This window comes from Leuresthes tenuis, unplaced genomic scaffold, assembly GCF_036924035.1.
Source record: "Leuresthes tenuis unplaced genomic scaffold, fLeuTen1.0.hap1 SCAF_15, whole genome shotgun sequence".
NCBI classification, from domain to species: Eukaryota; Metazoa; Chordata; class Actinopteri; order Atheriniformes; family Atherinopsidae; genus Leuresthes; species Leuresthes tenuis.
In genome coordinates, this window is record NW_027325369.1 from 17870458 (window position 1) to 17992404 (window position 121947).

Genomic DNA, 121947 nt, shown 5'->3' on the forward strand with positions numbered 1-121947 from the left:
AATTTAGCAGTTCCTATAGCCGCTGATCACAACCTGGTGGCTGCTGTTCCATCTATACGTCCTCTATATGAGACAGGTGCAGGGGCCTTAAGAAGCCCGGGGCGCCCCTGTGGACCAGTGGAAGGGTCTCAGTAAAACACACTGCGGTACCATGGTGTTGAAAACATGCATTCAGATGCGTTCTAATATCAGTGAGCCGGTTTCATGGCAATAGAAAGAGATTTAATAACAACATGTCTCCCATATTACTGAGCCGAAAGTTCAATCTTCAGTTCAATTTCACATTGATTTCTGCGTGCTTTATAAGGTGAATCACCTTGAGGAAATGGAGAGGTGCGTCTCTCCCTCCCTCCTCCTTCTGCCTGTACAGCAGTGGAGGGGCGAGCTCTCCCTGGAGATTCCTATCAGAAACAGTAACAGAGAGGGTTCCAGTAATATCAGGGAGATGTAGATTATGGTTATAGATCTCAAGGCTCTCAGGTGCATTAGTCTGTATTACAGCTTCCCCACAAGGCTACTTAACGCTTGCTCACAATGGAAACAGGTCGGCAGACACTGGGCATGCATGCACAACCAAACGGACACGTGCATTTGTCGAGATTGCTTACAGAATAATGCACACATTCACATAACATGCAGAAATGCTGGTGCATGCAATTTGCTGCCGAGACATTACTTCCATTTGTTTTTGATTGGTGTTGCCCGATCTGTGGTGTAATGAGATCACAAACCAGAGGTTATACGGAGTATCACAGCCCGTAAAGGATAATATCTGGGAGAAAATCACTGGCTTCGCTCACTGTAGTGATGTCGATGAACCGTGGAGGCTTCCTAAATTAAGAAAACAAACAGAGAGGAACTGAGAGAAGATGGTTATCAGGCACCTATCAGATACCTGCATGTCTTTTCTCCAGGGGCTGAAGCCACTCTGAGCACATAAAGTACTTTTTTGGAGTGTTGACTGGGCCTCTTAAGTAGGGGATCTATTTATACTGGCCTAGTGCTGTCTGTGGGGCTGTCCAGTGCTGAAATGGATGGGGATTCGTGCTGTTTCATTTCAGCTACTTCTCCTTTCTTCCTCCTCCGCTTTCTCCTTCTCCAGAGCCTTTTCTTTTCTCCTATCTGAATTATTTCTGTCACTTCATACTTCCTTGTATTTCACACCCCCTTCTTCCCTCTTGCCCTTTTTTCCCCTCTTTACTCTCATACTTTGATTCTCCTGCGGGCTCTTGTGAATTCAGAATGGTTGTCATGCCACTCTTTCTTTGATTAAATCCACTTTGTTTTTCTCTACATTTTCTCTCCATCATCTCTTCCGCTGAGGACATATTTCGCAAAGTGGTCATCCCAGTTTCGAGGCTCTCTCCAATTAGGCTTTTGTTCACCAGATATCCGCTGGGATTGGCTTGCATGCGTGAGTGCACACACACACTCACTCGAAAATTCGAGGACAAGAAGAAGGTTGACAAGAGGAGGATCACTGCTTTTCCCTGCCAATTCATGGGTCATGAAATTTCCGTAAAGCTACATGTTGTCCACATACTGTTGTGGGTCCCTGAACACGTGTTCTGGTTTCTGTTGGGTATGCACTGCCCCCAGTGGGGTGAGGCATGCAGAGAGGCAAGCAAGGGCACCCTGCTCTCTGCAAGAAGGAGAAAGCAAGTGGCAGAAAAGAGGAACAGAAGGAGGGAAGGGGAATAAACAGACTGGCTGTGGGAGGGAGTGAGGGGAGACAATGAGCAGTGGGCATTTGGGGGTTGTGAGGCTTGGCTGAGATGTCTGCTGAAGGGGGGAGGACAGCCAGGAGGGCAGGTGGTTCTGTCATTAGCTCCAGATTAAAACAGAGGGCAACTCCAGAGGACTCACCTCTGATTCACACAGTGGTACTCCAGGCAAGGACAAGCCTCACGAGAGACCCGGAACACATGCACACACATGAGCATGCATACCGGAGAAAGAAGTGATTCACAGGATTACCCACAGGCTCATGATCACACACACATAAACACACACATATATAGGCATGTAACACCCCCTCCTCATTTACACCGTGACTCACAAGAACATAGCGACTTCCACAAACACACACACAGCCAAGAAACACACGTGCTCTCGTACACCACATTGTTGAGCTAATTAATCAAATCTCCTGTTTTAATTAGGATTCAAATCAGTTGCTATGGGAACCTTGCCTCCTTGGAGTCTTAAGGTAAGGCTCTGCTTGCTGCTACTGCCTTCAATGACTCCACAGGAAGCTGTCCAAGGGGGACAATTTTATAATCCCTACAATGATTCAGCTGGCTGCATTCTACATCGCATTTTCACACAGACATATTTTTCGGGGGAGGCCTGAGGTGCCGAATCTGAACTTCAATTTGGGCTCAGTCATAGAGAGAAGCACAAAAGTAGGGAAAGCCACGCCAATACAACGTACCATCCCATGAAAAGGCCATACACACTGGCATGAAAGTGGAGGGTTTCTTGGTTTGCAGAGGCCTGTCGAATCGATTGTTAACACAAGGCTGCCATTTTGCTTTGGAAGTTATTGCATGGCGACGCACATAAAAGCACTTTTACGCCGTCCTAATAGATGACTTAGCCTTATTAGTACCACAGATGCTTTTTGAGCATGCATGCATGTCCCACAGCTTTGAGGGAAAAAAAAGAACAAGTAAGGGCTTCCATTAGTGATCAATAGAATGTGTTAGAGAAAATCTCATATCAGTGTACGAGGTCAGCGTTTTGACTTCAGCCTTCAGAAATATTCAAACATTTGAGCTGATATTAATCAGACTGAGGAAATATTTATTCAGTGACTAATTTCTGAGCTGATGATTAAAGAGTGATATGGAGACTTTTGTGTTAACACTGTTTCATCTCACAAACTGATATCTGACATCCCACTGGCTTATCTTAAAAGACTGGACGAGGAGTCTGAAAGTGCAGCAGAGACACGCTGCCTTCATCCGTCCCGAGAGCCTCAATATCAGCTCAGGTGAAGGCTGTGCTTGATGAGTTAAAGGAGGAGAGGATGCCAAGCGAAGCCATTAGGATACAGGAGCTTGGACGTTTGTCTGGCTCACCGGTTGTCATGGTTGCGGTGTTTATCACCTCTTTTCCGCCGACAGAAGCCCAGGGGCGAATCAGATTGGCTTCAGACGAAGAGACCGAGAGGAGGCGAGAGGGATATGGTGAGTGAGGGGGAGGACATATTGGCACAGCAGAGGGGTGAAATGCCAACACGGTGCAGAGTGAAGGCTGAGGAAGAGCACTGGACAAATGTCAATGTGGCTTATTCATTATTAGTGTTTGTTTTGATTAATTTAACTCAGATAGAAGGCTTGTGCTACTTTTCGGCTTACTCACCTGAAGGTATCTTTTTGTATAACTCTCATCTTTTAAATGAATGTATGTATTTTCATAAGTTAAGATAAAACCCTTTTTTATTTCAGGAGATTAATATCTTTTGAAGATCTGTGGAAGGAATTGAAGAGCTAACACGTTTTGTGAAAGCTATTGAAATTCATTGAAAAAACCTACAGACAGCCCTCTACTAGAAATCTTAAAAGGCATCAGAGAAGGAGTCAATTCTCCCCAATCTTCTTGGCCTATGCCTGCCACCTAGCGGCCTCACGTGTCCCGTTCTAAAGCCATACAAGTGAGTTTTAAAAAGTGTGGAGTGGGGCACACCTTTCAATGAGCAAAGCAGCTATTCTGTGGCTATCTGACCAGACAGTTCTCATCAAATCTAACTCTAACCGCTCAAATTGGTAAAGGAGAATGAAAAATCACCAATTATAACAGTTACCGGTCATGACAAGGGGCCGGATGGACATCCTCAATCAAGCAGCCATAATCAGAAACAGATGGCTAGCAACAGCAGCTGGGTTGTCTAGTTGTCGCTGCTTGTTCTGTCTCTGCGGTGTATTACGATGTAACCACTCCTGGCTGCACGACTCACATGTGGGAGCTAAACAAAACCGCGCCTCCTATCGTGTATAGCCAATCGGTGGAGGTTATGGTGCCTCGCTCGCTGCTTACAGCGAATCAGAGTGCTTGTTGTTGGTGCGAGCACCGGTGCACTCATATGCTGAGGCCCTTCTGCTAACAGCAAGGAAAAGGTATGGACACTGTTGTTTTACCGACTCCCTGAAGCACTTGTAAAAGCTTCTGTTTCGCCTTTCTTCATGTCAGACCTCTACCTGAACTTGCTAAAGCTCGTTGACATACAATTCTCCTATATATATATATATATATATATGTATGTCTGTGTATAACTGATGATTGTCATTTCTTCTTCACTGATTTTAAAAAACTGCTTGTCCTCGGTGGGCTGTGTTGCTTTGCTCGTGTGAATGAGAGGTGCAAGTTTGGGGTGGTCAGCCCGGGTTGGATTTTAGCTGACATTCAGTTGAACAGGGCGAAACCACCAGACCTCCTGTGTGAATAGATGTATTGTGGTGGCAGGTTAGCGTGTGTTTGCGTGCATGACAGTTTAGGTTTGCTCCCACAGGCCCACCCTATTCAGGGAGTATTTGGTGATTCATTGTTGTTGTTTTGGTCCTGCCAGGTCTTATGCTTTGCCTTTTGCCGTTCTTGACTATCATAAAGGGCCTTCATCATTGCCCTTTTCAGGCTGACACGGTGTGTCGCCGTGCTGAGGACTAAATTACCGGTGACAGCGAGCTGTCCTTTTGTTTCTGCTCGCACTCTGCTGTCAGCCCGCAGTGCTACGGTGTCATCATCTCTGCCGAGGATGCCGCAAACAAACAAGTCCAGAAACGTCCCGGCAGCTGACTCTCTGGGCTCGGTCCAAGCGGACGCGTCAGCCGCGGAGAACCGGGCTGCTGGGGATTCAGGAGGAGAAGGAGGGGAAGACAATGTTGGAGACTGCGAGATCATCAAGTCACCCAGCGACCCTAAACAGTACAGGTAACGAGCTCTCAAGTGGCACACTCAAGCCTTTATTCAAGATGCTGACATCCTGACGAGTACTTTGTACATTATTCTCATTAAATTGCTTTTACATTCAGTGAAATGCATAGGGAAGCTTCTTTTTTTCCCCTACATTCTTTTATGTGAAGTTGCTCAGAAAATTATCCAAATCCACTTATAATGATATAAGTCCTCCCTTCTAGTTGGATCAGTGCTATATTATTATAGTCTGATGAGATGATTTCATGCTCCAGGCACACATCAGTGCGTTGGTCCTCTGTTGGAGCTTGGACAGAGCATAAGCTGTGCAAAAGCTCAGAACAAAAGGGCTTTAAGATGTTTTCTGCAAAGTGACGCATTGGTTTTGAAAGCCTTTGTGAAAGCAGTGCGAAACCATGAACGCAATGGTCCAGCACTGTTTCGGAATAGTCGCCGTGCTTTTTTTTTTCAGATTGTGACTTTGTGCTCCTCAGGTACATTGTATTAGAAAACGGGCTCCGTGCTCTGCTGATCTCCGACTACAGTGGACTGGCAGCGTCTGAGGATGAAGGCTCAGATGAAGAAGAGGAGGAAGTAGAGGAGGAAGAGGAAGACGATGAATCTGGAGGTGAAACGGGAGAAGAGTCTGAGGAGGATGACGACGAGGGCAGTGATGACGACGAGGGCAAAAAGAGAAAAGGAAACTCAGAGAAACAGGTACTGCGGGGAAGTTTTGATGGGGCGCCTCGATGATGCTTTAGCTGGCTAAATGCATACGTAGCATTAGTCCTGTTTAAACAAAGGACGTTTGTGCTAAAAGACTAAGATCAAGTATACAAATGCAATGTGTTTGGGCAGCGTGGCGATGCAGTGCCAGGCTCAAAGATGACTTGATCTGGTGTGTTTCAGTCTGCAGCGGCTCTCTGTGTCGGTGTGGGCAGCTTCAGCGACCCCAGTGATCTCCCTGGCCTCGCTCACTTCCTGGAACACAGTGAGTGATTAGAGAGTCATGGGATTTCTGTGTGTTACAACCCAGCTTCAACATGCAATGCTGTGCAAAAGTATTGAGCCACACTTTTTTTTTTCTTTATATTTAGCCTCCAAGGAGCCAGATTTCTTTTCTTTGTCTTTTAAAGTGACCTTGAGCAATACTTCTCTGAGCACTTTCTGGGGTTATTATCTTTGCTCCTACAAGTTGATTCCCAAACCGGCGTTAGCTCAGAACTTGGAATGTCTCAGCGTGGTGTACAGTATGTCTTCAGAAAAACTGAGGAAACTGGGAAAGTGAAGGGTAAAAGAAGACATGGCCTAAAAAAAAACACCATCCACAGCAGATGCACAATATTTGAAATTGATATCTTTAATAAATCCAGCAAAGACCTGAAACTGTCTACTGTTTACTGCAACTTCATCAGAAATGGTCTTAGAAGGGTGGCTGTCTTCTCAGTTGTAGACAATTCTGCCATTAAAGCCTAATGCACCACCCAAAGACTCCTGTGGTTCAGTTGAATGGGAATGCATTTATGAAATTAAAAGTTATAAACCTGTCCCACAATTCCTTTTAGCCATCACAGGTATTGGCATTCAAGCATGACATTTGCAACTTGAGACAAACGGCACTTTTAATCTATGTGGCCTTTGTCTTCCCTATTTTTTTTATTTTTTTATTGTGGAATTCTTATGCTATGGTTCTCCTTCACTGACCGTAATGAGAAAAGGTCATTAGGTCAAGGCAAGATGGTAAAACAAACTGTGCCTTGGAGTGTGCAGATGGGAAAGGAATTCATTTGAAACGTCTTCAAATACTCAACATTTCCTATCACTTATCCCAATTTTGGACACACTTCATTGAGTTTGTGTCACTCAGTTTTGACTGCCACATTACCCTGATTTTGAGTATCGGTTTAGTACACGTGATATTTCCCAGAACATTCCTGTCCTCGGGCCAAATTAACCCGATGTGGGGCCAAAGCACACAAAATGAGCGCCTGGGCTCCCCCTGACCCACTTTTCCTCTAGCTGTCTGTGCACTGTGTTATCTAACTCATCACCTGCAAATACTCATTAAGTTTATAAAGCAGACGGCACGTATGCATTTTGTCGATAGATACAATACCTGGGAGTCCTGTGCTGGTGTCTCCTTCTTTTTTTTTGATAATTCAGGCCTACAGAAAGTAGACAGGACCTCCCTGCGTTCAGTTAGTGCCTGACACCAAGAGATTTTACAGACTAAAAAAATGCTTTGCTTGCACAAAGTGCCACATATTTGCTGAAATGAAATCCATTATGCCGATGCTACTCGCAGCAGAGATTGGACATTTTGGCGAAGGGATGAGTCTGAAAGGAAGCTCTTGCTCATTCTTTTTGACTGTCAGGCTGTCACCAAGTGTTTACAGCACTATTTAGAGCAATGTGTGCAGCTGTATCTGGGACAAAACTATCGCTTCCTGTTAGTGATGATGAAGAAATAAAATGCCCCATTGTCTGTGTTTGGCTAATTGTTCTTCTCTTCTCTTCTCTGACTTTTTTGCTCTATTCCAGTGGTGTTCATGGGCAGCGAGAAGTACCCCTCAGAAAACGGCTTTGATGCCTTCCTCAAGAAGCATGGTGGGAGTGACAACGCCTCCACTGACTGTGAGAGGACCATCTTTCAGTTTGACGTGCAGAGAAAAAGCTTCAAAGAAGCCCTTGACAGGTGAGGAAGGATGGGTGCTTTTTTTTGTTTGCTTGTTAGTCTTTTAGACCGGTCACCACTCAGAAGGGGATTTCTTCAGAGCCATTGCATGATTGACAGATGAACACAAAAACCCAGGAATGAGAAAAGGAGAAAGTAATTCATAGAAACCCTTTAGACATTTCAAAAACAGCTGCACCACTCTGTCTAAATGCATTATTAGGTTTTGCCCGACGCTTCTTCATAACTGCTGGGTGGCTTTTAACAAAAAGCCACTAAAGCTTACTTCATTTGTAAATCAGCTGCCATCAAAGATGTTCCAAATTAATTGTAAAATGTAAACAAAATCAGAATTGAATCATTTTGTAGATCAACCCCCACATGTAAGTAGAAACAGTACAAAGGAAACATCAAGGCCTTTGATATGTTGCCAACGCTTTGGCGCTCATTTGTTAGCATCCAGGCGCAGTGGTAATTCAGTACCTACAAGATATGGACACATGCCTGGCCTCTTGCATACGCACTTGTAGGGATGTTCCCTCCAGAGTGCAACATTTTGGGAGAGATTATCTATGGGATTTCCTAAACTTTGTGCTTGTAATTCACTGCTGATTGTGCAATTATTTGCCCAAAAAAGCACGTCTTAACTCGACCCGGCTCAGTCGAGGGCGTACAGATGTTACACTACCCGGCCGAGAGGTGAGAGTGTGTGAAGGAAGAAATTTCCCATTCCTGTAAATCTATCTCGAATGCTGGAAGCAGATATTTTTTTCAGACTGACCGCCAAACCGTGGGATTCTTGATTTACTGGAGGAAATCGAAAATGAGCTGGAGTCTCTCTCTAGGAGGACACAAGCCGCACCAAAACTATTCGCAGCTCTTTGTGTTTTGCACTTAATTTGATTAATGTTTGTTAGTTTTGTTAAAATGGGCGCCCTCCACGGTTTTCACCAGGGTTTTCCCTAATTGCAGATTAACAGAATGTTTCCAAATGACAAAGTCGCGGTGCCTCACCACAGGCTTATATCAACATCGCCTGATTTCCTAGAATGACAGATGCTTCCACATCCTAGGGGTGGACAGGAGGTTTGCTGCCTGTTTGTTGAGTCTGAAAGGTTTTCCTTATCCTTATTTTGCCACATGTGAAGGCAGAATCATTTTTCACTCATGTGAGCTCTGCTAACCACCACACCGCTGCGCTGCCCTAACCCACATGTTTAAACTGGGGAAATGCTCAGTTTGAATAATTAGATTCCAACAGCATGCTCCAAGATATGTTTCAAATGGTCCTGGTCCATATTTCTTTCTCTAAACTGCTACATCTGTTGACATGTTGCATTATTTCCAGTTGATGGTGGCGGTTTTTGAATAAGATACGGGATAGTAATGATTTGGAAACCATTGCATTCTGACTTTATTTACATTTTACAAGCTAAATCAAATTTTGGGAAATGGAATGTCATATATGAGATAAGGTATTATATATATATATATATATATATATATATATATGTGAAAAACTATTACAGTTGCAAAACAGCTGAGGTTTGTTTGCAAATCTGCTGGCCTAATAGAGCTTATTGTGAAATATAACCTGCCCAGTCTGTAGCCATACTTATCAGTCTGCCTCCACACGTTTTTGTCTAACCTGTGGACTGTCCCTCTGTCTTTTATGTACCCTCTGGCGATGGCCTCTCTGCCCTGTTTCCTTCTTAGGTGGGCACAGTTCTTCATCTGCCCCCTGATGATCCGAGATGCCATTGACAGGGAGGTGGAGGCCGTTGACAGTGGTGCGTCTCACTGCCACAGTTTATCACTCCCCCTATTACAAAGAAGTTCAATATTAGCTGGTGTCTTTGGAGCTGTGGCATCATCAGTTGGTGTTTACTCGTTTCCGCCGTCTTACTTTTTTCTCGTTTCACTCTCCCTGTCTGTCAGAGTACCAGCTGGCTAAGCCATCCGACTCCCACAGGAAGGAGATGCTGTTCGGCAGTCTGGCCAAACCTGGACACCCTATGGGCAAGTTCTGCTGGGGTGAGTGTTTCAAAACAACCACTGGGACATGTAATGCACACTGGGCCTCGACAATAACAAACAGGAGGGCTGAAAATGATGCTCAGTTTCTTGCCTAAATCCCTGCATAGTATACTCTTTTTTTTTTTTTTGTCTTTTCTGTGTTTTATAATTCTGCTGAATTGATCAGCCATTTGTCACAACACCAGGGAATGCAGAAACACTGAAGCAGGAGCCAAAAAGGAATAAGATCAATGTGTATAAGCGGCTGCGTGCCTTCTGGAAGAAGCACTACTCTTCCCACTACATGACCCTGGCTGTACAGTCTAAAGGTCAGTAAAAATCTGCCCCGTTCATCATACATAAAGAACCGGTCAAGTGACAGAGATGTAATTGAGTTTTTAATTATTTCATACAACAAAATTAACTAATTAACTGCAAAGGCAATCTATAGACTAATGAAAAATTAAAATTTCCATTAGCGCTAATAAGGATCCACTTCATCCATGTTCAACCAGCTGGAGATAATCATTCCTTACTCAAGTGAAATTGCTGTGTTTCTCAAAATAAAGTCTGATGCAAAGTACGAGCCACAGTTTCAGGGTTTCACAGGAAATGTCACACCGTTAATTAAATACTTCATTCGAGAAAAATAATGACACATGTTGGCCTTTTCTGCCGTTAACTATCATCCTCATTAAACTAATGAGTTTTTGGGCCCGTGTAATAACGTAATCCCTTCTTGTCGCAGCTTGGTCCCCCCCCCCCCCCCCCAAAAAAAAAAAAAAAAGCCACTGTAAACTGTCACAATCATTGGGGAAGCATAAAAAAATACATCTAACCAGTATTTCTGTCAGATGATAAAGCAGCGCAAATGGAATATAATTAAGTCGGAATGTTTCGTACAGTGTATTTATCATTTGGGAGATGGTTAATGCACCAGACGCCAACATGACATCAGTTTCTAACCAGTCTGATTGTGGGCAGAGGCTTTTTAAAAATTTTTCTTCTCATTTTTATAAATTTTTTTTTTTTTTGCAGCACAGTGAAACAAACTGGCTCGGTCACAGCATCACATTGTCTTACATCGCCTGCAATAATTTTAAGGGAAAAATCAACTATGTGCGGGGACTCAACCACTAACAATTATGTATTAAGTTATGGAATGTCATTTAATACCGTTTCTGGAAGGGAGACGAAACCGCCTGTTGTTTTAGCCGACGTATTTGCATACTATACAAAAGCTACTGCGCGTTAAACATAGTAAAAAGCTCTTTTTTGCAGTTTTATGGTTTGCTTCCATTTGAGATGCACAGATATATATGCAAATGTATATGCTCTACATTCTCCGTCGAACCCAGAGTTATTAGTTATAGGTTTTGGTTATTAAGACGCACTTGAGCTCAGATTTATCCTCCTTCACGCTGTGTGTCCTTTAGAGAAGTTGGACACTCTGGAGGAGTGGGTGAGAGAGATCTTCAGCAAGGTGCCTAACAAGTGAGTTTCACACAAGAGGCTCTCAGTCACTTTGAAGAGTTTGCCACCTTTATATAGATGGAGTCTTCAATCCTTTGCTCAAATGTGAATGTCGAGCCTTCCTCCATCTCTTTCTCTGCTCTCGTCAACTCTGCACTTTTTTTCTTTTCTCCCTCTGTGAAACACCTGCAAGAGATCAATTCATATTAGCTGAATGAGTATTTTCTTACAAAGCTCCAGTTCTCTTTGTTCTCTGAGTCATTTCTCTTTTAGGAAATCAGCATTCCGTGTCTCAGTTGCATGAAGAACCTCCACTTTTTCCAAGCCTTTCGCTCCAATTAAAGGATTACATCTTCCTGTGTTGGGCTAATGAGATTTCTAACTCCTCTGCTTATGGAATCCTTTTTAAATATAATTTAAGTCCTTTAGTGGCACTAAATTAATTTTTCATCAAGGTTGAGTACACAATAACATTTTGGAGTTATGCCAGACAAAACATGATGTTATCTGTATTTATTCTTTCTAAAGGTTGAGGTTTTTTGGGTCTAAATTATCTCTGACATGCATCACTTTGTTTTTACATCTCCAGTGGGCTTCCCAAGCCAGATTTCTCTGATATGCCGGATCCTTTTGACACACAATCCTTCAACAAGCTCTACAGAGGTACAGATCCACTTCACTGCATATGCCTGTACACATCTGGTGCGCTCCAACTCGGGCTATAAATACTTCTGACGAGTTGTGAGATGATTAATACGGAAGAAGTTCTTCAAACTTGTATCTTTTTGGTGGGTGGGGCTTCTGCTCAGGTTTGCAGTCATGCTGTATCTCTGCCTGTGTGTCTGTGCATTTTGCAGTTGTTCCTGTTAGGAAAGTTCACGCTTTGAACATCACCTGGGCTCTTCCGCCTCAGGAGAAACACTACAGGTGAGTCGCATGCAGCAGATGCAGTTATGAAGGATGTGAAGAAAGAATGAATCGGGGTCATGACAGACCACACTTGTATTTTCTTAGTTTCTTTTTCCTGCCTCTTCATGTAAACGTAAAATCAAACCAACCCAAAGATGCCACGCTTTCCTCTGATCCGAGATGGATTACATCAGTGTTTTTTTCTTTTTTTTTTTTCTTTGCAGGGTGAAGCCTCTCCACTACATCTCATGGCTGATTGGCCATGAAGGCACCGGAAGCATCCTCTCAGTGCTGAGGAAGAAGTGAGTGTTATTGCATCTGTCTGTTTGTTTTTCTGATTCAAGCACACTCCAAATTCCAATTAAAAGCTCTTCATTTTACTGGGTATATAGGAGCGTTTTGTAGCTCGGAGCGAGCTCTGAGTGTTTGAACCCCATCTTCAAACTATACACTTTGCCACCCCTCTTGACAATCTGATTCATACCTTCTCCTCTCTGGAAGCGGCTTTACAAGCGCAAGCCTCTTCTTGCAAAAGAGCAAAGTGATTCGCAAACGGTTATGTCGTCTCACGGTACAAAGAGCCCACTAAATAGTCCCTTTACCATCAACACCACTTGGATGCCACGGTAATATAATAACCCTGTTTTTTTTTGTGGGCGCCGTTTTCACTCGTTGATTAATGATGACAGTGAAATTTGAGCCTACTCTATCTCAATTTGCAGCCAAAACAAGCCACAGCGACAAAAGAGTGGCTGTTTGTATTGAATTTATATCTCATCGAGGAGCAAAGACGCTGCTTTGAAATGTGGTAGTTGTTCCCACTCTGACGCTACTTCTTCTAATGACTGTATCGGTGCTTTTGTTTTTCTGCGTTTTATTCAATTTCATGTGTACTTTGCTCTTCTTGTGGTTTCAGTTATTTCAGTGCGGCACGAAGCCTTTTAGGAACTTCTCATTCCTGCGTGTGGACTAATCATCTATTGGGTTGATTACCCAAATCCTCTTTCAAGTGACTACAAGCTTTTTTTCACTTTAGGTTCAATTAAAGACTCCCCACAAGAAAGAAGAAATGCATGATAAAAATGACACATCATACGTGCAATTTTACTTTTTTTTTAAACCTTCCTCCTCGGTTCAGCAGCACCGTAGTGTTTGTTTGTCTTTTTGTAATTGGGCACAACCATAAAACACAAAGTGACATTTCTTCTACTTAATTCCCGGCACACGCTTCAACACTTAATCTTCTTACTGTCTCCAGTTCGCGCCTCTAAGCGAACGTGTGCCTGACGCTCGCGCTTCATGTGTGCATCTGCAGGTGTTGGGCTCTGGCTTTGTTTGGAGGAAACAGTGAGACCGGCTTTGACCAAAACACCACCTACTCCATCTTCTCAATCTCCATCACCCTCACCGACGAAGGATTCCAAAACTTCTACCAGGTAAAGAAAACTCTTAAGATGTTCTTCCCCAGTCTTCCTTCTTCGGTCTCTGGATCAATGGAAACGCTGAAACTCAGAGGCGAGCACACGAAACATTCATCTTCAGCTTAGGGTTTATTATTTGTTGTCAAAGGTGTGATGCAGACATTGAAATGCCTTCACACGCTTCAGTGATAGGAACTAATAACAGAAAGTCTGTCTGGAGACTGGGAGGAAGACCCAGCTGGCTTGTTTCCCTTGTTTTCACTATTAGAGCAGGTCATTTCAAGGAAGCTACCTGCGTTATCAGTTGCTATGACGACTCTTGTGTGAACCTCGGATGCAGTGGGCCATCATTCAACAGGACAGCTGTTTGCTTTTCGTTTTTCAGGCAGCAAGCTTTTATGAATGACAATGGTGAAACAGCCTTCAGAATGTTGTTTACTTTTCTTATCGGAAGCATTTCTTTCAGCTGCCATTCAGAAAGGGTCGGAGATCTCTGATTATGATATATGCAGTCTGATGTGAAGCAATTAAATGATACAGTCTCGGTATTTTGTTTGTTGGAGGAAATATCGCACACCAGAGGCCTCACTTGTAACAATGTGGAATTATAAGGATGCAGACCCTTTAGATAAGTGAGTAGAGTGACGGATGCCATCAAAACTGTCAGCGTTGTCATCAAAATGTCGGTGCTCCCGGATTACATGTTACGCGACATGCATCTTCCCCTCTCCTTCCCCTCCTGTTAGACTCACCGCAAGTCAGCTGCAGCAAATGAGAAACTGCTGAAGGCAACAAAGGAACTCAGAAAAACATTCCCTCACAGGTGCAACGCTGCAACTGTTCAGTGGATGAATTTAGCCAGAGACAGAACAACAGCATTGCATTTATGTCATTGAACGAAGACATATTAAACGAAGACGTATTAAAACCCGTTTAATAATGCGGTCAAGAGTTTGGCCACACTTGCTCTGTCTGTGAATGGGTAGCTGTGCGATAGTTGGGAGTTCGCCTCAGGAAGTGAACTCTGAATTAGATGGGACCAGAGTCTGCTCCTATTTCCTGCAGATGATCTGGTGTTTCAGTGTCTGCGGTACCCTGCTGCATCTTGTGTGTCTCTCGTGACCGGTACAGTTTTTCTAAGCTGCAGTTTGCCCCAAAGGAAAGAGGCCGAACTTTTAGTGACCGCCGGCTCGGTGCTTGTTGAGAATGTGAACTGTTTACAAGAAGCAGTGTTGTCGCGACGTCCCTTAAGCTTTGTAGACCCCTCCCGGCCACACAGTGCTCTTGACTTTGCCAGAGGAGCAAAATTCGGAGAAAAAACGGAAACGGGAGGTGCTTCATTCCCCATCCAGTCGTACAATTCCTCTTTTTGCTGAAAAAAAGAGTTACATTTGAGTTGCTCTTATGTAACTTTAACCCTGCAGAGAATATTATCCTTCTTGTCATTCACTTTCTCGGTCTTTGCAACAAGTTCAAGACCAGTGACCTTTTCATACTCTTCCTTGGTTGCCTGGCAACTGATCTTGGCCAAGAAATAGTGTGGTACACCCCGAAGTAAATGAGATATATGACGTGTTAAATAATGAGACTGTTGCTTTTCCAGTCTTAATGCTAACTAACGTAATCAGATGCTGGCAGAAGCCTTATAGTGACATGCTGACATGAGTGTCTCCAATCTTATTAATGGAAACATGTTCCAGAAATGTCCAAGCCGATGGCATTCCAGATGTTTGAAGGAGACATGTTATGCCCCTTGTTTCACAGGCTGACAAAATGTATTGGGGTCCTAATGTGGTCCTAAACGTATGTAACATATTTGGGTCGAAATAACACACAGAGACACAACAGCAGCTCCTTTTTCTTCCGTCAATTTCCACCTCTATTCAAGCGGATCATTTTAGGTCGTGGGGTGACCCACTCCACTCCACTCTTCCTCAGGGTTGTCCTCTTTTGAGATTTGTAGTGCTAAATAACCCTGGAGCACATTGCTACGGTATGAGAGAGCAAATGGTGAATAGCCTGAGGGCTCAGCTCACACTCATAGAAAAAATGTTTGACTGGCAATGTTTTATTCTCAAATGCTTATATTTTCCCGGGTCTGACGTCCCAGGCATGTGTTGAACTGGCTCAAGTTGTTTTTTTGACTAAAAACTAAAAAGCCAAAGATCAGGAAGGTACAAAATATATCGGGTCCAAAACGCAAGCCAGGGTCAAGTTTATTCTGAGGTTTTCAGTCGGTCGTGATTTCAGACACAAAAAGTTCTTTTTTTTTCTTCCCATACATGGCAAACTGTGTGGAAAAGTGGGGAAATTCCTTGGAAATTTTTACCAGCGAAAAGAGTGTGTTTATTGTCAACTGATGCGAAAGCCTCTTTTAAGTTTGAAGCCTGTCGTTTTGAACGCTTTTATTGCTTTTAACAGGTGACTCATCTGGTGTTCCAGTATTTGAAGATGTTGCAGACGCTTGGACCACAGCAAAGGCAACTGTCACAAACGCACACTCGCACACCTACAAAACACAACACGGCTGCTAGAACAAGAGACAAAAGCCCCCGTGGCAGCTGAGCGTGTCGGTGCCGTGTGTCAGTTACCACCCCCCCGATGCTTTCTTGTAACGATTTGAGACGGAAGTCTGACGAGGTCAGACTTTGGAAAATATACATCTCACTTTCAACATATTTAAGTGTGATCCGCAGCTCGTACGGTGACAGACAGACAGACAGACGCACGCAGCAGCACTGGTATCATTTGACATATGATCAACTTTTGTGAAGAATCCGACAGGTCACCCTATTGAATAAGTAACAGCCCTGTTATTCAGCAGCGTTTGAAGTGTAGCTGAGGCTTCTGCTTTCTGTCTGACCATGTTTAGTTGTTTCAACAGCTCCCAATGTTCAAAGCAGCACGCCGTGTTTGTCAGCTTGATAAAAGGAAGGACTTTTTTTGCGACTGTTTGGAGACGAGGTCCTTTTTTTCTCTCGTTTGGAACAACTACGTGGTTCCCGTTGAGCAATTAAACCCTTGCTAATATATCACTGGCTGTTCGGCAAGCTCACACGTGTAAGAAAGTGATCAATTCGGCAGCTTCCGTCCACGGCGGTTGCGTTTCACACCACCACTTTGCGCTCGGCACGCTGACATGAGCCGCTGTGGGGATGTGACATGTTGTCAGACTCCGTGTGGGCTGTTTAATTATACCGCAGTCCTCACGCCGTCCGATCTCACGCGCGTCACAAGTACCGTACGCTCGGGCCGTAGCCGTTTCAGTCACGATCACAGGCATGTCTGAATGAAAGATGAGAAACATTAACTGAACACTGACAAATGTCTGAATGCCATCACTTTGACAAATCGATTAATGTTTATTATGTTGTTAATCCCTCTGACATATCTTGTGTAAAAAAAAAAAAAAACAACCTAAAGATACAGTTTTAATGTGTTGGTGAGGCCTGGCACATTGTGGGGCAGGCAGACATTTAATGGGTCTGGCTTGGCTGTTTGTCCATTTATATATTTGTTGTTTTGCCATTTTTTCTATTGTTATGTTCCTTAATCTGTTTTAAGAAGTGTTGGTGATGTGACATCAGAGCTTCTGTCTGGGATGAATAAAGGTTATGAGCGTCCGATTGTTTTGTATGCAGAATATACGAAGAGATTCAGAGGATCGAGGCGAATGAATTTCACTATCAGGAGCAGGTAAGAGCGCAAACATCCAGAAGCTGCTGTGCGAGATGCATTTTGGACAAAGGGCAAAGGAAGCATTGCATTATTATCAGTGACAATTTGTCGGTAAAGTCTGTGTTTGGATTTGTCTTTGCAGACTGACCCCATAGAGTATGTAGAGGACATTTGTGAGAACATGCAACTGTTCCCTAAAGAAGACTTCCTGACAGGAGATCAGCTTATGTTTGATTACAGTCCAGAAGTAAGTAGATCAGTCATTCTGGGAATGGACCACTGTCTGGGTTTTATTTAAAAAAAAAAAAAAAAAAAATGCTGCCTTTTCTTTTATTTTTTTTTGGATTTTTTCCCCCACATAATGATTTTGTAGCCAGCATCATGTTAAAGTTGTGCACCTGTCTTCTGTGGTGGATGTCACTGCGTTAAAAGCTACAATCTAATTCTGGCTTTGCATGTTTTTTCTCAGATGACAATAACTTCCACTCAGTTAAACAAGCGATTTAGAAAACTTTACAAAAAATTGCCCCCTTTCATCGAACTTGACTTGACTGTTTGTGTCTCCTTGTGTCTCCGTGTGTGTGTGTTTGTGTGTGTGAAGGTGATCAGTGCAGCTCTGTCCCTCCTCACCCCAGAGAAAGCCAACCTGATGCTGTTGTCTCCAGAACACGTGGGCCAGTGTCCGCTCAGGGAGAAGTGGTTTGGGACACAATACAGCGTCGAGGGTGCGCTTGTGTGTGTGTGTGTGTGTGTGTAGGGTTGTTTACTGCTAGTGCTTTACTTTCTTCCTGCAATATAACAATTCAGTGAAAACATTCACTTCTTTTTTTCTTTTATGTAATGACATTCCGTCGGCTATAATGCTGAGCCAGCAGTTAAATGCCAGCATTCGTCTCATAGATGGCAAACGATAGTGTTTACATTTCAGTAAAAAAAGAAAAAAAATGTGGAAAAGGAAAATGTCATTTTGTCACAATGAAGTGAATAAATAGATTGGTTTGAATCATAAATCAACAGCAAATGTTTCGATAGTTGATCGTTGCTTAAACTTCACGCAGACGTCCAACAGGAGTGGGTGGAGCGGTGGACGGGAAACCTGGAGCTGAGCAGTGACCTCCACCTTCCTGCAGAGAACAAGTTCATAGGTGGGTGAATAAACTCGTTTGAGCGCAACAGGCTTAAAAAAAAAAAAGAAAAAAAGAAGCAGCCTATTGTGGTTCACATGTGTTTCAGATATCTGGAATGTATCTAAAAGCATGATAATGAAAAATACGTTGTATAGTATTTTTACTCTCCATTTATCCATCCTGCAAATAGTCACCAGGCATGGAGTAAAGGTGCAGTTTGGTCAGTGTATTGTGTCATTTGAAGCTTGTTAGTCATCGCTATAGCAGATGGGTAATGGTACAACGTCAAATTTGTAAACTCTCGCATTGAGGAAAATTAAAATTTTGAACCTCTTAGAATCATTGCCAAACACGTCTTTTTCTAAGCGCCTCTGTAATAGGCACAGCCGCGCTTCCACTCTGTTTTCCAGCTAATTTTCTGATTATCCCTTAATTTATGTCTGCTGGAGAGCTTGTTTTCATTTGAACAGCATCTCAGTTTTCTTTTTTTTAACATCCAGTTGCTCAGCCAGCAACAAGACAGCAGCTGAAGTAGAAAACGATGCTGCTGATTTGATAGATTTGCTTGGGTCCAGCTTTCTGTGCCTTTAGAGAGCAAAGCTTTTCTCATTCAGCATAATCAGACTTTTCTGGCAAGACCAAGTATATAGGTAAAGACTACTCAACTATCAGTCATTAAACGGAAGATAGATGTGGATGGAAGTGTCTAGAGCCAAGCAACAGTCACTGAAACAATGACAGTTGCAGCGGTTTCATCAGATTTACTGCATTTCCTTCTGGGGTCACACAGGACTTTAGCTTTCTCGTAGCAGTTGTACTGTAATCGCACTGACAGGTGAAATCTATGTGCTTCCTCTTCAAAGATAGCATAAAAGCAGCTAGTTGTAAAGCTGACAGAACCCCAGCTCCTGTTATATGGCTAAGATGCTGCTAAGAAAGCAAACTTGAGCCGACTGACAAGGATTTCCTCACAAATCCCGTTCATTTCGCTGATTGTGTACACGACTCAAGCAACTTTGGTTCAGTTGAGCTAAAACTTGACGGGCTCGTGCCTTCTGAAGTTGTGCTCAGCTTCTGAACGTTGCAAAGTGACAAACCCACAGAGCCAGCTTTATATTTTCAGCTGGCGCCTTCCCTTTTTGAACCAAAAGTTTCCTGAACGAGCTTCTGGAGGGCAACGTCTTTCTCTGTGCCGCATGTTTACGCCCTAACTGGTCACGCTGAGACGCATTATTTATGAAACTGGACAGAGTAGAGTGATGATGCTTTTTTATTTTTATTTTTTCCAGCCACCGACTTCACCCTGAAGCCGCCTGACTGTCCAGACTCAGACTTACCTGTGCGGATAGCCGACAGCGACAAGGGCTGCCTGTGGTACAAGAAGGACAACAAATTCAAAATCCCAAAAGGTGCGCATGTCGATGCTTGTGCTTTTCGCCTCATTTAATGTGCAAAAAAGACATTTAGTATCAGCAGGGAAGTGCTGACACCTGATTGCTGTCTTTCCTGCTGCAGCCTACATCAGATTCCACCTAATCTCTCCAGTAATCCAACAATCTGCTAAGAAGTAAGTTCATGTTTATCTTGTATAAGCAATGTTTGTTTTGTGTTGTAATCTTTATTCAAATCTCTTTCTTTCTCCCTTTCCCTTTGTCCTTTAATTCCCTCCAATCCTCATTTTTGTCATGTAAATCTCTTTTGCTGCCTTGTTTCTCCTCCTTCTAAACCTACTTTTTCTCTCTAATCCTCCCCCTCCTCCCTCCCGTGGCGCTCCAGCGTGGTTTTGTTTGACCTGCTGGTCAACATCCTGGGCCACAACCTGGCAGAGCCGGCCTACGAGGCCGAAGTGGCGCAGCTGGAGTATAAACTGGTGGCCGGCGAGCACGGCCTGGTCGTCAAGGTGAAGGGATTCAACCACAAGCTGCCTGTGAGTCAACTCATCCATCCAGTCCAGAATGTGTGATTTTGTGTGTAGTAGCTCCACAGGAGTAAAACGGCACACTGATTAATGCAGAATATTTTGTCTCACTCGTTGACCACGTTTCTCTGTAGCTGCTGTTCCACCTGATAATTGACCACCTGGCTGATTTCTCTGCCTCCCCTGACGTCTTCAGCATGTTCGCAGAGCAGCTCAAAAAATCCTACTTCAACATCCTCATTAAACCAGAGAAACTCAGCAAGTATGTTGTGTACCAGCTGTCTTTGTTCTTTCTTTTTTTAAATTTTTTTTTTCTTTTTCTTGACTTTTCCATCTCCCTAAGTGAGTCATTACCAAGTCTGTGTTGCCTTCTAGTGGTGAAATGTGTGACAGCCCTTAATAGAAAAGCCTGCTTACACCTGTTGGTCTTTTTATCTTCTCTAATGGTCCTCCCCTTCTCTGTCAGGGACGTGCGTTTGTTGATCTTGGAGCACTCTCGCTGGTCCATGGTGGAGAAGTACCAGGCTCTGACAGCCGGTTTGACCAGCGAAGAGCTAATGGAGTTCAGCAGAAGCTTCCGGGCTGAGCTGTACGCAGAGGGACTGGTGCAGGGGAACTTCTGCAGTGCTGTGAGTGCACAGCAGTCAGGACACGCACAAGTAGACTAATTGACAATAATATTGGCTGATTAGAGTGAATCTGCTGATGGTCATGTCTGCATTTCAGTTAACGCTGAGTGTATTTGACATTAGCCTCACGTTTTGCTGATTCCTTACTTCCCCACTCTCTTCGCTCTTTCTTATCTCTGCCTGTTCATTACGCTTTATTGTATTTTGTCCACAGGAATCGGAGCAGTTCCTGCAGTATGTCACAGAGTAAGTTGGCTATTACTCTGAATGCACATTTTTAATGAAAACACCAATGCTGCACAATCAAATAGATTTGTTTGCACACACACTGATGGTATCCATTTTAAATGTTCAATCCATGATTCCCCATTCAGTCTCCTCACAGTTTTTTCATTTAATCCCATCAAAGCACCATTTGCTGTTCTTTATCCCTCACCTCCTTACTTATTTCCCTTTCTGTGTGTTACTTTTCGTCCTCCCTCCTATCCACCGTGTCTCCTGTGGCAGTAAGTTGCAGTTCTCCAAGCTGCCAGCGGAGGTGCCGGTGATGTTCAGAGTGGTGGAGCTTCCTCCAAAGCACCACATCTGTAAAGTCAAAACGCTCAATAAGGGAGACGCCAACTCCGAGGTCACTGTTTACTACCAGGTAAGCACGCACGCAACATATTAAATCTTACATCTCTTTACCTTTAGAGGCAGCGTTTTGTATTCCTTTTCTTTCTCTCTTTCTCTCTTTTCTTCTAGTCTGGGGCGAAGGCTTTAAGGGAGCACACGCTGATGGAATTGTTGGTGGTGAGTGCTTAAAGATATTGTTTTTTATTCCCCGTGTATTTGTCCTTTCATCTTGTCAGCCCACCGGCTCGTCCCTCCATGTCTGATTGCGTTGTCGCTTTTTAGATGCACATGGAGGAGCCCTGCTTTGATTTCCTCAGGACCAAAGAGACTCTGGGGTGAGACACTGGTGGTTGCAATCGTTGTTTTTTGACTTAATTGAAAACCAGATGAAAAATTAATTGGGCTTCCACACTTGTTTCTTTTTAAAGTTGCTTCTACCAAGAACTCCACAGTATTTCTTTTCTTTTTTTTTTTTCTAGTGTTGACTGATTTAATCTTATTTATTTTAGTTTTTTCATTTGTATGCGTTTTTATTCAGGACATGTGGTTAATCCATTAATTCCTGCATGCAGCATACAGTTTAGGTGGGCTTTAGGTCCTACTGGGCTAAGACAGCGCCTGTATATCCGATCTTTTCATCGGTGCTGTTCAGAAAGCCAAGTTTTCCTTCTCTTCCACTCAAGTTATTTTGTGGAAAAGTAGTGACAAGCTTGTTAAAGAGAAGTATTGTTTGTTTGGCTCGTCTGAAATGTGCAATCTGGTGACGTTGGAACCAGCACATAACTGCTCCAGTAACACCGGAGTGATGCTTTTCGTCTTTAGGTTTGAATTCTGTCCTTTCCAAAGTGGATTTATAATAAAGTGCAAACCAAATGTCGTACACTTTTGCTTTTTCTCCGATACTAACTGCCTTTTTTTTTTTTTATGTCTGCAACCACAGATACCACGTCTACCCCACCTGCAGGAACACCTCTGGGGTTCTGGGCTTCTCTGTCACTGTAGAAACGCAAGCCACCAAGTTTAGGTGCGTCTCCAACACAATCGAAACCTTTAATTTGCCCAAAGCAAGGCGTGATTTATCTTAACTGCTTTCCCAAAATTGAGGTATGATATATCTTTCTGTTCAGCCATTCCCAGGCAACAATTTATCTATGTGCCCCTGGAAACTGAAGCAAGTAAAACTGATAAATGACTAAAGGAATCAAATTCCACCCACAGCCTATAATATATCTCATACCTCTCATCTCCCTCAGCACCGAGTTGGTGGAGTTAAAGATTGAGGATTTCTTGGGTTCATTCGAGAAGAAGCTCAATGGTTTGACTGAGGAGGCCTTTAAAACTCAGGTCTGTGTATGCATTATTTTGTGTATAATTTTTTTGCTCCAACTTCCACGAGGAAGTCCCCAAAAAGTTTTAGGAATGTCAAAAGTCACTTGACTTTACATTGGAAAAAATATTTCAGAATATGAAAGACTCAGCGTGTGTATCTAATTCTGCTGACGCTTCAAAAAACCGGCCTATCTGTGCATTTTTCTACAGGTGACGGCGTTAGTGAAGCTGAAGGAGTGCGAGGACACACACCTCGGGGAGGAAGTGGACAGAAACTGGGCAGAGGTGGTTACGCAGCAGTATGTGTTTGACAGGCTCAATAGAGAGGTGAGGAGAGAACAAACACATGCATGCAGTTTTTTGTTTTTCCTTAGCACCCATTTGTTTTCCCTCTTCTCTGTGAAGTTATTCTTTGGTTGATCCAAATGCCTCAGCCTTTACAGTTTGTCCCAGCTGCCATCTGTAGTCCACTTGTACGGTAGAACATCAAAAGCACATGAACGCTAGATTCAAGGGGCATTCCTGTTGTTCTTTTTATTGACTGAATTTAAACCTTAAGACACTTTTCTGTCAACAGAGGAAAAAGCTGTTTGTTTGTTAGACAAATTTACAGATTACTCAAACTGAGGGTAAAACCTCAACCCTAAAGGCATCTTTTTGACCCATCTTAGCTCTGTTTCTTTCACCGGTTTCACTGAAACTTTGGTGCCATCTAGCGAACCGTTCGGTATTTTTTCCCAGAGGAACCATTGTTATCAAGTCCTGAAGGGAGTAGCTCGTGCTCTCTTCTGTCCATCCCACACAGAGTGGAGCAGAACCCGTTTCATATGAATGGAACAGGATAAGAAATAACGTCCTGAGAGACGCATCACTTCCTGTTGGCTTTAGATTATTCGGATACAAGCGATCTTTTAACTTTCTGTTTAACAAATAGATCAATTAAGCAATACCCAGACATGTTCGTGTAATGATCCTTCACTTATATAATCTAATTTCCTGTAATCCACAAAATCAGAGGGTAATAAACCCATATCCAGAAACACATAGCGTAGATAATGTCTTTACTAATTGCTCTGCTTAACTTTTCCTGGTTCTACAGATAAACTATAGCAAAGCAACAGTCACAGAGAATGGAAGAGGTCATGATATGAAGTATTGAACGCTCTGCACAAAGCCATTCTTTGGTGTGTCTGTGTTTAGATTGAGGCTCTGAAGCAGATGACCCAAGCTGAGCTCGTCTCCTGGTTCCAAGAACATCGTGGACAAAACAGCCGCAAACTCAGCGTGCACGTGAGCAATGTTTCCTTGTTTTTGTTGGGCTTTTTTATTTTTTTTACTTTAATGCACATCTATGAATTCCTCCCTGTCCCCTAAAGGTGGTGGGATTTGGTGTCGAAGAGAACGATGAGGAGGCTGGTGGAGGAAAACAAGGAGGAGACGAAGACAAAGAGGAGGATTTAAGCGGCTCTGCTTATGGTGAGGTGTCGAAGCTCACCTTCCTTCCTGCCTCATCCAAGATAGCAGGTGCCATCGCCATCATGGACATTCCTACTTTCACTGAAGGCCTGCCCCTTTTCCCCTACCACAAGATACTCGAATAAACTTTTCCTCAGACTGTGAGACAGGCAGATGACCGAGCCCCGCCTCTTACTGAGCCACGCTCAGGGACTCCACTTCATTAGAGATTACGACACTTGATATGAGCTTTGGCTGCTCTCTGGTCCCGAATTCCACTGGTTTTAGCCACAATGTGCAGAAGCAAGAAGACTGAGCGCTATGACAGACTTATTTTAACTATGCGATGGTCTATTCTGCTTTCTCAGATGCTGAGAATCCAGAAGTCAACTGTCTGTACTTGAAACTAACTGAAAATGTTTCAGTCAAATTCTAGTTTTTACTTTTTCTGATTTGGTTCAGATGTGTTAGTCGGAGGCCAAACTGAGCTAAATACCATTTTCAAAAACACAAATCAAAATGTGAAAGCTGCAGAGCTGCTTTTGAACACCAGATGTGTGAATTTGAGTGAGCATGTGCTGGATTTCAAGCTCTGGCATGCGCTGCTGGTATTATGCTGTGGTATGAAACTGCGAAGAAATAAATCCTCGATGAGTGAGAGAATGAATCAAGCACTGTCAAATTCACTGTAAAAGTTCACTGAAACTTGCGTAAAGGTGAACCGTGTTCACTCTGGCTTGCAAAAGATTAAAAAAACTGTTATTATCCCCAAAGAGCTTCAAGTTCAAGCTAAATTAGTTTGTACAATGTCAAGGCATGGAAAAATTGATTAGTCAGTTTTGGGTGATCGTTCTCCCGAAATTCCTAAAAAAAAAAAAAGCGATTGTTGGCACCTAATGTGAGCATTAAAGAAGAAATTAAACTCAACTGAACTTTATTTATATAGCACTGTGCGAACAACTGTAATTCAAAGTGCTTCACGGAGCAAAAGCAAGACTTAAATGTAAACGGGCATTAAAAAAGAGGTAAGATCCGTTTGTGTAGAGGCGTATTTGTTCCTAATCTCATTTCTTTTTTTCTTTTTTTTTAAAGTAGGTAAACCTCCTGCATCTATCTCATGCTTTTCTAGTCTTGCTGCCAGCTCAAAGCAGTATAATTCTATACACGGGAACGCATCCCTCCCACGCACACACTTACTTTTCGATATGTGATTTATATCAGTGTGTTGGTTGTGAATTATCTTTAGGCTTTTGAGAAGGCACGACAGACTGTAAATCACAAGCCTCTTCAGTGAAAAGTCCACGATCAATGAGGCTTTGAAGGAATGTAGAGTATAACTTAACAACGTTTAAAGGTCCCTTAAAACTTTAGGTTTTCCCCATCAAGCTCTCCCAAGAAAATCCACGACATGAGCTGAGACAATCTGGGGCCTGTCCATACAAAACAGGGCGTTCCTACTATTAACCATGCAGGTCCTTTCCCCATTTCGTTATCTTAAAATTCCAAAAGATCATGCGAGATTGTAATTAAAAACCAATCGAGAGCTCAGCCCAGTAAAGCATGCTGTCAGGATTGGCTGATACCCCCACAGGGACGTCTCCCTTAGTCACAGCAGTGCAAAATAAAAGGGAAGTCCAGTTAAAATGAACTCGGATACACCTCTGCCGCGGCCTCTCTTTACTGATACAGTGTGGAATTCATTTTTGAGCGTTTTGGGTGTATGGTTGCAAGATGTGGTACTGCGGGGCCCCACAGAGAATCCCAGCGATGACAAACGGATCTAATTAGCTTTCAGCTTATTGTGATCTCAGTTGTGCCTCCCTGGTGGATCGGCAACAGTCCGCTCCTCTGTGGAGAATACAGAATATTAAGCATGAGTTATTTGTCCTACATTATATCAGATGGGAGATACTGCAGCTTTGAAGGGGAAACATTGAAGAATCGCATTACAGTTGTGACCCAATAGCACAGAAACCGCTGGGTTTTTAGCTCCAGGACAGCTTCAGTTCTCCTTCCACTGCTGCCATGTCTCACCTGAACTGTGTGCACTGCATTCCATCCGAGGACTAAAACTAATCTAATTTTGCTCTTGCCTCACTTGTCCCAGAGGATTTCCCATCTAGGTTCAGTAATCTCTCAATCTAGTGATGTTATTGAAGGCACTTCACTTTGTTTTTCATTCGTTTACTTATTTATTTTATCGAGTACCAGTGAGAATCCTTTTTGTGCTTTTACCAACGTAACACGAGTTGCTGTCGCTGTAATTCTCCTTATAGCTATATAGTTTGCATATCAATGCATAGATGGGGCCTAAAGCATAGCATAGACATCTTTTATGGGTTTTATCAACTGCAACCCATTTGTCTCAGGCTAAAACATAATGGATAAGCCTTTGCCTTTGTTTTTAATCAGTTTGGCACATCACATCATCAGCTTCAACTCTGGTTACGTAGGAGGGTTCCTTCACCTGAACTGCTCCCTTCAGGCCCTTCCACATCATCCCTATTGGATTGAGCTCACAACTTTGTCTCCTATTCTAAAACTTGAACATAATTCTTCTTTGGTAGAATGTCTTGTTTTATTCTCCCTGTCTCCTGAGATTCAATCCATGGACAGATGTTTTTTTTTTTTTTAAATCTCAGAGTTTATTAAATCATAAATCAAGGCAAACCATTCCGGTTTGACTTTTTAAAAAAAAAACACATAAGCCATGATGGTATTTCCACTATGCTTTTAAAAAGAAAATCCAGAGCTAAAAGTTCCGTTACGGTCTTTTCCGCACATGCATGCTTTTTGTCTGCAGCCTTCTGGCTTGTCTGCTTGAACATAAGCAAACGTGTCCTGTTTTGGACTTAATTTGTGAGTTTTTTTAAGTTTTCTTTCTTGGTTCATTCCACCTTCAAATGAACAGCTAATCTGTGTCTGCGCACCTCTGTCACCTCTAACTGTTTCCTAAGTTTTTCCACATGAAATACTTGATCATTTTCTTTCAGAAAAAAATGGCGAGTTATATTTTCATTTTGTTTGTTCAGAAGGTTTCTTTTTGTCTAGTTTCACAACACGTGTGAAATTCTTGTGGTGTTTTAGGTCATTTTAATGCAGAAGTACACACAGTAACGATTCATCTGAACTCTCTGTTTTGGTCCCGTTTCGCTGTCTGCTTGTTTCCTAACACGGTCTCCTGCTCCTGGCACAGCCGACTACAAAGTTTAATGTGAAGAAAGAAAACCAAATTAGTTTTTTGATTGAATGACCAAATGCACAAGAGAAACAAATGCACAAAACTGCATCTGTGTTGCAGTCGATGTTCATGCTCTCAACTCTCGTATCGTAGTTTGGAATTGGGCTCAAACCACATTTTTCAGTGAAGTCTGTGAACTGATGAGCTGAAATGATGTGTTTCAGAGTGGATGAAGCGTGAAGGTCCATTATGACTCATTTTTATGACTAATGAATCATATTTCAGTAATGTGAAGAAAAAAAACAAAGCAAGAATTGAGTATAATATTCAAATATGAAGCTTAGCAGATGTTTAACCATCTTTACCCTCTTTTTATTTATTTTTTTAGGTGTATTTGAGCAGTTTGAACATGGAGCAGCTCATCTATACTTTTATTTGCTGTTGACTCCATGTGCATCTGTGCCTTTTGGGGAAATGACATTGTGATGTTTCCTGTTGTTCAGCTACGCAAGAGGGCACAGCAGTGTCTCAGCGCTTCGGATGAGGAGGTCGCAATACAGCCTTCGAGCTATGTGGCTGTGTCACAAGTAGTGGTGCCCATAAATGAACTCTAGGCTGCTTGTCGGCGGTAACTGGTGGTCCTGCTAAGAAAAGCTTTGTGACTTTGTCCCAGAGAGTTGTGCTCATGCTGTGTACCCCTGTCAGAAGCTGTTCTGTCTCTTTCGCTCTCTGTCTCCATCTCTTAGACTGGATACATACGCTAAGAGGAAGTGTATCGCAAATGCATGCAGACAAGCTTGCCCATGAATCAGCGAAGATTAGATTAGATTTGTTCAGCTTGCGCGCACACAAACCCACACTCGCACTCTTGATTTAACCCCGTGTAAACTTTCCACCGCCTGCACTCTGTGTCATTCTTATTGTCTTTCTAATTTCATCTAAGGAACCCTGCCAAGGCAGTAATGAACTCAAGTGGTGAGGCAGAGGCCACACTGAGTGGCTGTGAGCCTGTGTGTGTGCAGCAAGAACAAGAAGAGAGAGATGGAGGTGAAGACTGTGTTAAAGAGGGGGGCTGGCCACGTTTGTGTGTGCCTCCATGCGCCGTGTATGACATAGTGGTGGTTTTAAATTAATCTGTGCAGTGGGGTGTATCATCTAAGCTGGTGTAATGTGTCGACTCCTTTATTCAATTGAGCGGTAATCTTAGAGCTCCCCACTGGCGCTGCCTTCATCAGCCCCCTGCTATAAAGCTAGCTCAACTTGCCGTGGAGGCACACTGAGGCAGAGAAATGCTAAAGAGACAAGTAATTTACTGGATCAAGATTATGCTTAAATAAGTGTAGCCATGCAGACTAAAGCTCCTCATTATTGGGGTTTTATTATGGTCAGGAGGAACCTTGTTTGCATAAGCAGGTTGAGATAGCTGGCTCCAGCCGAAAAGCTTGAAAAGATGAGATTTATGCTGCATGTATCATTGGCAGTGATTACTGTTTGCCCTTTATTCGTCGTGAACTCTTCTGCTTCCTGTGAGATGTGACTGCACACTTTGAATGTTATGTTAACAGCCCCCAAATTTATCTCAAACAAAGGCCTGCTGAGATCTCACTTGTTCACATTCTTTCCGAACACACTGCGCTCCGCGTGCTCGAGATATTCTTCTCTGTGCCAATATTTTCACGCGGCATACACTGAGAGGTGTCGGTGGCGCGCTTCATGAAATGTCGAGATCAGTTGTAAACCAGTTTATATTCACAGCTTTTGGGTTGCCAGGTAGTGCACAACAAGTTAAGTGAAGCGGGTTTGTTTTTATGATTTTCACCTGCAATCACGTACCAGAAAAGGTTTGCCGTAAATCACAGCCAGTACAATAATTATCTTTTGAATGTTAATGTAAATGTCTTGCAGCCCTTTTCCAAAAGGTCAGTGGCCAAATAACCTGTAGAAGCAACTGCTCTAAAAATATAAAATGTTCTTCCAGAGCTCTCACTTCTTACATTTTTGTGCATTTCCTTATGATGGTTCTGAAAATACTTTAGAGCTCATGCAATTTCTGTTACTTTAGTTATTTACTTTTATATTTAAGTTGCAGTTGTCTAATGAGGACAGTCTGTTTCTTGCACTGGCTGCATGCCCTCGCTTCACAACAACAGCTTCTGAATGCAAATGCCACTCTTGGAATCAATTCCAAGACCTTTTACCTGTCTAATTGTTAGAAAAATAATGAGGTAAGGGCCCACACCAGTCCACGGAACAGTTTCAGTTTTCGAGTTAATTACCTAATTAAAATTCAGTCTTTCAAAAGAGAGGCTGTAATTCCTAAACATTTTCTTCAATTTGGCTGTGAATGCCCCGTGTTAGAATCTGAGCTTTAATTGGAGGGCATTCACAGCCAAAATGGAGAAGCTTGTAATCGCTGTTATGTAAAGCCTTACTGGGGGCCTTTTGTGATCATTAATTTGAGAGCAAATAAAAGAACAGTAGTCTATTGGCGTCCCTTGATTTCTCTCATTGTGTTGCAGTGATGCTTTAGTAGTTCGCACTGAACTTGACTTTTTTGGGAAAACTTAGGGTGGGAATATCATGTTTGGCAGAGATTTGAGAATTTGATTTGAAGCTTAATTTTAAGCTGTTTATGGCCACATTTTAATCAGTGCTTACATTTGCAGACTTTAAAGTGCCTCAAATCCTCTATGTACCTTTTGTTTTTCCCAGTCAATTTTGTCAAAAACATTTCAACCTTGCCTGGCATTTGATATGCAGGCTGGGTCAGTTTGGCATCTTTCCGTCTTCTGAAACACACTCAGACAGGTGGCAACATAAACGGCTCCGTTTATTAGCCCGTTGCAGCTGTTTTAGCTTTCATTTGAGCATGTTAACCAACCTCAGCTCACCACCACCCCATTCTATCCTCCGAATTAAGTGCAAACACACACTGAACTCACGCTGGCGCTCCCCCTCGCAGTTTTCGCACCCCGCCCCACCGGGATCAGCGGCGGCTGGTGCCAAACCTCCCCCTGAAAGCCCCGCTGAGGACGCAGCCATGTCGAGCTATGACACTCAGCATCCTAACTGCTGCCCCGTCTCATCCATGCACAGCGCTCCACTGACAGGGAGAAAGCCCACAGGCCCTCACCTGCACCCGGCTGTGAGTGAACGGGGCTAACCTGCAACGGATCATGACGTGATGGTTCCGGTTGTGAGGCGAGTGCAGACTGGCTCCGGGCGCCTTTAATTTCTCACAGGTGCTGCGGAGGAAACCAGTGGAGTTTTAATGTGTGTGGAGAAGCGTTGTTCGCGGACGTCGGGACCCTCCGCAGTTCTGAAAGACAAGAAAGAGAGTCTCTCAAACAGGTTGCTGAGATATTCTTCAGTCTGAAAGGTGAGCAGTGTTCAGTGTACGCTCCGTTTGTTCACCTATATGAATTGAAATGAGGTTTACTTCGGTGATGGAGCTGCGCAATTTACCTGTCGCCGGCAATTTAGATACTTGCTCTGGGTTTTAATCTAGAGGAAAAGCTCTGTTATACTGTTTCCCTCCGTAATAATGTCGTATAGGGGCTTTTACTTGAAGTGGATTGAAGTCAGTGCGCTCGAAGGTAAGTGGAACTCATTTCCGACTGTTAACTTCCATTCTCGTTCACCTTCCTACTCTTTATTATACTTTATAGGCTGTTTGCAAGGAGATTTCTACAGAGATTCCTACATGTATAGCTTTGTGCCATGGATGAGCAGAAAACCGTCTCTCTTGCATGATCATGATTTTGTTGTTGATGATTATAAAAGCAGGTGATGAATGGTTTTCTGATGGGAATGAGGACAGACTGTAGAGTTGGACTTTCTCCCCTTACCTCGACCCCTATACCGACTCTTTTGTTGCAGTTGGCAGTGCTGACTGCATCACTGCTGGGGTCAGAGGTGTCTCTTGACATCATGGTTATGACATGATGTCATATCTTTGTCTTCTGTTTTCCCAGGGGGCTTTGCTGCACAGCCGAATATGGGTCCTCCAGATGGTGACTTCTACAGGTAGGTTTTGTAAATGTGTATGTGTGATGTCTCTCAGATACACACACAATGTTTGCTGCAAGTAAAAAAAGGGAGGGGGGGGGGGACTCTAAACCACAGTGTTGTTTATGGGGTGTCTCTGATCCTTAGATCTGCACCTCGTGGGATTTTGCAAACTGTGTTGGGGAAAATGTTCCTTTATCTTCATGTTGGACGGCTACTGCTCCTTTGGTTTTAAGTGGTGTAATCTACGCAGACTTCAAACCTCTTCTGTTCTGATGTATTCAACGACAATGATCCAAAATGAATTACGGGGACAGAAATCAATTGCACAACTTACCAATTATACAAAAAAGGGATGACAAAATGAGTCCCCTCCCCTCACACACACACACACACAAATGTCCCTTACTGCTGCCTGTGTTCCCCCTCTGCTCTGGTATCAGGTGCCTCTGTCCTAGATGTGGATGTGCTCCTCTCCTCACACGCTGCGATGAGTGCTCTCAGATGCAGACGAGGCTGAAAAGTCCAGATTTTGCGACATGGCTAAATTGCCCCGTGATGGAAAAATATTGTCAAAGGAATGATACTTGAATAATTGAAGCCCCTGAAGCTGTAAATTTTGCAGGGACTCGCTGTGATTTCCAGAGCATAGTTCGCGGTCGCCTCAACAAAATATTCATATCATTATTTAAGAATGGATATATCAGGGGTCCACTCAGATACTTCCACACTCTCTTTCTGTGTTCTCTGTGTCCCTTCTGTCCCCAGTTGTACAATCGTGTCTCTGAGAGGAATTTGAAACAAACATATCTGCTTTATACAGCAGCTTTGATCAATATCCTGTATTTCATGTTGTCATCAACTGAAAATGAAATGGTATGAAGATGTTTCAACCTCTTCACATAGCTAAGTAATTGTCCTCTGCAGTAAAATGTTCATACAGTAAAGCACCGCTCTGTGTTTACACCCAGTTACTAACTGATAATTCTCTATAGTTACACAACAACTGGTGAAAAAGTGAGACAGAAACTTGTTTTTATTCATAATCAAATCTGTAATCTTCGTTCAATGCCAAAAAAGGGACTCGGCACTACTGTTTTCAAGTCTGCTTCATGTCATCATCCAGACACTGGCATCTTTTTAATATACAAGCACTGGCCACTCCTACTCTGGTCTGAGGACCATCACCAATCATACAGCCCTTGCTTGCTGTTACACCGACAACGTCTAAAAAGATTGTTTTGATTCCAAAGTGTTAAAGATTCCAAAGGATGTCTTAGTCCTTTGCCAGGAGCAGAAATAAACTGGCTTCAAGCCAGTAGAGGAGCAAAGTGTGGACTCTGCAAGTCTCAAAGGTGGCAAAGTCTCTGCACTGCCCACTTCAAGTTTTAAAATCCCAAACTTAGATGCTGTGTCATAACTCTAATCTCTTAAAACTACATAGTGAATATGAATTTTTGCATCTAAGGACTTCCCTGCACGCCTTTATTCTTTTGTAAAAACACTCAGCGACATTCTCAGTGATGTATATCAGGCCATGTAATTACTCGCTTAGAAATATGACAGCCTGTTCAGTCTGGGACGGTGGCAGGAACTGATTACATTGTTCGCTTGAACCGCAGCATTTCTAGCAATAAATCTGTCATTCGTGACCTGCTTTGAAGCTGCACTATACTTAGATGGGGACAACGAAAGTATCTTTGCCCAAATATTCCGAGAAACTGAGATCTCAACTCTTTTCCTGACTATGTGGGGTTCAAGGTGTACTTGACACCTTGTACTGTAGGTGTCGTTTCGGTTAGCTGTTGCAGGTTGTAAAGTTGTCGTGAATGTCGTCACATATCAATCCCAATTAAGAAAATGCCACTACCATGCTACTGATATTGTCAAATAAGGAGAGCAGAAACACGGCCAATGTTGAAAATCAGTAACATCATTCAGAAATATTTTGAGTTCACGTTTTCTACAAGATCAAAACTGTGAACTATGAAATAGTGCTTTTTTAAAATATATATATAGTTATTTAATTAAGTCTTCTAGAATTGAAAAACAATGAAAATATAAGTTTACTGAATAAGATTATTACAATCCTATGACTGTCTACAGCATTTTCGCTCCTAAATGTGCAACCAGTAATGCTTTTAAACAAGAAAACCTGTCTATGTGCTCGGGTTGGATGGTCTCCTTTATCTTCTTGTTGACTCGACCACAAGCACATTTTCATTAAAAAGGTTTTCTTGTTCCCTACCATCTTATCTGCAGACTTGTGTTCATTCAAAAAACTTCCCTTTAGCTAAATTTACGCAGATATGTCAATGTGGCACCTACCTACAGGTTTGTGCGAGGGCACAGGGTCTGTTTTTTTGTGCTTTAGAACTTAGCCACTGTGAAGCAATTTGTTTTTTTTTTTCGAATTGCTGCTTTTTTTCTATTCATCATGGCACTCTCACGTTGTTCTTTTTCAAGCCCGCTCGACCCCATGGGCGCCGTCTTTCCCCTACTGGTCGATGAGGGTGTAAACAGCCAAGTTTTATTGATGTGATTAAAGAAGCCCAAGCCCAAGCCCAAAATCACAGGGATCCTTCAAAGCTTCCTTGTCACTGGGTAAAATTCCTAAAAAAAAAATTAAAGCGACTTAAAGGTCCAATATATGATATTTTAAACCCCAAAACAGCTGCAAACAACTTATATCATGACGAGATGCACCAATCAACTATAACATTATAGTCATCTGTCAAATCTTGAGTAGGTCCACCTTATGTGACCAAAGGATCTCTCACCAGTCATGGCATGGACCAAAAACATCTGTTGCCTGGATTTTCAGGGAATGGGATGTTACCAACAAATCCTTTAGGGCTTGTGTGATTTTTGTGGTTTGGGCTTGCTTCCCACAGATGTAATCAGATCCTATCAGACTGGTATCTTGGAGGCCAAGTGAACATTTCCTGCTCAGGGAGGCTGCTACTGTGAGTTAGGGATGTTGCCATGTTGGAGTGGGGTGTAACTTTTCTGATAAAGCGTGTAGGTAGGTGGCACCTATCAAGTGAAAGTGAAAGTCTAGCTTTTCTTTCTGAATAACAACCTATTTTGGTTGAAAAGACTCCCACAAGTCAATATTGGTTGTCTTTTACCTTGTCTTTTTTTTTTTTTTACACTAAAACTAGCACGTTTAAACATCATTTTTAAACCCAGATACATGCACTAAAACAACCAAATTAAAATTGGCTTCCTATTGCCAGAGGTAACAGTTTAATCCTCAGTGCTCTGGAGGTTTCAGCACATCCAGGATACCCAGGAATCTAATTTTTGATAATAACAGCTTCCTGAGATGATAAGGCTGGTATATTTTTTAAATAGGACTGCAGACATCTGCCCCACACAGTGAGACTGCAGTGAGCTGATAGCTGTCTTGCAGACTGATCAATATCTCTCCCTTTATTTGGCAAGTTGTTGCTGTTAGTTTTAGAGCCTCAGCTTTATAAATTGACTGTGAACATTCTTGTCTGTCAAGTTATCTGTACCCACTCTCATACCCCTGACCAAATCACCAGTTGAAAATGAGCTTGTCCACCTGGATCTTCTGTTCTCACCAATGCCAATGGGAGGCAGAACTAGTAAATATGAATAAATAATAAATGAATAGATTTGGTATCTACTCTCACCTTATTTTCAGCTAAAGATCAAATAAGCATATTTCCCAAAATGTCAAACTATTCCTTTACATTGGATTTTCCAATTAAAATTTCATTTCACAGCTTCTTTAATTTCCACGGTTCACTTAGGCATTGTGTGGGAGAAGCGGCTCCTAATTTCAAAACAACATCATCTTCCCACGTGAAACGTCTCAGTTAGGCTGTTTTTGCCTCCTCCGTGTTCGATAGGGGATCTTTTCGGAGGAAGCGTGTGTTGAGCGTGCGCACGTTTATCCACGAGCTTGTGAATTTTTGGACATTTAGCTGACTGCTGTGATCGTTTCATTTTCCACAGAGAAAACAAATTAAAATATGACACCTCTCTGTGCTGCCTCTCATCTCTTGCTTTTCACTCTGTCAAGAGTTGACAAAACGGCTAAATATAGTCCTGCAAGTGGAGTGTGAAACCTCTCCACCTCTCTCAGCACTTCTAGCCGTGTGGAGGTCGAATTAAAAGGATTTGATGGGAACCGGAACAAAGGTTTATCCACTATGATCAGTGCATTTATCCACATTGTATGTGTGAAAGAGAGGAATGAAGAAGAAAAGGGGGGGATAAAAAGCAGAGTGAGAGGACTGAAAGCTAATTAAAAGTAAAATTTTTGGTGAGTAGTTCTAAATGCAGTACCCCAGAGCTTTATGGAACTTATTCTTCCCTTATTTATCCTCCCATCATACAATAACTGGAATATAATTAATCTGTTGTAACTTAGATCCAGACTCATAGGATGGACTTTAGCCGGCTTTTACAGTGATTTTACATCACTGAGCCTTTTATTTTTCAGAGAAAATCAGGTAATCAATCAACTACTCTGTACGATTTTTATGAATTCATTAATCTTTCAGTCTTCAGAAAAGGAAAACTTCTTTGGTCCAACGACTCTACATTCAGATCAGTCATTTCGTTCAGCCGATGACTGTTCTGCAGCAAAGCGGGAGGAGCAAAAGGATTTACATTTTTTTCCATGACGGTAGTTTTTGTCTTACGATAACTTGCATACACACCACCATACAACTCCATTTGAAGTCATTAGAGAATAATATCGAATTTCGAGCTGCAAGGATTTCGTGGCTCTTGTGCATGCATTGTCTGGTTGCATTCAACCAGCTGGTGCTATTCCTCCTTCGATGTATGGGCTCAATTAAGTCGGGCTTTATCAAATCTTTATGCCATTATGTTAGTGTTTACTCCGAGCTGAAAGCTAAAAAAGCAGAGTCCTATAAACTATGATTGCCCAGATCGTCCTGCAGCACAGACACAGTGTAGGGGCTTCCTCCTCCAAGACCAAAGACTGGTCCAAATGACCAGAGCTTCAGCCACCCCAAATTGGTCATAATGTCATCAGTGAAACATGACTGCATTTCCACAAGGAGAAAGTTAAGGATAATGATTGTTAGAATTCTGTATTTGAAAAAAAAAAAAAAACTTTTTTACTTCTGCATTGTATCATTTCATAATGAATAAGAGCCTGCTGCCAAATGTAGGACAGTGCTTATTTAGAAAAAAAATCAAATCGGGTACTATGCTAAAACTTCAGATAGTCATCCATCTTGGATTTTGAGATTTGCTTGGGATCAGTCTTTTTGTAAAAGGCCATCTTGTTCTCATCTTCAGATTTTATTTATTTTTTTTAACAGAAGGTGGGGTATTCACTTCCAACCATTTGCTTGTGTTTTGAATGAATCCTTTCTTCCCCCTATTCAATTCAATTCAATTCAATTCAATTTTATTTATATAGCGCCAGATTACAACAATTGTCATCTCAAGGCACTTAAGTAATATAGTCCAATTCAAGCCAATTGGAATTCAATTCATTGTAATCATAATCCAATTAATTCATATAGAGCCAATTCAAAAAATTAATATCCTAGCTAAGGAAACCAACAGATTGCACCGAAAGTTGTCTTCAGTCCAATCTCCCGTCCTGAGCGTGCCTGAGGCAACTGTGGAAAGGAACGACTCCCTTTTAACAGGAAGAAACCTCTGGCAGAACCAGACTCAGGAAGGGTGGCCATCCGCCTCGACCAGCTGGGGTTTGAGAAGACAGAAAAGAGGGAAAAGAAGGGGGAAAAACACCATAACGCCATTCAAAGGATATCTGTTGGAACAGGGAAACATACGTCAATAACCACAATAATGTCACATGTACATAAAATCAATTGTGAAATTAAACAGGGGGAAAAAAGAGAGCAAAGTGAGGAAAGGTGTGACAGATGAGGTCCCCCAGCAGTCTAAGCCTATAGCAGCTTAACTATGGGATGTTTCAGGATTACCTGAGCCATCCCTAACTATAAGCTTTATCGAAAAGGAAAGTTTTAAGCCTAATCTTAAAAGTGGAAAGGGTGTCTGCTTCCCGAACATTTACTGGCAGCTTATTCCACAAGAGAGGGGCCTGATAACTGATGGCTCTGCCTCCCATTCTACTTTTAGAAACTCTGGGAACAACAAGTAAACCTGCAGTTTGGGAGCGAAGTGCTCTGTTAGGAAAATACCTTACAATTAAATCTTTAAGATATGATGGAGCTCGGTCATTAAGAACTTTATATGTGAGAAGAAGAATCTTAAATTCTATTCTGAATTTAACAGGGAGCCAATGAAGAGAAGCTAAAACTGGAGAAACATGATCTCTCCTGTTAGTTCTCATCAGAACTCTGGCTGCAGCATTTTGGATCAGCTGGAGGCTTTTCAGAGAATATGTGGGACAGCCCAATAATAAGGAATTACAGTAGTCCAATCTTGAAGTAACAAATGCATGAACTAGTTTCTCTGCATCACCCTGAGACAGGATGTTCCTGATTTTAGCAATATTACGAAGGTGAAAGAAGGCAGTCCTAGAAACCAGTTTTATATGTGCGTCAAATGATAAATTCTGGTCAAAAATAACTCCAAGGTTCCTCACTGTAGAACTAGAAGCCAGGGAAATACCATCTAGAGTAACTATATAACTAGACAATTTCTCCCTGAAGCGCTCAGGTCCAAAGAGAACAACTTCAGTTTTGTCTGAATTTAAAAGCAGACAGTTCTGAGTCATCCAGGTCTTTATGTCTTTAAGACCGGCTTGTAGCCTGACCAACCTGTTGGTTTCATCTGGTTTCATAGATAAGTACAGCTGAGTATCATCAGCATAACAATGGAAATTTATGCCATGCTGTCTGATAATGTTACCTAATGGAAGCATGTATAAAGTAAAAAGAATCGGTCCAAGCACAGAACCCTGAGGAACTCCATGACATACGCCAACATGTGAGGAAGAGTCTTCATTTACAAGAACAAACTGTAATCTATCAGATAAATATGACTTAAACCAGCCTAATGCAGTTCCTTTAATCCCAATAACATGTTCAAGTCTCTGTAACAGAATGCTGTGATCGATCGTATCAAATCAATCACACTATCAATTAAGTGTTTTACGCCACTGTCTATTCATGACCTATGAACAACCGTGCTTAAAGGTCGGAGAGAAGTTCTTGTGAAATTCTGCACCTTTTGTTTATTTCCTCCAGACTTTTTTTCTGCTCATATCTGTCAATAAGTTCTGTTTTTGCTTACTTGCCATAACACCTTTTTTTTGGCCAAGATAATTGATGTCTGGAACCCTGGTTAGACTTACTTGAGAACTGAAATATCTTGATGTGTAAACTTTGGCATGAAGCTCCTTTCCATCTCCTTTCAAGTTGTAGAAAATAACAGTGAAACACTAAAACTGCTTAAGCTATGACACTATTTGGTCCCACTGGGCTTTGACAGTTGTTTGGACTTGGAAAACATTTACCTTTTCTTTCTTTTTAAGTCCCGCTCCAACAGTTAACCCTAACAATCCACCTGTTTTCCTATAAAATGTCAACATTTTGAAAAAAGCTCAGCCTTAATATTGCTTGGGGCATGATTTTACAATATCTTTGTATTTCAGTAAGTGGTGATCTGTGAATATGCAAATGAGCTCCACCCAAATCTCCGCCTCCCAACACTTCCTCAAAGTCTCCTCAGACTCTGCTACGCTACATTAAGAACAAACGACAATAGAATAATCGATTTACAGGCAGCTGGTTCAAAAACCGACATGAAGTGCAGCCGTCTGCTTCCTCATAGGCTTTTATTGCCTTGTGCCACAGACACAGTGTATTATCCTGGGGAAACGGCAAACAAATCCAAGAAATACAGCCGGTTTGCATCCAGGCTGCTGCTGGAGTTGATCGTGGGTTTTTCCCTTGACAGCATGAATTGCCTAATGAGAATGGAACAGAGAGAAAACACATTAGAAAACATTAACTTAGCCAGCATGCCCTCTCATAACTGCAGTGTCTCCAAGATAAATGGTTGTAATAACATCAGTTTTTCTCAACAGGTTTAGTGGCCCAGCTATCTTTTTGGTCTGATTTGACAGCAGTCATTGCCTGCACAAGAGCTGTCTCTCTCAGGGGAGGATACCATTCTGTGTTGCTTTGTCCTGGTCAACCAGCGGCCACAGCAGGGAAACTTGGCCGCCAGAGGGCTACTTGGCTGCCAGAGGGCTACTTGTCCCAGCATCTTGCAAGAAAAATAGCAAGAGACTGACTTATTGGAGCTGAATGTTCATACCTGCTGTGTCTCTCAGATAAATGGTTGGAAAAGTGTCATGTTATAAAAAGTGTAGTTGTAAAACTAAGCTGTTAAGACAGTTTTGTGAAAAAAAAAAAAAGACTGCAAACCCGTGTTTTTTTTCTGGAATTTTAGACGGGACACTGCAATGTCTTCAAATGAACTGGATTCACTTCTGTTAGAGCTTTCCATCTTTTAATGAGACGCGACGACTTATAGAATGTGATGTAATGCGATCACAGCCAAAAGCAGAATATGTCACGTCTGCCATTTAGCAACCTGAGGAAAACGCACCAACTTTTGCTTCTCCACCTTGTTTGTGCTAGCTTCTCCTATAACGTGTTAGTGCCCCACCCAGCAAGTAGCCAGGATTGGTCGTTGATGGTTCCTCCAAATAGTCCAAGTAGATCATCCAGGCTGTCTGATCCAGTCTTTCTGAAGCTAAGGGCAGTACTCTGCAGATTCAAAACTGCTATAGTGGTGAGGGCTGGTTCTACTAGCATGTCTTATAAAACACACGTACACACATAAAGGGTTATCCCACCACATGAATATGTCGACAAGGTGAAAAGAAGTTGATGCTTAGTGGGGGAATTTAATGTCCAAAGATAAAAATGATAATTAATCACAGCCCATATTTGCTTTTCATGCCACCCTTCTATATGCAGTGTTGTAAGTAAAGAGCGCCAATGCTGATAGCCGAGGGCCTCTCTCTCACACACACACATACACACACACACGCACACAAACACTCACACTAACTTTAGAAATCCCTGCAAATCTCCCAGTTTAACATTTCTACAACCCCAGTCTTGCATAATGAAGAAGCAGATCCTTTAGTTACTATGTTCAAAGCTCACTTGACAGATGCATTCTGTGTAACTTGTCTGCAGGTCACCTGGGACTGGTTCACTTCATAACTTAAGTGTTCTGTGTTGTTGAACTCAGCTGCCTATTAGCTGTCCCTGTCACTTGTCCAAGTCAGCAACTCGTGGAAATGCAGGCAGATCTCCTGACTTCTTTTAGGCCACATTTAAATCTAAGAGTCGTCTTGCGTCTGCTCTAATTTGTTCTTGTGTGTGTTTCTCAGTTGAACCAGTCAGCTGTGAACACCCCCGTAGTCACACACGAACTGTGTTGGATAAGATTCTCTGACAGCATTTAAGAGGAGTATTCCAACTTCTGTCAGTTGTCATCTTTGTCTCTCTAGTCTGCTGGAAACTCTTGTGTGAGGCTGTACCTCAACCATTCTTGCATAAATTGGTTTACATGTTAGTCAGAATCACTTATTTTAGTCTCCTAAAAAGGTTCCATTGCTTTGTCTGTGTCGATGTACATCACAGAAAGCCATAATTCTTGCATCATTGTGCCACTGTCGCGTTCGTGCACGTCTTGGATTTAAACTGATGGACCTGGAGGAGAATGATGTACTAGTGGCAAAAAGGGAGGACGTGGTGGAAAAAATGAATGTGAGACAAAGAGACGAGACAAGTAGGATAAGGAGTGAGGAGAAACGGGGAAAGAGCAGGTGGAGATGGAGAAATGGGGACCTCTTCGCTCCCCACTTTGCTTTTAACAACAATATCGTGGCGCTGGTGTATATAATTTAGTACGATGACGCAATGGAAGATACTGCAGAGAGCGAGCTGTCAGGGAGGGAGGCTCTTGTGCTCATTTCCACACACATTAACAGAGCGCATTTTCTTCCTGTGATTGTTGTACAACTTTAAAATAGTCAGAAATTGAATTCATTCTATATTGAATGATAGAACCTTAAGTCTTATCTCTACTGTTTATAAGCGATACAGCTCATATAGGCTTGTATTTGACTGCTGAAAGGCAACGTGGACACAGGAAAGACACCTTTTGCTGGACCTGGCTGTGGCCAAGCCGAAGAACTCGGGGCTCCAGAGTCGGGCATAAAATAAAACCACTTCACCCTCCCACACATACGCACAAGCTTTTTTTTTCCCTCTTACCTCCTGACTAGTCTGATGATATTTAAATGATTTAATTACTCAATTGCCTAATTTCACTGTAAATTACACCTTTTGGGGGCTCAGAGCTCTTATTTTAGTGAACTTCATTAATATTACCAGCATTCGGAAGGTGATTTAAAAGAAAAAAAAAAACCTAATTAATTGGCATAATTAAATGTTGTCCCTCTGTTGAAAAATACCTCCATGATTTAGTTAATCGACTTGAACAGTAGATTAACAAACTCATCTGGTGTTGTAATTACTATAAAAGCAGTGCTTAAAATGAATCTTTCTGCCTTAACTCGGCAATCTAAATTAATCTAACTTAATGAAATGTCCTTTTCACATGCTGATGTAATATATTATTCTCTCTGAGTCCGATCGATCAGGTGGGTGTTCCAGGCTATGACTTGATGTCTGTTTGATATGTTGATGTGAAACTAAACGAGGCATCAATATTCTATGTGTTGCCTGTGGCTCATTTTGTGCTATCTGTCACACATTAAGCAAGTCTCTTTCAGCCTGCTGTGTGCGTTTGCTTTGTTTTCTCCTTTTGCTCTAATGTGACTATCAGAACTATTTGTTAAAGATTATTGACCTGCAAAGCAAATTAAAACCAGGGGGTGTTTTGAATCCCACCAGTGCTCTTCTGATGCGGTCGTGTACTCTATTTGTCCCTTTTGTTTCTTAACGTCACACTAAAAGCATCTTTGTATGTATGCGGCAAATACTGTCCTGAAGATTTCATCAATATATAGGAACATTCCAAGGAAGCAGATTAATCATTCAGGCTTACAGAGGACGCCAAGTCAAGTCTCTGACCTTTCTCCCTCCATTTGAAACATCGTAACAGAGAAAAAAAATAGAAACCAGAGGGCTGTAGCTGGTCCTAAAGCCTGCCTATGTTACTTACAACTCTTAAGGAAAATAAATAGTTATATACAGTTTATACGTGTTAGGTCAAGACCACCTTTCGCTTACTTTGACACTCCCTTTCTCATAGTTACTGGATCAGGAGCTGGTGCTCTAGCTGGCCTTTACTTACTGTACAATTTGAAATCATGGTAAGAAAGATTTTATCTTAGGACAGTGTGAAACTTATTGTCCCTATCATTTCCCTGACCTTTCTTCCTTGCCCAGCCTCGGTGAGGTTGGAGAGACTCCTGTCCAAGATCTGGCCTAAATAAGCAAACAAATAGTTTCAGATTATCCCACGCAGAGTGTGATTTAATTTCCTCTACATGATGTAAACCAGACACAAAGGTCAGATAAGAACCACAGAATGGGTAAAAGGACTGTTCTGGTGAACTATTGAACAAAAGATATGATTGAAATAAAGAAGGAGCAACCCATATTTATCTAATTAGATTATAAAGTAGATTGAGGGGCTCGGACTTCTCCTGCATAAATTCTCCTCCACATTGACAACTCTTTGTTTCTCCTTCCCCACCCTTTTTGGCCCAGATTGTCGGTGACTGTTCCAGACCTCTTTGTAAATCACACCACACGCCAACCTGACCAGTTACTGACCTTGACTGGCTGTGCGCATCGGTCTGGTGAATACATGGAGCTACGTTCCTCTCATAAAACATAGCTGTGTGTTCGATCAGTACAGTTGATGTCCACTATGCTGAATGGAATAATATTGATCTGATCCTAAAATGAGAAATTCAGTTTTGCAGCATACAGAAACAAAAAAGTAAATAATCAATAATTCAGTTCATCATTAATCATTGTAAAAGATATAGTGTCGAGTTATGGCTGTGGAATGATCTCCTGTAACGGTCTCTGTTGGAGCAGAGCTGAAGAAGCCATTGACTGAATAAACTTTGTTAGTTAGCACTATGTCATGTAGAGGGTGTGCATCATTGTGCATTATGTTGGGTGAGCTCTCGACTGACTGATTCAAAGTCGACAAGCTTCTTGTCTCGCTTCGAGCTACCACAGCTCTCTTGGCTGGCTGAGACCCTTGGCTTTCTCACTCAGCCTTTGCCTGGCTTGGGCTAACTTCTTCTCGTAGCTTTCTGGCCCCTCTTGTTTCATTGGGTCCTCGCAGCAAATGCGATTAAACTACACAGCTATACAGGTTGTCAAGATTGTGTCCAAAAAATAGTCTATGTAAAACAGGCTGACTTCGCCTTTCTGAGGATGTAAGCGATGCTCTGGAGATTCAAATCAGAAATCCTCAGATGTAGCATTTATGGCTCATTTTTTTCATGATATGCCTTCTAACACATAAAAAACACATGATGGACCTTACATCGATAAGGTTAAAAACTAGATTTTTAGCAGAGGGGTACTTCAAGTCTGCCTCCTGTTTAAAAACCTTATTATATCTTAACCTATACTTTTTTAAGGCCACTTAACCACCCAAGTGATTGTGTACTCATCCATTTTTTTTCTGTTCATACAGTACAATATTCTACTGTTCATCATGTTAAACTTATAGAATAGCTGCTTTACACCAGCAGACACACTCTGTTAACTATTCCTATTTTACATATTGCCCCTATTATTATGTTGCGCCTTTCTTGAGTAGCGAGTGAATAAATGCCTGCTTTCATTTAATTTGTCATCTGCCATTGTTGGATGTATCCAAATCAATTCAGACGTGAAAGTTCGACTTTATGAATAAAAATCCCAAATTGCCACCACAATTAAAACTCCTCAGGCTTTGAGAGGTGCTTTTTAATCACTGACAGTTATCTTTAATGGCAGCAGATGCACCCACTTGTCAGATTTAGTATGCTGAAACTGTACCGCACATTAGCATATACCATAGTGCCCTATGACTGATTTGCAACGAAGGCTCTGCTGCATACAGCATGTTAATTGATTCCCATCCAAAGCTCTTCAGGAATTCAGCACATCTTGCATTTTGTATTCCTAAAACATTCTGTTGTGAGAATGGGTTTTACTGCAAGATAAGGTTTAATGTCATCAGGCAGGAAAAGAATACCACACATGAGCTGGTTACAACTTCCCAAATGTGAAGATTTATGTGTCACGTAAACTGAACTTCTGATGATTTGTAGCTAAGATTTTATAGGCTAAACAATAACTTTGATAAAATGGATTTTATTCATCAATGACAATAGGTCACAATAGCCCTATAGGATAGGTTTCTCATTCTAATCACTTCCTCCTTGACAAAAGCCTCGTCTGCCTGCAGGAGTTTCGGCGAGAGGTGGCTTTGAGAGCGATACTCGACAGGCCTGTCATGGTTTCCCTTCCTCTCACATTTCTCCATCTCTGCGTCTCCCACCGTCTTCTAATGTAAGTGACAATCTCTTCTGTTTGAGCTGAGTATACTGTAGACTGTGAATGAAGCATAGGCACAGTGATTTGTGAGCTTATTGCTTGGAAGCGATCCCGCCTCAAAGACTTTTTGAAATAGATTATTGTCATAGAGCATTGACGATGTTCTGTAGTTTTGTTATAATTCAACAACACACAAAGATCCCTCACATTATCTCCCATCTGTACAGGTCAGGCTTGAGACAACCCATCAATTTGATGACAGCTGTTTGATAACAAGCTAGTTTCAACACATGTCATTTACAAAACTTACATTTCAATATATATAAGATGTAATTTTAACATGATGGTACATTGGATGTAAATATACAGAATATTTTGAATTTAATCTAGGGCTACTGAAATCCCATTGACACTTCTTTCTTTTCATGTTTATCTGTCAAATTCTGATGGTTTGCATTGTTCATACATGTCTCTCTCTGTACTGCCACCACTGAAGGGTTTGATGGGGAGCTGGTCGAATGTCAGCGGGAACTATTGTCATAACTGGGGGAATTCTCGCCGGGGTGATACTGCTGTGCATCGTAGCAGTCCTCTGTTACTGTAGACTCCAGGTATCAATATGTGCACATGTATGATTCTCAGTCATTGGAAGGATAGAGTTCAACCTCAAAGTGAATCTTGTATCCACTGATTGACATTTTTTTTTTTTTTATCCTGTTTGTTAAAAAAAAAAACTGCACAAAATTAAATGTACGTTCAAGTGTAACTCAATCAAGCCCAATTTTCTGGGTTGCTACATAAGCTGGTAGTGAGAGCATGCTTTTTTTGACACTCTATGTCTGTTAGTTCTTCAGATGTTTCGATTTGGACAAAGTTTTCCTTTTATGTTTATCTGCTCTCTGTGAAGCAGCAGTTAAGTCAAATTATGGTATTCTTAGGTAAAATATGTGTAAGATATGTTGTATGATAGGCCTTTAATGTTTTGGTGCATACAAATTACCAAAGGTGCATATGTAAACCTGTTACCAGAGCCATTAAAAACATAAATTGTGACTAAATGAGTGACTAAATCAAGGGGCAATTTTAAGAGAAAACATTCCTCTTTCCTCTGAGCTTTCTTCAATACAATTGATGTTTTTGATGCCATCAAGACAATAAGTACCTGAATACTCCCCTCTGTCCCGGTCTCTCTCTGTCTACCTCCTTTAGTATTACTGCTGTAAGAAAAATGATTCTGAGGTGGACGTGGGCTCTGTGGCGGGAGCAGACCCTCTCTCTCACTTCCCGTGCAACACTTGCAACGCCCTCGCCATGGACGGTGCGGCCATCACCCCGGTCTCTCTGGATCAGCTGGAAACGGGCTCTCACCACAACCACTGCCTCACCTGTTCGCCGCACCCTCTCCGCTCTGGACTTACAGACAACATGCGTAACGGAGGGGAGCGGCTGGGCTTCCATACCTACTACGACAACCCGTCTGTCTCTCTTCCTCTATCTGTCAACCCGCAGAGTTCCTCACCTCTGAGTTACTACAATCCCACAGACATGTTCCCTCCTCCGCCGCGCCCCTACAGCACCGATGTCTGACTTTTTCCTCACCGTAAATACTCACACAGACATGTGGACAAACCCATCTCGCACATGTCCCTTTTTTTAGATCTAAATTCAAGTAAATACAGCACAATTACGCACACCCGTTTTACTGCACACACTGCCTTTAGTCACACATTCAACCACACTTATTCAGACAAGGAAGTGACCCATAAACTCATCATTAGAGCTTCTCTTTCGTCAACAGTTTCAGCTGTAGCAGTCTAAAGCTGCAATGGGAACAGCATTCGATCTGCAGGGAAATGGTACGCAACTCTACCAAAACTTTCGTTTTATGTAACACAGGGCTAAATCGCACAGGGTATTTATGCGTTTCTGGGAATTGTATCACTGGTGGGATGTCAGTGCAAGTCTTGAAGTCGGAGCACAGGAATCAATGCAGTCGATCAAGCCAAATGTAAAGATGGCCTGGAAAAGTTCCTTGAATGTTTTTCCTAAGTAATTTACAAATAGCTTTAAAAAGTTTTTGTAATTCAGTCATTTAGAGACAATATTCTTGAAGCAAAATATGAATCTGTTGTTTAGAAGTATGATTAAAATCAGCCTTCATTTCCCAGTGATTTCAGCACTTTTTTTTAGAAACATTTTGGAGAAGCGTTAGAGATATTTATAAATCTGCTATACATAAAATGTTTTATTCACAGATTTTCCATTCTTGCTCAACCCCTTTATATTTTGAAATTATCAAACACAATTTTAAGAAATTAGGACACAGCAAATCTTTCTTTGTCATGCAAGGTTCTTTTAAAAAGCTCCAGGTGAGCTGATCCTCAGGCCTGCAAATGACTGTTTGGAGTCATTTAGATAAAATGGGCTTCTCCTGCCAGCAGAAATATCTCTATGTTTGATTAGTTAGTGGTGTTTGCGTGACATGCTTCTAAAAGTAGCATTGTAGAAGGTTGATTCCTCATAGCTGTAGATTTTTTTTCATTCAGGATGGTGACATTCACAGTTGAGTTGAGCTACGGTTACATCTTCATTTGGCCAGTTAATTGGACCACCATCCTTGTCCCAGTGCAACATGCAAAAGAGCGCCATTGAGGTATTGATCAAACTATGTTAGACGCTGCAAAGCTTAAACAACAGCTTAAAGGGAATGAGAGCAGGTTTTGGTATTTGGCTGTATTGGAATATACTTACGCTCTACTGTTTTTGCAAAAATGGCAGAAGGAATTAATTTTGGAGCATGTGTTGAGCACCCAGACCAGACCATACATGCAGGAGTGATTCTGTCCCCAACCCATTATCTGGATGTGTTAGCACTGAGATGCTCAATTTTGTAAAATTTCTGTCCGACAGACATGTTTACATTCATTTTAAAAGTTTGTTTTTGCTTGGGCTAACAGATTTATTTTTTCCAGTGTCATGTGAATGTGCCTAGTATCAGACTTGTGAACTGGGATTTTAAATCTCACTAGATCACTCGGAGGTCTTGTTGAGACACAAGGTTAATCTTTGTCTTATTTCGACATACAAGTTAAACAGGACCCCCCCCCCCATGTCACCATTTCTTTAGGTTCTGTTAATCATTCCTCCCCCCTCCCTTCTGGTGTCCACCTCCATTCACCCTCCAGCTTACAGCACATAAGGTCGAACACTTTTTTTCTGTAAGGAGTAGTTTGCCAGCTATAGAAACTCGTAATGGAGCTTTGTCCAGAGGTAGTACAGGAAGACTGAAGGGGAGTTTTAAAGCCATTGAATGCATATCGCAGTTACTTGAAAGTATACACATAGTTTCAGTCTGCGAGAAAATTGTCTGTTGTGTAACTAGACAACTAACCATACATTTATTCTATGGTGTACCATACAAGTTGATGTAGTGAATTTTTTCTTGTTTACAGATTGACTTGGATGAAAAGTGAGGTCCTTAGAATTTAGAGAGTAGACTGGAAGATGAGACTTCCTTCTTGTGCCATACAGTATTTTCCTGATTTTCAAAGCCATCCTATTGGCTACAATGCAGTTACAAGATACTGTGTTGCCACACAGAATATACGTGAGGCTATATATTTTTTAATTGGTATTGTAGTTTCTTTTTTTTTCCCCATAGTTTTCCATTTTAGTTTCTCTCTGTTCTCCTGTGTGTTTCGGAAAGAGGATCACAATGAAAAAACGCTAGAAATGTACATTTGGAGACAGAAATTCACATTCAACTTTATACATAAACTGTGTGAAAAGTGTGTGTGTAAAAATACGATTGCCAATATAGAGAGTGTTATTTAAGATATTTATTCAATATATTGTCACATCACACTCCACTGAGCTTAATCACACTTTCTGACTTCCTTTGCATCACATGCTCTTGTTCTGGAGTATGTGATAAATCGTGTATATATATATATATATATATATATAGCTTTATATGTTAATTCAGAGCTTTGGTGTTCACGACTACATAGCTATTATACTCTCATGCAACAAGTATCTCCATAGAGTGGTGAGAGAGGCTTAGTTTTTGTGTTCACTGGTTTGTTGTACCACTGCTGTAACAGAACTGAACAGTACACTTTTTATTTTTGACTTCTTTGTATTGTTTTTTTTTTCTCTTTCTGGCTCGACTATGTTTGTAGAAAAGGCTTCGATACACCCTGATACCGTGAGAAATCCACGTTGTTGCACAAAAATGTTCCTTTTTTTTTTTTAAGGGGAATAAATGTTTATATATCTGCCCGGGCTTTTTGGTGTTTTTCTTTTTTTTTTTTCCCCTACAGTGACTCAGACAAAGGATACTTGGGATGTTGAAATCAGTTTCTGGGTTGAGAAAAAAACACAGACATACAGTACATTAAAACGGGAAGTGTCGATAGAAAAACTGCAGAGGGACACAAATGTAAACTTGAAAGATATAGAAGTGAGAAGCAGCGGCACTGACTGAAGCTTAAGAAGGGGAAGTGGACGGTGGAAAGTCTTGAAACTGAACCATCATCAGATATGGGAAGACGGAAAAAAAAACAAACCTGAATGACTGATTTCACAGCTGCGGGAAAATATTAAGAAAAACTGCTTCATCACATGTAAATGATGGCTGGGAATATACGAGAAAAAGTGGGCGTCAATTACTGGCGGAGGTGCAGAATCATGGTTCTATTCTGCCTTTGTGCTTTGGTATTTAGTGCTTTACCTGCTGGACTCGTTTGCCTCTCTGTCAGACTGCTCAGCCCAAGACAATAATAGAGCTTCTTCACCAACACCCCAGGGTGACATATCACAAATACCGCCCGATTTACTCCTTACATGCACAAGCAGCGTTGAGGTGACAAGTCTGCCAGGTTTACACAGCATCTGTGTGAGTGTGAGGGGAAGGTTGAAAATGAAAGTGAACGAAAAAAAGTCAAGTCAACGTGTCTGCTCATTATCACCATATGAATCACAGTCAACCAGCTGCCTTGATTTTTTTTAAAAATGTAGTTTTTTTTTTAAGTGTGACATCACAAACAGGTGTTAATGTTTGTGTGTGTCTCAGGGAACAAGACAGGTGAGGCGATAAGAAATGCAAGCACAATTGTGGGTGTGGTCAGTGCTGTCTTTCTTTCATGTGCTCTCAGGTCGCATATAAACCCTGCTGAACCTGTTACTGCCCAAACACCTGTAACACACACTACACCTCTGTGCCTCACCTGACACTGTGAAAGGGGCTGCTGCTCGTTAGGTGTCCTTACACTGTCTAGATATTTTGCTCTGTTGCTCTGTTGCTCACCTTTGGACTATAGAGAGTTTCCTTGTTTCCGGACAAGGACTTGGACTTTATCCTGATTTCCTGATATTTTTGCTCGCATGCTGTACCGACCTTTTGTCACTGCATGTAAAAACAAGCCAACTGCATCCTTCTGAAATCACTCAGGAGGGACTTGAGTATCTGCAGGTGGATTTTCTTGGCCCCTCTGGTTGGAAGTAGAGGCTTTGCGTTGAAACGCTGTGACCGTTTCTGTGTGTGTGTGTGTGTGTGTGTGTGTGAGTGAGCGGGAGCAGCCCCTGGCGTCTGCATATCTGGTTAACATGATGGAAGAAATGTGCGTGGCGATGGCCTGTGATGCCACCGTTATGGACCAGATGACCGAGGAGGAGATCCTTGCCTGTTTGGTGGCTGAAACCGGACCTACATTCACAGTAAGGCTGTCTGCTGCATGGATTCACTCAAGAACTAACAAAACACAAATCAGTAGACTTACTCAATTAGTGTAATTTATCAGCTTTGTATTAAATGTACTTAAATATTTAAATTTTATGCTACTTCATGCTTCTTGAATCCCTAAATTCCAGAGAAAATGTTGCACTTTCTTTTCCATTGAACTGGAAAAATAAAGTTGTCCTCCTAATCTAAAGAACATTCACTTTAGACTTTTAACATATTAATTGCAGAAGACCATTATTGTGGCTGCACGGTGGTGTGGTGATTAGCACCGTCACCTCACATGAGAGGGTTCCAGGTTCAACTCCCACCTGGGGCCTTTATGTGTGGAGTTTGCATGTTCTCCCCGTGTATGTCTGGGTTCTTTCTGGGTACTCCAGCTTCCTCCCCGCTGTCAAAAAACATGCATGTTAAGTTAATTTGTGTCTCTAAAATCCTCCTTAGGAGTGAATGTGAGCATGTGTGGTAGTTTGTCTCTGTGCAACCCTGTGATGGACTGGCTTCTTGTCCAGGGCAACCCAACCGATGGATTAAGTGGGTATAGAAAATGGATGGAAGACCACTATTGTAATTGTTTACTTTCACCAAAACTGTTTTGTAATTTTGAATATGGCACAATGAGTACGATATACTTTCTTTAAATTACTTTTGGATTTGCTTGAAAAAGAATGAACATAGATTCCGTCTTTCTACATTCCTTGTATGAGCTATTGCTGATTGGCAACTGCAAGCCCGAGCCTAACACAAAGCACATTCTTCTCTGTGAGATTTTTGATTTGAGATACAGTGAAATTAATTCTGATTGTTCATTTTAGATATTTGAGATATGGCAATCCATTTCATGCTTTGTAGAAGTCTCTTCTCTCCTTTATTTATGTGTCGCAGATTAGCATTTCCCCCATATACCCAGCTTTATCTTTATCTTATCCTTGATTTATCCCCATCACCTTCTGTGGCCTGTTCTTGATTTGTCAACCTTACATCCTGTAATCCTGCAGATCTGTTTGGGAGAGATAGCTTTCTTTAGCTTAGATATTATTTTTCACATTACTCATAAGCCCCTTCGGTCTCCCTTCAGGTCCCAACAAAGAAAGCAAAACTTGGCGAAAGCAGGCTTCAAATAATGGAAGACAAGAAGGAAGACCCTTTGGACAAATACTTGGTCTGAGATCACTCCTGTTTTCCTCTTCTTCTTAAGTGACTCAATTTCCATTTTTTATCTGCAGAACCTGATATATTTTTCTGTGGTTTGCAGAGGGAAAACGATCGCCTTCAGCAGGCCAGCCTCCGCCTGGAGCAGGAAAATGACAACCTGGCCCACAGACTGATCACAAGCAAGATCGCTCTGAGGAATGCTCTTGACAAGGTACTATTGACGGCTTTTTTTAAATTAAAAAACAAGAAGCGTGGAGGTTCCACCAAAAAGATGAGCAAACTGTATGTTATGACTATATATGTTTGAACTGAGTCCTGATAACAGGCTGGATGGTCTCTCTCCTCCTCAGTCCAGCGGACAGAGTATCCATGACTTTCAAAGAAAAATTAAAATTTTGATCCGTCACACCATAAAACAGTATTCCACTTTGGCTCAGGCCATTTAGGACAGTGTTTCTGGATCGTGTTCACATATGGCTACAACATCCCTACTTTATGGAATTAGTGTTGCACTTTGAATTACAATAAGCTCATATTTTTGTTCAAAATCCAAATTTTGGAGCTTAACTGACATCATTTACATTCTGGTGTTGCGTGTGCAGTAGTAATTGCCGCTGTGTTTTTTCAGGCCGAAGACAGAGTGGACGAGCTGACCGAAGACCTTCTACATACCCAACATCGACTTCTGGCCACAGAAGAAGAGAAAAGAGTGAAAGAGGAGGAAGCTGTCATGGTAACGATAAAGATGCTCATGTTAGCCCCTTACAGTAAATCTGGCTGTTGAAAGTTAATTGCAGGCATGTGTGAGTAAAGAAATTTCCACTTCTTATAGCTGAAGGAGGTGTTTCGGAGGGAGCTGGAGAAGACTGATCAGGAGATCAAAAGGTCATCTAGAATCATTGAAGACTACAAACAGGTACAGTAAATTGATGGCATTGTTGGTGTGATAGGAATTTAAAAACTGGCTGCTGCCATTATAAGGAAAAGGAGTGTGAGATAGACTTGATAAGAGGATTCTTTGCCTAATGATGCTAAAATCAGATGCTCTTACTTTAAGATCTGCTCTCAACTGACTCTGCGCCTGGAGAGACAGCAGGCCGCCCACAGAGAGGAGTTAGATTCACTCGCGGTAAGTGCAGCTCTCTACTGTCATCGATCTTGCTTTTATCTCTGCTTTTACCTCTCCCATATCTTAGATGTCAATGTTGGTTCAACACTTTCTAAAACGTCCCATTTTTATCCCTTTAACACATACAACAGCAGGTGGTTGTTTGTTGTCTAAGACATTAAACTATCATAAAACAAGGATTTTAGAAATAATTGAAAAACCAATGGCCACCAATCTACCAGATGAAGTCTGGCAGACATTTCATCTCTCTTTTTCTGCTTCTTACTCTCTCTATGCATCTTACAGAGTATGATACAGGCTTGCTCCCGCTGCCAACACGTTGCAGAATCAATCACTGCAGATCATAACTCAGAAACAGAAGGACTAGGGGTGACTGAACAAGGCAGAGGGGGTGTCAAAGGAGGCTCCACACAGGCAGATCAGAAGAGGGAGGACCAGGAGAAGGAGTCCCTCAGGGCTCAGATCAGGGAACTGGAACAAGAGTTGGCCCAGACCAAATTGCAAGTGGTGGAGGCCAAATGCAAGATCCAGGTAAGACCTGAACATGTAAAAGCACCTGTAAAAGCTGGCCAACCCTCACAAGTTTAGAATTCTCTTTCGCAAACATAAACCTTGATATCTACAATCAACAACTGAAAATCCAAACACACACAAGGAGGGGGGGGGGGTGGAATGCACAATTTTCCTCATAACTGTGCTATTCTCCTGCAGGAGTTGGAGCACCAGAAGGGAGTCTTGGCTAGTGATCTACAAGAAGCAAAGAACAGCTGGATCAGCAAGGCCTTCACCTCTCTGCGAACCTCCAGCGGGGGAATTCACAGTATTAATATGCATAAAGACAGTGCTCCAACAGTGGGCTGGCACCTCCACAGCACTACCCTCTCTGCGTGGAGCTCAAAGAAGTTATTGTGGCCTCATAGAGACAATCGAGAAAATATCTGAAAGACTGCACAGTGTATATACAGATGGCATGAAAGTGGACACTAGAGAAGGATAAGATTTCCACTGCAGTGCGCCTTGAATCTGACCATGAAAGTGAATTACAGTTGTAGCTGCCTCATATATACACCAGAGGGTAATCTAGAGTACAAAAGGAGAAGTACCTGAAAGCACATATAGATGATGTCAGGGGCTTTCTTGGCTGTTTACCATGTAATTAAAACTCCCTGATGAATTTGTTTTAGTCTTTATAAACTTACTCCCTGTGTCATGTGAGTCCTCTGCCGAAAAATCCTAAACTGTAAATATAAGTAATCCAATAAAGTGAGTTTGACACAGTCTTTATTTATGACATAAGGAAACCTGACACATCAGCGGACTGTATTGCAAAATGGGTGTTTTTGACACAGTCACAGTCCATGTTCCTCTTTCATTTTCATGATGCAGTTTAAAATGCTGATGAACTGCCGCTCAAGCTCACAAAGAGGAGCTGCTTCCGGGCAAACGTTTACTCTGTTATCTCTGAACTTTGACTTGTGGAGTGAAGTAGATCTTATACAGAGAAACGTAGCAAAGACGAGAGGGACAACAGAGAGTCTTTAATCTGCACAAGTGAGAGTTCACTGTAACATTTATTAAAGTATTTAGACAAGCTACTTCGGGTTAATAAGTCATCCTCTGAAGCACATACAGCTGCGATGTTTGGCAGTGTGTGTATCACCGTTGCTCTCCTCCTGTGTGTTCTGGAAAGTGAAGCCCTTGACCTGCTGAGAGCAACTGCAACGTTAGGGGGTGAGTACCAGTCTGAGTGAAATATGCTTTGTTTCCACAGCTCCGTGGAGGGGTGGGGTGAGGGGGGCGGCATGTTTAACTGTAAGCGGGAGATCAGTAAACCACTGACGTACTATAATTGTGAAGTTCAGGAGCCTTGTGGGGACCAAAATGCTGGACAAACAAATTTTAAAACCCGTTTTGGGGTTAGAATTAGTGAGATCTTGGATTAGACATTTAATTGTGAGGGTTAAAAAACAAGAGGGATAGATAAGACCAATTAATACACAGCACAATTTAAACAGCTAAGCAGAAAAATAGTATTAAAGCATCACCTTTATGTTGAATTAAGTTGTGTGGATGATTAAATGTCATTTCTCCGACCAGATCCTCCATCAACTCCATCAGTGCACTGCTGGTGCTCCATCTACCCAAATGTGACACTCTGCTCTTGGCCTGAACCTTCCCCATCCCCCCCAACGCACTATATCGCCACGTACAGGTAAATCTGTGGTCCGTGTGACTGATTACAACCATGCGCTGACCCTTTTTAGCAAATGTCTTGAAGAATTTTCTTTTTCTCCATGTGCCCTTCCCTTTCTTCACAGTGAGAGAGCCAGAGAGCCGACCATCAAGCCTTGCCATCTCATCCCACCTGGCTCTTCATCTGCTCCGACCGCAACGCCGTCATCATCCTCTGAACAGGTACAGGTTTATTCAATTTTGCGTCAGGGATCTCCAGAAGGGTTATGAAACCAAGCATACATTTCTCATTTACAGTAGCCTAAATATGATGTTAAAGTCAGGAGGATTCAAGCTCTAATTGTCATCCAAAAACTACAGCGTTGAATAGACCTGCTGAGTCTTGAAAAGAAATTCCCCTCTCACATTATTTATTTAGTTGATTTGTTAGAGTGTAGCAGACCACAGATTAGCTCGAAGCTTTGTGTCTTGTGAGCCCACAAGAGACAACTGGATAACAGTTAAATATAACAGTTTTTCATGAATAATTATTATAATTACATGCGGTTCAAGTGGGAATTTCCCCTCTGTTAAGTATAGCCCTAAAAATCCAACTTTTGCCACTTTAGTAACGCTATTGGATGTTTTTACTTTTTAAACACACAGAGAAGTATGCCAATAATGGATAGACAAGATGACAGGCAGATGAAACACTTTCTCACTGCATGACACTTTATTTCAGCTTTGGCATTGCCAACTGCCCAACCTGAAACTTCTCACTGACTATATCATCAACGTCACTGCAGTTCATTCTGGTGGAAGCAGCTCTCATCTGACAAGTTTTATGTTGGAGGATATAGGTGAGAATTTAGATTTAGTATGATCCGATTTAAGTATAAAGAGAAGTTAAAAGTGTACAGGGTAACTGATCATGAAGTAATGCAGTTTTACAGCTTTGCTTTACACGACCATGTAGTTCATACTGTGAAGACATGTCCGATTTCATCTAAAATTCCATCTCCAAATCTGTCTGCAGTGAAACCAGATCCTCCCGTCGATGTCAGGGTTTTTTCTCAAAATATCAAAAACTTGTTGGTGGAATGGTCTCCTCCCCCTACCTGGACAAGCCTCGACATCTTCCCGCTGAAATACCACATACAGTACCAATGGCACCACAGGGACACTCTGAAGTCTGTCAATGTAAGAAAAATCCTCATCTATACACACTGGACAAAAGTGTTGACATCCACAGTTGACACCTCAATATTGTGCAGAAGTTAAACAAAAAAAAAATTACCTAGATTCTTCAGTCGACCTCAAAAGTTTCAGAAAGCCCCTGGGAAAATCTGTGGTAGCCTTCTGTTAACAACATAGTTTCAAAATGCCTTTAAACCTTTTTTATTGTATTTGTTTGTTTGGATTAAAACACATAGCCCTGCTTTCGCTTCGAGAATCAAGAATATTTTAGCATGTGACTGTAGCTTTTCTCTTTGCTTTTAAAAGTTGAATGGTTTATTAAATAAGCTTTCTAGGTTCAGGAGTGTTACAATTACGGCCCTCCTTTCTAAAAAAAAAAGTAATTGTGAATAAATAGTTTATGAATTGTTAGTAATGACTTTATCAGTTGGTAATACCCTTATGAAATATTCTTAAAGCCACGTATTAACAGTGGATTTGTAGCTTATTTAAAAGTTCTGCTATTGATTATATTGGTGTTTTACATATAATATTATTCCCAATAGGTTTATCCTGGCAACCTGAATGTTGTTTTCATTAATGTAAAGCAGAATTGAATAATTAAATCAATGAGTCTGTGATCAGTCAAACAATTGAAGAAAGAAAGAATTGTTACATCAGCACACAAAAACATCTCATAGTTCTTTATTTTAAACCCACAGAGTTAACAGAAGTTACACTGATATGGATGGGTTTTTTTTTTCTAAATGTGTCCTGTATTCTCTCCATCAGTTGGGCCCATTTGAGAACACCAAGTTTGAGCTGAGGGGGCTGATCCCAGGCAGGGCCTACCTGTTCCAGGTGTGCGCTAAGGAGCTGCTGGGTCTGGGCCAGTGCAGCGACTGGAGTTCACCTGTAAAAATCACAATGCCAAAAGCGAGGCCGTAACACCTTTTCGCCCATAAGCTGGCGGTGACATGAATAGTTTTGTTCTTTTTTGAAATGCACAAACAATGCAAGCAGAAGTTATTTATGTTCGTTTTATTTATGAAGAAATGCACAGATGTATTATTTATACAGTGTACAATCCACATTTGGGTAAAACTGTTAATGTATTATCTTTCTGTTTTTCTGAACTATCAGTATTATGTATGTGGAGTCATTTATCTTTGGGGGGGAGTTTTGTATCATCATGTGAAAAATAACAGCAACTGAAATAAATCCACATCATATTCAGTCAATCACATCCACCACAAGTGGGGTAACAAACTCGGAATGTCTGATGCCCATAGTGAAGGATGGGGCCTTGGGAAGGTGCAAATGAATCCTCTCTGGGCTGTACATGCCTGGTCCCGGAACAGCAGACGAATATTTGGGTTTCTTAGTCCGGCTCTGAATGGAGAAGGAAGGTTGGCGCTGTCTGTAGATATCTGGGTTGATGCTGTTGTACTTTCCCGGTCCAGGAGTCATAGCGAGATCTTCAGAGGGCGCTCCGACTGTCCTACGGCCTGAGAAGCTGTAACTGGCGCTGGAGGGTTTGTGAGGAACCTGACAGCCCAGCAGATTAGGAAGACTGTAGCTGAAAGATTGAGGACAGAAAAATTTAAGTTCACTCAATATCTTTTATGTAAAGCTGTTCACATTCTCTCTGTTTATCAGTACCTTCTAAAAATGCGTGTCCACACCTACTTCTTAATAACAAAGTCATGTTTTCCTATTTTACAAACAGGGAAGTACATTTATTCACAACAGTCAACTTAGGATGTGGCTGAGGCAGTTGTTGCAGGTGTGTAAGATGCAGGACTGTGAATGCAGTTCTTTCAGTTTGCATCCTCTGTAGTTTCATTTAGGCAGCAAAAGCAGTTTGAGTAAGGTTGGAAAATCCAGATTCTGGTTAGATTTACATTACCTCACCAAACTATGACACCACAAAACTTATTTACATAACAGCTTACATACCCCACAAAACCTCAAGCACAAAGTAAAATGCAATGCTGTATGACTTGAAATGACAAAACATTGTGGTGGAGTGAGACAGCTCTCCTCCACAAAACATATCTGTGTCGTGTTTGTTCATGTGGGCAGATATGACCTTTAATTACACTAATAGAATATATGACATCTAGTGGTCGTAAGAGTAACTGTATGCGGTCACGTTGGATATTTTTTATTTATTTTTTCACCTCCAGCCATGATTTTATAACCCTGTGCAAATAATATCATTGTCTAAACCCCATCCGGATGTGACAAAAGTGTTTGAATAAAGTGTTGCGGTATTGATGGATTATATGTCAGTCTCAATCTTACATGAGATAAAGACTGTATATATGTGTGCTGCACATAACTGCTCCATCCACCTTCCTCCTCCCTCCTTATGAGGATGTTGTGACTTCTTAAAGAAAACGCTTGTCAAAGACGATTGCATTGATGTGATACCCACAGTTCCCCCCTCTGCCTAACACTGACTAACTGCACATTTCATTGGAAGAAATGACAGGGAACTGCATTTTAGCAGGACAGTATCTGTCTGCCTGCCACTGTTTGAGAGACAGTGAATAACTCATCCAAGCACACACACAAACACAGAGAGCCCTGTTGTTCTCTGCTTCTCTTCTTTTCTTTAATTTTCTTTGTTATATCCCATGTTTAATCAGTATGCTTCTAAGTTTTCTCTGTTTTTTAGCCGTTCTAAATGGACACTTCGTGTCATGACTAATGTCCGCAAATAACTGCTCTTTCACATACTGTAAGACTTTGGCAATACTGTGATGGTCGTCATTAAACCAAACCACAATCTTCCCTTAACAGTCACTGACTTTCAAGTTCAACAATCCCGCTGTAAGTACAAGTGGATGCTGTGCTGCAAGATCTTATATTTTTAAGGAAAACAAAGGCATTCTTAAAACCAATCTGAGTGTTGAGGCTTGTATTTTTTACCAGTTGATGAATACACATTTGACATCTGTGTAATTTATTTTCAGTAAGATGGTGCACTAGTATGGAATGATTGAAAATACTTCACAGTTGGATCAGTTCTCAGGTATAAACTCCCAATCTGCCCGACCTCCTCCCCTCACCTGTTGGGCGCTGGTACGGCATCCATTGAGCGATATCTTGTTCGGGCTCCAATTGTGTAAGATGGCGGTCTGCGTTGAGCGTTGAGAGGTGGAGCCCTCTCTGGGCTGTAGGCTCCTGGTCCAGGAGTCTGGAACTGCTCATCTACAAAAACATACAGAAACTCATTTGGAGAGATTGTTTAAAGTCAAAGACATACAGCTTCAAAGCATTTCATAATCTTCCTCTTGTTTTAAATAGATAGAAATAGACCCTCTTTATCTCATAAAGGCAGTGTGTGTGTGTTTGCTCAAGGTGTTTCATCAGCTGAATTGTTCTCTTTGGACAGATTACCCAGTATTTTATTAGAGCTACTGTGTCTATATGCATGATGAAGCTCAACCTACTTGAGATGTTTTTAATTTATATTACCCATATTCCCGATACGTCTTCCTCTGCCTGAAATGGAGTAAGATGGCGTCTCCATCCGGCCAAACCGGGTAACCTTGGCGCCAACGTGATACCTCGGTCCTGGGCTTGAGTCTACAGAGACCACTATAGAAAATAAAATCCATGTGAGCAATATAAAAGATATAAATGAGAGTCTGTAAGACACTTAAAGTAAGTCTGAATAGGTCAAGTAAGTGCTGTTATTCTTGTGCCAAGACAACGCCAAGGCAGGCCGCCGTAATAGATCTGTTTTCTGACAGATTTACAGTTTAAGAGGACAAAACTTACTGGCACTGCTCATGCGGCTGTGGAAGGAGTATGCAGGGCTGCTGGGCTTGGTGAAGTCATGGTTGATGTATCCAACTGTAGGGGGCAGAGCGTAGCGTCCGGGGCCCGGGCCTGACAGCGAGGAGGAGGAGAAGGAGGAGGAAGAGAAGGAGGAGGAGGGGGGACAGTGACAAAAATGATGCAACAAATTCAGCTCAAAGCAGCAGTGCTGCACACCCACCAGTCCGTGGCTCGGGCTGCTTTGTCTCTGATGATTTCCATATGGAGCGCTTTGACTTATTTTCTACGGTTATGCATTTTAAGTTCTTCCTCTGCTTGTTTGGGAATGAATTCTAAACAAAGTAGGAATCTCAAACAAGTACGGAGCAATGACTTTGTAATGCTGTGAGAGATTTCATAGCAAAACCAGTCAAGCTATAATACAGTCCATGTGGATGTATACACATACATACATATACACATTCACATACACATTCACATACATGTTCACATACACGTACACATACACATACACATGTACACACGGGCATACAGATTTTTCAAACTGACCTCTTTCTCGAGCAGAGATTATTGGTCGTTTCCTCACCGCCTCCTCCATACTCCACCACCTCTTCCTTGTCCTCTGCTCTTCCTATTTGGGTCCACTGTCCCAGAAGGCACATTCTTTTTCTTGTGTATCTCTGTCCAGGTGAATTATTCATGACCAAGACGTGAAGAAATCCTATCTTGACCGTGGGCCTGAAACGCCCAAATTTGCTCTCCACCTCTTTTTCTCCAAGGTTCTCTCTGGACTAATGGTTATCCTGCTGATGATGTAAGAAGGCAAGACTCAAAGGACGAAAATCAGTGTTTTTTGGGGGCTGAATCGTACTAGAAAAGGTTCATTAAAGAACAAAATGAGCACCGCAGATGTGTCTGCACAACTGACAACGCGGTGTTCATCCAGAGAGAAAGCACTCTATTGAATCAGAACTGTAACATTTATCTTGCCAGGAGCAAATATGCATTTATAAATGCAGAACAGGATTTGTCATCCTACTCCAAGGCATTAGGTTACTGCACTGCAGGATGTATGGGGAACTTCTACACTGCAGTTTGTACCCTGTAAGTAACTGTCTCAGTGCACATGCTATTAAAATTTAAAGAACTTACACTAGTTTTCTGTTGCAGGTGGATACTGTATATGACAGCCTGACAATTGCTGTAATGGATACAATGGACTGGTGAGCAATGAATAATCACTCTTGTATTATTTTATTTGGTATAGTTGGATCAGTAAATATTGTAGTTAAGTACTTACAGGTACTCGCTATCTCTCTTATATCTTGCTTATGTACTTATCATTTACATTTCAGAAGGAAAGAGATGTTGCCTCTCTAAATCTGGTATGTGGTTCTCATTTGGACAGTCGTGCATATCTTTAAAGAGTCGTTTTTTAATTATTATCCATGACTTTGGATAACCAGTCCACCATAAAAGGTGAAAATATGACCCCCCCACCACCACGCTTTTTAGAGCTGCTAAATTAATAGTAAAAGAAAATGGGATTTCATAGCTCAAAATGCACTGTAACTTACTGATAACCATGGAAAATCTGTAAGAATAGTACAAAATTGAATCTACATCCTTTATTTTCAAACTATACATGTGTTTGAAACATGTTATAACTTATTGGAAATCCACATGAAGAGGTGTCCGTGCTCTTTTGAATGATTTCTTGGATTAGTGGAACTTTTGTGACCTAAAAACAGCTTTGCTGCCAGAAAACTTTTGACTGATACATTAGCACCCTGGCATCTTCTGAAAAGAGTAAACTGTGGAGGATAAACTTTTGGCAAAGACAGAAGCAAATAAAGCCTTGAGAGCAGGGCCCTAACCAAGAAAAACCTTCACACCGGGTTAAAATTTCAAGCACCGGTAACTGAGGGATCACAGGTGCAGTAACAAGACTCTGCTGTGTCACCACAGGGGGATGAATTCGCTGCACGGCTGGGTACTGGCAGGAAACACAACCAGTGTCTCAAGTTGCAGTGCAGAGAGAAGTGTTCAAAGATGTAGACTTGATTCATGAGGGAGACGTCAGCTTTTTATAGTTTAGATTTATGTTAATTGGCAAGAACTCGCAGATCTTGATGATATTTGACCGATTGTTTAGTCAAGGCCAAGTTGATTTGGATGCAGATAACTACACTGTTGGATCACCACTTCCTGCTTGATCTTGTTGATAATAAACCTTAATTTGTGCAGTAGACAGGGACCAATATGCTCCCTATACGACTGTCACAGAGCTTTTAGGGAGGTTACATTTTGTCACTGCACCTTGACATCTATGTCTTGAACATGGTATGAGGCATTATATCATATTATTAAACAATATTCTACTCATACGCGAGTAAAGGAAGAGGGTATGCAGTGCTTGTTAACAGATTTTCCTGTGCATGTTATTGTGAAGGGGAGTCTCTGTGAGTTTGCGTTCGTGTTGCGTTCACTGAACGATTTCACCTGCTTATGCTGCATGTGACCTCATCAGCTCAGCCACAAACACATCGATGCATTTATAGCGATCTCTGGAGGTTTCAAACACACCTCTCTTTCAGCTAGATGTCAAACCAGATTTTTATACATTTATACATTTTATTTTCTTATTTACATATCCATTTTACTTAATAATTCATGTCGAAACTATAATGCATAAAGTACAGTTCAGTTCACTTCAATTCAATACGATGGCTTCGTGTTGCACATAGTTGTTGAAATATTGCAGGTTTTGGGGAGTAATTCCTTTTACTACCATGTGTATTGAATACATTTGGCATAATCAACTCTCAAAAAACCCCACCAAAGTGTGAGATCCAAATTAGATTGGCATGGTTTCGTAAAGAGTGAGTGTTTTAAACTTCGTTCTCACTTTTTCATCTACTGTTGCCTGCCAAAGAGTGCATTAAACAGCACTGACACCGATGCCTCGGCCGATCAAACTGCAGAGAAATGAGGATTAACGAGAGAAACAAAACACCATCTGTTGATGATCGTAAAAGTTTGAATACTCGCTTTGTAACTTTAGAGTTTATGTACTAAACTAGAGTCATGTGAAAAAGGAAATGCACTCGCTTTCAATTCTAAGGTTTAATCATGTCAGGACATGACTAAAAAAAAAATCTCCTTGCCTAGGTCCTGAAATTACGTTAATACAATCTTAGAAGAACAACAACACATGACAAATTACACCATGTCATTATCTAACAAAAGCCAAGCCAAAATGTAGAAACTGTGTGTGAGGAACTAGAAACACCTTTAGCAGCAATAGCTTCACATTGTTGTGGAGGAATTTTGGCCCACTCTTCTTTACGACATTTCTTCAGCTCATTGAGGTCTGCAGCATTTTTTTTTTTTTTTTTTTAGTCATTGCAACACCTTCTTTTTTTTCAGCCGTTCTGTTGCAGATTTGCTGTTGTGTTTGGGATCATTGATTGTTTACATGATTCAGTTTCAGCCAAGCTTCAGCTGTCAGACAGATGGCTTACAGGTCTGAGTTTAGAATACTTTGGTATACAGAGGAGTTCATGGTCACCCAGGTCCGGTGGCTTTAAAATAAGCTAAAATACTTCCTTTCAAATATGGCACACTGCATTATGGTAAAAATTCTCAACTTTGGTCTGGTCTGTTCAAAGTAAAAGTCCTGTTTTTTTTCTCAGATGCATCTTTGCAAACCTAAGTTGTGCTGCCATGTTATTTTTAGTTAGAAGAGGCTTTCTCCTGCAAACAAGCTGAAATAACTTTCTAATTGCACTGTCATGAACTTTCACATTTAACATGCTAACTGAGGCCTGCAGAGTCTGAGATCAAGCTCTTGGTTTTTTTACAAGTTCACTGAGCATTGCATGGTCTGACCTTGAAGTTACTTGCTACGACTTGCTCAGTCCACTCCTGGGAAGACTATTAACTGTCTTGAATATTTTTCACTTGTGAATAATCTTTCTCCCTGTAGGATAATGGACTCAGAATTATTTGGAAACGGCCTTGTAACCCTTCCCAGATTGATGGGCAGCAACAATTGCTTCTCCATGATCATTGCTGATGTTTGTCCTACTTAGCATTGTGTTAACACACTTCTGAATCTTACCGAGCACCATACTGGCTAAACTTCTGCTTTCATATAGTTGCTCACACCTGCTGATGATCAATTTATCGAGTGCATTTAGCCTACTTAGCCTCTTATTTCATATGAAAGCAAGATTTTTACATTTTTGCTTAGCTGTTCAATAAATAGTGACACGGTCTAATATGTCACGTATTGCTGCTCATCTGGGAATGTATTAAATGTAATTTTAAGAGCTGATAAGGAACAGATAATTTTCCTTATTATGCCCTGATATATAAAGCCTTAGAATAGAAAAAGATCTACTTTCTTTTTCACATGACTCTACATAAAGACAGAGAATATTGAATCCACAAAATCACCTATTTTTTTCTCCTCTCCAACAAGGAACTATTTTTGTCCAGAACCAGACAACTTGTGGTTTCAATACTCCACTTTGGTGAAAATGAGCGAGGATGAGGAGCATGAGACCAAAATCAGAAGCAGAGTTGGTGTTGTTCAGTGTGTCTGCTTTGCCAATGTAGTGCACACACAGCTAACTTCCAAACCCCGTGTTTCTGGCACCATTTTTATAGAGCACTATTAAGAGATTGATAACAACTTCAGTCATTGTACAGTCTTTACTAACTAAACATAATTTAACAATTATAAAAATTAACTTTATACTTTAAATATGCTGTTACATTTCAGTACAAAAATAAAGGCAACAGAACGTTTCCAGACACAAACACCATAATTTCATCAGTCGCATACTGTCACTCAGAAACACATGAATGCTGGGTGAACCAGTTTGGCACATTATCCATCTATATAACAAAGCATTAATTAGAAATACTGTAACATATTTTGCCACTTTTTTCTTTTTACATTAAGACCTTGGTGAAAGCATCGACTGGAGGATCCATGGGTGCTGAGCAGCCACTAGATGGTGCTTTGGATCCAGAGGAGAAACCACAATATAACACAAGACGTTTAGATGCTTCAGCAACTCGTCTGGCAAGATTGCATTTGTTTAGATCAACTCTGTGTAAATTCAGATCAAATACATGTCAAATGTCTTTACTAGTGTCCAAAATATTCATGCTACAATGCAGTTTGAAAGCAGACTTGTCCAGATGGCCTCTTTCTTGCAAGACTGTGATACCAGGATGTCCGTGATGAGTTAATCATTTCAGTCTTTCGCACCTGCGCGCTCAAGTGCTCATACTGACTGGAAAATTTGCAAAAAGGAAGCATTTCCCACGTTTTTTCTTCAAATGTCCTCTCACAGCCACAGCTGGCATTGGCACACAATTGGTGAAGCGAATTGTCTTTATAATTCTGATATACCAACGCAGTCTCTTTTGCTCATCTTTCATTCACACATATAAACAAAAACACAAGCTGCAGTCACTCAGTTCTTTGCTTTCCTGTCAGCATGTGCTATGATTTATCCCCTTGGAGAACCTAAATTGAAGACAAAATCTGTTACTTATCAGTTTTCGTACAATCATTTTCACTTTGTTTGTATGAATATGTGCAGGACACGTGTGCATGCCTGCCATGTGTGCGCGTGAGTGCTTCTTCTCTCCATTAGCGATGCTTACCTACCTGGTTGCGAGTTTTGTGGGATTTCTGCATCAGCACCCTCCACTGGTCGTACAACTTCATGGACATGCTGCTGCAGCCGTAGGCGTGTTTCCGCGCCCAGCCGAAGAACTGCTTCAGCTCCCTGCGCAGAGTGGAGTTTGAGTCTCCGCTGGACTTTGAGTCACAGGAGCCCGACATGAGTCGCTCTGCAGGAAGGTAAACCAAGCAGGGAATGAGAGGAGGAGAATGAGTCTGACAGGCTTTGAATATCAAAGACAGAGAAAAGAATGCATTCTGGTACCATTTGACTTCATTTTTAAGAAATCTTGTGAAATCAGTTGGTTGAATCAGGTTTAACCATTTTTTTTTCCATAAAATAATTTACATGTCAGTTCATCCTAGAAGAGGAGGGACCAAACATTACATGAGTGATGCTTTACATTAAACATGCAGATACGGCCTGACTAGCTAAAGTTGGCATACGTGTTATGGTTTCAGTGTTTTTCAGCTTGTTTCTTCGCAACGCAGTCAAAATATGCAATGACGTGAAAAACTGTTGACGTGACATGCCCTCATTGAAACTTAAAGGTGATGGGCTATGACTCAAAAGTTGTTTCTTGTCGGTGAAGGAATCAAAAACAAAAATTTCCTAGTTACTAATGTGGAAGGCTGGTCCTGTTCAGCTAAGATATAAACATAATTCTTGTTTGAAAGAATTGAAAAAACAAACCAGAAACTTTTGCTGATGACTGATGAATGCTAAGGATGTTAACTCTCCCTTTGGGTGTCAATGAATCATTGCAGAGGATGCCAAAATAAGATGACGAAATTAAAAGCTTTGAAATCCATTCTCCCTTGTGTATCATCATTAATTTAGCTTCCTGTCTACAATTCACACCTGGGCTCTGATGCTGGTTGCCCCACCTGCATTTTGTCAGTGATTACTCTTCTCTGTTAACATACAATCCTTAGTTTTAGATTCTTTGTAAGTTCCTCATTATTGCTACCTCCTCTATTAATGTGGATGGATCATTGTGACCGTCTAATCTGTACAAGCTCGGTCTGAGTTCTACCTTTTGTTTGGGTTTATATTTTTGGAACTTTTTCATTTCCTGTGTTCTGTTACTGTAAGTTTCATCGACAATTTTTTGCTATCTTTCCACCTGTCTCTGGTGTCCCCAGTTTGGGTCCTCATCCAGTGCTCATGATGTAACATTATGTCATTGTTAAGCCTATACATCAATTGATGGCCTACAATTAAGAATCAGTAGCCTCTTTTACACATTCGTTGTAAAAAAACATACATACATACATACATCAAGCCAGCGTCTCGGAATCAACTGACAGTACTGTTGGCTACAGTGGCGAGGTCTGCAATGCTGGCTTGATATGTGTAAGTATGCAAGAGGCGGGCTTGTTTTTCCTCTGTTACTACCTCCCTTGATGGCTGAGAGACGGATCAGTGGCCTATCAATTTCAGCCCCCCATTCTGCCTCTACTTCCCCATATGATATAATGCACATTAAAGGCGCATCAGTGCCGGCTTGAATGAAAGAGGCTACTGTGAAGTGAAAAATACTGTGGAAGCTATATACACAATAGATACACAATTAAAATAAGCTGCAATAAAACAAATCTAATTATGCTTTGACCTACAGTAAGATGCAGTGTAACCATTTGTAGCTAAATATATAAATGTTACACATTTTGCATCTTCTATTTCACTTTGTGATGTTAAAAAAATACACGTTCGGTCTGGGAAGATACTATTGTTTAAACACGTTTTGTGTCTAATGATTAGATTTATGACTTAGAGGGAGCAAAGTGAAATAATCAAGCTGAGAAATTTCGGTAAAGCATTGCATAAATGTGACTTTTTATACTGTACCACCAAAGAGTTACAGGAAAAAAGATCACACACGGACCAGAGGGACAGAGAAACATATGTGAAAAGAAAGCAAGAGGGAAGTCAGTTCTCCATGTAACTGAGAACTGTTTTTCTCTTTGCCCTGATCAGTACTTTCTGAGCTTTCCCTTGTAGAAACCCTTGCAGTTAAATGTGTGTTTGTATGTTTTGCTTTCATAACTGTGGTTTCTTCTGTGGTCAATTTATGATAACATTTCATGCAGCAGTCCATGCAGGGAAAGGACCTTAATAAATCCATAGAGGCAACTGCACAAGTGCTCTTTTTTGCCAAGAAATGACTTCTATTGCAACCTACTCCAACTAAATATAGTAAAATGTCTGGTTTGATTTTGTAAAGTTTGGCATGACAATTATTGGATTTTGTTACGCTAATATATTTTTATTAGACTAGATCAATCCATCTGTCGTGAATAAAAATGCCAATGCAACAAAAACAGGCAGGGAGACTGACATCACCGTCTCCTGCTTTTGTGAGGCAGCCACAGAAGAAACTGCTGGATGTGCGGTACACCGTGATACAAACCTAATTTTTGAGCAACAAATTGCCTCTTAAGGGGCTAAAGTGCTTCCAAAAAACTGAACAGAGGGGAAAAAAAGCCCTATCAGTGGATCTCTGACAGTGAGTGGGTGTCCGTATATGACTGTATGTGAGTGTTGCTCACCACTGTGGGGTGTGGAAGCAGCTGTGGGGTGGCTCCACTCGCTCCAGATCCCAGCTTTGCGAGAGCCGTAGATGCCCACGGGGTTGCAGCGAACCTGCAGAAAACACAATGGTAATTACCAGCGACTAACTCTTCGATACGTTTTTATACACTTGAATGCAAGAATATACACACAGTCACTGAGTCAATCTACCTGGACAAAATACACTGTTCCAGGTCTCAGTCCAGCCAGTCTGCAAGACGTCTGATTCCCAACATCATCCATCACCTACAAAGCAAAGAAAAGACGCAAACACTGAAGAGCTGAGCGCTGGAGGTCTGACCACAGTATTAAATACCAATGGGCACAAACTCAAACACAGGGCAGAGTCAAGATGCAAAGAACAAAACCGCAAACCATGTACAGACCTAAACATGCATGAACGCCACATTGTTTAGTGGCTCCTGATCAGCATGTTTATGAAACTATTTTAATGCAACCGTGCCTGCTGGGTAAAATCTGTTCTCTATTATTAATTACAGAGCTGGATATCCAGGGACACACACAAGGGAGCGTGCGCAGGTACTCATACAAACAGAGCAACAATGAAGAAATCGAGTGAAAGAAACTCACACATGCTGCAGTTAATAATCGTGTCTAATAATTACCACTTTGTCCCTGGCATCCAGTCTGTAAACACTTGTGAAGAAGGACTCCAACAGAAAACAGAGCGGGGAAATTACAGGCATCAGAGGGCTAATGATGTGATGTAAGGGAAGCCAAATAGGCAGAAGTTACAGCTGAGCGTCTTTACAGCCATATTGAAGACATTAACAGCTGAGATGTATCCCTCCATTCCTCAGCATGACCTCATGATTAGGGCCAGTTGAGAGGTGCTTTGTTTCCACCATCAACTCTTAAAGCCACTTGGATTTCAGCCTCCTCTCTCCTCCTTCGAATGGCATCATCCGTCCGCCGCACCTCTCCACGCCCCTTCTTTTCTTTTTCCACTTTGCGAGTAAAGACTTGCTTATATTTCAGCAGAGCAATTCCCTTTTAATTACGGGAGAGGCTTCCCTCCTACCCAGAGGAAAACAATTCCTCTGAAGCACCATCTGAATGACTGACAGCTTCACACTGCGTTTTTCATTCATAAAAGGCTTGGACAGAGTGAATTTGGCCTATGCTTTTGTCCCGATCAAAACCTGACCAGATTCATGATAGAAAAGTTTTGACAGGTGGGAAACAGCTGGTTCAGTGCTGCAGTTATGTTTATGTTTGCATGTAAGAGACAAAGAGAGCGGATTCCTTTAGAATTTAGCATTCTTTACCTTCCAGTCTTGGCTGTCCTCCAGCCTGTAGCGGATCTGATACTTGGCCTGAAACAGGAAGTCTTTGAGCGCGGGCGGGGCCTCCCAGCGAACACTAAGCTGGTCCTCCAATTGGCCGACACGACTGACAGTCACACCTGACGGAGGGTCTGTGGTGACTGTGGGAAGAGCGAACAGAGCAGATAATTAAGTAACAACATTCCTTCAAGACCTGAAACGATGAAAATAGTGCTCAAAATCAACTGGTTGCAGCTTCTGAAATATAAAAAAAAATTGTTATTTTTTTCAGTCTTACATGGTGAGAAATAAAAAAATACTTAATAAATCTTGTCATTTTAGTTGAGAAACTTCTAAAAGCCAGTTTAGGTTGAGACAACACTGTGGACATCTTTCTATCACTCTACACAGTAAACAGTTAAACCACTACTGAGAAAAGCAGATGATCCTTCAACATTCGTTCAGAGGTTTCACCGCATAAATCACCTGGATCCTTGATTTTTTCCCCACTTTCATGGAAATTAATAAACATATAGACAAATTAATCTAATTTCAGATCTTTGATTTAAGTGGTGTATTTTAACCATGAATTACCAGCATATGAAATACTAAATATTAATTCCCAAAACCATCTGTAGACCAAGATGATAACATTTATTGCAACCAGAGAGCAGAGAGAGAAAAACCTTTATGATATGAACACAGTGATTTATTTATTTTTTGATTTTATTCGGTTACTAATAAAAAAAATCTTTTCAAGTGACTGGATGAACCATCTCTCACTGTCTATCGTGGGCTAACTTCCACCAAGCAGATCTATAAAGTGGACCTATGGTGTTCTGGAAATGCTCTCCAGTTCGGATGTAGCTGTTGCTGTGAGCGTGTATGCTACCCTCTCTCGGAGTCAAACTGCTGTCCCACCGAAAACCCACACTGGCTACACATATGTCCAAAAAGGATTTTCTCTTGACCGCAAATGTGTACTTCGAAGCCTGACAAGATGGATTGAATCCAGCTGCCTCATAATGCAATTTAAATGTGTCTTTATGTAATGTTCTCAAGCTTCATTTGTCCCCTGTCTGGTGCAGCAGACACTGAAGATGTCCAGCTTGATAAAGTGCTGGGCAACAAAATCAGAGCAATGACCTGAAAGACACTGAAATATTAACACTTCCTCTAAATACTTATGGATATAATCTAAGGATAAACAGTTTACAGTTTACAAAAAGGCTTTTCCACATACTAATTTATGAATGTTTGCGAGGTCAAAAACTCTCTCAACTCCAATTTAAAGGTGCAGCAGTGATGTCTATGTTTAACACGACACACTGAAGGATTGTTCAGCACTGGGGGAGGTTTGCGGTCTCTGGGTGCCTTCTACTTTCTGAAGGGTTGACTTGTGTAAGATGGTGGAGGTTTTTTCATCTGACAACAATTATCTCTTTGACAAACAAACACGCAGTGACAGACCATTATTTCAACTTAACTCTCCTTTTGTTTTGAGCGGCGGAGATGATTTCAATATCAACTAAAGTTCCCTTTTTTAGAATGTCATCTTTTACAAGTAAACAAACGCTGAGAGCCCAGGGGAAGGATGAAGATGGGAAAGATTCAGTGGAGGGATAAAGCGGGGGCTCACACGAGAGTTTAAGAGGTTTTGTCTCTGGTCGCCAGGAGTCTAAAAGAATGAACCCAATGGTGGCATGGCTTTCATGTGTTTTAGAAAACATATTCATGTCATCTTCTTTTTTGTTGTTTTTGAAAGCGCAGAATAAAGTTAGAGCCTTTATCCAACTTCAGCAAACCAAACTTGAAATGAGCAACAAGAAAAAGTGATGCAAATCTACCCCAAGCCACAATGTTTTCATAGCTTAGAGACGATGCAAATATGTAGCAAACTGTTGCCGCTCCACACTAATGTGTGCATGTGAGATTTCTTTACATGTGGTGATGTGGTTTCTAGAGCAAAAAGATTTAAAAGGAAATAGATTTAAAGGTTATCTCTCTCGCAAAACATTTGGGATTACTTCCACAACTTCTGACTTTGTAATATAAAGAGTATTCAAGTTTCTGTTTTTGTAAATTAATGTTTTTCACTGAAATATACCGGATTAATCTAAGAGGATATCAGTGTTTCTTTTGTTTGTTTCTTGCTTTCTTGCAAAGTCTCTGTTAAATTGGGATATTAGCCCCCTTTTGTTCTGACTCTGTAATTACTTTTATTTATGGCCTCCAGTGGTCAAATATTTTTTTCTTTTTTCTTTTGATTAAGTCAATTAATACTCCTAACAATCCCTAAAAAAGCCACATAACTCAATTGAAGACAGATAACAGACAACTTGGCAAGGAGCCAGTTTTAAATAGTCCCTTCAGGCACTTTGTTGCTCTCAGCTTAGCGCAAACACATAACTCCCATTTCTTAAACTGCATCTACGGAGAAAAAAAAGTGATAGACACAGATAGACGGTTTGATAGAAATTAAATGAGGAAACTGGACAAGTGTAGCAGAAAACAAAATCTGTCTACAGCAGATCAACAGAATCTGAAAGAGATGTCCTCAGAAAAAAAAAAACAGAAAAAGACATGACACAGGATCTGAGAGATGCCTCTGGGCTTTCAGTTGATCCATCGCACTGTTTGCCGAAGCCTCATCAGAAACGGTCTCCATGGAAGGGTGACTGTCAAGAAGCCATTCTTAAGGAAGGCAAACAGGGAGAAAAGGCTGAGGTATGCCAAATGTGATAAGAAATGGACTGAAAATCAGTGGCAACAGGTCTTATGGAGGGACGAGTCCTCCCCAGAGCCCCGACCTCAACATTATTGAAGCTGTGTGGGATCATGTTGTTGGGGAATGGAATAAAAGGCAACCGATATCCAAAGAAGAGCTTTGGGATGTCTTTCAAGAGAACTATTGGACTATTCCTTTTTTTTAGAACTATTCCTAAAAAAAAAATGCTTAAAGAAATGACAAGAAAGCTTGTCTAAGAGGGCTCAGGCTGTGTTGAGGAATAAAGGTGATCATAACTGTACAAACTCTATTTAATTTACACTGTATTTCCATTTATGTTTGCACACTTCAGTGAATCATTGCAAACGTTTCCTGTTTTCTTGGCAAAATATAAACTTTTCCACCATAATGTACATAAAAGCAAAATTCAAAATGCATCGTAGTGCTATAAATCTTGTTTGTAAATACTTCACAGCACAGGAGGAAGACGGAGTCCTGTGCTCTTTTACTACAGCAGAAAAAGTATGGGAAGTTTTGTTGATCGTGGGATAATTCAGTGAATTAATCCAATGATTTTGCACTAGTAGGTGAAATAAAGTCTGCAAAAAGACATGGATTCCATGCATCAAATATCTATGTGAGTATTCATATGTGAAATGTCATATGTATGTCACATCTTATGCTGTTGAATTGAAGCACCTGTATAAATTAACGTGAAATTTAAATTTAAAATCACTCTTTTTTTTACAGGTCCTCGTGTTTATGTGCCTTTCCTTGAAGAATTGAGTCATCTGATCCTCCAATAACAGTAATACAAGTATTGATAGTATGGAGTTTTGTAAGAGGTTTCTACAGTTTCTACTTAACTCAATCAAATCTCCTGTTCTGGAAGATCGAAAATATGCACAAAGAATTGCACAAAAAATTAGTGTTTATAGCCTGAAGAGGGCACACAGTTACGGAATGTGCTGCCCCGCTGCATTCAATATGAATGCCCCCAGTCTTGTGTTTCTAGCAGGCATGCACAGACAGTGAGCAGAAGAAGAGCAAAGTATGTGCTCATGCCGTGTATTTATAAAAGTCAATGAGACGTAACATATTACAGGTGAATCATTCTTAATGTAAGTCGTGTCACTCCTCAACACGTCATCATGTCAGAGTCAGACAGCAGTGCAAGTTTCCTCTAGTCCCCCTGGTTCTTGCATCTCCCTAGGACTGAAGAATGCAGAAAAACTGTTGGTGTTTCCACCTCGCCTTCATAACTGATTGGACATGACTGTAGACGTGAGTGACTCACGGCAGCTCAACACAGGTGTGGCTGTTGTGGAAAAAGCTTGAGTAAAGGGGAAGGCTAGGTCAGCTAGACTGAGGCAAAACCACACACAGCAACATGTAAATTCAGAAAACACTCTTTTTCTGCCCCTCTGTTTCTATGCAAGGCCCTGCCCTGCCCTTCGGGTGTGTGTAAACAGGTGTGTGCTTGCATACATTAGCAAGAAGAAAGGTATTGTAGTTTGATGGACGCTTGTTTCCTCGCCAGTGGCATGTCCACCTCTGAAATCTAATATTCTTTCAGGACTTTTTCCCAGCACGATTTGGAGCATGCTAAGACTAAACCAGGTGAAGAATTCCAAGCTAATCAGGTTGTATTATTTCAAGTCCAACTCTCAAAGCCTCAAAGCCCAAACTCCACAGGCCTCAGGGTCTGTAGCCACCTTGGAGACAGGATTAGGTTTGAGGATCAGCCTGGAACATTCCTACAGTTTGTGTGTATGTGTCTGTGTGTCCAGTGAGCATGAATAAAGTGAAAATTAGTCTGTCAAAAGAGACAGCGGTTTTCAGTTCAGTTTAAAGTTACTCATATGGCATCACTTCACAACAAAAGTATTCTCAGGGTACTTTACATTGAAATAAACCCAAAAGGCAAAACAAACCCATGCATGTCCAAGTGTGGCCATGCTCACATACACGAGTGTGTTCACATGCATCTAGCAGAGTGAGAGGATTGCTTAAACGGCACTAAACTAGGCAACGCAGCACATAACAAAGCTTTAAAAGGGAATACCACTCAGATTCTATCAGTGTCGTGTGCATGCGATATGTGATATGAAAGCTTTGAGCCATTTGGAATATGGTAACTAACTTGGCCACAAGATAAATAGGAAGGGTCACGACATGACAGCAAGGAATCACACTCTTAGCTTACAGTCTTCCCACTTGTTAAGCCTGTAAGAACCTATAAAGTGTCACATACTGTTTTTACTGGCCACATTTTTATTTACACCAACTCAACTGTTATAGTCTATGCATATTGCACAACTCTATGCCTGTATGAGGGTCATTTTGGGGCAATCACGGGTACGTTTCCCTGCCATTGTCCACCAAAGCATTGTCGTTTAAAAAAATACCAACATCTGGGCATGCTGACATAGTCAAGATGTGGAGAAAGGTTTAGTTTGTGTGACTGTGAATGTGGTGTTCTTGACAATACCAGAGAAGCTGAAGTGAATATTTTAGAGATTGGTCCTCTGGGATTTTCACACACAACCCAATAAAATGGTCTGAAGAAAGAAAAGCATGCAGAAAAATAACTTTTAAAGGCAAAGATTAGAGAGGAATAGCTAGACTCAGTTCCAAAGGAATAGCTAGATAATCAATTACAACCACTTGTTCAACCAGTGCAGAGGAGCACCTTTAAAAGCTCAATGAGTCACACCTGAAACCAGAGGAGCTACAGCAGCAGAGGATCTGCACTCCTGTCAGCGAAGAGCAGGACACTGAGGCTATACTGGGAAAAGTCGCACTAACACTGGACAATAGAGGCCTTGCATTTCAAACGGTGTCTACAACATGAAAAGCATAGATCCGACCCGTCTTTTATCAGGAATTCAGGCTATTGCTGGTGAGGTCATGCGAAGGAGATAAGAAAAAAAAAAAAACAATTCACTTTCCAACAAACTTCTAGAAAAATTGCTCAAAGTTCATTATCAAATTCTCTAACTCTCACGTTTATGTTGACAGGTAAACGCTCGTATTAAAAGTCAAAATAATAAAAGCCTAAAGCCCTGAAACAACTACTTTATTCAAGAAAAAACACTACAAACAGACAAACACTTAGCGTAGCTGTGCGCAAACTGCTGCTGGCAAATAAAAAACTGGCCGATAAAGGTGTCAAACCGCAGACTACACCATTGTTTTTGTATGAATTTAGCAAACGAGATACAACATGTTAATTGATCAACACAAATTAGGCTGCTGGGAGGCATATTTTTTTACTCTGTCAAACTGTTTAGGCCTACTTACAATCTTAATCTTAATAAAGTATTATGCTAGTTCCATTGACAAAACGAACAGTGGAATCATTACTGTAAATGCACTGAGATTTATTGGATGAAAGCCCAACTCGAGCAGTCACTCATTTCTTAAAAACTCATCTGTTAAGAAAAAAAATTGCACATTCCAAGGTTGCAACCAAAGAAACTTCTCCTGACTTTAAAACGGCTTGAGTATGACTCCAGAAAAATGTTAATCTGGCCAAGCCGAGCTAGTAGCGGCTAGTGGATACACCTTCCATGTCCTGATTGCTTTGCAGCTAGAGCCAGCTCACTCAGCCACAATGCGTAGTCACTAGATCCTGCCTAAGTTCTCTTACTAGCTTGCATTAGCTTCTTGTTTCATCGTTTTCTAACAACGCATGTAAAATAGCTGTAGCTACAGCCCCATCCTGTAAGTGGTCGAGATTGGTTCTTCCAATTTAAACTATAGGTGGTTCTCCAATGATTCAAAGCGGAAATCCTATGGCATTAATGGCTGAATTTACTTATCATATGTCATATAAAGGTAATAATCATAAGAGTCAATGTTTCTAACATATTTTTAAGACTTAATGAAAAAAATGATAAACATTTGAATAGTTTTGGCATAGCAAATGTCACTTTTAGGATTATATACCTAAACCAAGTGGCAGTCATGGCTCAGGCAAGTTTAGCTTCACAAAGTTTCAATAAAACATAGCAATGTCAGTGAAAAATGGGCACTACCATACCATTAAAAGTTTCAAACTTTTAATGAAACGTTTGAGAACATAAATGTATGTATCTAAATTTGCCTACACCCAACGCAGACTCTTCTTTTCAAAAACATGCAATAAGCACATTTACATGACAGTAGTGTTTGTAAGGAAGAAACCCATCAATTGAAAATAAAAGAACTCTTATGAGAATTAGAATAAGGAAAAAAAAAGAAAGAAGGGAAAGTAACCAAAAAACTCCAGTGGTTGAGCTTTTGCAAGACTTATGCAACTTGTGATGAGGGCTTGCAGGTAGACATTGTCTTCTTTTGAAGGCTCACAAGCCTTAAAGTGGGCTATCCACTGTCCAAGATTAAGGCTTGAGGCTACATTGTCACAAAGATCTAAGCTCTAAGAACAACAAGAGGGTCAAAGTGTCTTTTCACACTCACCCACGTCTAGGATGTCAAGGGTGATGACATCGGAGGTAGCCCTGCCCAGCTGGTTGGTGGCCTCCACCCAGATCTCATATGGTGTGAAGAGGTGAAGGTCCTGGGTGATGCTGCAGGAGTACGGCTGAGTATGAGTGTAATCCTCGCACTCTTTTTCTGTACCGTACCATCTGGGAGGAGAGCAAAAATTACTAAAAACAACTCTAGAAATCATTTGATATCCTTGAAAAATGGTTATAAAGTCCAACTTATTGTTTAATGTGTTATTGATTATGAATTTTTCAGGCATTAATGTTTTTATTAAGTCCATGTCTGAACACATTATCAAATCTCCCTGTTGGCAAGCTGGAATACAAAATGTCAAGTTGTTTTCATTTTGATGTTTTGAAATAGCGGATTTCATTATCTAAAAATAAGAACAGAGCTTAAGCTCTATCTGGAATAAATTTTGTTTTCAGTGTATTGTTCCCAGATCTCACTGTTTTTCTAATTTTTGTGAGATTTGTCTTACTAAATGCTAGAATTTTTTCGCCCATCGGCCGTCAGCAATCTTATCTTTGCTGAGAATACCTTAAAAAAAAAGCACTTTGCCTTGTTTCCATTTTAACTTATGTTTGTCTCTGGGACATTAGATAATTGTACCTCCTCACATATATTGAGACATGTTGTGGGCTCACCTAGGTGAATGTGTTATCCACTTGAAGCCTGGTAGTTTAGTCATGGTTTCACTCACTTTTTTTACAGTCACTATGCGTTTTCAAAGTAATTAAGGCAATCCAGAAATTCTGTCAATTGACATGCTCCTAAACCATCTAATCTGACAGCCATGTGTGTTGGAACAGTAAGTTGGTATGGAACATATTCAGAGGTAACCCAGCATCATTTCCAAAGCCAAGAAACACATCATCAACTAAATTTAGTCTGTGTTTAACAGATCATTTGTTTAAAAAAGAGATCATGAAAAAGCAAAGACCGATGTGAACTGTATACCTGAGTTTGTACTTGAGCTTGTACTGTGTGCTAATATTAGTCTCTCCTTTTCCTCCAGGAGCCCAGCTGCAAGTCAGGTCTTTGGTGTTCCTGGACCAGCAGGTTAGATTGACCGGCTTCTCAGGAGGCACTGGGACGGAATGGGGTGGGGAGAAAGTGGCGGGTAAAAAACAGAGCGCGAGGAAAATGGAGGCAAGAAGATGAGGTGGAGAAAGAGGGAGTAGAGGAGGCAGCAAAGATGGAAAATGGAGGTCAGTGAGGGTACAAAGTTACATCTAGTCATTACTTCAGCTCCATCCTCCAGAGTGCAATTCACCCACTAGTGCTGTTCCTCAGAAATTGCTTAATTGGTCTTGTGTGCGTGTGAGTGTGTGCACACTGTCTGATTTGGTCAGACTTGGGATTCCTGCCAACATTCTTCGTCTCTCAGAACACAGGGTCCTCAACACCAATGTCACACAGAGATTAAGATCCTGACTGCCTCTCTATGTCTCTGTGTGCGTGTCTGTAAAAATACATGCTCACACGCCTTTAAGATTACATTTTTGTGTCTCTTAAAACGTCATTTTTCATCTCATCACCTCTCTTAGTCACACATTTGTCTCGTAGATGTCTTGTGTGGGATAAGCACGAAAAGAAGCAAGTGAACAAGAAAAAAACAGCAGAAAAATGTGTGTGTGTGCATATGTATTTATATCTGTCTGAAAACAATATTAATTACAAAGAGACCTTAAGAACACCTTTTGAAAGTTTATCATCATTATCAAAATTATTTCTTAAAACATATAAGTTTGAAAGTTAAAGGTATTCCAATTCCATTCAAATTTACAACAGCATAGCACTTATCTTAAAATTTAGGTGACCAAATCAATAATAATTGGTATCACAACGGACAGGCATGCTGACAGGAATTTCCAGTGTATATCCATTATATTGTGGGTTTAGTACAGCGTAAAGTTTAGTGTTTTTTACTTTTTAGCTACAAAAATAATGATATCATTCTCATCTCAGCCAGATGGGCTAAACTTATTTTAAACTTATAGTCTTGCTTTGTGCTACTAAATAAACATCTCTTTAATCAGGATACACAACAAAGTGAACGAATGGCAAATTGTGACGCTATACTGAACTACGTCTTGACCTGAACTATCTCCTCCGGTTGCATGACAATCTAAAGTAAAGACAACACTAAGTCTTGGAGGTATCTCATTCTCAATGCTGAGATAAGCTAAATTAGCTCCTTCCCAGAAGCGGCAACGGAAGCGTCTTTCTAAAATGTCCACCTATTGCTATTTAAACTACATAAGGCATCACGTTAACAAGTTTAATGAAAGGCTGAAATATGCAGATGTAAATGCATTTCCTCATAAATGTAGAACTACAAATGTGTTTGTGTAAAATGTCAAGCCCCTTGCATGTGAGCGATAGTGCGAGTAATGGACCACACAGGCGGTTAAAGAGTCTCACAGTGACACACTTATTGAGGCCTCTCACTGGGTCTGAAGGCAGCAATACTAAACATGAAATACAGCTACAACTGTGCAGGGACACTTAAAAATCTGCCCACTACTTCCTTGTTGTTCCCCTTTATTCCCATTTCCTTTTCATTCCGATTATAGTATCTCTTTGGTGAAATGCGCTGTTCGACCCTTAATGTAAGAAGCATTTACTGTACTTCAAAATCTTCTCACTGTGAAACATAAAGGCAGATACAGATACATTAGAAAAATAGACATTAAATAGTTTTAAGGTTAGACATTTTAGATGTTAACTTACTCCCAACATAAAGACAGGAGCCAGCCAATATGTGTCCCTTGTGGTTGTGACAGACGAGGTTGTCACCAGATGTTTGCCTCGAGGCATTAAGTCCAGCCAGTGTTACACTGAGGTTGGTCGGGCTTAGTACTCTGTAGAGGGAGCTTGGCACTTGTTGACCGTTCAGCGTCCAGAACAGCGAACTGGCATGGATGCCAAGATCGGGGTGGACCCAGCAGCTTGCGGTCAGGTTGGACCCCATGCGAAGCACAGGGTCCTGGGGGTAGATAATTGCTACATCTGGAGAATGGAAGACAGTTGATGACATCAGTATATTCTCTGAGGGTAACTGGTCTAAAGTTTGAGCTAATCACCAAAAACAATCCAGCCTGCTATCAAGGAGCACTCCAGATGAAATAATGTTTGGCAGAGGACGAAATAACAAACATCGCATTATCTGCTGGAACTTCCAATAACAGTTTCAGAACAACAAAACTCTGAACTGCTAGTCACTAACCTTCTCTATGTACCATTTCAATTTAGTCATCAACTCCAGATAGTAAGTATGACTGTTGTATGTTTACCTAACTCGAGCTGGTTCTTTTTTAAATCTGTTTCTGCAGATTTCAGACATCTGTATCCTTGGCTCAAGCCTCACTTCAGTGTTTCTTGACTTTTGTGGAGCTAAGTAAGGATGACAGTCTTAATCTTGTTGGTAAGATACATGTTGTTTCTGGCCATAATGTTGATGTAACAATGTCCAACTCTGGTGTTTTTTCATCAGTTTAAGACACTCCTCAAAGGTGTTTCAAAAATTAATTTCCAGTCTTTGTTCCTGCACATTTTGACAGCTCCAAACTAGATTAAGAGGCTCGTCATGTTTTTGATTTTTTTTTTCCTACTTAGCCTTCCTTGTTTGTAAGGAACTCATTGTCCAACTGGATCCTAATCCTTAAATTCATCGGAAACTTAACAGTCACTCAAGCTCCCACAGTATTCTATGTGCATCGTAAGTGGATAAAGGAATGGACGATACTGGGTGAGCTTTTATCCACAGTAACCATCAATCACACTAACAAAGACCCTCAAAAGGTTCTACAAAAGTCCAAAAGTGGTCTCATGCACGGTCCGATCCGCCACTGTGTTGGATGCAGTGGAGCCTCTGCTGGGAAGTCTTGGTCGGTTTGTCATGCATGACATTGTCTCATTGCAGACTTTAGGCTTTCCCACAGTATGCAGACTTCCTTCAAACTTAACTTAGAGCTTTTACACTGTGAGGAAGTTTAGACATCACCTGATTGCAGTGAGTCTGGCCATGTATCTGTTCTCCTCTCTACACTGAAAGCTGAAGGGTTTAGGCTGCCCCTAGCCACCATTAACATCTAATCCACACCACTCAAGCCTTTCTCTGTCTGCTCTGTGTTGATGAGAGGCTCAAGACTAAAATGAAAAGCATCTTGTTGTCCACCAGAGCCTGACTTATGTCAGCATTTGGACCTTCTGTTTCACAAAACTTTGAACCACAAGTCCCGGTCCTCCTTTCTGCTCCCACAATAACATCTCTCTCTAGCCTAAACACCAACAGTCACACTAACAGATAATCTCACTAAAGCCGCATTACAACACCAGCAGTTTCAGTTCAGGTCAGCTTATTTCTCACATATGTGGGAAAAAAAAAGAAAAAAAGATGGCTTTATTTAGTCTTCTTTGATTTCACTAACGTGCTAACTGGAATGCTCCTTTCAGAGGCTTTGTCAAAACCAAATGCATGTTTTGATTAATCTGAATGTTTTTACAGCGAGATTTCAAGATAAAAAAAACAAGATATGTTGATATTACTCAAGAACATTAGGTGCAAAGTGAACATATCAAAGCAACTTGCTCTGAAATCTCAGATGATAGAGCAACCCTAACAGTTAAAATCACTTAATGTTAGATAATCCTTTTTTTTCTCAAGACTCCTGAACATTACAAACCAGAAGAGAAGGGTGAAACTGAAAATTAACACTCAGCACACGGCTGAGTCGGTTACAGCTCTGCATGACTATCTAATTAACATCCTTGAGAACTCGGCTGTATTTATATACTCTTACACTTCGCTGGTTTTGCAAAAAAAGAGAGGCTTTGAGAGGCTCGATTTTGTATGATTTTGGTAAAAACTAACATGTTTAAATGAAATGTGGTTTCTGGGGGACTAAGACAACAATTTAGTTTTTTTCTGGTGTCATGTAAATGGGTTCACTGAGTGAAAAGGAAACAGGAAAAAAAAATAATAAATAGGTACGCATAGATGTGCCAAACTGGTCCCAAACTCAAGCCTCATGATTCTGATTAGATGCCCTGGGAGGACCAGAGGCTGATTATTTGTGATGAAGCTTGGAAAAAGCTTTTTAAGACATGCCATATTTATTATATGTTCATTGCAAGCCTGTCTCTCTTCTATCTAACAATCTTTTTTTTCAGTTTGATTGTCTTTTTAGTTTTTTTAAGTCTTGGGAAGATCAAGAAAAGTAACAGCTTAACTGCTCCCACTGTTCATCGTTTTATCACGTTTGACGCCTAAATGCAAAAAAAAGAAGAGTGGCTTTTGATCTCACAGGTGGACTGAAAAAAGGACAGAAAAAAGAAGAGGATCGAGGAGAAAAGAGGGAAGATGGGAAGAAAAGAGTTTATTTTCAAAAGACTGCAGGATTAAAAAGAGAAGGAAAAAAAGTGTCCACTCTATGTGGAAATGACTGAACAGCTGTTGAGTGAGAGCGTCAACACTTTGTCAGACCACTACAAATCTGCGCCCGGGGGCCACATCTATTCAGCTGCCAGCCACCTTACGCTGACAGACACTGTGTGGTCTTTTATGGAGCTGCCGCCTTTGAAGACATTAATTCAGCTGTAACTCCCTCCCAGTGTTAATATGATAACCTCCTCTGGAGCCTTGACACAACACTTCCACACATTCATGCGCACACACGAACACAAACAAACCAATGCACAGAGGCTGTTTGTCTTTGTCACTGGATACAGTGGACTAAAGGCTGCTGTGATTAGCCAACAATACGCTGCTCCAGCTGAATAACAATCAGTGTTTATGTGTTCCCGGCGCTGAGGACGGGGCCGTGCCCCGGAGCGGGGTGTGAAGCCCTCTAACACCCCTTCTTTCACAGCTCAAACACTGCAGTGAGACACAATTACTGCTGTTTATTGTCTCTGCTCGACTCTCTCAGTAGAGGAAATGGCTTGTAAAATATTATTTGTTTGGAGAGGCTAAGGCTGCTTGAAGCACAGCACTCATCAGGGCAGGGGATGAGTTTAACCCCGGAACAGTGGAAGATGGAGTTCAAGCTGAAAAGTGGGAAATGTTTTAACTTTTATTTCACGGCTACAGACTGCAGAAGAGGTCTCCAGTGGACGATTACAAAGTCTGTGGCGGCCTTGTGTGGATTTTACACACCCCCTTTTCACTACAGAAAGATTTTATTCATCAGTCATCCATGCAAGAGGTGAACGAAAGCCTATACTTTCCTAACACGTATACAAGTGGAGCTTTTCGAGGGGCCAGTGCAGATGAGCCAGGTGGAAGAAGTCATGCAACATTTAACGACAATGAGCCATGCAACGCAGTCTGCAAAAAGGTTGCGGAAACAGCAAAGGATTTTTTTTCTTTTTTTCTTTCTTTCACACATTCTCAGTACGGGTGTTTAACTGATGCGCTTATCTGGGACGAGAAGAGATAATCGTTCTTAACGTCTAGTCGGATAAGGGCAAGCACGGGCAGGAGAAATGGGAAGTGTGCTTGGCAAACAGTTCATTTCAGGCTAAAATAATACTTTAGTGGGCTTTTATTTTATGTATTCTGGAATCAAAATCATGGCTTTAAATGATCAGAGCCAACATATTTATCTCATTACCTGTTAGGAGAACCCAACACAAACTCCAAAAGGTTATGAGCTGCAATAAAAACTAACTAGTTCGGAGGAAAATTCCACATCTAAACTTTTGCTTCAGTGGCATGTGTAAACCGCAGCACACTGTGTGCAGGGGAAGCACTGTCCATTATAACAGTGAATAAAACAGTAATGACCAGTTAGGCTCTGCAGTAAGCAGAAGGGAAGCTTGTGATCAAGGCCTATTTTCCTGTCTTTAAGCCCCTAAAACGACACTTTCTTTTATTAGCACCTTTCAAAAAGGATGAGTAACAGCAGATCCTCTCCGAGAAGCTGCTGCTCGCAAGTGAGCTCACCATAAAAACTAATCCAGCCACTTAGTGGGTGAAACGGACATAACTCTGATTTATTTAGGTTATTGTGCATTAAGCTGGCGGTTAACATTCTCCAAAACCCGAGCAAATGATGTCACTGTTTTGATGCGGTTCGTAAAGCCCCCATGCTCTCCATGTGTTAAACGAATCATGGCCTGACTTGTTGAAATCCGGCCTCCTGGGATAGGAGCTCTCTCAGCAGGGAAACGACCACTACAACTGCAGCAGGAGCACATCAATAATAGGAGCTGTCAGGGAGACAAAGTGCCATTTGTACTTTTTCTTAAATCAACCGGAGTGGATCCAGTGAGCAAGTGAGCCCTTGTGACATAAGGAAACTTAGGGCAGAATCTGTGGAATCACTGTTATCTTGCATTGGAAACACGTTTTTCCTTTCTTGCTCACAGATAGGGTTTACATTATTTTATGTCAACTTTCAGCCAACTGAAACCCTCACATTTTATCATTATATCGTTTCTAAAATATTCTCATCAGTACTTGTAGTGCTATACACATACTGCCGTGCATAGCGTTTGTTTAGCCCTATCACTTAAATAGAGCCAATATTCGGATGTATATTGACTAAAAGGATGTTTAAAACGGTTAAAAATTGCACTTCTGCAACAAATCCACCTTTAAAATCAAACATACCAGAGCAGGACAGTGTCACAAGGTGCTGTTTACACTCAGATCCTCTGCTGACACTTGAACTGAACAGATCTCCGAGGACCATAAAGACAGCCCATAACCAAACACCCAACCGCCTCCCCAGCAAGACCATGACTTTGCGCATCGGTGGACATCTGTGTGCAACTTACGTGTGGACAAGGTCAGCACGCCGGGAGTGTGCAACGTGAGGAAAATCACGCAGAAATCCAAGACGACTTTCATTTTCCAGAGGTTACTGATATCTGTGAGCTGAGTCCGAGTCCTCGTGTTGTTGTGGTGTCGCCGTCTTTTCGATCCCAGGCGCAAAATTACGCACAGTAGGGAGAGAGAGAAAAACAGCACGGGCTGAAGGTGCGGATCGTTATTAACGAGATAAGTTTCAGGAGTGAGGGAGCGCAGCAGAAGACGTGTGAGCCGGTGAGGAAAGAAGTTCCAAAGCAGCTCGTCCTTACTGACGCCTGAAAGAGTGGGATCACCACGTCTCGTTTGCAGTCTTTTCCCTTCTTAATGCTTCCTGCAGCTAAATCATACACAAGTTCATACTTTTTAAGCCCCTCCTCTCTATCTCTCTTCCCTCTCTTCCCACACAGTCGCCAGTCATTTCCCCCTCTTCCCGTCCTTTTCCCTGCTCTTTTTCCCCAGTCGCCCCCCCCTCCCCTTCATTGATGGGTAGGAGTCAGAGCCATTCACTTTCACTGAATCACCCTGTCTCTGGTTTTTTTCCGTGCCTCAGGTCTCTGCTTTACAAATTGCCATCATCGTAGGAAGCTCTTTAGTCACTGAGTGCCAAAGGAAAGTTTACCAATCTTAACTCTTATTTTCCTTCTTTTCCTAATTAATTCTGAAATGATTTGTCAAAATGAAACACTTTTTCAAACTTATTCTTATACATTTCCGCTCAGATGTCAAGACTTTGAGTTTTATAGTGATGTGATAAATAATGCAGATAGAGAGGCTGAAATAAGCCAGTTTCTGACCTGCTCTTTACCAAGACATTGTGCTCATCTTCAACTGTTAACAGCAGTTACATAGTCTATGTTCAAAGTGGAAATTGGCCTTATAAGGAATTAAACTCTTGATATTGACGGGTCATAGCTGTGTGATTTATTCTGTGAGAGGAACACGGAGTATCTGTTACTCTATCTTTGCGTAGGTGCTTTAGTATAAACAGAGGTGTCGAGATGTTGTTTGGTTTGACTTTTGCTGCGAGAAATCCTGATCACTGTTGCTTAAGAGACTGACTAAGCATGAGTCAAAATGTGTAGCACTCAAACCACCCACAAACTGCCTCAATGTTACAGCTTATTTCTGTTTTATTTATCTATGTATTATGATCTTTCAGTCTAGTTGACCTTTGTTAAATATGTAAAAACAAGAGCCAACAGCCTCACACAGTGGCCATCGTGGATAGATTGTACAATAACTGAACTTAGTCCACTTAGTCACAGTGGAGAATAGGAACATGTTACCATTTACAGTTGCCTTTACCTGACTGATTTTAAATTTAAAGAAAAACGTGGAAACACAACGTGTGACATAACATTTTCTTTTGCTGATGTCATTGTATTTTTCTTTCCCTGTTTTTCAAATATGTAGTGTTTCCTGTTTTGATTAAAGCCAAAGATTAGAGCCAATTGTATATTCAACAAAGTGCTGACAGCGAACCCAACAAAATGCATTATTAATTAAATGCGTTTATTTTTGCAAGCATCAACAGAACAACCTAAGAACTTTTCAGTTGTCCAGATTCCAAACTACAAACACACCAGAGAAAAGCTGCAAACATCAGAAGAGATTACAGTAATTTAAGATGGTTGCTATATAAGTTTCCTTCTTAAAAAACAGATTTCAAGTCTGATTAATTGAAAGTGTTTCAAAAATCATAATTTTTTGTTTAAGTAACATGACCACATGTGAAACCACCATGTTTCTCTCAGAAGTAACCGCCATCAGATGATATTTTATCTCAGGTAAGATTCTTCAGAACCCAACAACAGTGAATGCACTCATTATTTCTGCAGATTAAACTATTTTTCCATTGAAGAAAAGGTTAGTTGTCAGCTCAGTGGAAATGGTTCAGTAGGACTCCGCTGACGGTGGCTCTAACAGATGCTCTAACAGACAAGCAGGGAGCGTGGAGACACAGCAGGGAGAGGAAACACAATCACGTCAGGTCAATGTGGGATTGAGAAATCCTCATTTGGGCCCCAGAGTGTGTCTGGAGAACAGAAACTCTCTTCATGTTTGTCATCTAAATGGGCACTGTGACTAATATTTGACTTATGTATGGGCGTAGACCTACAGAAATCACTCCTGGTTGTCCTTCTCCGGTTGAGGCAGCAGTGAGTCAGCAGGAGTCCAGGCAAAGTGTCAGCCTAACAGCCGTGATGACCTTTGGGTCCCGGCCTACAATGTCCTTCATTGTAAAGAGGACTCTTGTTCAACCGGCAGTTCCCGCTCATGCCCTGCGGGTACAGTTCTGGAAATGTGAAAAGAATTTCACGACACTGTCATGGCTCTGTTGTCACTTTCCGGTCACTTCATTCTTTCGCCCCTTGACGGTGTCATAGCGAGAATAGCAGATTTATGATGAGCATTCATCACCGTCTTGGCCCCTGTGAGGGAAAAGGCTGTGTCACTGTCTCAGATAGCATGATTTGTGCTGCCATTGTCCACCTCACATTTACACAAACAGCCAAAAGCTCTTATGGGTCTATCTCCGGTTTGTTTGCAAAAACTTAAATAGATCAAAATTATTATCATGCGTTCAAAAACTTGTACACACACACTTACAGAGAAAGTGATATCGCAGTTCTCTTTCCACAGGATTCACATTAAAGCACAGACTTTTGTGCCAAAAAATAAATGACCAGTCTGACGTTGACTTTGGTCTGTTTTCCCTTCCTTTTTATAACATAATGAAAGGCTTAATAAAGCACCTTTAAAAAAAAAAAAAAAAAACTCAGCCCTTTTGCAGCCCTTTAGAAAATGTGCCCTTTAATGCGCCATTGTAGGGCCCCATAAAAACTGCATGCATTCCACACATTCTGTGGTGTAAAAAAAAAAAAAAAGCAATGTTTTAACATGAATCCTGTGACAAACTATGGTAATACTGGTTTTCCATCGAGGTCATCAGGCTCAGGCAGTTTGGCTCAGGCTGAGGCAGCAGCAATCAGACAGACTTAACTTTTTTAATCAAATCATTTAGATATGTTCAGTGTTTTAGGAAGTTACAATTTTAGAAAGAAAAAAAATCATGACTTTCAGTTCAAAATGAAAAGTTACATTACTTTACAAAGAGAATAATAAATCAAAGCCGAGATGTCGCGCATCTTTAAATAGCCTAATTTTTTTTTTGTCAAAATGTATTTACCTTTGAAAGCAAGGATGGGAGTGTCAAGGTGGAAGTTATAACTTCCAATGTGAGAAGGATCCACATGCTGTGATGGGGCTGTGCAATTAGAATATGACGCATGTTGTTCCCAATAAACTTTAAGAAATGTTGAACTTTCCTAACTAATCCTCACTGTCTGAATAATGGTGAAGTGTTTTGCTGTAAAGTTCATCGACAGGATCCAAATAGTGGGTAATAGAAGACACTCAACAGAACTACATTTGACAACTTCCATGAGTTGTTGCTTTCTGATACTTTCCCTGTATTATTTAGTTGTTACATAATTCCTTGTCACACTACTTTCTGAGCAGCTAATTCTTGAAAGAAGCCAAGAAAGAGTTTTGAGGTGTAAAAATTCTTACATTTGTTCACATTGTGTTTAATGTTCCACTGCAGCATGTGAAAATGGATACATTTAAAAGTTTTTCTTTTGTTCTGTTAATACTTTAAAATTCAGAAAAAAAACTATCTAATCAGTTGAAATAATAATGAATGTAAAATGACTCCAGTCTGAAGTAAAAGCAAAAATGTTGTTGCGAGTATTATAAAACGTTAAAGCACATAGCAAATAGATGAATGGACAAGCAGATGAGAACAACAAGCCAGCAAATGATCCGAGGATGCAGAAAACAAACAAATAGCACGAGTGGACAGATGGCGATTGGATGGAAGAGTTTAAGGTTAGAGACAAGAGCAGAGCCAGCAGCCACTGAGACAGAGATGTTAGAGCAGGGAGCACAGGGGCAGAAAGAGGGGGGAACAAAGAGAGACAGACAGATGGACAGAAAGAGAGAGAAGAAGAGAGTAATCAAGGAGAATCAGGACGTTTCCTCTGTAATACCCACAGGCCTCGGCTGAGCCCCAGCTCTACAATCCTCGCTGATTGGAGGGAAGGGTTTGTTTGAAGAGGAGGTCAAGACCATCAGTACCTTGTTAAGGAAAAGTTATGTCCAGAGGAATGAAGAGGGCCAACTCCTTCCTGAGGAATTCATAGGGGGGATAGTGAGTTGTGTGTGAGAGGCAGATTGTGTGAGGAAAACAGAAATGAAAGCGCTGATGTTTGAGAAACAGTTATCTGTGAGTGTGTGTGTGTGTGTGTGTGCGTCAGCGAAAGAGGGAGAGTCGGTTGGGTTGTGTGTGCTTACAGTCACTAAAAAGAAGCAGCAGAGAGAGGGACGAATCAGAATGGGGCTTAAGAAGGGCCCACTGACCCCCTCCTCACATAGTTTCTAAAGCCAGGATAGCAGCACTGGCATTTGCTGCAATAATGCATGACAGATGTACATCAACCGTGCTCTCGCTCTGTCTCTGGGCCTGCGTTCTTTGCCTTCTCTCTCCTTCTTTTTCTGCCTCCTCCCATCTGGACCCAATGTGTTGCTGGTGATGGGCATCAAAGCATAAACCATTATTAAACTGAGAAAAAGGGGGATTGTGATCTTGTCTGTGATGTTCTCCACTTCTAAAGATTGAGTGCTTATTCTAAAGGCGGTAAATCTTCATCAGGTCTGGCAGCTTTTTCCCATCTTGATCATGCACAGTGTCGAGCAAATCCACCTTTACTTACAGATAAGATAAATGAGCTTAATGATTCACATGAGAATTGTTTCACATGAAAATGGAGCTTCTTGGAGCAGGGATCTTCGCTTTTTGTTAACTGCGTTGTAATGTCCATAAATCTTCCTTTACATTAGACATGTGGAGACTATGTTTTGATATTTTCATGCACACAGAATTGCCTTGAAAAGTAAATCGGTCTCAATGGATTTAACAGTGTATGGCAATGTAAGTACACTCAAAAGAGGTAGAGACAGGCCAACATATGTCACACTGATACGTGGTTTGTTTCATAATCGGACTGAGAATGCTTGTGAGAGAACACTGAATAGTCCATAATCAATTAGGGATTGAATAGACCCTTTAACCCATTATTTTGTTTGTGGAATGAACGTATTCCAGCATCTCAGATGTGAGATTCCTCAAAATCCATGTTGTTGACATCCCCCAATTTTTTTCTGCGCCTCTTACATTGAACTGCAATCCAACACTTCTTCTATTGCTGCAGTGGTGAATGCATTTGCGATAACCAAAAATTAGACTTAAACCCTTTTGGTGTGTGTTTTTTTTTTTTATCAGAACAATGCAGGGTATTCTATGGTCTCACTACAAGATCTCAAATCTCCACTGGCAAAATAGCACCTGTGCCTTCTCCATTCTCCATCAGAAATGCAGAAATGTACAAAACTAAAGTGACAAAAATGAAAATATCTTAGTGGAAGTACATTTGATATATTGAAGCAGCGTAATTTGGAACCTTCTACATGATTGTGCAGAAATCTTGAACCAACCCTAATTTCTTGAATGCCAGGAATCACACGCTGATGTGATCGTCAAACAGATATTCCTGCACATGGCCTTACCACACCTTCGAGTGCATGTTGTGTGCTCCAGAATGACTCATCAGAGGTGAATCTTTATGGAAGACAGAAGTATTTTACTGTAAATGAGAGTGGTGTCTCTTCTTCATAACTTGAGCTAAAATGAGATTTTCATGCCTTTGTAAAACACATATGCTCATTCTCATCCATTAAAACAGTTCATAAGAAGCTGAAAACTTCATGTTTAACTTCAGAGATAGATACGAGGCAGACCATCCTGGAATCTTTTCACGGTGTAATTGTTGTTTTTTGTGTGCTTGGTGTTGCTAGGTGGGTGTGTTGAGCGTGGGTATTATTGCTGCCATATGAACAACCATCCAGATTTCATAAATGTGACCTTATTTAAGAAAATACTGCTTAGCTAAAACACAGCCAACGGAATCTGCCAATGAGTCATTCTAACAGTTTGAGATAAACTGTCTGCTAAGAAAGTTCTGAGCAACCACGCTCAGGGATGTCAGTGTGTTGAACATCTGTATGCTCAGTTGTAATGGTTTTAAACAACAGTGAAGGACGCAGTATGCAGTCACAGTAGTTACACCAAACCCTAATGACTACTTTAATTTCTGTTCCTGTCATAAAGGGAATGGAGCTTTTGTGTTTAGAGAGACCATAAAGTGCAAACAAGTCTGTGTGGGGAAGTGATATTGCAAGTGAAACGGGAAATGATTAGCTGCGATGATTTATTGAAACATGTGCAAACATTAAGAGAAAAATGGGGTAAGAAAAAACAGAGTCCCTACACTTGTAATGAGTTTGAAAGTCAACATTTGGCCCGCCGATCTTCATTCTTCAACTCAGACTGAACCCTCTTAGACAAGCTTTCTGTAAGTAGTCTTCAGAAATAGTTCTCCAGGCTACTTGAAAGACATTCCAAAGCTCTTCTTTGGATGTTGGCTGCCTTGTGTTCCGTTCTCTGTCAAGATGATCCCACACTGCTTTAACAATGATGAGGTTCAGGCTCTTGGGAGGATTTATCTCTCCATAAAACTTAGTACCACAGATTTTCAGTTCAGTTCTTGTTCCATTTCTCTTATCTCAGCCTTTTCTCCCTGTTTTGTTTCTGATGAGGCTTCAGCGAACAGTAGATCGATCAACTGAAGGTCCAGATGCATCCTTCTGGTCCTGTGTCAGGATTATTCAGGATTCTTTTCCTTTTTTTAAGGGTATCACCTTCAGATATTGTTCATCGTTTGTAGATAGTTTCTTGGCCCACTTTTATCTTTCTTTTTAAATTTTAAAGGACAAATTTTACACTGTGTTGAGATATACCAAGTCTTAGTTATTAGCTCTTTCAAAATCATATTTCACGTGTGTCAAACTTTGTTATTGTTGGCCATTTTTATAGATTTAACAAATGATGTGTCTTGGGACAGGCTGCATGTAGCAAAGTGTGTAAAGATACAATTTAAAAATGGCATATGTGGACACAATACTGGTTCATCCCTTAGGTTAGGTGTCTTTTTCATGCTTGAATGATTCATAGATCATTCATAGATCGGGTACAAGGACTGGACTGAAAATGAGGAAAAAGCAGCCAACGTCCACAGAAGAACTGAAATACCTTCAAAAAGGCCGGAGAACGATTACTCGACACCACTTTAAAGAGAAAAAAAACTTTGGCTCTTTTAAGACAAAATTTAAAGAAATTAGAGAGGGCTAAAGATGTTTGCTCTGCATCACCAGTCATATGACTTTCACTTATTAAACTGCAGAACATTCAGCAGCACTGCATTTGTCCCACCAGCCCGTGTCTCTAGGTTGAAACAGCAGATGGCAGCAAATTCACGTTGCACAGCAGGAAGATGGAGCAGAAGAGAGAAGGAGAGGGTGGTTGAGGCAAAGGAGGAAAGAGCAGAAGTGATCTCTGACAGTGGTGATCTTGGCCAGCGTTATGCTGAGTCACCATGCCGTTGTACTTTGTTTCATTACCTCCTAGTGGCAGTAAAAATGGACTTGAGTTCAATTGCAAGGCAAGTAGCCAACACAGCCAGGTGATCAGAGATAGGGGATATCAATCCAAATGAACGTTTTTTAATTATGTGCTGATGTACATATCAAAGTAGGGGCCATTGTTGGTCGATAAAGCATCATTAACTGTTTTTTTTTTGACAGTTAGTCTGCTGCTGTCGGCCATAACAAAGGTAACAGCCAACACTGCGTGCTTGTTTAGTTTGGATTGATTAAAAAAATGGTTTATTCTGTTAGATTGAACAAGTTGGCATGTTACGAGCTTGTTAAAAGTAGCTCCAGATTAACTAAGATTAACATATAAGAGCCAACAGATTATCCTCCTCTGAATTTGCAGTCCTTATTAGCGTTGCAGAGCTTTAAAGTGACTTTCAGACAGTACAGGCTTCAGGCTTTAAAATGACTTTTCTTAACTGTCACCTCTATTACAATTTTGGTTTTGGCCATAAGAAGTAGATTTATGCTTCAATAACATGTTCTTTCAGACTTGAGAAGACGGAACATCCTCAATGTGCACTTATTTGTATGTGGAAATCTCCAGTTTACAGAAATTCGTGCATTTTCAGTAGGAACTGATGAACATGATAGAAAACCACAGAAACATCTAAGCAGAGGTATTTCACAACCCCCGATGTACTGTTGAATATAAAATGCAACTGTTTATCAAAAATTAGGTGGCATTTTTCTCATTTTATTCAAAAATAGAATAATTTGCAGGTCTTTATCTTAGCTTTTGTATTTAACAGTGCGCTAGTGAGACTCGCATTACTACATTTATGTGTTTGAGAGGTTGCAATACCCCCTCGACCCTCACTGACAGACCTGATAAAAAAAAGAAACACTGCCTGGCCTGTAACACTACAGACTAAGAAGTGCTGAATTAGTGTGTGTGTGAATGGGAGAATGTGGCTTAGAATGTAAAAGTGCGTTTGAGGGCTCAACTAGACTAGATAAGTGCTATCTAAATAGTTAATTTACCATTTAAACACATGCTGATGTGATCGTCAAACACTAATGAATGCTCAGCATTCAGATTCATAAACTCCGGGAAAAGATGGGATTTATCTGCACACACAGACGTTCCTGTACATGGGCTTACCACACCTTTGAGTGCATATTGTGTGCTCCAAAATGACTCATCAGAGGTGAAGAACCTTCCATAAAATCTTTATGGGCGACATAAGTATCTTACTGTAAATGAGAGTGGTGTCTCTTCTTCATAACTTGAGATAAGATTAAACTTTTATAACTTTGGGAGACATATAGTCATTCTGGTGTCATTAAAGGGCATCTGTAGCTCAAACAGCCTTTTAAAAGGGAGAAAATGAAATAAGGAAACTAATTTCTTGTCACTTCCTTTAAAAAAGCTCATACGAAGTTGAAAACTTCATGTTTAACTTCAGAGATAGATACGATGTAGCTTATCCTGGAATCTTATCATGGTGTAATTTCTGTTTTTTTTGTGTACTTGGTATTGCTAGGTGAGGTGTACTCAGCGTGGATATAATTCTAAAGTCATTTTAAAAAAAAGTTTGAGATAAACTGTCTGCTAAGAAAGTTCTGAGCAACCACGCTCAGTGAAGTCAATGTGTTGAACATCTGTATGCTCAGTTGTGATGGTTTTTACGCAACAGTGAAGGACGCAGTATGCAGTGAGAGACACAGTAGTTACACCAAACCCTAATGACTACTTTAATTTCTGTTCCTGTCATAAAGGGAATGGAGCTTTTGTGTTTAGAGAGACAATAAAGTGCAAACAAGTCTGTGTAGTTTTCACAAGACTCTGGCAAGCTTCCAAATAAGTTTGTGTTTCTTGATGTGTTGTGAAGGTGTGAGGTTTGCTGGTTGCTTTTACAGGTTTGGAATTAAGTCAAGCAGAGGAAACCTGGACATCTGCTGTGAGTCGGGTTTGCTACCTAATGCACTCTCTGAGACACTCATGGACAGGATACTAAGATATATCTAAAGCTTGGCTGTGTTTGATAAGGATGAGCACCTATAGTTCACGTGTATACTGTCTCAGACCAAAAAAAATCTTATCTGTATAATCTGTTTAATTTATTGTGTTTTTCAAGGCAAGTTTTGTATGTGCATAAACATTAAGTCTGTCAAAGAAACTCGCTCTCATAATTAGATCATAATTAGGATCAGTCAAGAGTTTGAGGGTCATTTGGACTCCCCTTAAACTAGCAAAGGCACTTTTTTTAAGTCTAAGATTTAAAAATGAAGACTAAGCTATAAGACTCTATATATATACACCCCCATATATAATGATGATTATATAATGAATGATTAGAAAAAGCACGTAGTAAAGAATCTTAAGACATGCTGTATGAATGTGTGTGAGTGGGGTGAATGCGGCATGTAGTGAAGCGCTTTGAGTGGTCAGTTAGACTAGAAAAGCGCTATACAAGTACAAGTCCATTTACTATGTATTTTTATTATGTTCATTTTTTTCTTTATCAAATTGTGGTGCTTTCTCAACTCAGCGGCAAATCACTGCTGAGCAAAGTCAAAAACTGCAAACTGCTGTGAAAAGCTCCAGCAGAAGGAAGCACGTGAACCATGACTGAGGAATATATAACACAAAACTATTTGCATCATACTGACGGTCTCAAATCCATATAGCAGACTCATAAAAACATCTACATATAACTGGTGAAAGAGATTTTAAGGAAGTTGTTTTGACATTCAATCCAGCCGTCTGACCAACTGCGTCACAGGATTGAAACTCACGGGTTGTGACTTTAATATGACATTAATATTTTTGCTGGCATGCCAGAATTGCTCCATTCTAGAAACTGCAGTGCAAAAACAGAGGTATAAACAGTTTTATCGGTTGAACTATTAAAATATGTTTATTTTCTGATTAGTTTTGTTTACTTATCACCAGTTCTGCTATCTGTGTGGTTCTCAACTGTATAATGGTCTTTATGTGATGGAAAACTTCATAACTGGAGGATTCATATAGACTTCAACAAGGGCTTGGGAGTAATTTACCAGACTTTATTATACTAGGTGTTATTGTACTCCTGGAGACAATGCTAGGAGTGTTGGTTCCCTTACACCTCAGTGAAACAATGTGCTATTCTTCTTGAAAACTGTTGAAGTGGAAAGCTCTTTCATCATGCATATTTGCAGGCCTTTGGTTTGTGGTAGGCTCAAACAAAGAAGCAGTGTAAAGTGCTGAAATCTCATCCATACAGGGAAATAATCAAATGGCCTTGACATAAGAAGAGGTGATAAGTTAACTTAAGTAATATTTCAAGACTTTTTTGTTGGACAATTCGTAGTTACTCTGACATTCAGTGAGGTTTTTTTTTTTCCTGGAATAATATGAGTCAACTCAAACCCTTAGAAGGAACAGTCACTGTAAGTTGATCTGACCAGTCACTTTTACTCAGCAATAAATTCTGATAGAAGTGACACTGTTCCAGGTCATAGGATTCAATCAGTGGCCTTCCCAATCACCAGATCTAAATCCAGCTATGGTAGATTCATGTGAAACAAGACTATGTTAACATCAAAACACAGCATGAGGGAGTGTCTTGAAAGAATTGCATACTTCCCTACATGAAGAGTGCTCGAGACTTGCACAGCCAATGCAGAGGTGCAGTGAAGATTATCTAGCGTGACACTTATTTAGACATTTAAGATTCTTCATCAATCTGCAACTGCCAGACAAGGCCAACATAAAGGATCCAACACCATCTCAATGTAGCTTTGTTGTTCCTTTGAACACAGCTGGTACTGACTCTAGGATATTTAGGGTTCATGGGACCATTGCTTCCATGGATGTGATTATAAAAACAAACTGATAAAGATTAAATGGTCATAAAGTTATTATGAATAAAAAAGAAACAGAGGAAACTTCAAAAAGATACAAGCTGTGAATCCATTGGAAGCAGTTTTCATAGCGGACTTTGTAATGGAGGCACTTGTCTGTGTCCACCAGTGAGCATAGTTGCAGTTCACAGCAAGGCAAAGCTAAAGGACCAACAACAATATTTGTAACTGCGATTACTGAGTGCACTAATTACGCACGTGCCAGGATCGTTCAAAATAACATACCAAACTGAGATGGTGACGAGTAGAAGAATAAATTGGATGTTTGTTTTGAGCAGAGAATTTGCAAGAGATTGTTCGTTATCCCAACTTCTACTATGTGCTGTAGACTGTATGACATGCCCTTGCATGAGAAATTTGGCTTAGCTGACTCAAAAGGCAGTATCGGTTTGTTCATGTGGACATGGAAATCATTAATTCCTATAACTGTGACTTTAGGAGTTACATTACGCAGTTTTGCATTAATTGTTACAAAAGGTGTTGAAATATTAGATTTTGGTCCCAACATCTTTGACTGTTATATCTTCAGACGTTTTATCATTTGAATAACTCTGTTCAACTTGGTAAAGCAATGGCAATATGCCAGTTTTAATATGTGGAGAGTGGGTTTAGGGTTGCAGGCTACATTATTTGAGGTTTTTTTTATTCAACATTTTTTAAGCATAGGCATAGAGTCTATTTAAGCTTACTTTTTCACAGGCCTCTAATCTCCCAGTATTCATCTGGTATTTAAAATAAGAAATCATGCGTCCTTTGCATAATCTTCCAAATGTATCGCTGTTGCATCTGACATTTGCAGAAAGATTAAAAACACAAAAGCCAGCCAAGATGATTAATCAGGGCAGTATGTGCTAATAAAATGGTCTTTCAAATCTGACTCATCAATCAAATCGGGCGGGAACAGTTTCGGATTTCCTCTGTGGAATAGTTTCCTGACAATGAGAGAGGAGGAGTGAGTACGTGTGTGTATTGGGTGGATACACTGTGCCTATTCCTCCTGCAGCGGTGTGTTTCAGCTGTGTAACTCTTACATAAGGCTGTCTTATCTTGCGCGCGGCACTCAGTTTCAGTTTGACGAATACACCCCTGACTTTTTGGAGCTCTTCGTGCACGCGCGTTACCTGCACAGCGTTTGCGATGCAAAAGGTTGCAGAGTCATGTAAGGTAGAAATTCCTCCCCACCACCACCACCAGCAGCACCACCACCACCGCACAGCCATTGGACATCCGCCCGCAGCGACGTAAGTCGGCGACGACACTCTGCACATTTCTCCCTTTGACGTAGAGGAGGACAGACGTGCAGTTTCCTGAGAGCACATCCTGTAGTGAAACGACTCCCAGCTGCGCTTTGAGATCACTTCTGTTCCCACTATGTTTTGTTGTGAGACGGAGTTCAGCAGCTGACTTCAGGTGTTGTTGGTGAGTGAATCCACAGCTGCTTGTCTACCAGTTTCACTCGTCTTGTTGACGCGCCCTTCGGATAAATTCCTCTGTTTACACTTTTCTCGACTATTTGTGATCTTACAGCAGCATTCGTGATGCTACTTTTCATAGCAACAATCACACTATTCGTGGAACACGTCCAAATTCTATGTTTAGTAATAGTAAGTAGTGAGTACTAAGTTTTATCGTCTTTTTAGCGCATTTCTTTTGTGGTGCGCAGACTTCTGAAAGGGAATTGAAACTTTTGGTCACGGTGTGAACCTTGATACCAAAGCTGACAGATCATGCTGCAGGTTTATTTGCTGTCATTCCGAAAGCTCAACTCGATGAAAGAATCTAACACTACTAATCGATCACAAGGCTCTGATCAGCAACAATTTCGTTCCTGTTAAAGGATTCAAAGACCTCTTTCCATTCGTCGGTTGATTAGCACATTGATAAAGTTTATTCTATAAAACACCAGAAAACGAGGAGGGAAATTGTAGAAATCTGTCAGTTTTCGCATCAAGAAATATCTAACTCATAAATATTTGCTGATGCACCTCAATGGACAGAATAAGCCACTGAACCTTTAAGTTCCGACCGACCCACTAAGAGTTCTGGATGCAAAACTATGGAAGAAAAGCTTAAACAAGAGTGCACTAAGCATTTTATATACTAAGCAAATATATATGCAAATTGCTTAATGATTAAGTTGTGAAGACAAATGTCACACACAGGAGCACCACAACCTTATACTGCTTTGTTGACGTTGTTGGAGACATTACGTATTTCTTTTATCAGTGGATTATCAGTTCAACGTGTTCCCACGTGTTACTTCACAAGCTTTTTGAGATATGGAGGTGTTGTCAATGTCGAAGCTCGCTAAGTGTTTACGGTTTGGGATACGGGTGTGATCGGGAGGAAAACTGAGAAATGCTCCTATGTTTTCAGATGTTATTCCAAGGCTATGTCACATGTGGTGCTTTGCTCGAATTCTTGCTCACTTTATTATCCAGCATTTGTTAACACAGTGTGTTGGGAGTGTGGGATTAAAATAGCCCTCCATGTCTCCTTTGATGGCTCTTTTGTCGCTGGCAGCCTTTGACAAAAGCTGCTAGATATTGCAGCTGTAAACATTTCATGGCATGTTTAGTTTTGAAATCTCAGCAGGGTTAGATGGCATGTTTTCAAAAGGTTATTCAAAGGAATCTTCCCTCCTTATTTAAAGGACCGACCAGAGACGGCAGATTGCTGCTCTGTCCTGTGTGCGACCTGCCAACAGAACCAATCTGTAAATGGTTAACTCCTGTCCCATGTGTTTTACCCTGTGGTTTGTGCACCAAGCAAACCCTGCAGACAAAACTAACGAGGACAAAAATGACCGGAACTCTTTGTTTTGGATGTAAAAAGTAGGATTTTCATCTGGTTATTGCCACAAAATGCCACTTCTCACTTTCGAGCCGTTGTTTGAGGAAAAAATGTGCTGAAACCAAACTGCGTTGTCACTGTTACTGATCAGGTCACTGATCAAACAGGCTTTTCCACATCTGGAACTGAAATCAATAAGCCGTTCAGAACTCGTGTCAACGTTCTCACAGACACGGGGAAATGCTCTAAGCTTTGCACATTGCGCTGTTCACTGTCCTCTTAATCAGGCTTTAAGGGGGTTGACCTATTCAGGCACAATGGCCCTTTATGGAAAACTATGTAGCTGTACTGTATTAATGAATCTCTTCACCCCAAATGATCTCTTCCTTTTATAGCTCTCACCAACTGAATTTTCAACTTTTCATTTTGTCCTCTTCTACTACTTTGTTTTTCCTCTCTCTTCCCCTCACAATTTCTCTTCCTTTGTGCTGCTCTCTTTAACGCCGTGTCCGACTCTTTTGGTCATATGATCAACAAACGGGCTGACTGACTTTAGGGTGAGTTGTGAGAAAGCCTGAGGCTGAGCAGATTTGATTGTGCAACTCGGCAAAGCTGCTCTCCTTCTCCTCAAAGAACCTTTTGCTTTGCTCGGGCCAAACGTGCAAAACGCAGGCAGATGAAAACTGTGACGATCTGGAAATAATTACTAAAAGGTTTGTCACTCGCAGGGTCCAAATTTGTCCCTTTCGTGATAGAAATTGATGCGCCGATCGCACGTATGTTGATTCTGAGGATCCTTACACAAACAGATGCACCGTAGCTAACGGGAAGGAGTTAAAGTGTGGATTAGTTCTGCTCTAAATGGCGGCAAGTGACACACTGGAATGCAGAGATTTCATGTTTGCTGGACAGGAAGTAGTTCTAGACTTGTATTTCTAAATCCTTGTATTTCTGGGTAGTTCTATCAAGCATTTCACAATTGTAATTTTCCATTATTTTGAAAGAACTGTAAATGAGTGTATAAAAATGATTTTATTTTTTTTAAGTACGAAAAGGCCACTAAGTGTTTATGATAAAGCTATAGATAGATAAGACTACATTTTCTCTAATATTGTACCAGGTCACAGGGCCCTCTCTCTCTCTCTCTCTCTCTGTGTCAGTTGAGACCTTGGATAAAGTGTTCTAGGTTATCTAACAGGTAGTTTTAAGAATTATATCAAACCAAAAAGGGATTTAAAGAAGCCAGTTCAAGTGACATCACTAAGTAGTGGTTATATAATCTCATATGTATATTTAATAATGTTTTTGATAGTGATATCTTAATCACTCTCAGGCACTCAGAGTTTAAAAAAAAAACTTTTAAAAAAACCACTCTGTTCTTTCATCCTAAAACAAGGATAAAAGCTATGACTGATTCAGATTAACCACCTTTACATGTAATTATAATTAATGGGTGCACTCCCTGGAAATCTCCCACTTAGTCTTCTTTGACTTCTGTCTTCATTGATGTGTACAGATTTACATTTGTATCTGATCAGTATTAGCAGGCACTGTAGGCTTAGTTATCCAAATCAATGTAGTGAAAAAAAGAAAATAGATGGGGGAAAAAGCCCTGTTTATAGCACGTATATATTTTTTTATGTATGCTATTCAGTCTGCTTGATGTTTGAGCTGAGGCCAGAGCCATGAAGCAGGTTTGATGTGCACGTTGTTTTGGGGAACTTCTCAAAATATAGGAATCTAACCAGCCCGGAGGCAACTGAGATGCCCTCAAATGCAGTCCTTCAACAAGTTAACAGTGTGTAGCTTAGATGGGGACGCTGTGTGCATGTTTAATGCTGAATGACTGGAAGTGTGGAAAAGAAACCACCACAGCAGAGCTTACCACAAAGAAAATGTACACTGCATGTGTTTGAAATGCATTTGATAAGCTACCGTAGACCAAGAACCTTTTATAACCAGGCTGAAAATGTGCTTGGGGTTGGAAGTTGTCTCAGGTAGTCACTCAGTGAAGTGTTGTTTTGCAATGGTTTCCCTTTCAGCTCCAGGAGGTGCAACTTGCTCCAGAGAGATTAATAATTAAGATATGTGTGTGTGTGTGTATGCAAATCTCTGCGTATCATCAACACACTGCCACGATGGAGCCTTAAGCTGAAAAGTCACACCAAGTAGTCACACAACTTTAGTTAAGAGTGTGTTCATGTGAATGGGGCATTGCTGGCACCAGTCAGCCCAACACAAACATAGACTGGTTTATAGCTGCATACTGTAATCCTAAACAAATATGGGGAATTCAGAAATGTCATACTGGATTAAAGGAACACAATGGCAAAACTGTGTTACCGTGTAAGTGGGTAAGTTAGATTTTCAGATTACATTTTACACTGAAATAAATGTTATTTATTTTTTCTGTTTTCTTTGTTTGTGTTTTTTTTTTTTTTTTGTTGTAAATCCTATAACAAGTTTTAGCTTGTACCCGTCAGACTTAAGTGACAAGTCTCCGTTATGATTTTCTTAATTAGCGACAGTGGCACCATTAATCATCGTGCAGGGCTTATAGCGTGTTGCCTGGCACTTGAATGGAATGATGAAAAAAAAAAACACTACAAACATTTCCTGGAATCACAGAAATGTGTCAACATGAAGAGATCTTGAAAAAAAAAAAATTGTCTGATAACGTAATTTTCTCACATTTGCTGCTCTCAAATGCCAGAGCAGGATGAATATTATTAGTGTGTAACTAATGTTTACTTATTTAATACACATGCCAGACAGGTAAGATAAGTCACATGAGTCAACCAGCCTTCTTCGGCTCTGAGAACTGGTTTTGCATCATATCTAGATAATAAGTAAGTTCAGAGAGGTCTCTGGCTTCTGGTCTCTGGCTCGAGTTAATTTATTCGTTCATTCGTCTAAATGGTAAGAACACGAGCGCTGTGTTTGTTTAGCAGACAGCTGCTGTCTGGAGAGCCTCAATCATTCCTGCATGACTCGCACGCTGACGGTTTGCTCTCAGCTCCCTGAGTTTTTTTCAACTATCGGTTTGACTAAATATTCACATGACCTATAAAGAAAGTAATGTATTTATTATTATTTGAAATAACAGGGATTTCAGAATATTAAAAATATTACATTTTTTCTCACACAAGGTGTGGCTCACTGACAATACAACTCAGCTGTGACTTAGAGGCATGTCATGTTGTGACGCTTGAGGCCGTAGACTGAATTTAACAGAGCCACTTAAGTAGTTAGAAAGGAAATAACCGAAGATCAGAACCTTCGCTGTAAACGAACAACATGCTCGTAAAGGTTTGGGAAAGAAAACAGCTTCCCCAAAATAACTGAAATGGCAAACACATTGACCATTTCCTGCAGTGAACGCTTCAGGGTGCATCTTTTCCGTTTCAGCTGCAAGGAAGTGAAACTTGGAAGTTTGTGATTCACGCAAAGGAACAAATATTCGCATGAGAGTTTAATTATTTCAAAGCATTTCTTAACCGTTTTTCTTCTTCTTCTTTACAGGATAACCATCAAAACAGTTCAGCTTATAGGAATCCCTACTAAGATAGCACTGATTGCAGCTGCACACTTCCTTTTCTTGTGTGGGACAGTAAGTGTCAGGGGGACCTCTGAAGAGTTACTGTGGATTACTTACAAACCAATGAATTCTGTCAATTCTGGACCAAGAAGATTTTTCTGATGGTTTGACTTGGGAGCGGTCTGCTCGGGACACGAATGTTGTCAGCCATGTTGGAGCCTGGATACGTGGACGATGGAGCGTTATGTGGATCGAGTTTGTTCCTCCCCCATTTTTGTGCATTTAAACACATGACCCTAAGTTATTTTTTGCTGCAACTGGCTTTTCTAGCTATGGCTGTGATCACCAGTGGAGAGTACTGTTTTGCTGCTGACATTCCTTATTTGGTGGGAAATGTCCAGTGATTAAATAGATTTTTGTGTTAATTATTTATTTTATTTTGCAAAATGGAGCACCTAAGGACATCTCCTCACTTTAGCCTTAACATCTATGAGCTAAAGACCAAATGACTCTCCTCTTTTGAAGGTCGGACTCCAGCAGGATAAGAACAAGACACCTTGAACTGTACAGGACTATATGACAGAAAAACTAAATCTGGGTTGACCCCTTTCACTATCTCCAGTATGCATTGCCCTATGCGGAAGAAACGTCCCACGCGTGACTCAGATTTCTCGGCTATCGTGGTTCCCTCGATGCACGGTTCTGGCTATCTTGACTACACCCTCGAGAACCACGCCTCAAGATCCCTGATGGTCATGGATGAGTTGAGACGGCAGGAGATGTTGTGCGACCTTGTGTTACATGTTACTTACAAGGAGAGGACGGTGGACTTCAAGGTAATTCAAATCACAATGAAGTTGCCACATTATGATTGCATAATAATAATCTGCATTAGATCCATTTTAGGGGGCGTTTATATGACTCAAGTTTAATTCTTAATCTTGAAGAAGCTTTATTATAGCTTTGCACCCATCATGACTCCAAATAGTTCCTGGCTAATGGAGAGCTTTCTGCTGGGTGAAGTGTCCTCCTGAGAACTAAAAAGGTGTTGCTGGCTGGAAAAAAACAAAGTGCATCCACTGATCCGTAATCAAGAAACTGAAGAGGGCCAACTTGCCCTTGCGACTAAAAGCATTTGAATGGGAGCATGTGTCTTGTAGTGCAAAAATGCCTTAAGTGGACTAGAGTAGAAAAGCGCTGTATGAGTACAGTCCATGTAGCGCTATTACTGATTCCTTGCTGTGCTAAACGCTCCACTTTTTATATTGTCACGGTGGAAGATGTGCACACCCTAACTGGGCCCTAACTGGCTCTGCCAGGAGAATTTGACCATACAAACATATCTGAGAACTGTGACTTTATAATAGCGAGGCTGCTGAAAAAAGTGAGTGAGAGTGATAGTTCAAGACAACGGGATAAATCCTTTTGCATGAAAATACTAAAGCGTGTGTATATCTCTGTTTCTTGGAGCTTTGGGTGACATTTAAGGTGCACTATCTGGGCCTACACACACCCTATTTTTCAAGAGCTTCCTTCCATTTGAAAACATGCCTTTGTGTTTGAAGATGGCTCATGTAAGTGCACCGTTCAAAATGGGAAAAGTATGTGTCTTCTCTTTTCCCGGTGGCATGTAGCTGATGATACCTGCTCACCCTCAACTACGTCGAAACACTGATCAGGTTTACGTGACACTTTTAAAAAAAAAAATAAAAAATCATTTTTGTGTAAGTCCGACCAAAAACTGGACTTTTGAAATGCATATGTTTTGGTCCAACCGAAATCGTACAAAACTGAGCTTCTTAAAACCAGACGAACACAACCAGATGATGTGGTTGGGAATGTGGATTCTCTTGTATGTTAAAACTTACTCACTTAAAACTCACTAAAAACCTCCAGACGGTCGCTCTTCACTAAAATGGCAATCTTATCAGATAAAATCACCATTATGGTAACTTACACTTTGTAGAGAATTGAGTTAGACTTACATGTACACTGATCTTGCACAGAGAAAGTTAGAAACGGCACAATGACCTGAACGGACATGCTGCAGTCAATCACCCTTCCTCTGTGGGTATACTGGGACTGTTGGTGGTCCAGTTCAATGGCCCAGTCAAGCTGCAACTACGGCTCCACTCAAATGTGCATGTAACCATACTGAGTGCGAAAATACTCTATCCAACAAAATAGGAGATTTGTAATATTCTGATAAGTAAGCCAAGGGTATATATTATATTATATATATATTATATTATCTTGGGTCTCCTTTTGCATTCCCTCATTGTGAATATCAGGGCACATTTTGCTTGTGTTCTTTTTTTGGTTTTGCAGTCAAGTCCATTAAATCCCAGTTGATGGTCTTTGTAAAAGCCGCAGAGTCCGATGGGATTTCTTCCGACTGAAAACTCCTTTGATGCGTTGGTTTCTCTATTTGTTTCACTTTTACAAAACGCAGAGTTTGTTCACACAGAGTTGACAAACAGGTTCTGCCTGTGAAATTAGTTGGTGGACAGAAATGCAGATTTGGTGTCATGAAATGAAATGCGGTGAAATGTGACCCACAAATGTCTCAGTTGTTGTTAACCAAAACAGGCACTGTGTTAACGGTGCCTTGCGATTGTTGGCACAACATGAGACAACACAAGTAACTTATTCAAATCTGCAGGGGAAACTACTAAAGTGATGTAACTGTTGTATTAAGCTGGTCAGGTTTTTGTTTCCCAGTATTGTTCAACTCTAAATTAGTCATACTTGCAGATACCAATTCTGAAGAAAAGAACTGCCCAAGGATGCCTGCGAATTAATGTGTCAGAGTGCCAAGATTACAAGACATCACATACTGTTAATCTTCAAAAGGAACAGTGATAAGACAACAAATGTCTTTTGAGTCTCACACCGCATGGGAGAATAGTTTCCTCAGGTTGTTACGCCTGTTTTTCTTTTCTAATCTTTTTGCAATCTGTAGATTGGAGACTGTTCTCGCTCCGCTGCAGTTCCACAGTTAAAATGCTTAGTCATGCTGTCAATGTTCTCTTTTACTCGTGTTTTACGTAATTAAAAAGCAGCACATGGACATCGCTAACAAAGTTTAAAACTCGATTTCATTGGAGGGGATCTCTTTTGGTGTCCATCATCCAGCAAAGATGAAAAACCCAACTTAACCAGAGGCCCATGTAAAGCTTTCTTTATCTTAACTGCACACACAGACTTTTTTTATTAGTCTAAATGGAGCTACTTCCTCCTATGTACTGTATTGCCACTTTATTGTGCATGATGCGGTCTGTTGCAGCATGATATGCCATAAAATAAGCACAACTCAGTTAGCTGGTTAAATGTCTTTGTGAGTGCGTAGATTTGTGGTTGACAGGCTGTGCATGTGACAAATGTCTGCGCTGTATTCTTTTTTCCATTTAAACAGCATCTGCACATGTCTCCGAAGGCATCGTTTTTATTGGCCGATTCCGAGTTCTGATTATTTTAAAGGTCTGACTTGCACTTTCCAATTTTCTTTCAAAGGACTATTCTCAACCACCAATTAAATCTGTTTTTATTTTTTCGTTCAACTCTTTAAAAAAAACTTTGAGCACTTTCCCAAAAACTGCACCAAGTTGCAGGGCCTTCACCTTTTTATCTCTTTTTTTTTTCATCTTAAGCTTTGTTGGCGCATCAGAGAACCGGACAAACGCTTTTTGAACCTTACAAATCTTGAACTGGAAATAAAGTTGTATTCATACGTTTGGAAATGACACCAGCTAATGTAACACATAATAAATGCAGAGAAAAGAGTGTGTGGGGATCTGGACATCCTAACATGTGTTTATACATGTGGCATCCAAATGTGGTTCGGTGGAATAACGTCTGTCTTATTTTGAATGTGAAGATGAAATGCTTGCTGGCAAAACTCCTTTTGGTTCTGCTCTAACTTCAGCTAAAGTGAGACAAAGTGGTGGAAACGATCATCACATCGTCTGTTTGATGGGCTGTCTGTCAGCAGGATTAAATAAAGCTGAACTTTGTGAACTTTGTGAAACTTAGTGGAGATTCAGAGCATGACCAATGACAATTCAATTCTGGTGGAGATAAGGATCGGTCTCTTTAAAATTGCACAATTTGAGCACTGGCATTAGGGGATCATGCGTTTTTCTTTGTGATTTATTTACTCAGACTTAATCTTCTGTTTTGTTAATTGATATTTGTTGAACCATTTTCAAATGCTGCTTGACGAAAGCAAATGGATTAATGATTAATTTTGCAATACGGAAAACAAGAAAGATAGAGGAAAAATGAGATGATCAAATTAATTGTCGAGATGGTGTTAGATTTTAAGAAGCCTTTTTTTTATCAGCTAATCAGAGGTTAAAGGACTATATTAAGTTTTTTTGGTATTTTATAAATTTTGTGTACTGTGTTTGCTTTATATGTTTAACAATTTTATACAATCGTTTCTCTGCCCCGCTTTGATATTTCTCAGTCGTATGCAGCATTTCTCTATCATAAAACCCTTTGTTTCAGGTGCACAAGGTGGTGCTGGCCTCCTGCAGCCCATACTTCAGAGCGATGTTTACCAGAGGCTTCAAAGAATGCCGCGCCTCAGAGGTCACCCTGCGCGATGTGTGCCCTGAGGTGGTGGGAAGACTGATAGACTTCGCCTACACCTCCCACATCACAGTGGGAGAGAAGTGTGTGTTGCATGTTCTTTTGGGGGCTATGAGGTAAACATGCTTAAACGATAGCACGCTGTGTTTGAGAGAAATTGAGACTTCATTTCACTTGATGTTTTCTTTCCTTTCTTCCCCCTCCGTTATACTCTGCAAGGTATCAGATGGAGGACGTGGCCAAAGCATGTTGCGATTTCCTCACTAAGCACCTGGAACCGGCTAACGTCATCGGCATTGCGCGTTTCGCAGAAGAAATCGGTTGTACAGAACTGCACCAGCGGTGCAGAGAGTACATCAACACACATTTCAGCGAGGTAAGTTGCACAAGAACAGCAATTTCACAAAGATGCAAAGCGTAGCTTTCTTTTAATGAGGAATTCAAACCAGGTCAGAGTGAATTGATGGAACTATTAACATTTTCAAATAAAGTTTGGGTTTTTCTTTACTCCCAAGTTTTTTTTCACATGGCAAAAAGAAGGAAACCACTGAAAATGTTGAAGTTGTTTCCACCAAATTCAGTGAGTCTGTACCATGCAGGAAGACGCATGTACGCAACATCACCCTGATTGAGCTGTAGGACTAGACCATTGGCCATATGCTCATGGTCATCCCAGTGATTCCAACTATAGTTGAGAAGAACTCTTTCGTTGTTCTTGTACAATGCTGCACCCATGTGGTTGTTGTACCGGCCATCCATGACATTAAACCTGAAGAAGTAGACGCCTGAAACAGGGGCTGTGAAGAATCCTGCATTGGAAGAAAAAAAGTGATAAGCGAAAATAAGTTTTTCTAGTCTCATAACGGACATTTATCATTCGGTCTCTTATGCTTTAAACAAAGTATGTTCCCTCCAGTCCATACCTGTGTACACGTTGTATGCATTGCCGACATTAGTCAAGATTTTTGGAAAAACCAGAGTTGTTTCCACGTTGGAGGGCCCCACATTTCCATTCAAAGCCACAGAGAAAGCCACTTTTGGCTGATCTGAGGAAATATGGCATAAGAGATTTATTATCTTTGTCACAGCTGTGGCCCCATGAGTCGCCCGTTAATTGGCGGCAAGTCATCTTCTTTCTTTTTTAATCCACCAGATCACTGATAGCCTTTGTAATTTTGGCATCATTCTGCATGTTTACCTGCCAGCCTTTTTTGCATCTCCTTTGCCTGCTCATTGTAGTGAAGAAGCTGTTTCTTGGTCTCATCCAGCTCTGCTTTTAGATCTTTAACCGACTCCTCCTGGTCTTGGACTTTGCGTTCACTTGCTGTCAGCCTGCTCTCCATCGACCGCAGCTCCTCCACTGTGGCGCTCAGCGCTTGCAACTGAGTGCTGAGGTCAGACTGTGTTGTTATCTCTGTCTGAACCAAAGCCCCTGACAGGCAACAGCTCAGCAGCAGCAAAGTTGTAGCACTTTTCATTTTGTCTGTATATCAAACAGATGTCAACTGACTTCTGAAATACAGCAAGTAACTGAAAATCTTTCGACAAAATTGCGACGGGACATCGGCGTATTTATGAGCCCCGCCTTAAAAGCTGATGTCATTGGTTGGTAAATACTGAATATGTCTCAGAACATGGTATCCTTTCATGATCAGATTACTTTGGGAAAAGCACAGGTGAAATGTTTTTATCTAAAATACTGGCACTGCTAATTTGTTTCAAGGACAAAATCGAGCACTGCAAAATAAGGTTTAAAGTTGTGAGCGCCCCTACCATCTACATTACCAAGTGAAATTAATTTGATCTGTCTGCTGCTGTTTTCTTGGACCCAGGTGACCAAAGTAGACGAGTTCTTCAGCCTGTCTCACTGCCAGCTGCTGGAGCTCATCAGTCAGGACAGCCTCAAGGTGCTCTGTGAGTCTGAGGTGTGTGACAATATTAATATCATACATTTTCTGATAGCTTAATAGATAAGAACCTGTATGTTGATATTAAAATAAAATCCTCACCAGGTGTATAAGGCCTGCACAGACTGGGTGCGCTGGGACATGGAGGGCAGAGCCCAGTATCTGCATGCGCTGTTGAATGCGGTTCACATCTCTGCGCTGCCTCCTAAGTTCCTGAAGAACCAGCTCCTGTCCTGCCCCATCCTCAGCAAGGTAAACCACGGCATCAGGCCGGCTTTAGGCCAGCTGCGTGTGCGTACTTTTGAGTTTCGTGTCATCCAAGTTTGATACAATTCCAGAAGTCGAGATGTGTATGACGGATATAACGAAAATAAAACTACCATCATAACTGATAACCTGTAATTGTATTGTTTGTGATTTTTTTTTGCCTACACGCTTGAAAAAAGATGTATTCCTGCTTGTGCGAGATCAACATAACGAAAAACAAATACTTTGGCTGTGTATTTTTGCTGAGAATCGCTACCCTGACTCTTATGTCATGCATGGTAAACAGGCTGAAACTCTTGATCGCACGCTGCTGTGACACAGCTCGAGCCCCGGCTGCTCAACACACTGTTTATTCCAATCTCTTCACACGAGAGCTGAAATGAAAATCAGGAAGTTCTGCACAAGTAGTGCAGCGCATACACCTCACAGTTGGTGTGTAGACGGTCTGACAGCGCGTTGAAATATGTACTTTTATAAATATCAGGCATTCTTTCTGACGAAGACAGTGATGTAGAAACAATGGAGCATCATCTACTTGGATACAATTGAATTAATCAATTAATCATTATCAGTTTGTTCCAGCCCTTTAGTATTATTGGGAATCTACATTCTATGTTGGTATTTGTTTTTAGAAATGTTATAAAAAATTTATTTTTGTATTTTCTTCATGTGTTTGCTCTAGGCCAATTCCTGTAAGGACTTCCTGTCTAAAATCTTCCAGGAAATGACACTAAGGAAGCTGCCCCCTGCACCGATCCGTGGAACCCAACTCATCTATGTGGCTGGCGGGTGCGTATCACATATCTTCATTGATTTATACACCCTTTCAGACCACATTTTTATCAGTAAAATCACCTTGCAGAGCAGGGCTGGGCAACATGAACCAAAAATGAATTTCCTGTTATTAGAAGGATTATTAGGTTATATGCTAGCATTTTATGCTAAGTGGGTGAAATATTATGTTTTAACTCAATACTACAAGTAAGAATAATCATATTGGAACCCTTCCAGGTCTTCCGCTCCTGCTCAACAAAGCGCAGCTGTTCAAATAACATACTATTATATTGATTAGTAATGTTCATGAGTTCATGAGAACACTGCACCGGTAACTATAGTGCATGGCAGGGATGCAAGAAGAAAGACACTGCTTTCTATAAGGATATTCAGCCTACTGTCAAAATCGTGTGGACAAACTACAAGGCTGTCTGGAAAAATCTTACGTAGACTACAGTGTTTTCTTTTGAGGACACATTTTAACACTATATTCCAGCATAAGAACCTTTTCCTATCTTTTGTGGTAGAGATAGTGGCATCATAGTTTGGACCCATTTCACTGCATTTGAGGCAGAATGGCCTCTAACCATTGTTGAAACACTGAATACTGAATTATACCTGCTAATTTAAGACATGTGGCTGTGTGACCGTCTAAACTAAAGGGTTTACTGGGCCATGCAACCACACAGTCTGCCTAAACACCCAGTGAAAGAAGTTAATGTTTCATAGTGTCCAGGTCAAAGTTCTGACTTTGAATGAGTACATATGTAGTAGAAAGACCTGAAGGTAACAGTTCATTTGAGGAAAGCCAACAAAATGGGCGGATTGTAGCACCTGCTAGAATCTTATTGGCCCCTTTAGTGCCCTGTCCAGTCAGTGGCGCTTTACAGACAAGTAAAAGTTACAAATTCTGGCGAATAAAAGCAATAGGTATACTTGGATGTTGATAAAAGGGCATTTATAAGTGAGAAATTGGTGTTTCTGTTTAGACATGAACTAAATGCAGCAGTGTTCCATTTAGTTTGAACTCAGAAGTCAGACGTTTGAGAAGGTCTTGAGAAGGTCTCAAGGGGCTGGAGCGTATCCCTGCTGTCATTGGGCGAGAGGCAGGGGACACCCTGGACAGGTCACCAGTCCATCACAGGGCCACACAGAGACAAACGAGACACACAACCATCCAAGCTCACACTCACTCCTCGGGTCAATTTAGAGTCACCTGTTAACCTAACAGGCATGTTTTTGGACGGTGGGAGGAAGCCGGGGAGAACACACGCATACACGGGGAGAACATGCAAACTGCAGACTCTATTTAATATCTATTTATTAAAGTACACAAAGTGCTTGACTAGATAACTACATGTAAATTGTATTGAAGGATATATCAAATCTCAAACTGTGGCAAACAGCCAACAATAAACGGCCGGTAAAATTTATATACACCTTACTGAACAAAAGATTTTGCATTAATGTTGAACATAAATTTGACCCATCTTCTTTTTTTAATTTTTTTTTTCAAATTTGGCTCCTCTGTGGCACTTGATCTGGGAAATTACCAGAGTTGAAGCTGTACACAGGGGAGGGTAACAACCGATACTCAAGACAGTGTTTCACATGCTTCTGCTACTCACAGTCTCCACAGTAAATAGAGAATTCCTACAATTGAACAAGTATAGAATAAACAGGAGGCTGCAGAGAAGTTTGCATGCTCTCTCTGTGCCATGGTGGGTTATCTTTCTCCCACTGTCCAAAAACATGCATGATAGGTAAATTGATGATTGGTGGTGACCTGCCCAGCGTGAACTCCGCCTGATATTTCAGATATTTTTAGGTCATATTCACGCACAATCAAAAAAAAAACAACAACTTTCCAATCCCTCCATCCAAAGTAAGAAATGACTGTTTTTCCAGATTACGTTACATACTCCCAGTAAAGATGTGATACTTGATGAGGTCATTCCTCTGATTACCTACCTGCTCACTGTGACTTTTCTCTGTCTAGATACCGACAACATTCGCTGGCCATCACGGAGGCCTATGATCCCAGGAGGAACGTCTGGCTAACACTGGCTGACATGGGGACCCCATGCAGCGGCCTGGGAGCTTGTGCACTGTTTGGACTGGTCTACACTGTAGGTTGCATCAGTGATGTCATACCAGTAATGACTTGAATTTGAATCCTTGTCTGACAGTATACATTACAAGAGCTATGAAAGGAGGTCAACTGTGTGAATGATTTTCTTTTAGCTCTGTGCTTCTGTACTTGTAAACATCTTTCTTCATTTATTAGTCACCTTCTTATTCTCACTCTTCAACTTCATGTTATATCTTGTTTCATGTTCTTTTTTTTCTTTTTTTTTTTTACCTAGATTGGAGGCAGGAACCTGTCGCTTCAGAATAACACGGAATCCAGTGCTCTGTGCTGTTACAACCCAATGACCAACCAGTGGAGCCAGCGAGCCTCCCTCAACATCCCCAGGAACAGGGTTGGGGTGGCCGTGGTGGATGGCTGCATCTACGCTGTCGGGGGTTCACAAGGCTCCATACATCATAACACAGTGGAGAGGTGAGACATTCCTAAAGTGTTCACTGTGTTAGTGAGGATTTATTTCTCTAACCAGGCACTCCAATAGTAATTTAAGACGTTATTAACAGAGATGAATTAAATTACCACAGCTTCTCTCTCGTACACACTTAAAGCCACCTCAGGGTATATCTGAGTAATGATATGAACGCAAGAAGCTTGCTGCTATAAGCCACATCAGGCAACAGGATGCACTCTTTGAGAACATGTTGAGGCAGGAATGTCTAGATTGGAATGCTATTTTTATTTCTTTATTTCTTTTAAAGGTGTAGGTTTCCGAAGAAAGCAAGTCACACAAAAAACGAGTAGAACTGTTGGAAGTCTTCCCATGAGAAGCTGAAGCATATAATGACAGTTTGTAAAACTACTGAAATGAAATGTGAAGCGCATCAGAGGAGATTAAAAGGTTTACAGTCGTAATAGGTGGCAAAACAGCTTCTCCTCTTGCTTCCCAAACAATTCCTGCTAAACTGAGAGTCTGTTTTCTAATGTCTTTGTTTAAATGTGACTTGGCCAGGGTCATTGTCAGAATAAGGACGCAGGACTTTAATTTATAGTGTTTCTAAAGGGCGCCTTACCGATGATGTGATATCAGCCTGTGTATTATCAGAAGTTTACAGCTGGAATAAGCCCCTAAGCAAACAATAGAGCCAACATCCTTTAAATCATTAACCGGAGCTCAAGCAGGTCATTCTGTCCCAACGGGATTGTTCCCATCACATCTAGCGACGTTACTGTTAATTGTTGGATATTGTAGAAGACGCACACAATTGTTGTAACGCTACAAGTTAAACTGTGTAGATTTCATGTTTGTACATTTAATATGATGCTAAAGCTAAGGGTAGCTAACCAAGCTGAGAATGAATACTGACAACCAAAAAAAAACCTTTAAAGGCACTTTTCAAGCTCATGAATTAAACTTTCTGTTCAGTTGAATCCATAAAATAATAGTTTGGGCCTATAAAACCCTGTATAACTAAAACTTTACAGTTTAATTTTTTTGGACAATTAGACAACAAAACTCAGTGTGTTAGTTAGAAAGGGGCTTTTAGGTAGATAGGCTAGCTATTTTCTCCTCTTTCCAGTCCTTGTGTCAAACTCATTTAAATGAATTCAGCCAAAGATCTGAAATCTCTTTTTTTGTTTCTAAATGCCAGTTTGAAAGCTTGGCATTGAGACGTCTTTTTTGAGACCTCTGCAGGTTTTATCTCAGTCTGCTCCCTCTGGTTTTACAGCATCTTTGGCTTCAAATAAAGCTTGTTATTAGTTGCTAAGCTTGGTTGCGGGCTTAAACTAATCCACTCAAAGTTGACCGGTTCATGTAGACTGAGAAGTTTGCCGCATATGGCCGCAGCCCTCTGTGTCAGTTTAAAGTTTGTGTCACTAACACGTGTTTATTTTAACTGATATACATGTAATGTTGTCAAGAACTGCCAAGTGATTATCCACATGCTGTTTGGTTTGCAGGTGGGATCCGGAGTCTAATCGCTGGTCCTTTGTTTGTCCGATGTCGGTGGCTCGGCTGGGAGCCGGGGTGGTGGCGTGTGGGGGGGCTCTGTACGTGGTTGGGGGGTATAACGGACACATCCGCTGGAACACGGCTGAGAAATACCAGCCTGACACAAACACATGGCATCAGGTGGCTCCCATGAACACTGTACGCAGCGGACTGGGTGAGTTGGCTCTAGTTAGGTCTAGACTTAGACAGATCTGTGAATGTCTGTGTGGGGGTCGTTTTCATACTGGTGTTCACGGGTAGTCTCTTATAATCCTGTCCTCTCTCTGACCTTTGCCCAGTGTAAGGGAATCAAGAGCAGAGAATTTGCAGAAAACATACAGAAATGGTTAGCTTTGTTCTGACCCAACATCATCTTCAACCCTTCTTTAATCTGTCATTTAATCATTTAATCAATCATTCTTTACGAAGTTATCTTCACGTTGAGTCTGTCTTCCTGTCAAAGTTAATGCCAAGCTGAATTTTTGGGAGAGACGTATTAAATGCACTCATCTGAAACTTGATGAGAGCGAATAATCTTTGCTGGGTGTCAAACCTTTCCTTCTTTGTTGGTGTTTGCAGGACTGGTGTGCGTGAACTCCCACCTCTATGCTATAGGAGGCTATGATGGGCAGAACCAGCTGTGCACGGTGGAAAGTTACAATACAGTGAGGAACATCTGGGAGCCCAGGGCCTCCATGCAGCACTGCCGCAGCGCACATGGGGTCACAGTCCACCAGGGACGCATCTATGTCCTCGGTCAGTCCCATAGTGATGTAAAAAAAACAAACAAGCAATGTGCTCATAGTCGAAGCGAGTAAAGTATAAACTTTATTACTGATTGCACTTATTCATATATGTACAGTTGTAAAAATAGAGATATTGGCAAAGGATTGAGGCGAAATGTTCGATTTTTAAATTTTAGCAATTTCTTATGAGGAGAAGCTAGAACGTCTTTACATGCTTGGAATTGTACGCATCAGCTGCAAATAATTAGAACGTCGTCACAGAACATTTTGAAGAGGCCTCTCTTACGTAAGCCTGAGACATTCTGCTCTGGATTGTAGTGTCGCCATGGTGAGACAGAGGGAGCTCTCTGAGGCCTTCAGTAACAATATTGTAGATGCACGAGTCTGAGAGGCGATAAGAAAGGAAGAAAAAAGATGCAGTTTGATCTGTGATTGTGGAAAGTGTGCAAGGAGGAAATCATTGGCATTAACCAAAGACCTCAACCCCCATCTTTGAAACACTGGGGTGTAAATATCATGCTTTTGGATCTGCTTTGCCGCAACAGGTCCTGGCCAACTAACCATCATAGCATCCACTTTGAATTCCTCATTATCTCAGAGAGTGCTTGAGGAAAGGTGGTACACATTTGGTCCTTTTCCATTACGTGGCACGGCAAGGTTTGGTGTGGTTTGGTTCCCCGTTTTAGTTTTTTCCACTCTGGGCAGAAGCACATATCTGATGATATATCACACACATTGCAGAGCGTTGATTCGTCACCTGTGGGTGTAAACAACTCTCTGCATACCACACATAGACACACACCGACACAGCTCCTTGTTCGCTTAAAAGTTCCACAGACAGTTGACAACATAAACCACTGACATCTCTTTTTTCCACAGATCACATTCAGTGTGCGTGACAAATGAATACTTACACTGTGCAATTACTACTTTCTACATCTATATACTCTTCCCTTGTAAGTTGCTTTGGATGTAATCGATATCATGTAATGAACAAACGTGCTGTGATAAACGGCTAATCCCACCCACAGTAAGGGGACGCTCTGTATCAGAAGGGAAGCACTGAAGAGCTGTTTTAACTCAAACCGTAGCATTTCATGGAGAAATGCCACAACTATCCAGAAGCTGAAGCATGACAATGTCTGCTTCGGGCTTCAAGGCCACCAAGGAATCTCTCAAAACAAAGAAATGAAGGGATGTGGTGTGGCCTTGTCAAATCTTGGTGCTAAATCTTAATCCTACTGAGATGCTGTGGGGTGACTTTAACCAGGCTGTGCATGCAAGAAACGCCTCAAAGATCACACAGAAGAAATAATGTTTTTTGAGTCATTTTGATCATTTTCTGCCAGTCGATGTCAGACTGGTAGACGGTTACAGGAAATGTCTCATAGAGGGTATTTCAAAGTGGGGAAAATACTAGAAATTAGGCTATAAGGTTTCTTAACTTTCCCCCAGAAGTAGTAAAGATCTTTGTTAATTTGATTAAACAAGAGGAAATATCACCTGCAAATCAAAAAGTCAAATTTAGCTAATTATGAACAGAGAAAACAAATTACCTAAAAGCAGAATTTGATTTAACTTGTGAGTTGTATGATTCTCAGTCAGCTCAGAGCCTCGGTTACCAAAACTCTGTGTGTGTTCATGTAGGAGGTTTCAACCAGCATGGCTTTCTGTCCACCATCGAATGCTACAGTCCAGAAAGAAATGAATGGACGCACGTCACTGACATGCCTGTTGGACGCAGCGGTATGGGCGTCGCCGTTACCATGGAGCCGTGCCCCGGCTGCCTGCCCGAGCAAGAGGAAGACGACGAGGACTGAACCACATCGGATAAAGAAACCTGTTGAAGTCTCGAGTGTTGAATGAAGGCTTTGTGCATAACTTTAAAGACATTCCTGGATTTCATAGGTATTGAACCACGTAATAAAGCACAATTTAATACCTCTGCGAGGAGAGAGGCGACTTGGAGTTATGTTCAAGTGCAATTTCTGTGTTTTTTTTTTGTCTCGTTTTGTTTTGTTTGTCACGATGATTGCTCAAAATCTGCCTGAATTTCACGTGGATTCAAATCGCTGTCCTAAAAATTGCAATGTTGCGTACTCTGAGTGCCATTCTTGTTAAGTATTGATATTCCTCAACTACTTTCTTTCCCTTTAGTGGTCAAATTAATTTAAAAAAAGTTTAAAGATAAAACTGTAAATGGCCTGTAGTGTCCTAGTTTTTACTTCTGCTTCCCTTCTTCTGCACAACTACATGTGTGTGCAACCACTTTGCTCGATTTTGTTCCTGTTAATAAATATAACCCAAAGTGTAAACTATGAATATTTTACCTTCACCGTTTGTTTTTTCTTTGCAGATGTGTTTTACCGACCTCTTGTGACCGCTTTTATTAGGCTGCAGCCATACAAGAGTTTTGCCTTGTGTACGCAGCCTACGCCTCACCACTAGATGGTGGAATAAGTCCAAAAACAGCTGTTCACATCTTGACACACAATGACAGATTGCCCAAAAATGTAAATATTAAGTGCTTGCACAATGAGCCGTGACGTTCTGTTTGCATACAGGATATTTGTTGATGTTTTTTGACTCAGAATAATTGGAGGTAATCAGCCCTTACAGTCCTCAAGAAAGGACGCAAGATACTGGGCTCAGGACAGCGTTAGTCATCAACTGCAGACGTCACTTGTGTGTTTACATTTTTCTCTCTGCACTGCTGTTCACTATCCATACCTCACCTGCAGGCCTCTGTACAAGATGGTCCTGGACAGAACTATAACTCAAATGCAGCCTTAGTCGTGTCATGAGATTTTGGAGACGAACACATGGAGGGAAAAAAAGAAAATAAATGTTAGATTTCTCCTTTGGAACAACAGGAAGCCAGGTGATTATGCTGTCATGTTTGTGTCCCTTTGAACGCGTCTCAAGTTTCAAAGTCCTGGTTATTCATTGAGAACACATTGCATTCATTATTGACAGAGCAACCTGTTGGGCAATAAGCAGAGATGGAGCAGAGGCAGGGGAGGAAGCAGCAGAGCTCGGGGTGTGTGTTCGGGCCCGAGATGAGAAAGTAGAGGGCTCTTACTCACTACTTACAGCCCTACATAAGAGCAAGTGACTCACATGGCGAACGCATGACGCAGGCACACGTTTGCACATGGTTACACAAATGCATTGTGTGTTCATGCACAAACGCATTTGTTCTTTATCTGTCACACACAAATGCGCTCACATATGTGTGAGTGTGCACCCTCGTGCAAAACAAAGCTGGCTGTCTCTTATTGACAGGCTGTGGAAACAGATTTGCCTCAATGTGTTCATTGTCTCATGAGGGGAGGGGAATAAAGAAAGAGATGTAGCGCTGTACAGCAGGGAGATTCGCCTTCCGCAGAGAATCAGTGGAGGAAAATTAGCACACATACAGCTGTAGCTGTTATACATCTTTTGCATGCATGCCGCACTAATGCTGAACAGTTGCACAACCCCAAGAGGAACTGCTGGAGGAGAGAATCTTACACTGACAGAAGAGGCGATGCAGCAGCAAAAGGAGAAAAAAAGAGCATTGGAATTATTAAAGCAGTTTTAATAGATCATTTTTGGGGTTCAGAAACAAAAAATAAAAAAACAATGTCATCGTGAATGGAGACTTGATCAGCCAAGTTGTTACTTCGGTGCCATAAAAACTGGGCCCGAGATCCGAACATGCCATAAGGAGTCAGCATAAGTTGAACAGACATGTATTTTATTACCAGCGGACTATATCCACATGTGTTAACAAGGAGAAAAGATTAAAACACCTGATCTGATCACGTTGAGTGCGTAGCAGAGCTTGCAACTACGCCGAATGCTTTGACATGCATGTGGAGCTTATAGAGACCACAGGAGTATAGAAAAGCTACAAGTAAAATATAGCATAGCATGTTATAACACTGAGCTGCTCTGCCTTTTTCAACTCTGCTCAGATGAAAAAAAAAAGCCCTGAAGAGGCCAAAGCAGCCTGTTCCATCACTAAGTATTACAATAAGGCTTATCCTGATGGATATGGCTTATTCGGTCTTATTTAGAACTGCACACAGGCAGGAGGTCGAATCAAAGCTCCGCAGGACCTGAAAAGGTGGGGGCATTGGACACCAGCGGGCCTACATCTACACGTGTCTAGGTGTGACCTTGGGAAGTGATGACCTCATCAACATCCCTGCCTGCAAAGCTAATCTGTTTCATTCTGAAGGATGCTCCTGCAATAGAGCCACTCATGAAGGTGACATTGGTGAGTGGGCTGGTGGCACGGAGACACACCCCTCAACGAGGCACACACAAACACATTCATACAGATTCCAGGTGCAGACTGAGAATGCTGTAGTATGCTTGCAAATACTGCAACAAATGTCTTTACTCCCCCAAGACGAAAGCCCAGTAACTGCATCAAAGTTGTGATGCAAGCCCCTGAGTTTACATCAGCCGATGACCCAGATGCCTGCAGCAGGTGTCTTAGTTTGATGGGGGTGAAAAGATCCCACTGGTGCCTCCAATCTGACCCCAAATGTTGCTGGTTTTCTGTTCAGAGGGCGGCCCTTTCAGTTCGGCACACATTTTCCCTTTAGAATTTGCAGGAAAGTTGAGCTTTAACACACATATTCACATCAAAGCGTAACAGTTCATTTTTGGGAAGCACCAAGCAGGTGTGTTTAACCAACAGATCTAGCGTTTTAATAACCTTATGGCAGTTGCTTCCCCAGAGGAACTTTGACAATGATACTAGCGTTTCTGACAGTTTCATCTTACAATGCTTACACGGCTATTCTTGCCTTCTGTGAGCAGATGCCCTTGAGCAAGGCACCTCCAGCAGATGCAGTGGAGCTGATCACTTGAGGGCAAAAGGAGTGAGAGGCTGGGTATATATGTGCCTGGGAAGTAAAATAGTACTTGGACAAATAACATATCCTGAAACAGAAGGGATAAACATGTTTTTGCTGAAATGCAGGGAGCAACTAGCAGAGCAAACACTTGGAGTTATTTAAAAACTGCATCTTGATTGCACTTGTATATCTCAGAGGTTTGCAGTTTGTATGTGGTCATGAACAGGGATTCCACAATGACCTTACACTTTCAAACAGCATGAAATGAAATTGCTAAATTATCCCTGGTGTGACATTTAGCTTTCCTGAGATCTATGCATTGTGTTTGGCAGAGAAATAAGATTAGTATATGCAGATAGTCTGCTGTTGTTTTTCGGTGGTGGTGGGAGCCTGCCTGTTGTGAGCATGTAGTGCGGCCGACTGGTCTGTGCCTTCCCTTCAACTGTGTTTCTCTCAGACTCGGAGGAAAGCATGAGTGGACGGTTTCAAGCTCCCCTCTCGCTGAATTGATTCTACTATGGGTCCTCTAGAAACACGGCGCCGAAACACAGGGGAGACTAACTTCAGCTTATTCTTTGTTTTTCACTCTTTCTGACGCCTTAAATTGTCCAAGTGACACTCGTTCGAATTTCTATAATTGGTAGACAATTTGTGGACGCAACGAAATGCGCGTGCTTACGAAAGGCACGCGCTTTCCTGGAAATGCACGTCCTCGTCTCCCCCTCTGTACCCAAAGATGGTATATTCCACAATTTATTCCAGGGAAAGACTGACAGTTTTTTGGGTCATGAAGCAGCTGTTCAAGTCAGTGGTTCATCCTCCCTCCGCAAGAATAAGGAATTAGTACATTTCAAATTAGATAACGACAAACGGTGGAGCAAGAAGAGAAAAAGTATGACAATGTGTCCGCCGCAGAGAAAAAAAGCATTTAAACTTGATTTTAAAAAAGTGTTTTTTTTGCCCATAAAGAAAAATAATGTACATTGTTTAGCATACTTGTTTTTTTACCACATTAATATGGCCGTTGTGTGTGTGTGTTTGCTGTTCTACGCAGTTGTGTCAGTGGAGTGGAGTGAACAGTTCAAATAAATTTATTTCAAGATTATTCAGGTATTATAAAAAGCGAGAAGGCACATACTTGCACACACTGTAACTGTAGAGAGTGGAGTTGAACAATGCTCCAATGACTGTTGACCCCTCTTCAATAAATCCAGTCAACGTAAGGTTGCGACTTCGCAATCCATCAGCATACTACATGGGCTTGAATTAGAGTTTTCAATCCGACCCTGTTGTTAAGACTGATAAGATCTGACCAGACTAAGCTGCTCGATAAGGTTATTGTCAATTTTATGATCAGTACACCTCCACATACCCCCTGAGATCCTTTTAAATTTGCTCCTCGATGAATAAGTGGCTTGCATTCTTAGATTTGTACATTCGTCTTAACACTATGCGTATGAAAAGACATTGTGTTTTTCAGGAGAGGCTGAATTTGTTCACAGAGCCATGCATTGTTTTTGTGCATGTGCGTGTGTGCACATTCAGCATGGGTCAAGCCCCTTGGAAACAGCAGCAGAGGTCCTCTGCTTTTAAGTGGATTAAACTCCAGCACAATCCCCAGGGCCAGCAGGCATTGGACAGACTGGGTGTAGTTTAGATGAGGACTTAAGACTAATTATCTCTCATGCTGCCTTTGTTTTTCCTGCTACTGTTGCATATATGGGTAATACTGTACACTTTATAGAAATATGTATGCTGTACATATTAGAGGTGGAACAGGTAATAGCTATTCAGTCATGAAATGTGTGTTTATCTCATCCGGATTGAACCACTTGCTCAAAATCTGTCCAGCTCCACTTTGAACATCAGTTGTTACTAACCTTGCGGCGTGCTGCAGCAGTGGAAGGATTCCATAGCTTTCAATGTATACCTGCAGATTGTTTGTGTTTAGTCTGCCGTCATGCAGCCTGTCTTATCTGTGCCATAATATGTGAGCTCCTGCTATGGTCTCTCCTGGATCCAGTGCGTCACTTCCATACTTCTTGCAATGTGTCAGCAACAATTAACCAAGTCAATATTTCTGTGCTCCAGTTGTTGCAGCTCTGATTCTGACACTGATTCCATTTCAGACTGAATGGCCTTTGCTTATACTCTCCCATTTGAAACCAAAAGATATGTATGCGAGTTTTATTCCATTAACTCAGCATTGTAGTAACCCTAATTCACTTGTATTAGGATAATTAAAACCGTGGTAAATTATTTTATTATACTGTATTTATTGGAAGACATTTTACCTAAGTTTGTAC

The 121947-nt window shown here is 41.1% G+C and overlaps 8 protein-coding genes across 10 annotated transcripts; 5 read left to right on the top strand and 3 right to left on the bottom strand.

The window, feature by feature from the left end:
• The first annotated feature begins 4059 nt into the window (after positions 1–4059).
• LOC140269953 (nardilysin-like) lies at positions 4060–24825 on the top strand. Of its 2 annotated transcripts, none has more exons than XM_072364991.1 (32): positions 4060–4121; positions 4722–4932; positions 5409–5631; positions 5824–5905; positions 7456–7609; positions 9305–9378; positions 9527–9622; positions 9811–9933; positions 11041–11098; positions 11667–11740; positions 11935–12004; positions 12211–12288; positions 13302–13422; positions 15829–15887; positions 17049–17103; positions 17228–17332; positions 17687–17810; positions 18144–18230; positions 19502–19621; positions 19728–19779; positions 19989–20139; positions 20265–20392; positions 20597–20759; positions 20974–21005; positions 21267–21405; positions 21504–21551; positions 21657–21709; positions 22315–22398; positions 22628–22718; positions 22914–23030; positions 23904–23993; positions 24080–24825. In XM_072364991.1, exons 2-32 carry the CDS (start codon positions 4757–4759, stop codon positions 24302–24304), a joined length of 3252 nt encoding a protein of 1083 aa, XP_072221092.1. In that variant the 5' UTR covers positions 4060–4121; positions 4722–4756; the 3' UTR covers positions 24305–24825. The 2 variants fall into 2 exon arrangements, with proteins under 2 accessions (XP_072221092.1, XP_072221093.1); XM_072364992.1 differs by having other exon boundaries at positions 4104–4121; positions 4636–4932.
• A 20542-nt stretch (positions 24826–45367) lies between these two features.
• On the top strand, positions 45368–46874 carry LOC140270595 (protein FAM163A-like). The gene is made up of 2 exons (XM_072365792.1): positions 45368–45469; positions 46068–46874. The coding sequence occupies exons 1-2, from the start codon at positions 45377–45379 to the stop codon at positions 46443–46445; spliced, it is 471 nt and encodes a 156-aa protein (XP_072221893.1). The 5' UTR covers positions 45368–45376; the 3' UTR covers positions 46446–46874.
• A 3563-nt stretch (positions 46875–50437) lies between these two features.
• LOC140270070 (rab GTPase-activating protein 1-like) lies at positions 50438–53934 on the top strand. Its single transcript, XM_072365145.1, has 8 exons — positions 50438–50576; positions 51677–51760; positions 51854–51964; positions 52382–52486; positions 52586–52669; positions 52811–52882; positions 53168–53413; positions 53594–53934. The coding sequence occupies exons 1-8, from the start codon at positions 50466–50468 to the stop codon at positions 53822–53824; spliced, it is 1044 nt and encodes a 347-aa protein (XP_072221246.1). The 5' UTR covers positions 50438–50465; the 3' UTR covers positions 53825–53934.
• Positions 53935–54384: 450 nt separating this feature from the next.
• ebi3 (Epstein-Barr virus induced 3) lies at positions 54385–57405 on the top strand. The gene is made up of 6 exons (XM_072365946.1): positions 54385–54613; positions 54980–55094; positions 55201–55297; positions 55797–55914; positions 56091–56254; positions 57023–57405. Exons 1-6 carry the CDS (start codon positions 54520–54522, stop codon positions 57176–57178), a joined length of 744 nt encoding a protein of 247 aa, XP_072222047.1. The 5' UTR covers positions 54385–54519; the 3' UTR covers positions 57179–57405.
• A 19-nt stretch (positions 57406–57424) lies between these two features.
• odf3l2a (outer dense fiber of sperm tails 3-like 2a) lies at positions 57425–60684 on the bottom strand. Its single transcript, XM_072365846.1, has 6 exons — positions 60609–60684; positions 60385–60404; positions 60023–60269; positions 59717–59839; positions 59308–59449; positions 57425–57809 (listed from the first exon to the last, which is right to left on the bottom strand). Exons 1-6 carry the CDS (start codon positions 60682–60684, stop codon positions 57464–57466), a joined length of 954 nt encoding a protein of 317 aa, XP_072221947.1. The 3' UTR covers positions 57425–57463.
• A 4305-nt stretch (positions 60685–64989) lies between these two features.
• Positions 64990–84998, bottom strand: crlf1a (cytokine receptor-like factor 1a). Of its 2 annotated transcripts, none has more exons than XM_072365688.1 (9): positions 84595–84998; positions 79543–79821; positions 77767–77896; positions 76777–76946; positions 69591–69748; positions 68473–68547; positions 68280–68373; positions 65712–65896; positions 64990–65567 (listed from the first exon to the last, which is right to left on the bottom strand). In XM_072365688.1, the coding sequence occupies exons 1-9, from the start codon at positions 84665–84667 to the stop codon at positions 65544–65546; spliced, it is 1188 nt and encodes a 395-aa protein (XP_072221789.1). In that variant the 5' UTR covers positions 84668–84998; the 3' UTR covers positions 64990–65543. The 2 variants fall into 2 exon arrangements, with proteins under 2 accessions (XP_072221789.1, XP_072221790.1); XM_072365689.1 differs by having other exon boundaries at positions 65708–65896.
• Positions 84999–97108: 12110 nt separating this feature from the next.
• keap1a (kelch-like ECH-associated protein 1a) lies at positions 97109–117123 on the top strand. The gene is made up of 12 exons (XM_072364787.1): positions 97109–97510; positions 102407–103258; positions 106932–107131; positions 107235–107391; positions 108848–108940; positions 109028–109174; positions 109872–109978; positions 111963–112092; positions 112330–112526; positions 114012–114217; positions 114622–114798; positions 116436–117123. The coding sequence occupies exons 2-12, from the start codon at positions 103046–103048 to the stop codon at positions 116606–116608; spliced, it is 1800 nt and encodes a 599-aa protein (XP_072220888.1). The 5' UTR covers positions 97109–97510; positions 102407–103045; the 3' UTR covers positions 116609–117123.
• LOC140269790 (cerebellin-1-like) lies at positions 107439–108558 on the bottom strand. The gene is made up of 3 exons (XM_072364788.1): positions 108214–108558; positions 107939–108061; positions 107439–107824 (listed from the first exon to the last, which is right to left on the bottom strand). The coding sequence occupies exons 1-3, from the start codon at positions 108491–108493 to the stop codon at positions 107538–107540; spliced, it is 690 nt and encodes a 229-aa protein (XP_072220889.1). The 5' UTR covers positions 108494–108558; the 3' UTR covers positions 107439–107537.
• Positions 117124–121947: the final 4824 nt, after the last annotated feature.

Bases quoted from the DNA above. Each gene is read 5' to 3' on its own strand.
- odf3l2a (XM_072365846.1), bottom strand. From the start codon at position 60,684: ATGTGCCTTCTGGGACAGTGGACCCAAATAGGAAGAGCAGAGGACAAG. The intron at 60,405-60,608 runs GTGAGGAAACGA...AATCTCTCACAG, and splicing joins GGTGGAGTATGGAGGAGGCG to CATTACAAAGTCATTGCTCC. The intron at 59,450-59,716 runs GTAATATAAATT...ATGTTTTTGTAG, and splicing joins AAGACGTATCGGGAATATGG to ATGAGCAGTTCCAGACTCCT.
- crlf1a (XM_072365688.1), bottom strand. From the start codon at position 84,667: ATGAAAGTCGTCTTGGATTTCTGCGTGATTTTCCTCACGTTGCACACT. The intron at 69,749-76,776 runs GTGAGTGTGAAA...CTCTTCCCACAG, and splicing joins CCTTGACATCCTAGACGTGG to TCACCACAGACCCTCCGTCA. The intron at 65,897-68,279 runs GTGAGCAACACT...ACCTTCCTGCAG, and splicing joins TGCTTCCACACCCCACAGTG to AGCGACTCATGTCGGGCTCC.
- ebi3 (XM_072365946.1), top strand. From the start codon at position 54,520: ATGTTTGGCAGTGTGTGTATCACCGTTGCTCTCCTCCTGTGTGTTCTG. The intron at 55,915-56,090 runs GTGAGAATTTAG...ATCTGTCTGCAG, and splicing joins TTTTATGTTGGAGGATATAG to TGAAACCAGATCCTCCCGTC. The intron at 56,255-57,022 runs GTAAGAAAAATC...TCTCTCCATCAG, and splicing joins ACACTCTGAAGTCTGTCAAT to TTGGGCCCATTTGAGAACAC.
- LOC140269953 (XM_072364991.1), top strand. From the start codon at position 4,757: ATGCCGCAAACAAACAAGTCCAGAAACGTCCCGGCAGCTGACTCTCTG. The intron at 20,140-20,264 runs GTGAGTCAACTC...GTTTCTCTGTAG, and splicing joins GATTCAACCACAAGCTGCCT to CTGCTGTTCCACCTGATAAT. The intron at 23,994-24,079 runs GTGAGCAATGTT...TGTCCCCTAAAG, and splicing joins GCCGCAAACTCAGCGTGCAC to GTGGTGGGATTTGGTGTCGA.
- LOC140269790 (XM_072364788.1), bottom strand. From the start codon at position 108,493: ATGAAAAGTGCTACAACTTTGCTGCTGCTGAGCTGTTGCCTGTCAGGG. The intron at 108,062-108,213 runs GTAAACATGCAG...ATATTTCCTCAG, and splicing joins GATGCAAAAAAGGCTGGCAG to ATCAGCCAAAAGTGGCTTTC. The intron at 107,825-107,938 runs GTATGGACTGGA...CTTCCAATGCAG, and splicing joins TGCATACAACGTGTACACAG to GATTCTTCACAGCCCCTGTT.
- LOC140270595 (XM_072365792.1), top strand. From the start codon at position 45,377: ATGTCAGCGGGAACTATTGTCATAACTGGGGGAATTCTCGCCGGGGTG. The intron at 45,470-46,067 runs GTATCAATATGT...TACCTCCTTTAG, and splicing joins TCTGTTACTGTAGACTCCAG to TATTACTGCTGTAAGAAAAA.
- keap1a (XM_072364787.1), top strand. From the start codon at position 103,046: ATGCATTGCCCTATGCGGAAGAAACGTCCCACGCGTGACTCAGATTTC. The intron at 107,132-107,234 runs GTAAACATGCTT...ATACTCTGCAAG, and splicing joins GTTCTTTTGGGGGCTATGAG to GTATCAGATGGAGGACGTGG. The intron at 112,093-112,329 runs GTAGGTTGCATC...TTTTTTACCTAG, and splicing joins TGTTTGGACTGGTCTACACT to ATTGGAGGCAGGAACCTGTC.
- LOC140270070 (XM_072365145.1), top strand. From the start codon at position 50,466: ATGATGGAAGAAATGTGCGTGGCGATGGCCTGTGATGCCACCGTTATG. The intron at 50,577-51,676 runs GTAAGGCTGTCT...GTCTCCCTTCAG, and splicing joins AAACCGGACCTACATTCACA to GTCCCAACAAAGAAAGCAAA. The intron at 53,414-53,593 runs GTAAGACCTGAA...ATTCTCCTGCAG, and splicing joins AGGCCAAATGCAAGATCCAG to GAGTTGGAGCACCAGAAGGG.